At 39.4% G+C, this 104478-nt stretch overlaps 2 protein-coding genes across 16 annotated transcripts; one reads left to right on the top strand and one right to left on the bottom strand.

The window, feature by feature from the left end:
- The first annotated feature begins 31906 nt into the window (after positions 1 to 31906).
- Positions 31907 to 72622, top strand: LOC111255014 (uncharacterized). 15 transcript variants are annotated; one of them, XM_086975441.1, is made up of 7 exons: positions 31983 to 33145; positions 33769 to 33844; positions 41192 to 41552; positions 43172 to 43549; positions 44029 to 44279; positions 69350 to 70252; positions 70477 to 72622. In XM_086975441.1, the coding sequence occupies exons 5-7, from the start codon at positions 44131 to 44133 to the stop codon at positions 71546 to 71548; spliced, it is 2124 nt and encodes a 707-aa protein (XP_086831567.1). In that variant the 5' UTR covers positions 31983 to 33145; positions 33769 to 33844; positions 41192 to 41552; positions 43172 to 43549; positions 44029 to 44130; the 3' UTR covers positions 71549 to 72622. The 15 variants fall into 15 exon arrangements, 13 of the variants coding, with proteins under 13 accessions (XP_086831567.1, XP_022672362.1, XP_086831569.1 ...); XM_022816627.2 differs by lacking the exon at positions 41192 to 41552; XM_086975443.1 differs by lacking the exons at positions 33769 to 33844; positions 41192 to 41552 and adding an exon at positions 38738 to 38982.
- LOC111254285 (uncharacterized) lies at positions 72605 to 84827 on the bottom strand. Its single transcript, XM_086975053.1, has 13 exons — positions 84686 to 84827; positions 82852 to 82868; positions 81234 to 81319; positions 80808 to 80995; positions 80069 to 80177; positions 79622 to 79706; positions 79220 to 79339; positions 77059 to 77226; positions 75793 to 75809; positions 74475 to 74662; positions 73761 to 73869; positions 73210 to 73294; positions 72605 to 72989 (listed from the first exon to the last, which is right to left on the bottom strand). Exons 1-13 carry the CDS (start codon positions 84723 to 84725, stop codon positions 72951 to 72953), a joined length of 1251 nt encoding a protein of 416 aa, XP_086831179.1. The 5' UTR covers positions 84726 to 84827; the 3' UTR covers positions 72605 to 72950.
- Positions 84828 to 104478: the final 19651 nt, after the last annotated feature.

The following is a 104478-nucleotide window of genomic DNA, read 5'->3' on the forward strand; positions in this document are numbered from 1 at the left end:
ATAGGCGACGTTTAGCTAAGGACAAGGGCGGTTAAAGCTCCACGAGACATATACAATGGAACGAACTTGGCTTGTAAGACAGCTTGAGCTTTATGGGGCGGGGTGAACTCGAGCGACGTGGAAGTAGTCCACAGGCACTCAGGAGAAGGGGTTTCAGTTGGAATTGAACGACAGATAAGGCGTACTACATCAGCCTGCTCGAGAAAGGAAAACGACGTGCATCATTGAACGCGGATACCGCAGTTTTGGCCGCTATTGTTGAAAAGGGAACCTGACTTGCTACACACTCAATCCACGCGTGTATCTGGCTCGAAATTTACCAGACAGAAAAGCTAAGATTTCATGACAGATCTGTCAAGGCGTGGCAATTTTCCTGATTTTACATTAGGTACCATAGGAAATTGTCCTGTTGAATATTCGATAACTTGACGCCTTGTGCTTGGCCTTCGTTCAAGCGACACCACCGGACATAAAATTCGTAAAAAAAAAGACATTCTTTATTCAGTAACTGACTATTACGATCCTTAGATAAGATACCAAATCCTGAAGTATGCAATCCCGTAGCCAAATGGTAGATGTGATCCGTTTACAAACAATGTCGTCGTTGGGCGCCACATTCTTTTTGAGCGCATTCGTTATTTGTGTAGAATAGGGTTTTGTGCGCGCATGTAAATGTGAATTTATCCAAATTCACTCCATTTGAATGATCAACGATTCGACATGTCGGTTTTCGAATTAGTTATAACATTATTAGTATGAAATATCGACTATAAGCGTTTCTAGCTGTGTTGGTAGTTTTGGTCTTGCCATCACTTACGTAGCGCATGCAGCCTAGAAACATATGCTATTAACAGTGTCGCCGATCGACCCAAAACTGCAACGCCTTCCTTAGACCTATGGAGGATAGGCGGAATCGAACATGGCAGCTCTGTCAAGCTTCGGGATATCAAGGAGCTTTTGCCGTAGTTAAGGGACAGGTTGGGAGGGCAAGCCCCTTCTTTACACTTCGCATCATTACCGCAAACACTCATTGGCACAGAAGAACAGCATAAGTCACACAGAATAAGGTAAATATGTTTCTATTTTACCTTTATTTAACCTTATTGGCAAACCCTTTGGCTCAGCCACTGTGCCATATTCATCTTCCCAATGGCGGTAAACTTTTTTTTTTTCTCTGTGTAATTAACACATTCTCACACAGACACCTAACTGTTGTCGCTTATTACGCCACATGCAGTATTTGCCGGCAAAGTTGGAAAGGCGACGTTGACTATAGAAGTCTATGAGAGACTTCATGCTGCGATAAAACCTACTCGATTTGGTCGAGGTTCGATAGCAGATTATCTACTTTGACCGTCTATTTGAGATGAATACAAAACATCTGCGTACACAACCGAGACACCCTCCTGCCGCCATCATTCCACCGATTTAACAGTGATTTTTATTCGCAGGTATCAGCAGGATCAGCGGCAGAAGCAGTAGCTCGATTGTCGGTGGCTGTATCTTTGCTATGATCGTCACGGATGTGTGTAGTGGCTTAAGACAGTTTCATACTGTTCAAATAAACGTTTCTCAGCGGGGCCAATGGTGATACAGGCTAGTTTTGTGTACATTTTGGCCTAATAAGAATCTTCAGATCTTCACGAAGCGTTGAAAGTCACGGTCACGAAATGATCATAAGGGGGGAGAGAGGGAGAGAGAGAGAGAGACAGGACGCTGAGACAGGGGAAAAATCCTAGAGCTATTTTCGAGGAGAAGCCGCGAGCTTTTCATTGAACACCAAATGGAAACTTCGAGTCGTAATGTATATAAACTCTAGGAATATACAATGTAGTCGATCATAGCGCATTGCCTGATAGGTTCAACAATGAGGACCAGAGATGAATGCAATTATTTTGGTTATCATTAATGGAAAAGTAATGACGCTAATCATGATGAAGGAGCTGGAGAGCGAAAATAAATATCGATATTGTTTATTAGGCTTTTAGTATCGTATGCAAATAGTTTATAAAAAAAAAAAAAAAAAAAAAAAAAACTATTTGCATACGATACTTCAATCAGGAAAAAAAAGATTTCTTGTATCCTTTGCATCGTCGAAAATTTGCAATGAAATCCATGAGAAAGGAGCACGACGTGAGAACTTCACAATGATGGAGCTGGAAGCACTCCATTGATGTTTTAGGATGAGGAATATACTTTCAAATTTTCTGTTCGAAACTTAAACTTAGGCCAGTAGGATTTGCCTTAAAGCTAAGTGTGTTTATGGACTCAAACGTAAACACCATTTCAATAGGCCAGTACGTCATTTTTATTTTTCTACGAAACTATACCCACAAACTTAAAAATGGCGTTCGTAAACACACGAGGTGTACGCACGATAAATACTAATGGGGGATAGTTCTAATGCTGATGCTGAGGCGAAGCCAAACGGTTTTGGGTGTCGACTCGAAAAATTTAATTTACAATGGTTATTAACACGACTTGGTCTTTTCTATCCTTCTTTGTACTAATAACGATTATCTCTCTTAGTAGCTCTTTTTAAATCAGTTGCTATAAAGTAAGTTCGACAATCAGAAAGGGCATCTGAAAACTTCTGTTCATCCAGTTTGAGGGACCCCCGTTCGAATAGGTAAAGGAGAGTATCACTGCCAATGGTGTACTAGTGTTTGCGTTTGCTTATAGCTGTTCGACGGTGTATGATTGTAAAAATGAGAGCTAGCAGCTGCGCAGTAACTTACAGATCCGATTCGAAGCGGTATTACACCGAGCACAAAACTAGGGCTGAAAAACATGTGAATTCACTAAATAATAATATGATTAAAAAAACTTGCTTTAGATATTATCATGACCAGATCCTCAGTGACGGAGAAGACGCTTAGCCCAACAATCGCTCAGTAGTGAACCATTTTGAAAATCGTATGGCAAACATAGCTGCTTAGACACCTTATCCATTATAGGCAATCTGCAGTGCAGGTCAGACCAGCTGGACCCGGGTATTATTGGACGACTCTCTTCGTTATTTGAACACACCGTTGCTATTGCAAGTGCGTTGTGCCCAAAAGAAGGAAACAACTGGTGCTCTCTTTGCCTATGACGCTAAGGATCCTTTTGGACACACGCCAAAACATTATTGGTAGTTTTAACTTAGTTTCTTCTAGTCAGAAGAGTCGCCAGATGAAACAAAAACGTCTGTTCAAGGCCGCACGCAATAAGATCTCCAACAAGCTTGAAGAATGATAGCATGTTTGTATTAACAGTAGTATTGATCCAACATTGAGAAGATACGAGTTTGAGCTACGGTGTATAAACTGCGCGTCAAATCCTTCTTTTACACACATTAGAAGTGAACAGCTAACGTAGTCAATGACCAGAATGAGCAGTTTTCTCGTTTGTTCTTTTTGCTCATTCAGAGCTAGCAGGTTTTTTTTTTTTTTTAAATACAACTACTTTCTCAAGTTTTTATTATTTAATACTTTTTACGTATCGAACCTAAAAATTGTTCAGCGTTTTAACTCTGCGACCTGTCCGTGCCCACATTCAAATAAATCGCAACTAAGTGCTGCTGAGATATTTTAGGCAGCTTTTTCTTGTACTGGCAGTTCCTCACTAGACCTTACACAAAAAAGCATCGTACACCGTGATCGGGTTTAGATTCATCCTAGACAAAAACAAGATAAGCGAACACTGTTATTCGATAGAACAGTTGGGATGTTAATGAATATCATTAAGATAAGGAGGACCATGGATGATGGGTCGGCCATCGATTCGCAATGCCCAATGGCTGGTTTAACAGCACTCATACGCTACTGCACCGACGTAATGAAGTGCTTTAAGTAGAAACGCATTTAGAACGCGATTAGCAAGATCGCTTTTGTGTCCCAAACGCGCTGAACCGTATTGGATACGCATCCATAAATATATAATAAACGTAATGTATGATATCATTATGGATATATTTTTTCAAGCGTATTCCAGGGGCGTGAAAAGAATTCTATTGTGCTTATTTCTTGGCTGGTCACAAGGGCTGTTAAAATCTTACAGAAGAACTGTAGCACTATGAAGAACTGGGAAAAAGCAAATTGTATGCCATTTTTGCTGTTGATTTTCTGCTACATGTCCACTGTGCATCGTAATATGTTTTGTAAATAAATTATTCAATGAGCTCAAAGTATTTACTGTAAATAATATTGAGCCTGCTATCGTTTTAGTTACGATATTGTTCATGACTACTATCTAAACATGATACAGTTTTATAACAGTACGTATTAAGTAAATGTTTTTCAGTGTTTTTCTTTACGACAAAAGGATGGTCCACCTTCAAAAAATCCGCAGTAGATTAGTCGTCGTTATTTACCTTAATAATTTTAACATGACTGGTAGATTTGAAATGCTAATTTACAGTGTACCCTTAAAACTAGGAGTATTTGAGATAGACTGATCTGCAAACTAATGCATTATGAATACTGATGCGGTTCTCAAGGGTCTCTAAAGTAAACATGTCTGACGCAAATTTTCGGGGTAGTCACCGAAACTGTTATTATTTCTACCCGAAAACAAACACACGTAAGTAAACATAGGTTCATCGATAAAAATTCGTATTGTAAATAACGTAAGACTTTTTACTCACGATTGGTTACACGAAAACGATTGATGTTATCTTCTGGCATACAATATGAGACCAAGTCAAACATTTAGATGGACACCTTATGTTTGTTACTCTGTAAGAATCCGAAATATATGGAAACACAGCAACAAGTATGCGGTGCTGATTTAATATATACAAGACATTGATTAGATTCCGACACACAGGGATCGCGGTTTTTATTCCGGCATGTATGCATACAGATATCGTGTCAACAAATAAAGATCTCATAATGAGTGTGTCCAGTATTGTGTGCTCTAGCAAAAAGAAACTCACTAAAAGCCTTACTGCGCTCAATTTTTTTTTACTCTAACCAACATTTCGAAGAAGAACTAACATAACGACAGACGTTTGATTTGAAGGAAAGCAAGAAGATAGCTCGTTTAGCTGCGATAGTCTTCCTACCATCGTTTGCGATATTTTTAATCGGATCGTATCGAGAACGGTTTCGAAGCATCCATCAGGTAACGGCTCTTCGATCGTCAACGATTGTTTAATTTTTATTAGCCCGACGCATTACCATCAGATGTATTTTCCGTTATTGTGATGATCTTATCGAATATTTCCAGACTGTCAAAGTTATGCCTATAAATTTACGAGTTTGCTTTTATTAACTGTGTGCTGCCACACGTATGCATACCTATTTCGTTAATGATAAACGGCCTGCTTCCACAAAGTGCCGAACTCTGCGTACTTGGTTAACCAGCATGTCTTTACAACAGAAACTTTTACATTATAGCTATAGTAAGGTAAGAAACCTTTAACAGGTTTCAGCTCCATACAATTAACCCAAGAGAGCTTCGAATGGATTACTGAGAGAAACCGTTGTTTTTGCTAAGATACAGCCCTATATTCCTTAAAAAAAAAAACAAAATAATATTGGTTTAATAAAGGACAAAAATTTTAAGATACTGTATTTCATAATACTGTTCAGAGCCTTCCTAGGGCTTGGTTTTAGATCCCAAATATCGTAAAAATGTCATATTAATTACGGTGTGGGGTTGTTTTTAAAAGGGAAGATCATAATTAAAGTAAGATGATGCTTAGGTGATCTTTTGCTTGATTAGTGTCCCCAGATATCTTTGAGAATTACAAACGGTGTCAGTAAACAAAAAGCTACCATTATTATCTTTATCCTATCCGACAGAAGCGGCTGAAAAAATGACACGGCTGTTACTTACCTATGGAGCGCTTGAATAGAGCTATATCAAAAATGTTTTTTTTAGGTCTTTCGAATACATGGTGTTTTAATCATGCTGCTCACACAAAAAAGGTATTTGATTACGTCCAAAAATACATAACACTTCACCAAAGCAAAATGAAGTCGGATTTCAATGAGTTTTTTTGCTGAGTATCCATGAAAACAATCGATTATGCTTGGCTCATTCACTTTTGGCTGAAGTTGCAGTCATGTTGCAGGTGCATGTGGTGATTCTTTCCGTTTCAAAATATTACTACCGTACCTTACAAATTGCTCAGTGGATAGCTGTTTCTTTAGAATAATCAATTCAGAGTCGATATGAAACCGAAAAATTTCGACACGCCATTAACGAATTAAGGAGGATATTGCCAGTAGTATTCAACTACACCTTCTAAAGTACGCAAAGGTTCGTCTTATTTTTATTTGAACTGGGTATTATATTCAAATCTTTTTTGCAGCCTACACTATTTGACCTAGATTTTTCGGCGGATTCGGACACACTTCTGCTCTACACCCTGCATATTTCTAAGCGCAAGTTTGTGTTGCTCACACCGAAGTTTTGCTCATTTCGTGCTATGGCCACCTGAACGTCTAAAGTTGTCGTACTTCGTACGGCGCCCCTGGCATCGCCCATGGGTGCATCGAAGAACACGGTAATCAAACTGACTACGGCCGTTAAGATACTGAGTTGTTGGACCATGTAGCACGTAGTCGCGAAGTTAACAGTCGGCCCACAACGCGAGGCGGATGACCCACCCCTCAATGGACGTATAGATTAGCCTGGCGTTCCTCAGCCGGAGGAGCAGTTCTGCGTATATAGACTGCACGTTGTTGATCTCAGAAAAACTTCCCACTAACAGTCCATCTAACGACACCTTTAATGTCCGATTATGGTTTTCTTTAGCGTTATGATTTTTGCCTGCTCTTACAGGCTCCGCTGTTATACCTAGTGGCATACCGATCAGATGCGCAGTAATAGCAACGTTGGGCAATAAATATAGCCGTTTATAAGCAGAGACTTGGTGGGTAAGCTTGAGCAACGTTAGTAAAACAGTCGAGGTAATCCCTTGCAGACATGTCGATTTCACGCGTGAGAAACAATCATAATTAATATATATATATATATACACCATTATTTTTCGAAATAACCCGCGTCCACATTGATTATAGGTTTAACGAAAAGCCTAAAGTGACAAATGTGATTTTCAAACTGTTCATTCTCTGATCTGCAAATATCTTTCGATAATAATTGACGTCAAGCGATATTTGTTTATTTTTTGATTCAATAGCTACAGGGGCAATTGCTGAGGCCTAAAGCGGTCCCGATGTAGCCGACTCGTTAACAGCCATAATCCGAGTGCTTTCACAGTCCTGACACAGTTTTTACATTTTATATAATCTTGCCTAAATATGCTCATGCAAAAAATCAACCAGATTGAATTTTTGGGCAGATAGCAGATTAAAAATGAAAAAGTACGAGCGTTCAAAACGGCAAAAAATAAGGGCACAAAACTAACTATCTGCTTAGATCTTATCTGGACGATCTAATGAGCGAGAGATATTGTCAGTTTTAACGCAGCCGTTCCGTATCCGAAATCACCAAAAATAATACATTTTTTACCCCTATTAAGGGTTTTTGCTGTTTCATGGAAACCTGCTTAAAATGTTTGTAAATTGTATACAAATTGGCAGTAACGTAATGACACGGGACAAAATAGGGAAGTTCTTCATTTTCGCGTTGTTTACCCAGTGTAAGAACATTGAGCAATAATCGTTCAGTGTTTAATTAACACGTTCGCTCGTACCACCCTATATATATATATATATATATACGTGAACTATTATTTAAGTCAGTTGTATAGCACCCTGACTTCTTGAAATAGACGTACTGTAATATCTTGTACAAAAATATCGTTAGAGTTTTTATCTGTATGTACCTTGAAAGCCGTTAGAAAAGCTCTAACGCTTAATTAAAAAATGAAAATTGCGCGTGATTTCATCGATCCAAAGTGGAACAAACCTTGGAATCAATACTTCTCACATCGGCCGCCACTCCCATTTTTCACCTCATTTTAAGAAAACACGGCCATATAGGGAACACTGTTGTAGAAAAATAGACCTTCTTACAAACTTGATCATATATATATATATATATATATATATATATATATGTATATTATAAAAAAAACAGTAAGCTAGCAGTTGTCCAATGATACTGTAGAACATAGATCTTAATCTGAGTTTTAAAAGTGAAATTATGAATTTAATAGCACACCCAAGTCACTTTGACGTTTTATCGCTTTCAATTCATTTTCATTCAATTTCACTTTAAATTAATCCTACTGCGACTCTTCTGGTCGTTTGTGATGAAACATATACGAATTTAATGTATATGGGTATAAAAATAAATTGCACGAGTTCCGTGTTGCATCTAAATCGTAGGTGTAAGTGAGGATGGACCGTTCACACTTGGACGATGAAAAGTATCGAAATAATAGACCCAGCAGGTAGCAAGCACTGGTAGCGTCCTAGAAATGTCGGTGCTTATTGCTTCCATGGTATAACCCATTATCTAGGAACCTGGTTTGCCACTCAGCAAATCATGCCATGCGATCAGGGACGTTTTTAAATTTGATTATTCCATAAGTATGTTTGCATTTAAGGGTCTTTCAAATACCCAGAGCTTTCTGTAAAAATGTATGTGAACGTATGCAGCGTCTAACGATGAATTACTTGTTATTTATCTACACAGAATTAATTCAACAGTAAATTGAGAGAAGCGATTGCAATGGAAAACTAATCGGCCACTCCTAGAAATCGCGATCTAGACGAATGTTCGAAACCCTTGATCGAAAATCAAAATCGATTTTATGCTTGAACATGCGGTCCTGAGGTAATTGGTCGACACTGCCTTATAAAGCGTTCGATGAGGACAGCATACAAATGATCAGAGTCAAACGAGCTGCAGGTCCTGTTGAATATGCTTATCAGATGTCCATAGCATTTACAACAAGCTTTACGTCAATTTTAGATTAAATTGATGAATGGCCAACTACGAAAGCACAAATTCCAATCCACAAACTCAAAAGGGAAATCGCTAATGAACAAAACAGCTTCCAAAATGTTCCTACTCCTACCGGCCTAGACAAGGTGAACTTAACAAAGAAACATATGTTAACCCTGGAAAAGCCGAAGGCATGGCAAAATGATCAAATACTCCATTCGGGTTTGATTCTAACTGTAAGACAATCAAACCAGAACCTAAATCTGCCAAAAAAAGTACGCGTTCTCCAGCTTCTTTTGTGTTAAGTTCCTACGGGGCACAAAGATGGACAAGAAATGGTGACCTGTTTGCCTCTGCTATTCCGCCGATTCGACTCAACCTCAGTACCAAATTTGCCTCTTGGTTATTATTGACCGACTAATGAAAAAAAAGGACAATTTGGTCTTACAGTTTCCTGGGACAACCAAACGACGGCTGTGTGAATATGCTTTTGGGCCTTTTATCTCGAGGAAAAGAAGCCAACAAAGGCATCACTATTTCAATTTGTTAGTTGACTAAGCTCTCGAAGAGTCCCTAAAATTTCTCGCAATGGCGATTTCGACCTATTCTTTTGACGACTTGCTGAACTTATTGCCACACATGCGCAGATCTCCCATAATTTGTTTATGCAGCAGCAAAACAGACCGGATTTTCGAAGGAAGTTGGCAGCAAGTACTATTCGGGGGCCTCTTATTCAGCGTCGCGATACTCAAAATTACCCTATTAAAATTGAATGATATTATGAAAGCGGTGAACTTCCGGATTGTGGGAAGTCAGGAATAGTGAGAATAGCTAAATGTTTTCAGCTTTATGTCCTGTTCTGAGGACACTGAATACTGCCCCAGGCAGCTGAAACTAAACGTGTCTACGCCTGATTTTGGACCTATGTGTCGTTAAGTTTCATAGGTAAATACGCTACTATTGCATCTTCACAAAAATAAATCTAACTGACCTACGGACCAAGTTCTAAGTTCTAAGTTTAACGCTGGATGCAGCCAACGATAAAACATCAACGCTAACGACGTCCTTTGTCGAAAATGTATAATCAACTAAAAACAGTGCTAACTTTTTCATTGTGTGAATTGTATTAGAAATTTTTATTTAAACAAAACTATTAATGTCTAGAAACTTATGCACATGCGAGGGTGGTTTGTTTACGACTAGAACCTGAACAAAGATTTCGAACTCTGCCACTATAAGGCTGAATTCGAAAGGTCCTAATATATAATAGTTCTAAAGTAGCCACTGGAGTAGTTCCGAATCAAAGTGCTAATCTTCGCCTTACACCGCTGTGCAGGTGAGCAAGGCTCAGGACGCATATGTTGCGTAAAGAATCGAACGGAATCACTATGGTGAACAATAGCATGTGCTGGGTGTAGGCGACTCGCGCTAAGTACAGATCATCGTCATCATCATCATGTTATGATCAATCGGACGAAGGAAGGAAGGGTCTGCTACTGTGCATGTGATAGTCTAGTAAAGAACAAGGAATATTTGTTTTTTTAATAAGTTGAACCCCTCTGTTTGGACTTTTACGTTCGCTATCGCCATTCCCTCCCGAAGCCTGACTAGACCCGGGTTCGAACTTAGACCACAGCGTGCCTCTAAAATTAGCAGGCCATTGGGTTGTTACGAGGACTATTGAGTTGCTCCCGCCTAGTAAAAGATATGCCATTGGCGCGGTTGGTACAATAGATTTTAATCGTTTCCAGTCACGGGTTCAGCACCCGAGCTACCATTAGGCCGCTAAAATAGGGATGTCGACTAGGTACACAATCATATCAAAGCAACACAAAATTGAAGCTGCAATAGTTTAAGGTCCCAGTAGCAAAAGCAGAAATAGATGTTTGAAAACGGCGCCACATAACCAAATTATAGTTATTCAAAAATTAGCGCATTCATACTGCCACCGTTCAACTGTATCTTGGATAAACTGGTAAGAGCCAAGCGTGCATTATCGGCAGCCGTATCGAAGTCCGCTGCACAATCCAGCACACAAAATGTGCGTAACGTGTCTCATAGACCTTGAAGGCATCAAATACTGTATTCAAGATGCTTGCGAGATTTGAAGCACAGCAAACGTACCACTTACGAAAAAGAAAAAACCGGACTGATATCAAAAGCCTATGTCGATACAACCTGTAGGGTTGACGACACATAGGACCTGCTGAAGTGATAAATTCAATCGATGTTAGGTCAAATGGATTAGTAACAAGGCGCATACGGTAACTGTAACGCTACGATTTCCATTCAGTTGGCCAACTTTTCGTTCGGTCACCTTTCTAGGTCTAAATTTGAATTTAGGCTGATAACTCGTCGTGTCTGAATCTAACTTTGCGTCTTGTCATTAAGTCTGTGAGGTTTAGAGTGAACGGAATGTCGCACGTCTATGCGCGTTTATTGCTAAGTGAACAAAATACAGTAATGATTTTTTTTCGGACAAACAAATAATGTTAGCCGTCATTGTTTGACGTGGAAAATAATCTTCGAGATCTGATTATAGCTATATCCGACGTATAAAGGTTGCCCAATTCCGAAGCTTGATCGAATGATGAAATTCGTCAGCTTGCCATTTTTCGGGCGATATACGGTTGATTTGTTCCATGGTAGATATTCAAAAGAGTTCAGACATCAGGCGATACGAGTACTCGTAACGACGCATATTGTCCCAACCGCAAATCACTTTCAGACTCACTGATTCTCCTACGGCTACTGCCGTTGTTAGTAATACGATTTTGAATCTAATACCAGCAGGACAAGCCCAACAATTGGACCGACTCGAGAATAGCTTTTTATGCAGCTATTTGTATTGGCACTTTATATATATATATTATATATATATATCTATATATATACATACACCGAGAGACAAAATGCCTCCGGCCAAGTTGACAAAGTTGAATATGAATCAGAAAACCATACTTTCATCTCCTCTAAACCCTCAGAACACCCATGTACAATGTACTCACAATAATGATCGAATATTCGTTATAGTCATAAAACGAAGTCGGACAGACCGAGCAACGAACTTCTGCAATTGCCTGGTCATCGGCCGTCAGACTAAACTGTGTAAGAACCTGAGATACTGAACTCCGAACCTTAACGCCTTAAGGATTCCAATCGCAATCTACTCAAAGATTGGAGATGCCACTTAAGACTCATGAGCTTACGAAAACCCCGAAACAGATATGTTGTTCATCGAACGATAACGGCCAGCTGGTGACTAGTACGAAGCGAACTCCAAAGCGTCGCGGGATTCCCCGCCAAACACTCACGGCGGAATGGTCAGCTAGCTTCAATGTAGCCTTAGGCAGTGTCAGCAAGAAGCCATGCAAAGCGAAGAAAAAATGTGTTCCCGACACTAGCACCCTACGACAGCTGACTAATAGCGAATGTTGCGCACCGCCTGTAACAGGAAAGCCGAAAGCAGGTAACTAATATGCGGCACAAAAGTGAAGAACAGATAATGGCTGCGGCAAATTCTACTGACCGATAAAATGGAAGACATCATTGAGAAAGTTGCTTGGAAGCAAATGCCATGCGTATTTTTCAACATAATGTGAAGCCGAATCTAGATAACTGTATGCTATGGGGCAAAGTATTTGTAAACGAAAATGTGTCCAACATGTCCATGAAGGTTACTGTTGAATGATTCGAAGAGGAAAATTAGAGGTCTGCAAGGCTATACGGACCTTCAAGCTGTCTCTGCCGTTAACCCTGGTACGACGACGTCAAGACGACGCAAATACCAATGAGCAGTGTAAAAACGCCTGGCTACAATATGTTTTCACTGGTACCTAGTTTTGACAAAAAGGACATACTGATAGGGGTGCCACTAACGGCACTAAGATTTCAATGACTTCGTTGTACGACTGGGTAAAATACTCAACTAAACAACACCCTTAGAGAATTACCCGCTACTTTTCACGAAGCGCACCCTTTCGAGGAGACAAGCTACAAAAAACCGTACCGCAGACAAAACTCCGGTCGAAGACGGCATGTATATACGTGCCAGCCTGCCGAACATATTTTTGCAGAGATGCATCTTCGATCGCGTATTTATTCCCAGCGGCGTGGAATATCTTCTAACAACTGAACAGAGGCGGGTGTCGTAGCGGGATGAGGTTGAAAGCAGTTATTATGAAGCTTTCGGGATCGATGATATGGAAAATTTCAACGAAACAAGTGACAATGAAAATTAAATAATTAACCATATGATCATATTAGACGACCGGAAATTTTGTAACTCTTATCCTAATGAGAATTTTTCGCAAGCCTTACAATGCAAGTACTGCTTACCGCTGTAAAAATTCGTTCGACAAACAAATGTTTTAGACGCGAACATTTAGATATGGCCGATTTTGTTTGCTTTACATATGGGTAGCATAAACATTTAGCACTAGCAAAACTCTTGCTCTGATATTCATCTGTTCGAGAAAAGAACTAGTAACTTATCGATTCTGACCAACAGATATCCTACTACATCGCAAATCATTCGACCTGAGCCGGAGTTTTCATTCAATTACTAGATATTCCCATTTTTTTCAAGCGCGCAAGGACCCTTGAAATTTATCGCATCGCGTTTAGGGACAGATTGAAACAATTTGACCCTGTCGGTCTTTTTCTCGAGTTACTTGCGCTGTGGAAAAATCCCGTCCTCAGTAGCTGGCAGCTCATTGTGCCCGTCCAAATCATATTAAGTCGTTCGCATAATACTTATACCGATAATGAAAAAAAGTAGTAAATCGTTGAAGACATATATCAATCGCAGTTACATCAATCAAATGTCTGTGTTGACATATAAATTTCACAAATCAAATGAAGAGAGAAGAACATTTGTTCATATGACAAATTATTTAAATGCAAGATAGCTCAATGTCACTTTATTGGGGCTCCGAAGGATCTCTTTATATTAATACTTACTTTGGTCACGTTTGAAACAATCTATTCCAACATGTAAACAAATATCCATCCTTTTTGCTACCACTGGACTTTTTTTTTTTCGCAGAAAAAAAGGATCTTTTTAAGTCAGCGATCGAAGTGCGACTATGCCCTTAATATTAACCGTAGTATTATTATTATTATTATTACTAATCTTAACATAATGGCTCAAGGAACGAAAAAGGAGAACACTGATTGCTTAAACCTTTCAGAAGTAAAGGTCCTATACGGTTCAAAAGTGTTCAAAGCACGTCTTTGCCTCACTTGGACGCATCGAAAAGTGCGCGCTCGTAGAGCCCAAACACGTCCGATTTTTGCAGGTTTGTGTACACAAAGCGCACGGCAATAGCCCACCAATTCTACTGACCGCGTACATATGAACACCTGATGCTAAAGGCGATAGTAAATACTGATCAATAAATTTTTAACAAAAAAAAAAAGTAGTATCAAAACACAAAAAAGTTAAACCACACGAACATCATAGTCAACATTTACCTAGATCAATAACGGGCCAAAATAGTAACAAGCCATGTATTTAATCGTGCATAGTGTACGTAACTACTGCTATTATAGATTTAATGATATCATTTATTAAAACTCGCAGTCATTTTTCGAAGGTAGGGATGATTCCAGGAACTAGGCCAAAATCACTTCGACCAAAGGTACCAATATCAACGCAGGCTGCTACTGAACAAAGGAATCCGTAAACACTTGTCAGGAGATTTGTCCAGTGCTTAACGGAACGCTCCGTTCGTTCTGACGAAAACCAACGAGAGATACATGCATGCATTAGACATTATTTTTTCTTCATTGATTTTACCATGTCGCTTGCTCACAAACGCCCAGATGAATCCAACAAGAGCCACGCCGGCAAGGCTTCCCGCCGGGAGCAAGTCCTGATGCTGTACCGGAGAGGTCATTCTAAAAACTTATTCGCTAGACATAACTAAACGCGTTACAAAAAAAAGGACACTTTTTTGTTACAAATATAGACCCACCCAAGGATAGCACCATGTAAAATTTAAACGTAATTCTAGCGGCAACGACGTGCTTCGTACAACAGACATAGCGTCAGCTAGATAGCTCATGCAAATTATAAAAACAGAATAGATTCCTGAAAGCTTCGTATTTTATGCACAGGCGTATGCTACTACGCTGTTAACGATCAATTTGCAAAAATGAGGTGGCAGTCAGCGACGCCGGTACGTACGTCCGAAGGCTGCCATCGGTGACCTTCATTATTGTAGGAGGATGTTTCTCAAGTCGATATTTAAAAGGCTTGTTTTAACAGATTTAGTTAACATAGATATGAAGCTTAGGAATAGGGCACAAAGGCTTAATTAAACATTTAATAACAGAATGATTAAAACTGAATCAGCCGCTGCTTTCTGAAGCGCACGCCTTTTAAGGTCTTATAAAGCTCGCTGAGAGAAGGCTACCAAACGGTACGAAATTGAACGAGAAAGATTGATATATTTGTTCAGGATGATTCGTCCCTGCATCGAGCAGCATTGATCTTTACGTCTTGTTGACTTGGGGCAAGTGACAATTTCTTATTCGACCCTATGGGACTATAATACGTCTCTAAAAGCTGACCGACACTTAAGATATCTTCATGACAAAGGACAGCGTTCTTCTACATTTTAAGTTTCTTTGGTAATGGGCCTTCAAATCAGATTTCATTCCAGAAGGACACTGCCTGACGTATTCATATGCCAAAAATGGCTGATGGTTATTGAAATATACAACCAAATGTTTATAAATAATATAGCCAGAGGCAATGGGCAAATTTTTTTTTGAAAGCCAGTCACCAAATTAAAATGGTTGAAGGCGGCAAAGATCGATTACAATAGCGTATTTATTGTTTTACTTATAGTAACATTGTTGATTGAGAGAGCGACTCGGCCACTGCGGTCAAATTGTCACAAAGCTTTGTTGGGCTATTCGTCTTTTACGATTCCTTTCAATTAAAAACGTTTTCTAATTTTTTTTTTAGTTGACAAACACGCTCCTAACGAAAGTTTAGTGTGAAAAAAAAACACACCAAAATTGACATATATAATGCTTTACAACCATTTTTTTTTTTAAAGATTTATGTATTAATATATCTTGCGGAGAGTGTGCAAGAATTAATTGACGTTTCAAGCAAGATATACGTACAAATCGAAAGAAATTGAGCAAAGGTTTAGGCAAAGATTGGTCAAAGTCAACTACTGAAAAATCTCAGTTATGTACATGCATTCGTATGGTACATACAAAAATTGTATTAGTCGTGAGAAAACTTTTTATAGCGCATCTGGTAGCCAAAGCACATGAACTTCTCGATTGGACGTTTTGATTTCGGCCAGCGTCACGAACTCCTATGTTCAAGAAATTGTACCGAATATATTAGGATTATTCAATATGCCTGTGTTCACAGGCGGCTATGTTAGTATGTCAGTACCACTGACAACATATGGTTGACCAATCAAGTAGCTTTTTACTCGATTACCCCAAGCATTTGTGATGGCTACATTTTCAGGTAAACCAGCTAAACCATCCCCAAATTAGCTCATAAACCAAACAGTTTGCAATTGAACAAACCGATCTTCGACCTATTTTCATTGTCCTACTCACAGTCGTCTTTTTCTTATCTTCGCACAACAAGGTTATGTGCGAGACCGGCACGAGATTCGCTGAACCAGGCTTCAACGGAGAGAGTATCTGGACTTCATTCTGGGCTGGATCTGTTCCCAGCCACCTTTCCCAAGGAAGCCTCAGCTTCCAGACTCGTTAGATTGTTTTCCTGCATAGGCTTGTTTCTTGCTCGCATGTCGTTTACGTGGCTGTAAATTAGGTCCTGCGCTCCAGATGTGGATGGCACGAACAGGCTGGCGCCCTGGTCCCGGATGTCCTCACCCTCGCCAGCGGTAGCTGCCGCATGGTGGCCGTCAACCCTCTCCGAAGTTGGCTCACACAAACAAAGCTACTAAAAGAAACAAAATGCGTTGCAACTGTGTGTGCAACTCTACAATTAGTAGCATCATTGTAATAACTGCTACTATTTGTTGTGTTTTTCGTGAGGGTTCAGCAGGTTGACGAGTCCGTCCGTGTAGTAAGCGGAAGCTACTGCACCAGAGACGTATAGTGAGGATCAGGTCGTCAGGATCTCATCTTCAAATCCGCGTGACACCTTGTTTTAGAAGAAGTAAAAGAAACTTTAGTTGAGGCGCTCAGGTGAGAGCTCCAGACAAATACGAACTTGTCTTTAAAATTCGCAAGAATGTTGTGAATCGTGCGGAGAAACAAGTCTCGTATGCGAACAGAATTCGGCCGAGTTTCATCCTCGGCGAAGTCTGTGTTGGCGTCCGGGGAGGTATTGGGCGCATACATTGTTTTGCATTGTCTAGCCAATCGATGTGTCGTGCTACTTCAGGTAGATTATTGTGGCCTCCGTTTAAACTACGATCTCTTGACACCGAACGAAAGATTTCGTAGTGAAAAAAAGTAAACAAGTGCTCAGTTCGAAGTCAGTTGTACAAGTTACTGTGTGAAACTTCTTATTTTATGCGAAGTTTTTTAAACGTTTCCACATTAAAACAGTTCCAGTAAAGCAAGGTAAGCAAATAAACTAAAAATGACCAGAGACCAACATGCAGCTTCTTGAACGTGGCGTAACTGTCACAATTACTGGTGTTATCGTAAAGACTTAGGTTTCTCGTGATTTTCGTAAAAAATGATAATAAAAAAGTAAGTAAAAAATAGAGCCCTATGGCACCTTTAAATCGAGCCAGTTACGTTCGCTCGATTATTTGGCCAATAATGAATCATTTCACCATGAAATAGATTAAATGTGAGTTTCTCTAGAAAGGGTCTCGATTTGGGTGGAATATTGGAAAATTCTGTGCTATTTCGGTTCGTCCTGAAGTTGCCACATATGTATTTCTACGGCAATGATTATTCTGATGACTAAGGGTCGTATGCAGCATCAATCAGCATTTCACATAGCCTATTATCACTTTTTCAGTGTTTGTTAGATAGCATCGCCATAGTCATCAAGATACAGTCCATTATAAATCGTAGCTATTGTAGATACGGAAGCGTTCGTATGGATAAAACTATGTGCCAACGTCTCGTCGCTATCAATGGCAATAGTACATCACCACGATGTAACGGTAACTTTTAGTGCTTGGGTATCCTGTAATCAGTAGGCCAGTCTGCTTGACAGCTGACTTTTAACTTTTCAAGCCTATCATATGCAGTCATTTTGTCTTCATGAATATGGATTGATAATGCGTTGGCTTAGTAAATGTAGGAACACGTCGTTCGGCCAAATCTCGAGACCGGGCGAAGACACTTCGTTCCTTGTTATAAGGAGCCAGCCATCCGTTCGTATCAAACAGCGCTTAGCTAAGGCATAGAACTTGGAAACATTTTATGACCGTACATGCTATCTGTCAGTGACTTTTATTTCGTCCAACAACTACAGTTTGAATGTACATTACTAATTCATCTTGTTATGCCCTAGACAGGAGCCGCGGCCACGCCAAAATCATGGCCGACGTTGTAGCGGGGATTCAAATAACCTGAGTGACGGAAACTTCGCCTGGTTAGTTGTCTGGAGGCTCTAGATGACCTGCTGAACATCGAGCCTACAGAGACGCCTCGGGTTGTAAATAGTTATCCTGCTAGCCCTTCTCGTCCACCCAATTTTCGGTAGACGGTCGCCGATCGAACGATGATGACGCTTCTAAGGAAGTGGCGTAGTTCAAAGCTCAGGTTTCGATGGCTTGGGAATATTTGCTCAGGGAGTTCCAGATGCAACATTTATGCATTGAAATTTATGTTCATTCGTTTTACGAAATCACTGTCGGTGAAAAATTGTAAATAGGGTTTTTTTAGCCAGAATTTTGCAATTGCATTGGTCAAAGCGGCACGGACTTCACACCAACAATGTAATACAAGATGCTATTTCAACGACGACCTTAATAGTAAAGAATAATTAGCAGCAGGTGATATTCTGGGTGTTTGCGATCGCTGTCAACCTGCATGATCGGGGACTTAAGTACTTGTGGCACCATTTTGAAGAGATGCTGGCAGCATGAGTGTCAATCCGACGCCATTTCGATACGATCTCTCTCATATATTCACCTTTTGACTTATGTTTTTTAGCGACAAACGCTATTCAGACATTGAAAAGACAAGTTTAACGAGATACGTTTCAAGCAATGCTACAGATGAGGCAGCGAATCACTGATGCTTCAGTCGCTCTTAATACCCACTTATTTATCAAAAGCCGAAAAAGCTGTGTGCGGTTCTCGTTTGTAATTAATCTTTCTGCTTTGCGTTATCTATTTAATCAAAGACCGATCTGTCGATTTGGGTGTTTATGCAGTAATGGCACCTAGTATATACACTGTTGCATTCACGCGGACAGCGGCGGAGCTAACAATTGTGTGAGGTTTTTTTCGGCATTATCTCCAGATAGCGTCAACTGTAAGACACCATGGCATTTTGAGAGAATCATCTATTCAAAATCAATTTAGCCTGCAAGAAAAATTCTTCACCACCTGTTTTATGTCGTCTGTAAGGTACAACCAGGAAATTGTACGATTCTCTACGCAGGCGGGTTGGATCAGCTTTCGTTTTTTCCGTCTTTCCGTGAGTATATTGAAAATAACAGCTTGGGCTCCGCCACCTAACATTCTGGTAATTTTTCTGTCGGAGGTACGAAATCGTACGAACCAATCAAAGTCCTCAATATAACTAACTGCAGTAGATCGTGTTGCGAACTCTTTTGTTTTTTTTGATGTAGAAAACAAATATCCGATAACCCCTTCTATCTGGAAGGTAAATCGATTCCACCGAACGTGTACTTAAAACATTAACGAACTAAAGATGTGAATCGTTATCTCTCGACTCATTGAGATCAGCCCAGTCGACGATTGCAAAACATTTGTAGACAGTAACAACAGTAACATCTGACAACTAGAGTTCGACAATACTGGACGGCTAACTGGCAAAAACAACGCGGTCAGCTAGGCGGGGTCTACTTGAGTTTTTCTGTCAACTCACGGCGCGAGTTCTAACGCTTCGGCAATCGATGACTTCCAACGAAAAATAGAACAGAATGCCTTGAGTCAGTGAGCTATGTATATGTTTGAAGGCAGCTTCGAGTCTAGGGCTGTTAAATATAGATGAAAGGAATAGAAAAGACGGACCAAAAATTCAGCAAGATAACGGCACGTACGTTCGAGACTCAAGCGAGATTTGCCGTTAGCTGAGTGCTTGAGTAATTGCTCCAAATTCTCCGTTTTATCAGAAGAACTTTTCTTTTTACTCGAGCATTACTCTATGTATAGAGGCGACGATAAAGCTAGCTGAAGAAATAGCATGTAAAGGATATATATATCGATTCCTGATGGATTTCGCTAGATATTCAGGCAAAATAAGTCCCAAAAGAACCCCGGGCTCATCATTGTCACCAGGGAAACTGGCAAAAGTAAAACAGACTACAGCGATAAACCCGTACAACTATTCTCTTAAATAGGCTTCCGCAAAAATACTCGCCTATAACCTGTGTTATACCGTATTTATAGCATTATTAAAAATAAGTCTGCCGTTCAAAGTCGAGGAACACGCGTAGCCGGAAATCAATTTAAAACCTTTCAATCTTCGGCTATGATTTTCGGTTTTCTTCTCCCTATGCAACATTCGGTGCAACAACACTCCTATATGCCGCTTCGCTTCTTTCCGCTATTTCTCAACGTTTCCTTTCATAATCGATTGAATGTTTTCATTTAGTACTGGTGATACGAAGCCCCAGCGAAGAAGGACCACCGGAATTCACACTCGTTGGCAGGCCGTTTACTAGCTGCTTGTAGACCTAATAGATATTTTTGTCGTGCTTCATTCTCCGCTCTGTTTTGTTGACTTCGAACAACACGCCGTCTATCAAAGAGCGAACACTTCTGACCGTGGTGCTTTGCAGCTGACCACTTCAGCCCAGAGCCCACTCTATTTGCACTAACAATTGCACCTTTGATATATACCTTTGTATAATTGTACGTAAATCTACGTCGTGTCCGCCTCAGTAATCGGCGTTGTTATTAGTGCATCGACTGGTCCGAAGACGGCGATATCGGGACAGCAAAGAACAAAAAATCGCTCGACTTCGGACCGCTATCGGGTTCAGGCCACGTAAAACGTAATTGGCAACTCGTTCGAAAAAAGTTTTCACTGCGTTAAATGCTGGCAAAAGATTATGAAGCTGGCGTTTTGCCTCATGTTCAATTGTTAGTCAATGAAACAAACGATAGTACAATAACGTTGAAACAAGGAAGTGGAACTTGCGAAGGTTCAAACGCTTTCGACCATGGTCGTGAAGACGAGACTTTGTAGGCGCCCGTAATCCGATTGCAACATGTAACACAATTTGGTTCAGCGAAAATAAAGTACGACTTTGACATGTATAGCTTTTAGTTTACCATTTTGAGGTCATATATGAAAATAGGAAAAGTCTATGGATGGCTAAATCACTGGGTGAAGCTAAGTGATAATTATTCACTGAGCAACCATTCGATGCGATCAAAAATCCGTATGGGATTCGCTCTCATTCCTTGGCTATCGCTTAAATTGTTCAAAGAGATATATTCAACGATCGTAATTGGTCATCTTATTCTGGGCTAACAAAAATTGGGCACGTAATTAATATCTGAAGCGCTTTCAACTTATTAACTCGAAGCAAAAAATTATGCCTATGCAGTATTTGATCGACGGTGCTAACTGATTTTGGGTTTTTTTTTTAAGAGAAGGGGTTACTAATTATATAATACGTTATAGAAGAAAATGTGCATTGTCTAACTGGTCGTAACTTTATGATCAATGGGAAATAATGAGCGAACCTAGATTAATTCTCTTTTAAAATGCTTTGGAAGTACAAAGAAAATATCGTAGGGAGTTTCAGGCAGGTATACCTACGAAACTTAGACAAAAGATAAGTTTCCTGTTCATAAACGACGTTTCGGAGGACTAAAAACATCAACGAGTTCTATCGAAAGCATTTCTGTGAAACTTTGATAAACCTGCTGCCAGCAAACTAAGTACCTGTCGCATTTAAGACGCTAAAATTCGAAAATTTTCATTAATGGTGTATGAAAATGATCTCGACAACAAAAACAATTTTATGAATGTTACTTAAAATAATGTAAACAAAAAGCACAGATTTTGGGAGAAATTGTTTGAAACGACGAAGTCACTGCAGGACAACCGTAAATCCGCGTGTTACGAAGGAACACGCGGATTGTTAAATCTACGGCATAATGCTCCCTTTCAAGCAAATGATTAATTGGATTAGTTCTTTTTTAATAGTACAAGCTTTGGTGGCAATCGTTTGAATCTGTTCCAAAAGCTTGCTTAGGAATCATTCTAGTTAAGGTTTTAATTTTTTTTTTTTTTCACTTGAGTGTTATTGTGAACAGAGCGAAGCATCTGCATACGGCCACCGGAATGTAAGAGCGTCTTGTTGAATATTTTTCAAACTAATGAATCGATCGAAGAGGCCCCCTGTCTACCCTCAGATCTAATGTCACCGCATAGATGGCCTACGGCAACTCCGCCGTCAGCGAAACTGGATGAATGAAAAATCGCAATTAAGCAAGAACGCACTATAGCACTGAATTGTTTATTGGAGTTGGCAAGTAAAATGTTCCTATCGTCATTAACGCGTATTGACTAGAACGATAATACGTTGAAACGTTCAAGGAGGACAAGTTCTACGTTTCTTTTAGAATGCTTTTACAGTTTAAATATAAGTTTAATGTAAATGGAAACAGTTAATCGTTGAAACGTATTTATTAACGCTGCTGATAATTGTCTGTTAGATTATATAGTACATCTTGGCTTTTTCGACGTCCGACGTTTGAATCGACGTCCTATATAAATCCCAATATTTACTTTAGATGTTTTTAGGGTTGCAAGGAGATAAACGCGTTGGCCGCAGTCCGTCCTTGTCGCTTTGGGCGACACCGTTGTACGGACGGCATCTTTGGAGAACAGCTATGAGTATGGTCGTACTCGAGTCAGCATACTGCTGATATTGGTCTCGCTAATCAGTGTACGGTAATTACTATTGTCAAGCGGTGCCCCAGCTAACGCGCTTGAAACCCATCATATTGGTTATGGGCTACTGCAGGGGAGGTGGTGCACAAACCTAGGCGGATCGGCCTATTGTGGAAATTTCTCTGCACAATTTGTTGTCCTGACCATACAGTATCCTTCTCTTTCTACATGCAGGTCTTCGTGTACAGATCAAAAGCAACTATGCACAACATGATCGTTGAACTCTATTTTACTGCATTGTGGAGACTTGGGCAACGGTCCCGTGCAGACGTTCACAGGTATACAAATCAAGGAAAAATATTTGGCGAGCGAGACAGATCATGCAGACCTAGCTAAGCAGGCCAACTAAATTATGACTAGCGCTTGTATTACTATGAACAAATAAATATAATAAAAAAAAAATTACTTATTCGTTAATTTGACCTCCTTAAATCTGAGCACAGTTATTCGTAGACAGTGCTTCCATGGTCGGAAGTTAGCATTGATAGTAGTTCTGTCGGAAAGGACAAAAAGTGTTAGGCTGACAATGCTGTTGAGTTCGAACGTTTTTCTTATCAGCCGCCGTCGTCGTCGTCGTCATGTGAACCGGTTATTTTTTATGCCCATTTGAAACTACCCGTCATCCAAAGCCGTTAAGCATAGCGACCTGGGACTAGCTAGCTCGGTCCGAACAAATTATTGCTTGCAAGAAATGTTCATGTGGAGCTGCGTTTTCTCGACCTCTGTACAGAGCCGACTGAGAAATTCCCAAAAACCGCAAGCATACCCAGTTGAAAATAGGTTCCTGAAAGCGCAAATATATATATATATATGGATCTATTAAACGCATACATGTGATGGACAAAATGTAATGAACTAACATGGCAAATTTCGTTGTTCTCTTCCAACAACACTGTGGTCATGCTATGACATGTGATTACAGTAACACACGATCTGTGCATCTTCCGATGCTGCGAGCGTATTTAATCTGTAGGATCTATATAGTTTCGGCCAATTAAGAGGAGGACTCGCGGCGCATTGTAACGCTCGTCCGAGCAGAGTGGCATTCGTTGCTGTGCAATCGAGCAGACCCACCTAATCTGAGCTCGGCCAGCCCACTTTGCTGTCTTCGGTGCCAGACTGAAGGGTAAACGCTAACGCAGGGATAGCGAAATTAACTTCTCCACTGAATAAACCAAGTGAGTCATAGCGGAATGAAGAATTGATTCGTTCTTGATTACGTGTGTTTCATCTTCCATTCTTTTTCGCAATTCGCGCGCAATTTTCAAACGCGGAACCCATGCTTGAATGCTTCGTTTACGTTTCTAACTGCGGTAGATTTTGGTCATCCTGCTGCCGATGGTGTGCAGTGGAGTCTGTGTTTCGTGTTTTTATTGCTCTGAATATGTACAAAACTGGATAGATTTATTTTTTCTATGTGTATGAGTGCTACTTTAAAAAAGGCCGACAGTTTATGCTACGATCCGTGTCGCGCCGCTATCGTAGCTGAGGATTGACGACATCTAGGGTCAATATGTATCCAATATTAACTACATAGTCGATCGTTTGAGGTGTTTTCAACGGATTGTTACTCGAACAGTGAACAACACCGAGGCTCGGAACATAAACGGAAGTCATATAGACAACTATTGTGACGACGTCCCGTATGGTTGACTGTTGTATTTTGTGCCGGAAACACTCCCGTCATAAGTACGGATCGGCTAGAACAGGTTCTACGGTAAGGATAGCGGGAACTCGGCTAAGCAGAGCGGGTTCCCACACAGACGTCTTCCGACAAAGCGGTATAGACCTTCCATCTTTTGATGTAATTGTGAGCTGCAGTTCCACCAGGTCGGCATGTTTTGCTAACATTGCGCATGTAGAAACGACCGCACCAGCCCTCATTGATCTTCGTAAGCTCTAGGTGTCGCAACCCTGTAGTAACGTGTAGACTTACTGGACGCGTAAGAGATCTAAATTGGAAATTAATAGCATGGCCAGCTCTGTGCAGCGATGTTCGATTAAAACAGTAGCGCCGGACGTAAAATTGGAAACATTTACCTTTGCTATCATACCGTTCAATGGGAAGTTATCGATGGAAATCGGCTATTCGGGCATCCCTTGCGCAGCGAGGACGACATGACGTAAACGCGTAGTCAACTTGTTAAAAGGTCTACCACATCAGTTTTAGTACATTTTTCTGAAGATACCGAAGTGCACCCTCGAAAGTCGGCGGAGTTTGTCAGCGTGAACGATGTTGAATTAATCACGAGAAGATGAATTCGATCGGACGAAAAAACCGCATCGACTCGTCTCAGAGCGTTTAGAGGTCATCAAAACAACAGACGTCAGCATGCGATAAGTCAAATCGAATACTCAGACCGCGTAGAATATATTTAACTGCTGGGGCGGAACGATGAGAGACAGCCGTTAGAATGGTGAGATCTTTTGCAGGCGTACGCAATGGAATAATAATGTCACAATTAGACCCAAAGAAATGGTTTGAACACAGAGAAAAGCCATGATTCAGCAAGTTTACTACGAGCGTTTGTTTAACGTTGGGCGGTGCTTAACATCGGCTACGCAAATATGAGTCGGTTATATAATGAAGCTATTACGATCTCAGTGGGTGTTACCGCCGAACAAAAATAAAAACGAACGATTGTCTTTTTTTCTTCAAATGGAATCGAAGTTGTCTTCATCTTGCTATTCTAATATATATTGGTATCACCGGTGCATTTCACTGAATCTATATAGCCAGGTCGTGTGAAGGAAGCAGTATTTTACTCACAATGATTATAATAGCCGTTTATGGATCGGGCAAACGCCCCTGTCTTGAACGTAATCTCCGTTCTTGTGCACTACTGGAACAGATAGCGAACGTTAAAACGTATATTATATTAAACCGGAGAAGAATAAAGGTTCTATTGTTGTTTAACTTGATTCTGCTTCGCGGTGTCTCGTATTTCGTGGTGTACTTACGCTACATAGGGCTAGTCCTTCCCTCGAGTGAGGATAGGTTAGACGAGTGACGACAACCTCAGTCAGACGAAAAATGGTTTCAGGCAATGCTTCGCCAATAGTCGGAAATCTGTCATAATACCTGGCGTTATCTCTTTTCTTTTTTTCTTCGAAGACTGGTGCGGCCATACATCAACGCTGTCACATGCAACCTAATGACTATTAAGCATTTTCCTGGATCATATCAATGGGCTACATTCTGTAGTGCTGGTACCCTGTCGTATTAAGCAGACCTTGGATTTATTCGATCAACAAGGCGTAGAATAATGCAAACGTAAATTTCAGATTAGGCACAACATCCCAACAAAAGTCACGAAGCAAAGATGATAAAGTAGCTGTGTTTACTCACTAATAATGAGCTCTCTTGGTTTGAATTGAAGATGTGCTAATCATCTTCGTAGCTTCCGTCGTTGTTAAAACTTGTGAAGATGATGCATTCGTTAGAAGAATTCGAATTAACTTTCTCGTTGTCGAAGTATTGAACTTAGGTAAGTGTCATCTTGCCATTTCTTGGTACGTTTGTCAGTTAAACGTAGCCGACATAAAGATATATATGGAATCGATTAACGATGATTACAAGCTGACTATTACGAAGATTTAGAAAGGTACTGAGGACGACATTCATAAGTAAACGTGGAAATATATGCGATACTACTATGAAATTGAGAGATGCTGAAAATGGGAAGAAAAGCTACGACACACGCTAGGACACAGGACAGGCAATTGTAAGAGCAGTAAATATTAGTCTGAGATAGGCAGATATTTTGCTTCTAAGTAGATGTTGTACAGGAGATTGAGGCATGCTTGCATAAATGACGTTATAAGGACTTCTAATGATATTATTTTGATAGACTGCAGGAGAACTCTTCATAACGACATTTGAAAAACGGTCTTTGGGTGGTGTAAGGCTATTTATAGAATAACATTGTATTGGTATATCATGTTCTTAGTCTTTGAGATTATTGAGCTTACCGATTTCTTAATTACCGCACGTAAACAAAAATCACAGCTTATGTGAAGAACAGTCTCAAAAAAGACAAGATTCTGTTAAGGGTAATCTATTGTAGACGTTGCTTTGACGCCCTGACGAAAACTGTTCAGCGCCTCAGCCTGACTGATCCATTAGCGACGTCGCAACTGTGTCGTCTACGGGATCGTCACTCACTGGGTTACAACCTCGAAAGATAACTTATCACCAGGTGTCAGCCCTGAAAGTCATAGAAACAAAACCTCGTAAAACACAATAGAGTAACAGCCGTTAGGGTTCCTTTAGAAACCTAAATTAAAGCCATAGATGTCGGTTACGAACATCGTTAGTCGAACTGTGGGCACACAATTAGAAAAGCCAATTTACTTAAGCGTATTTATCATCTTAGACCTATACGAGAATTCTTGCTGGTTTTACTATCACCTTATCTAAATAGGACACGGATGTAACAGCACTTCAGTATTCGTGATCGAATCTAAGAAGTCCCTGATTAATTCGATGATTTCTCCGTGAAGCCGTGAGATTATAAGTGCATATCCACTGATACCGTATTATAACGAGCGGCTGTTTCTTTACGTATTTAGTCCTGCTGGACTTACTAATCAACGCAGGAAGTAAGGATCGTGTTGTTTAGTTTGCCCGCAAGAGCCTGAAAACTGCGCTCAGTGACATGTGCTATGATGTCATAACTATCTATAACTTGCTGTTGTTTGACGATGAGCCTGACAATGAGAGTGGATTTTAGGGCACAGTAGATAAGTAGGTAATTGAAGAGGAGATATTTGTCCTTGTTCTCTTTACTAGACACGTTAAGTGCTTGAATATAGGCATTTTCAGATTCTTGCATCTGCTCATCAAACAGGAGGCACCTGTAAGACATACCTCTGCTTTTGCTTTAGCATATTTTTCCAGAAACAATAGCAAAATATCCGCCAAACCGTTACACAACTGTTCTGTCTTGGCTGTTTCCCTTAAGTAAGCCTACAGATGTTGGTAAGTGAATATTGACAAATACCGCTTGAAACCATTTTTTGTACACAAGCTAATGAGTCAATTTGTGAACTTTGATGACCGGTGTGTACAAACAAAGCTGGTGCACAGAAACGCAGCCTGACCTGATTGTTGTCTTTTTGAGCCGGTTCTGGCAGCCCAGGAACAAATGTCCTCAAACTTTATCTGTCTGCGCTCAGTTATAACCGGTGTAAGCTGTATAAGGCAAAGTTGGAACGGGATTTGCCCATAACCTCTTTTGAATACATACTCAGAGATAATAAACAAATGGAAAGATATCTAAGAGAGAAATGACCACAGATCGAATCGACGTTTTGAGGCATTATATAATCGCCTGGTATAATTCCTACGCTCTCATATCATAATCTCAACTACTTTTTCCAGTTTCAACTTGTCCATAATCTGTCACCATACGTCACCACAAACTGCCATAAAATAAGCTACAAAAGTATCCAAGGGCTAGGAAGTGCGATGATTTTCTATGCCGCAGTGGTACACGTCTAGTCGACGCCTGACCGACAAAGAAAAATCACAGGGAAAATTAAATCGGTGTTTTTCGTGTCAGTTTATTTGCCGGCTGTTGTCTCTGCTGGGTCCCGTCAAATAGCTACCGCTGCTGCCGGAATTGTCTTGCTCACGCATCCTCAGCGACTTCACTTGCAGCTTCTTTGGGTAAAGGCAACCGAACCGACCGATCACCATTAACGTTCCATTGGCCATCGTTGTTGAGAATCATCGGTCCTACGCCTTCTATTGTCTACAGCCAATTTCGTCGGGTCTACAAATAAAACTCGAGATGACGAGGTCTCATTGTATGCTCTTTGCGGTTCTCGAGGCGTTGCCATAGAAAGTTGTCGACACCCATTGACGACGAAGGCGTACGTGGAAGGGTAGCCGAAACTCCTATTTTGCGGTGAGAGTGACAAGTACACGCGCGGTATCCTTCAACAACGATGACGACCAGCAAGAATGCGAAATAGCAAGGGTGGGATACTTCATGAGTGCTCGATGTCTTCGCAGTGGAATGCAACTCAGTGGGGTTGAAATACCGCCCTCAGAGGGTGCGAAATGGAGGACTAATATACGCTACATTGTGGAAGATGAGTTCAATCGAATTCGCAATAATTATACGCAATGGAATACAAATATGAAGATAAATGGACATGTTACGTACCGGCAAGCGAAGTAAAATGAAAAATACTTTAGCATAAAACAAAGATAGATTTACCCTGTCCAGCTGGTCATGAGAAATGAACAGTGAATAATGGGTCGTGGATGAACAATGGATTTTACTTTAACTTACCCATAACTTAGAAAATTTAAAGTATACAGGTGCTTGTATGATTAGATATAGTGCATATAAATACAGAGCTGTACGATGTGTGTTTAAAGGTGCAATTTCTAGACGCACTGAATTTGCTCGAAAAATTCTATGAAAATATTATTATTTTACAGCGAAGTCTGAGTTACAGATACATACGCAAAAAATGGGCTATGAAAGCAATCTTTGCTCTATGTTTCCATCTTTAGAGCATTTCTCGTAGATAGTATCTATGGAAAACAGTCATATATTCACACGGTCGAATTAAGCTGCTTATCTACAACTTGAAAAAAATTATCCGCAATATACACGACCTGTTGCCTGACGATTTCGATACCTGACGTTTTTCGATAAACTTTATTTCATTAGTTCCTAGGCATTGCACTTCGATTTTCTATAGTAATAGTAATAAAATAATTTCTATAATAACTTTTTCGGATTTTTTTTAACACGACAGCTCGTAGGACTTTTTCCACCAAAATTGAAAGGCCATCAAGATGACCCAATTTTATAGAGCCATCTTCATCACACTGTTGAGTTCTATCGTTTACCAGGTAATGCCGAGCAGAGAGAATGCACGGTGCACTATTGAACGCAGCGGCGAAAGCCACATACCCACATGCAATATAGGTCCGATCAGGCCACTGCAAATATTTACTGCAGCACTTCCTAATAATACTTGTGTGATGGTCGGTACGGTAGTTCATCTGGAAATTACTCATAAGCACTAATATCAAGGTAATAGAGTAACATATTCCCTGTATGTTGGAAGAATTCTTAAGGACGATACGAAACCAACGTTATTCCTAGTATCTATGACCTTCAACGTCCCCTATAGGAGAATACTGGATCACTCTTTGACAAAACTTTTGCATAGAAAGGTCTGTTAACCGCAGGACATAAACTCATGCCTCTTATATCCGTTCATTGACCTTCATAGTTGAAACGAATGCGCTCTAAAAAGGTTCGCACTTCAGACCATCGCGTGGTTATACAATACCTCTCATACCAGCAAATGCTCTATAGCAGCACTCATTGTTCCGCAAATTAACGACAATGCCCGTCCGTTTTCACTCGACTACCTGATCCGTTTCTCTGACGCCGCCTCCTTAGACATGATCGCATCATACGACCATATCCTGCCCAATGCCAACATCGTTATATCTTTTGTAATTCTGATCTGTCTGCTTCGCACCCATCCCAGCTGCTGTGGTAGTGATTCTGATCAGAATGACAACAATCTCCATTTGCGGATCATGCTACTTATACAAACAGACAACCCGGTCGACGTCCAACTAACATTATGCTATGGATAAGATTGGAGCATCTAAGAGCGCTGGAAATGTCAACCGAACAATATAAGTACCACTGAAATAGAATACATAAAGCGTTCAACGAACAATGTAGGACGGAGTGGACTATTGATCCGGAATGATTGAGTAAGGTTTCAACACGACATGGAGGATCATGTGAAAAAAATAAAGCTTAAGTAAGGTAGAATAATGAAAAGAATCAATCAGAAGTGATAATGGCCATGTACGTTCAAAATACAGAGAAAGAAGACATGCACTAATATTTATCTATTATATTTAATAGTTAATCACCAAGAACTTTCCATTTATCTTAAATAGGGAAGAGCTAAAGGAAAAAAATACTCTATTACATGGAACAGCTAGTCTATGATGATTTTTCACAAGCTAATTTTATCGAAAAGGTGAGATGCTTTCTAAAATATATGGAAATAAGAGAACAGATTTAAAGTAATAGATAGGCTAATGAATACAGGAAATCTTAACGCTTAGCGGGGAGAATATCTGTACTATAGTGGTAGTTGCATGTAGGAACTTCGAAAAAAATATGTGCCGGTTCGTCGAGACGTATATGGTAGTAAAGCTGTCATCGTTTTATTACATATGAAGCAATTAATGGAGTACCCAAAGCAGAGGAAAGCAAGTGTGGCTTCATACAGACTTAAAAAGCCAGACAACAACAACGCGAAACGGCATCATAAATATTTCACTTCGTAATAATAATCCGCATCTGTCGATTATTTTATAGGTAAAAGTAAGACCCTTGTTCCTTACATGGAGGCGAATAGGTATCAGTATTACTAGTAACATAGCCTGGCACAAAAATACGTAACTTTCTAAAGCCCTAGCCAACGATGCTGAAATACTGGCGATTCCAACGTTAGCGCCATACCGTCACACCGTGTCATTATTTAGATGTGTTGCGAATTACAAAGGATACATAAGTCCAAAGTAATACAGGAATAATAAATAATAAAGCAAGAATAAAAAAAAAGCGCTGACAGATCAAAAAGACGTCGACACTTCGCTGTCATTTTCTCATGGTCTCCTGCAATTTTCCTGTTGCTTTTGTCGTCGCATTCCCTACAGCGTCGCTGCGCCTAGGAGATATATTTTTTCCATGGTTCGTTTTCTTGTACCCCGCAACGCTACCGTAGTCTCTTTGTGGCTATAATCCTGCCAGCTTTTCATAAAGGTCGCTCGCCAGGCGCCGTATCTTCGTTAACGTCGACGGCCTATCTGGCAAGTCTCATGACGATTACGATGTCGTCGACAACGATGAAAGCACTTGACGCGACCGCTCAGAGTCGCGTTACTGTGAACGGCGTCTAGTGGCAGGTGAACTGCAACCAACCCCCATCGGTAGCATTTTTCATCGCCACAGTAGCCCTATTTCTGGTCGCGCGGGGTCCATAAACATACCGATGTTCGGTATGTTTACATATGCACGTATGCATTATTGTGACGTGTCTCGATCTGGCGGTCTATTCAAATCTTTTCTCGTTTGTCGGTCGTCAATACCGCACATCATTAGCAGCAGTTCCGCTACCGTAACAATGCAAAGTGACGGCAGCCGCGCGGACCGTTCGGAGTGGCCGGTCCCTTAATTTGAGGCCAGAAGCGTTCGCCAATCGGTGGTACTTTGGCGCGGTAGTGGCTGGTTGTGGCCGCAGCAACAGCGATAGTCAGTAGCCGTTGCTTTGGCGGTAAGGCCGCTGGTGACGGGGACGCGATGAGTTAAGCCGGCGCCCGGTCAGTTGTACGTAAGGAGGTGTCGCGCGGCTGTCGTCGTCGTCGTCGTCGTCGTCGTCCGCCGATCGACTGCTCCTGACAGTGAACAAGCCGACTTCCACAGATCAGTAGTCAGAAAGAGCGAGGGGAGACACGGACGGTCTCCCAGTGAGCAAGTGTTCGGACGGGGGAAAGAGCACGTGCACGTACTGGGTATAGGGTAAATGGGCTGGGAGCGGGGTTCGGTGTCGACGCAGTCGATCAGTGTTGTCAAGGGACATAAAAGAAGTGTCATTGAAGGAAATTGGTGTGTTGAAGGGCGACCATGGCTAGGGCTTGTGATTTCGATGTTTCATCATAGTAAAACGATGATACCAAATCACATACAGTAATAATAATAACAGCAACATTGTCTGAACAAGCTGTGTTTAGGCATACTCTAAAATCGTTTGTAATGTTGCTAACGTGTGTGTAAGCAGTGAGTCCACCACATCAAGTTTCGGGCCCATTGCGTTTTATCTTGAAGACTGATTTGGATGAAAATTTGTGGTACTGCGGAAGTTGGAAAGAGTAGATGGCAGAACGTCAGCATTTGTCTGTAAATCGAATTACGGAAGTTTTGCCTGCGAAGATTTGGTGTTAGAAACAGATTGAAATTTTTTGCTGCGACGACCTCATGGGTGCATAGATAGGCTTGGTGTATTCGTATGGTAACAACGAATTTCGAAATGATCAGCTCTGCTAACAGCGGAAGGATTCGAAAACCAACAGGAAGACTAAATAAGAAGATATTGCAAGCTATTTCATCTTGATAAAGATTAGGAATTAATTGGGCGATCAATAGCGATTATTTCAAAGGTAGGTGAAAAGCATTTCCCAACAGAACAAGCATACTTCCTACGTAGCTATAAGCCAACTGAAATTACCATGGTCAAAAGTTGACCTAAATAGAAACAGCAAAACACATTCTATAAAGCTGATGTTACCTTATTACTTACACATATGGTAACTTAAAAAAACAACAGAATGTTCAAACAATAGTCATTCACGTACAAACAAAAATCTCTGCTTGAAGATAGACAGATTGCTGCTCGTGGCAACCACGCTCCACCTAAAACATGCGCAAAAAAATGACCTAGCATACGTTGTCACTATAAAAAAGTCTCATATATACAAACGCTCGGATTGTCACATGGTGCATGTATAAATGCTTTTAACTGTTCGTAATCATCATAGGAGTTTAACGTTGAAGTTTTCTTTAAAGTTTATTTTTTCTTTTTTAAGTTAAATTCAACGTTATCTAAAAACGTTAAAGCGTCTCCTAGATAGGAACTTGTTTGTTCGAGGCGTGGTAAGCTGACGACGCCGACACACTATGGAATACCGTACCACTTTTTAGCGACAATACAGAATCTCGTGTGGTATATTATTTTCTTTCCGTATTGCTTTGCTCTATCTCTGCGTCTATTGCTTTCTCGCAGCACGGCGACGGGCCATTTAGCCTCCTGTCAGACGGAACGCATGACGATGAAGAGTAGAAGTCCACAATGGATCATAGTAAGTCGTTAGGAGGAAAAGGTTTGCTAACGCGGCCTCTATAGTCGATAAACAGCGAGTAATATTAGTCACATTATAATCTGCAATAATAGCATCACTAGAATTTACCAGCGATCAATGATAAGAGATTGGCTAGAGTTACAAAAAGAGTAGCAGACAACAACAAGATGACAAAACAATGACCTATCAAATAGCCCACAGTAAAGCTAAGCTGCCCCTTTATCGATTTCTAATGTAAATGTTTTCGAATTTTAAGTCCGAACTTGTTCTTTCTATACCTTAGTCAAGCATTTATTCAAACGGCTGGCGGGCCCCTTGTCAGCGTAAAGCGGAACGTATGTTTGTTGTCGATGTTAAATCCGTATAGCCTGCCGTGCTTCCAAATTTAGCAGACAAACTTAGTAGCGTAGTTACTAAACCATCAGGGGGACATAGAATCTCAATCTAATATCGCTGACAACTTCCGCTACAACACGTACTTAAACCGTTTTTAAGGTGTGGGAAGCCAGATGAAGGCGTAACAGTTAAATCCTGACCGTATGCACTACGATAAACAATCGAATTCTATTCGTAGATTTGAAACTCTCTAATTACTGCGCTCGAACTAAGGTTCAAACGTCATCTGGAACTATGAACACCTCAATAAAGCCAGTATCACCTAATCCGTTTTTCAAAAACAAGCTTGACATTACTTGAAATGATCGTAGAGAATCTTGAAAGGTCTCCCTCTCCCTCTCTCTCTCTCTCTCTCTCTCTCTCTCTCTCTCTCTCTCTCTCTCTCTCTCTCTCTCTCTCTCTTTCTCTCTGTCATTGCTATATTGGCTATCACCGACGGTGCTGAACGCTCTTTATGGCATGGTGGATCGGCAATGTTGGCACCTAAATTAATTCATGCGATTACCTCGTTACAAAACACGTACTGTGTGCATTATTACATGGTGTAATTCATCTGCTATCTAGAACCGGGTGAGGTTTTTCGTCGGCTTATGCGCGGGCGTGTTTGAAATACTGCAGCCTATTCTTCTACGTCCAAGTCGCGTCTGTAGCGAACATCTGCCTCTGAGGAATAGCATGTCAGAGCTATTTTACCATGAAGTTCTCGTAGAGAAAAACTCACTAAGCGGAAGCTTAAAGTTGATCGGCTACTTCCCTGGTGTGTTCTTTGTTACTTTAAAAATCCACGAGTGCTCTTTTCTGCCTCGTGTCTACGTAACCAAAGGCCTATGGCCCTGAACATCAGCTGCTTGTAACTCTGTGCATACGTAGTAATGTTTACGGGCTTGCGTACCGCCTATGTCACTATGAATCACTAACAACCGCTGAGGTCTACTATCTACTATAAGAATGAAAGAAGCTACGAAACGGGCTTACTGTCGCTTGTTACTAGACGAGCGAGTTTTTCAACGATTTCGGCTGCAACGCCGCATTCATCTTTCTTAAATCCCCATTTGCGGTCCTCGTTGTCGTCCCTAATGCGATCTTTTGCGGTCGTCAAGTAACGTGGTGGGGTACATCTCCAAATATTAGAATCGTCATGGCCATTGTTGTAAATTGCCGTGGTTATTGCTGTTACTATTTTCGCTACTACCGTCAGGTCTTTTTCGCGCGGTCTTTAATTGTTGGCTTTTTTTTCTCAGTTAGTTTTCCAAAACTCCGTTTTATCGGTAGTATGAAGACACGCTTAGAATCAGCCTCTACGGCTCTGGCGTCATAGATCAGTTTTAGCAGCAACCGTAATAGCAGCAGGCAAAGCATCGGCAATAGCGATGCACTATGTTAACTAAACACGGAAAGCTAAAAAGAAGCGAATGTAAGAGAAAGGCATTGCATGAGATAGCAGCAGAGTGTGCTAACTTTGCAGAATCTCTACATATATGCGACAGAACAATATTTGGCTTTATCAGAACGTCGGAGCTGACTTTCTTGCTGCAAACGCTCGTAGGCATAAGTTCTTAGTAGCCATTTCATCGACGGGTGTCGCTGCTGCCCTTTGTCTTCCGTAGAAATGGGTAAAAGGGCATCCTTCCACATTTGTGTTACTGAGACACAAGGGCTGGACAAGTGGTCACCTTTTGCTCTTGCCATAAGAAGGAAGATATCTGTGAAACTGTAATCTTTATTATACTATACGTACGAAACATTGTATGAAATATGGGACTATGCTTAAGTACTGATGAATGAACCCGTTTAGTGAGCCGATTGATAATGTAATGGATGACGCGCATGCACAACGGATAGCAGGTAGATAGCCGCAAAGACAGAATGAATCTGGGAGCATCCGCGGTGCAAGCGATAACTATACAATATAGACGATCGATCACAATGTTGCACAATGCGCTAGCGAAAAAATAAGCCCACTAGGATGTGGCGTCAGTTCGGCCTGATCACTGCATGTCTTCTCTCATTGAACGTATCTGTATATGACATTTGAATTTTTGTTAAATATACGTATGTGATGTCATCTTCTCTGGTTTTTTTTCTATTCGAAAATGTATTCCGCGCTGAGTAAGAAATAGAAAATAATAAAAAAAAAAAAAAAAATTGCGAAGCCAGCGAGCCACAGACCATCACCCACGAAGAAAAGTCTTATCCCATTGTGATAAATGACTTTTGGTCATCCAACCATTTTTAAATGAGCTGCCTCTTTTCCCGCCAAATATTCTGAGTATTACATTGATTAATGCATAAGTTTAATCGATACATGACAGCCTATTATTATTACTGTTTTTGTTATGATTATTGCCAAAACATGTTTACATACAATTTGCTGGTACAAACAATCAGGATTAGGTAAAGCAAAATGTCTTCTTTAGGTTTACGCACAGTCTTCCAATATAAATCACGCGAAACAGTCCCCGTCGTATGCCGCCGTAACGCGTATCTTTCGAACGTTATCACACACGAGATTTTTTTCTCTCTAACCCACAGCAGTATCCCTTCGAATCTGTCTCCATAACACCGCACGTTGGTACCACGTACTCTCTACTTAGTGAGACAGCTATTGTTCTTTTTGCCATTTGTTCTATTGCCGCAAATCAAAAATTGAAGCTATTCTCTCTCAAAATGACGTTATCGAGACGAATTGTTGAGCCACGTCTGTATATACACGTGTAATAGGAAAAAAAACGATCCGCTATTTACCTCGGCTCTAGCTGAACGCTCGATCTGTTCTTATCTATTCTAACATACACGCCAAACTATACATATCTTTATATAGATATATATATCTCTGATGTGTTATTTCACTTACAACAGTTTTGTCTTTTAGAGAGGCCTGCTTTATTTTTTTCCTCTTATCCATCGTCCGCTGTTTCGAGCTCTGTTCAAATGACAGCCGCGAAACTAAAGACATTTTGTTCCGACCTTAAGCGTGCCTATTTATAGGTCACATAAACACGATTTTAGACAGGAAGAATGTGCCAGTCAATTCCCGTCAACGACAGAACAATTTCAGTCGAGAGATCAGCATAAGTATCGCATACCATCAATGAAGACCTGTTTAGGAATTCCTATAGTAGAATTATTCTATCTGCTCGCTCTCCCTCTATATATATATATATATATATGTATGTCATTCAATACAACCGTTTCCATTCGAATCATAGGATAATGCCTGACAAAATCCCGCTCTGGTTGCAATGTTTTTACCAGTGCTGACTACAAGAATGTGTTTGCGTAACGACTAACCTAAACAGTAACTTTTACCCTATCCGCGGATGATTTTCGAAGACTTCAATATTTCCAGTTAGCTGGCCAGTCTGTTCACCCGGTACTCAACAGCAACGACAGTCGTTCGTGCTTCATTTAATGGGAGTCAATGGGCCATCGTAGCAGTGGTCAGTGACGAGATGTCCTAGAAGCCATCCACTAAGTCATACTGAATATCCATTAGGCGTCTAAACAGTTTTAGCTTAATCTTGCTTAGCCAGTAAAAATGCATATAACATTGTACTGCCAAGGGGATTATCTATTCAATATACAGTTTAGCAGTGTTGCGGTGATAGCGTTTGCGTTGCTGTTTTTCTTTTCAATGCGATTGGTACGATGTCGTTTGAATTACTTGCTATATGCAAGTAGGTAATAGACTGGCCCTGTCATCCAAGACATCTACCCTGTCATCGAGCTCGTCTCTTTCCGTATATAATAGCTTACAATATCATCGGGAGTAGCGGCCAACGATCGTCGATCTTTATCTCTACAGGCGATTTTTTGCTTTATAGCATTGTTATTGATCGCTCTAATGTTTAGCCACCTCACTCTATCACTCTTCATACAGTTCGCATGCTCTCCTAGCTCTTACGTAGATCGAGTGGCATCGAGGCGGCGAAAAAGAAGTCTATTGGCGTTTGTCAAGAACCGTGGACACACGACCGTTGCCGACATACAGCACGTTCCGCAAAACCAAGTAATCCCGCAGCACGAAGATAGCCAAACTGTCAGGCATGGGAGCAGCACTAAGCTAGAAATACGCACGCCATCATAACACGAATGGTTTATAACACGGAGAAGCATCATAACTGCCTCTACCTACCATGAAATATGAAAGCACTGGGCCGCCGCGACACTGATTCCGTTTACAGAGACATTCGTTTGATGGATAAGGTTCGCGAGGCAGTCTCGGCGCGCGCCGCACCCAACGCTGCCGTTTCTGTGATCTCTCTACGATTTATTTCTGTGAAGCGCAGCTTTATATTCATTTATGCCCGACTATATAATGGGACGTCCAAAAATTAAGGGAAAGTCAACAAGGCGTTCGTAATGCTGCCACTTCGTGGGTCCCTGTCAAAGAAAAACTGTCTCTGCGAGTAGGGAATATCGCGAGCGGCGCGGACAGCGGGCGGCAATGCGACGCAACTAAACGTATGAATAAAACGGGAAATGACGACACTTCAGGTTTCAGGAGCGAACATAAGAGCATAGCGCGGTGGAGGGTTGGAGGAACTGGACAGACGGTGCGAGAAAATGCGGCTCGGTGGAATCAAGCGGCCTTTTTTTCGGAAACATGCATAAGGTGTTGAAAGACGAAGGGATCATGCGTTTAACGAGGTAAGAAGAAACACGAGTGTTTAGAAAACGGCGTCCGGAAAACATTGGAAGGAACAAACAGAAAACTGGAAAGACATCGGCAGAAAAGAAAGGTGGGAACTGTATGCTAATGTGGCTATTTAAAATGGAAGTAGGGGTAATGGAGGGTATTCTGCAAGAATGAGAGCAACAATGGACCATTGTAGCTGGCCTAGATATCTCGTGACCCTTGCACAGTATGATAGTATTCCTTAGTCAGCTACTAACCAGTCCAGTCATCGATAAATATCGGTTCATCTCAAGATTCTCACAAGTAAACGGTTAGATATAGTACAAAGAACGACTAAGAAGTGTGACGCTCCAGTATCGTTAAGCTATTGAAATTTAACAAATGCTTTTGTTGTTTGCAACATTAAAAGGTGGAACTTCGACAGTTGGCCAGCCCAGTACAAAGACTTATTCAAATAAATTCTCTTGAATGGAAAGAAGTATTTACTTTAATAGTACTTAATATTAACAGCTTAACAAGCGTTTGCTTCTAGCTTTACCGACGTACGTGATGGCTGTGGACGAACCGAATTGTTCATTACGAACTTTATAATACAGAGACCTATGTTATAGGGACGTTTGTCACGATCATATGGTGCCCAGAGTCAGGGAATAACTTTTTTAGTCGAGGCCCTAATTATTAAACTGTGGTTAAGCTTTTTCTGCTGATTGAGGAGTGCGCTGTTGTCAGACTAGCTGCTCGGCGTCGTGCGAAGCATCATCACAATGTATTTCTCGAGTCCTTCTGTTTGATAAATAAATAGAAAACTGTATCGGATTGACAAACTTGCCACGTGGCCATCATGAGATCTATGGGCAGGAAAGTAACTTCGACATTTGGGACACTTTGTTAATTTTAAAAATTAAATATAAATAGAAAAACGCGTGAGCCTCATCTGCCATGATGACGCTTATTACCTTTATTCAAGTCATGTATACTATCGTTATTTTTGCTAACAAGTAGGGTTATTCAACTACGGGCAGCTCATGTTCATCAGAATTGGAAGGTGGTAAGCACGACAACATACTCGTGCATGACGGGTATGTTGTCGTTGTTATTATTGCCAGTCCGTCCTAGCATTGGTTGCAATTTAGGCACTAATAAGTATCTGACTGAACCTGGCCTGATTCGAGCTTGGCTAGAATCACTGTTTGAGCCTGCTGGTGTACTTCTGACAGTTCGACAGGTGAAAGCCCCCGGAGACGATTAAGTAGACATGACAGGCCCAACCTTGTCAAACGCAAATAACTGTGTAAGTAATGTCCGTGAGGGCAGAACTAGCTACGATAATCTGTTGTGGTTGATGATGACAGCTTCACGTATGATGCCAATGATAAAGATGGATAAGAATCGTAAACAACTCATCTGGGCTGGTAGCTCTTGATAGTCAGAAATTGACAGTGTGGTCATTTGCTAATGGTGGTAACCTGTAGCTACTTAGGCGATCATTAGCGGTAGCGTTTCTGTTCGACAGCGTCACGTCACCTTGCTGGTACCGCATTACTGCGTGAGCAAGGCACATGATGTATATATATATATATATATATATGAAGTGAATGAATTAGTTTATTTGGACCAATGGAACAAAGCAATGAATGCCAGTTCACTATGGAGCCGGCCAAGTGGAACTAGTTAGTCTAAAGAGGAAGAGAAGTAACGTGAACGTCCTTGCTGGAAGGTGATCATGGACCGACCACGACGGCAATATGAACGAAACAGCAACATGTAAAACTCACTTACAATAAGTATAATGTAAGAGTTACACGGTATAAACCTATTGAGTGATGTTTATTGTTGTTATTATTGATCGTAAAAATCACGCTGTCAAGAAATCCTGATGCAGTTAGGAAACAGCCCGTTTCAGTAGTTCAAGCATTATACCCTTCTGGCCTATAGCATATAAGCATTATACCTATATACTGGCTGTTGATGGTGTATAACGATGAGTTTGTCCTTATCTGTGCATACTTATTAGTTGTTTATCAGTTCTGCACTGCAGAATGGACGACACTATCTACTAGTCCGACACGTCGCCCTCTTTACCGAAGTGTCATTGTCCGATTTGTCTCGTTGCCATATCGCTCGTGCCCTGCGCCTTAGCTGTCTATTGTCGATGTGTACTTTTCCAAGCCTCAGTCTTACATTTATAGCGTTTGCTTTATGGTCTGCTTGAGTTGACATTACAAAACGAAAACTAAGCCATAGATACCCCCGAAAGCTACAACAGTAGCAGGCGACCTCTAAACCTGATACTAACTGGTGCTATACTACAGTGAATGGATGAATGAATCGACTCACACGATGACGAAATCAGTTATCAGAGATCAGCTACTCCGGTCAACCCTAAGACGACCGTCGGCAGCAGTAAAACGCTGGGATACTAAACAGAGTTTAAATCTCATCTAGCCGTCACTACCTGGATCGCCGGTTATATTTCACGCAGAGACGTAGATGAAAAGCACCTGTTTCTCCTACTGGGACTCTCGATCCGCCTGCAAGCGGATAGCATCTGCAATGGCAGGTGGTTTGACAAACCAGCCATAGAGATGAACTGTGTGACGGACGGGCAGACAGATAGGCAATGAGCAATTGGACATCAAAATCGTGCAGTACTGCGCAGCAAAGGGACAGCGGGTACGTTCGGCAGCACCATTATACAGGCCATCGGACGGCTGGTTCCCAGACATCGAAGGCAAATCTAAGAAAGGAAAGTAGTAGCCAGTGCTTATTGCCGAACTGGGCAGTAGTAGTAGTAGTAGTAGTAGTAACAAGTTCCTAGTACCAGCAGGCGGGCAGGACGGCCATGAAACAAAGCCGATTTAACCATACTCGTGCCCTTATGACCACCATTGTACTATTACACCTAGCGTTTCGACCCAGCTTTTGTATGACAAAATAGAAACGAAAGAGACGGTGTGTACAGTGTAATTATAGACATTCTATGGTACGACCATAATGAATAACTCGTTATCACCCCGACAAAGTATCGCTATAAATAAGAACGATACATCGAACGAAAATGGAAAGTGTTGCTTTACAGTCAGCTTTAATAGTGTAACATATAATAATGTTAAGTCTTCCGGATTCTGTAAAATCGAGTAATGGCCGATTGTCTCTAATCGATATTATTCCGTCAATAAGCTTTTATTCATACGTAGCCTTAAACAGCCCAACTGTAGCTAACTGTAGCAAAACAAAATTGCCCTTTTTTTTTTTTAAAATTTCAACATTGCTCACATTTTTGGTTGGCTAGCTTAAGGATATGTTTGATGGCAGGGCTGACTAGTCGCCTTTAATTAACGAGCTGAGTGGCTTTAGAACGCATCTCCGATGTACCGGCACAGTAACTCATTAGTATTTCTCAATACATTTGTTTGGCATATATATATATATATATATATATAGCAACAATAGTAGAAAACTGAACCTAGCTTAGGAAGAGTCAATTGGAGTCATTGAAGTTGCACGCGCATCAGAGTGATAGCGATAGTTGTGACAGGAGCGATCAACGGCGAAACAATTGGCTCGTCAATGCCAAAAATAATCGTCGTTTTTGCTGAATTGTCTCTACGCTGTCTCTATCGTAAGAGCTTCGGGAGGGCATCACGAACTAGGCGCTGCGGGTTACCACGTGCCACCTGTCACGTCACCAGTCGTACTATGAGATGTTTTCTATTCAGATCTTCTTAAACGATCTATATACATTTTAAAAAATCTTTTCTCTCTGCAATCAATTTATTATACTAAAAAGCATTTGGAAGATGGTATGGCTCGCTTGTAGTGAACTTCTCGAGTCTGCGCTTCTCGTTAAGCCGTGCCGCCATTAAGCTCGACTTCTAGAGCCAGGATGCGTTGGCTGAAACCTGTAGTAAAAGCGCTCTAACTAAGAATGTAGCAAATAATGTTACTCCATTTCAGCACATCGAGCTCGATACTAAAGGAGGACAGAGTTAAATGTTACTAAAGTGCAGCTCAATACGGATTCCAGGAATTGACAATCATTATGTTTTTCTAAGCTTTTGGAGGCAATCCCACTTCCGCTACGCGGATTATCATAGATATTCTAAATACGCATGTCTCGTAGGGAATTGCAAACAGGAATCTCGATGACTTTGACTGGCACATTAAACTGAAGTCTACTGACTTGAGCTGTACGGCCACGTGACATTTTGTTGACGTCTCTAATAACAATGATGATGTGTGTACGATACGTATTCTGTGAATAAACTGATAGTTTGTTCCTTGTTTTTCAGGCCTCTCACAACCAGCATTTGTGCGATCATCGACGTCACCTGGAAAAGGGCGGCAACTATCGCACGTCGAACTTCTCTCCTTGCCTGGTCTCCTATTCTCACTGTGATACTGTTAATAGTTCTATGTCACAACTGCATACTGCCATTTGCTATTATTTTTCCCACAATCACTCCGTCAACATTTTTACTCGGTTTCTTTGAATAACGACGGACAAAAGTATCCAAAAGTCAACAGTTGCTGGCTTGTCACGTTGTCAAGCTCGCCCAAACGATCCTCGTAATTAAGCAGAGTTCAGCTGTAATGTTCTTCAAAGGATAATTCTAATGAGGGAAGACGTCACAGGCCGCCGCAACTATATCGGGCTCCCTTGTTATGTGGTAAGTTCTTAGGTAAACGTAAAGTTGTGCAAACGTATTCAGACGTTAAAGAGTCAGAACAGAGTGTCGCCGTGTACATAGGATAACGTCAGACGGACAACATGTAACAATAATTAACTGTAACGTAATTGAAGCCGTTGTTATAGTAAGGTATTTTTTCGTTTTTGTCATCAGAGAGTAGTTCATTTCTCATGTCAGAGAACTTCCGATTTTGGGCGGGCTAATTATTGTTAACCTGTCTAAAGCATTGATGTTATTAGTTAGTTAGTTTATCTAGCTACGAATTCTGACGGGAACAGATTTTAGCTAATAATAACAACCACTCATTTGCGTTTTCCTCGGTAGGCTCAGTAGATCTGCCCGGTAGCCTTGTATATTTTCGTTTGCGTCAGATTTTTGACAAACATTTTATCATAATTTTGGATTGCTCGCTTTGTGAAATAACATACATTTATTTTTTGATGCAATCGTGTTGATAGATTCATTTGCGAGTTAAGATGTAAACTGATTCGGACCGAAGCCACTTCCAGTAAAAATTGAGTCTTACGTAGCTCGGACTCTGTCCAGCCACTCTCGCTGCAATGACTGACTTATATACCACGCGCTTATGCCATCTACCACGTCAGTTTTCGAGCTCATACCACAGAAGTCCGGCAACGGTAACTGCCCCAACTCCCTTTGAGAATAGGGTTTTATTGCGGGAGCTTCTACGCAAATCTGTCGACTGCAGGTAAACTGTCAATCTGTTTTTACGCGCGGTACAATGCGAGTCAACAGAGCTATGTTAATACATGCGCTTATGATTGCCTTCTGGATAAAATGAATGGAGCTGCTTGTCGGAAACAAGGTGTTTAGTTAGATAAAATCACATAAGACACTACAATATTTAATCTATTTAAAGTAACTAATTAGTAATTAGCACGAAATTATCATTGAGAGGTATGTTTATACATGATTACGTCGATGACCGGTATTTCCGCACGCCTAATTTTAACATTGTGTTAAAATGATCATGTTAAGAGACATCAGCGCTGCAATATTTAGTCACTGTTATTGCTTTCTTGAGGAATAATTAGCGCGTACACAGGTGCCTAGCTTTGTCCTGCGAAGATTTGTTGCTCGTACGCAGCTATAGCGACCACAATTTACAATACTAAGGTGTTATAAATTATCAGTATTCGGTTAGGTAGAATGCCAGAATGTGCAATAGCCTATCCCGGGTCCTTATCGCTGGCAGGGCTGAAGAAGACATTATCAGAGTGAGTTAGGCACATGTTTAATTCGTGTCATATTTTAGCGTAGGTTTTTATCGTTCGGCTGAATTTTTATCAGATCAGTTAGTACACTGGAAAAGGCGATCCTATTTTAGTTTCTATGTAGAGATGTAGGCAGAACACTGACGCGTCTTGGCCCTATTTACGTGAAGCCTGATGACGAAAACGCTAAAAATTCAACGAGCTTTTATCCCGAAACAATGACAGGAAGGGGACTTAGCTGCTTCTGGACACTGCTGCAAAAAACAATATACGTAACCGTCATACGCGAGTGTTCACCATCGCCATCAGTTCAATGAGGCAACAGATCATCCCTTGTTTTCGTGGCATGAAAACTGTTAAAAATATTGATCGTAGCTTGGTCCTTTTAGGAGCGTTCAATGCTTGATTCAATTAAATGGGTAATCAGAATCGCATTTACTGCAAGTTAATTCGGCACCCCTTTGAAAGCGGAGGGTAGCATTGAATGAAATACAACGAGGCATTTGTCACTAATAAATAACAGTATATTATAGAACATGGTGTTAGAACGTAGGCACGAGAGCTCATTCAAGAGGCGAACATCTGACCCCAACTACGAATGGGCTTCTACAATACCCAGTACAAACATAACCCTCACTATCAACGCTCATATATACTTCTATGTTCAGCGTTATAATTGCGATACCGCGTCAGTAATCACTGGGCTACCTTCCAAGAAACGTATATCAGTTGATATAGTATCGCATTAACGAACGAGAGCAAGCCAATTGTATGCTGGTCTATACTATCGAACACCTATATCAATCTATTTTACTTCATCTTGCTGCGTAACGAACACAAGCATTTACATGTCTATTATATTTAGCTATCAGTGTATGGATATTATGTGCACGCCATAGCTCTCGTGCTCAGCTACACTAGAAAGCTTTAGTCTGCTGTTACTCAGATGCCGAGTTTTTTTTTTCTTAGTTTTTTCGCAATATTTGGCATGTCGGCATCGATACAAATAGAAATCGATAGAAATTGTTTATCAGTTACTAAGAAAATATCTCTGCATTTGAATTACGCCGACAGTGTCGCTAGCTGATACCCTGCAAACAGAATCGTTTGTGACTTTTATCAATGAGCGGAACTCATTGCGGTGGTTTCAAACTGCGTAGGACCAAGTCATTTTTTTTTTTTTATTTCCTCTAAAGTGGAACCTATGAAATAATATGTTAAATATTTCGAGGCTTTCGTCTAGCTAAGCCCACCAAGCATTGCTTCAGCACTGGCTCTTTCAAACTTAAACCGCTTTACTCACTAAGTCGCTAAATTTAGCGGGCAAATTGTCAGCGCCGCATCATCACGGGGACCCTACTATAACCTAGAAACAATGAGTTATTGACGTACGCCCAACATGTGCACCGATTAGACTCTGGTAACAAAAACACTGCTAAATAACGTGGGATTATTTGTGCATGTTATAAAATCTTACGAGGCAGTAATGGCGCAACTCTAAAAGGAGTAGTTCATTCTTAGGGTCCAGGAGCAGTACTATTGAAGAAAATGGAATGGATCAACCTCGCTACTACGCGATTATTTTCGAAATACTTACCTTTAGGCGTACTTGACCTGAAATATATAAACAGCCATTCTATGAGGAGACCTTCAAAAGCTTGGTTCATCTAATGGAATTGCTTCCGTTAGTCAAACAAATATTACCGAATTTACTATGGTGTTGTATATGCCTCTGGGATCATAATAATCGCGAGAGACTACTAACTGCTTGCGAGTTTTGCGTCAATTATTGCTAGCGGCGTAACGAAAAACGCAAGGCACAAGTCGTTATACAAGAATAATATGGGTAATGTCAGCGTCGTATATCAACCCTAAGGTTTCTTTTATTAAGCGCCTTGTCAGCTGCATAATATTGTCGATGTCACCATGATTTTAAGATACGCCCTTTTGTAGTGGGCTAGCGCCTATATCGCCATAAAGAAAGCTATTTTATTCAGATGTACAGATGCTGAAGAACTAGTTGACAGTGGATGGGCCAACGCGCATCTAAAGTAGATTGTTCGATATTATTACTTTTAGTCTTACCTACTAAAGCAAACGTATCGACAAAATTGTGATCGAAATAAAAACGTCGACCTTACTCGTTCAGTACTACACACGTGAAAAAGCAATTATATCTCCAACCAACGGCGATTATGCCTAAATACAGGCATCGTGCTGAACATTTTGATCCGTATTTTTTTCGAGTTTATCGAATCTGTTAGCAGTTAAAACTGTAAAATTGCCTTAACTAGGCAACGTATAGAGCAAACCCTATTGAAATAGGGTAGACGCTACCTGAACGCACGTACAACCAAACGCAATGGCTACGGTAATGTAAAAACGATTGCTTTCAGTGGGAGACCCAATTCATTGGATTCGAACTGTTGATGAATTCGCGTCGTGTCAGACCAACCGACTCAGTCATTAATGCTTCTTTCCATTTGTCATAAAACGATTATGAAGATTCTTTTTACTAAGAGCTGACGAGCTCATCTTTCCTGAACCGCCATTGAAGTGCAGTTAACTGATATCATTTCAGTCGTGAACCAAAAGGAAGACATAATTCTATCTCGCAGAGCTAATGAGTCATTTCTTGGCTACGTATTCTATCGTGACATGGTTCACAAGTCTGCTATAATTTTCCAAATGCCTGTCGGGATGTCGTACACGGTCTGTATTCGAATTACTTAGTTTAGCTTTACTGGATACTTAGATAGATAGCGATGATAGCTTTAATCGTCTATGTTCACTTCAAGTAACGTTCATAAACCATCCGCCAGAAAGCTGCTCTGTTTTATTGAATCTGCGTTACTTTTGCTGAGTGTCATAAAATGGCCCGTGCACCGCATTGTACTAGTTTGTAAATCGAAACATTTTAGCTACATTATGTTGGAGTAACGATTCATTATTTCCTAATACGAACTACACTATTAAAAACCTTCGATTCGGCATCATATCCACCGATAGAAGAAGCTTGCTCTTATACCAGCGGCATCCGATGGCGTCATATAGAAAATTTAGCGCACACCGTTACCATACGTGCGGTGTGGACTCACAAACCATCTGATGCTCTCCACCGTGGACACGGATCAGTTCACAAACAATAAGTACGCAATAAGGATTACTTTCTATGTTCAGAGATTTGACTTCAGGCTCTTTACGGATTACTTTCACAGAGTTAAACTTACTAACGCAACAGTAAACTAGCGTAAATATTTAATATTTTCTACATTATTGCTCAAACTATTGCACCGTTAGTATCATATACTTATAGATAGATGTTTAAATCAACACCCGACTACAAAACGGTCAGAATAATCATTCAGGGGTCATTCCTCGACGGTTTTTGTTGTCCTCAGCAAACTGATGACACATACAGAGATGTTACTGAGGTCGTCATTTTTTCGAGTCCTTTGGGTTTTACGTGGGGTGTTGTGTTCGACCTTGCCAAGGCTACACTTCTAAGTTGGTCCGCACCATAGATCGAGCACTGCATGATAATGATCATCGATAATACCCCTGCGAACACTTCCGAAAAGCATACGAGGACTATTACTTTTTTCATACAGACTTCGATTTAACCACGGTGGTCGAATCGGCTAGTGTAAATGTATTATTATCTGTCTACTGTCATGTATGCTAATTAGCATCGGTGAAAATATTGGATCATACTATTGAGAAAACGTTCTGCGTAAAATGGGCAGTGAATGGTCAAACCCACAGAAAGGTGTTATGGGCGGTCTATATAGACCTATTTGTGCATCGCTAAATCGAGTACGTCAGCTTGAACCCCAACAGGCTCGATATACGCCACCACCGATAAGTAGTGTCTGTTTCGCTGAAGACGTTTTTGTGGGATATGACAACGCACGTAGCAGGTAGCATTACACAGAGTGGGGAAGCACGTGTTACCTGACAGTTTGCGAGTCCTCATCTTGCACTAGAAGGTAAACAAAATGTGGTAAAAATAAGAGTAAACAGAAGTATAGTGAAAATTATAAAATTGTGAGAAGACTTTCGCTCCACCTTGTGTGATTTACTTTATTATCATTATACATTGTATTATACCAGTATACGTACAAAGTCTAAAAACATCATATGTAACTTAATTAGAGCACCTTTACTAAACAGAATAATGATTGCTGCTAATTACTTATATTTACTATGAAAACCTGTTTTATGATGCCCTCGGAAGAATTTTGTATTATATACATGTATATGTATATAATTCCATATCGAAAGACACAAGAAAGGCCCAGCATTTGCGTCTATGCGATGCGTTTCACATAGAATGTCTCACGAAGTGACTAGCAAAATTACTTCCATATGTATACTCATCGACGAGGTGCAGGATAGATCTGAGATTTGAAGAATTCAGCTTCAAGGTCGCAAAGCTACAAAGCTGCACTAAGGACTCGTCACTAGCGAATAAGTAAAGCAATGAAATTCTTGACTAAAATCTAATGCGCGTATGGTTTTACATGAAATTTCGATATTCCCTTGTTGTGCAGTCTATTGGTGCGGTATCATCCTGTTGTTACTCATGTAAAGAGCGCCATCATGTTTCACGTAACATAAAATTAGCCGTCTGTCACTACGGATTTTTATAGTCCGAAACCAGTAACCGCGGTTTACACTGAGCAGGCGGTATTTTTGTGTACTTTACGTGTCAAGTAGTATTTTAAGGGCATGTTTGCTCACGGGTAACTTGTCCGAGATTTGTTATTATGTTCGTTAAGCGCTATTGTTTGGTCGTTTGTTATATACAGAATCATTTCTGTATGCCAGCGACAGAGAATAATCTTTCGTTATATAGCAGTCGTCCCAACTGTCGTATTGGCCACTCTTTACCTTGATAATGAAGAGTGAGTTATACCGTATGGCGATTGACATTAAATAATATAGGATTCTCGTTAGTTTATAGGTGTCGAACAATTACCGAAGCTATTGACCGACCGTCGCTCATATGCTGTAGTGCTCTATTAAATCAATGCGCACTGATTGATATATTGATGTATGGGTTCTGTACGATGAGATATCGTACCAAATTAAAATTTCTAATGGACAGTCATTTTTTCGCAAAAATCTAGCGCATTTGCAGTAAGATTAAAAGGCCCTACTAAGAAAAATCACATATGATTAAACTTATATATCTCTAAAATAAGAGCTGACAGTTAGAAATGATCTTATTCTGTGAGAAAAGCCGTTCAATTAAATCATAATTTGGACAATTTTTTGCCCATCGCTAAGACCACATGCAAGAACATTATGTCAAAGACTTGTTTAATATTCGGATATATATTAATATTAAGGCGGAAACATGCCCGCTCACAGTTCAGTCGTTGCGATACACAGTGTAGGGCTACGAGTAAACCCTATTTAGCTAGAATATAGTTTCTCTCGATTTGTACGTTAATATCAATAAAATTAGATATGGCGACAAAGAAGCGAAAAATTAATTTTGTCGCGAGTATTTGCTTGTTAACGATGTCGTCGGTGGCTGCCGTCCTTTCGATTCGCGATCTCATAAAATCGCTGTTAAAGCATATGTGTTTCGTTGACTAAGTGCTTTTAATGTACGCCAGCAACCTATAGCGCTGCGGCTAGCAACGTACGGTACTTCGGGATGATCCACCCACATCAGGCGGTGCTCAGACGCTATCCCTCACCACCCTGGTTTCTGTTGCAGATCGGCGATAAACTTCGCTCTATAGGAACAATATGGCTCAGTAGCTATAAGGAGAAAACGTTTTTTATACACTATATTTTCTTGTCCGTGTTGCTCTTACGAATGTTCTGAAAGACTACTGTTTGCTACTCGTAGCACTCTTGACAAACCCTATATTTCACGAATACAGCTGTTCTGGCTCTCAAATAACTGCAAGAGCCGGCTAATGGCCAGAACCAAATATATTGTACATCTTTATTGAAACGTAACCGTTAAATGGTGGTATCGTGATACGGGAGGAGATAAATGGGCTTCCTTTTGGTTCCTGGTTCAGCTCAGCTTCGGTTATGACTTCAGTTGTCGCATGCCGATCCAGATCGATGACTTTCGATAACATTCTCTTATATCATCGCCAACGTATACTTTAAGCGAATCTTAAGCTGACAAAGCAGCCGTCAAAGATATTCATACGGGTACTTTATATGACGAAAGGCATGTGTTGATCGCACTTTTATTGGATTTTCCGTGTACGCACCCCGCTTTCCCCGAGTCAGATTGATCCGTATTGTCGTTGTGTCATCTGCTGATTAAGCATTTCTCTACTACAACTGGTTAAGCTGGCATCAGAGGATATCAGACAAAGAAGAACTTTTGAAGACAGAATTCAAAGACAAACACGCATTACTATGGTAGCAACATTCAAACGGACTGTCGTTATGTAAGCTCGTAACCAGATATATAAGATGAAGTGAAAGAATCATCCAGCTTCCTTTGTTTTCTGTCATTATATTGTTTCTTACGGGTCTATAATGCTCGACCAGATGTAGTCAGATGTCGTTTCACGAAGACACACAATGCCTTGTAATTTTTCTCTTTCTTATGCATTAATACTAAATAATGGAGCATGCAAAAATAAGTTAGTGGAACTAAGGCGGCGAATGCATCGGAAGTTAACGCTAATAGCGCAACAAGATTATTGGCAGACTTACTGATTCGAGGATTCCAATTAATTGAAGTCAATTTGTTACTTATGGTATTGGATGCCCGAAGTGCCACCTAGCCCAGAATGTCCATGACAAGTTAAAATGGCTTAATTGGAGAGTTTCTCCTTTTGTAACAGCCATGTTGGATTTGATGAATGGATAGAACATGTTCAGCTATACGCTCTTAAGCACAGTTTGCTTGTAGCGCGGTTATTATAATTGACAGTACTTAAAGCTCGTAGTGAGTCAACAAATCATAGTAGAATATTTGTGTAGAATATTGGGTTTTGAAAGTTCAAATTCAACATCAATATTGTATCATTTATCTAGTTCTGAGTAAACAGCAAATTCGTATAATACCGAATGGTTTTACGGCGACAGGTATTGCGTATCTGGTGTAGCTGTCAGGGCTAGCCATAGCCTGAGAGTAGGGATATTCACGAGAAGTCAACATGTCATGCCGTAGAATCGCACCCTAAGACATTTGTCGTTCCTCAGTGGACTAATTCTATATGTTCTTATTTACAAAGGAAGAGCGACATTTTAATAAACTCATATCTTAAGTCAGGGTTGGCGTCCTCGCGTGTTTAAACATTCTCCTAGAAAAAGAATAATATTCTAGAAAATTGGTGTGAACAAATATCTCAAATCTGGCCGTCTAATTTTAGAGAGGCCAGGTTAGACAAAGCATTGTTAAAAATTTGTCATTTAATTCCTAGATCGGCCGACAATTTATTGCTCGACAAATTCACCACCCAAATCTCGTCTGTGATTATTGTTGTAGTGGTTTTACTGTTTCCGTATCCACATTTCGGATCACAACATAAATGTCAAGTTTCATTATTACAAAAAGAAAGTTTTGCCTAATTGTACTTTTTCTCTATTTTTCGAATGGAATGGAAAGAAAAAGCATAGTTGCCCTACCAGCACGAGGTCGCGGATCCTGATGTAGTATACTGACTAAACTGTTTTCGACTATATGTATTATAGTTACTAGTGAAACCACAAGTGTTTGCCCCCCAAGCGTATCATTGACAACTCGTTGACAGCTCGGCTATGTATATGCGGAACAAAATATACATCTACTCGTTATATTTGTAATGCCGTCGCACGTTGATGCTGATTACAAACACGAACTAAACAGAAATTTGAAGTAGTGTACTTTCGACAGTTGTTTTACAGCAGAACTTATGTGCTACCTTTTACAAGGATCCACTGTTTAGGATAATACAGGAGAAACCACTCAATGATGACCGTCCACTCATGAGACTTTTAAGTTCTTCGAACAGATTCCATTGTGAAATCGATTTAGCCATATAGTTCCATATGGGTTAAGCCATGATTCGCAAAGGGTCTTGTCAATTTTCGCTACGTTGACTACCTTTCACGAAGTAATTTTTAATCAAGTAATGGCAAATTTTACTTGAAATAGATAAGTTAAATTTAGTAGTAACAATAAAGTAAATTTAAGTTGACTTCGAGAAAAAGACTTGTCTTAGCTGAGACACAGCGTCGATTTGTGTTTGGAAAATTTTCACGGCTGAAGCTGACGCAAAACAATTAACACACTTTCTATAATAGATTTTCATCTATTCGTCTGCTCACATTAGGGATATTGATTTTCTTATTGGTCTTTAGTGATCCATAAAGCTGAAGCTGCACCATGGAAGTATTTCGTAATCGTACCAATTGGCTCGAAGTGTATGCGTTACTTTCAATTCCATTACGAACTAAACAAAATGCTTTCAAGTTCTATTTGAAACCACTTGCTGCTAGTAAACGATCGTCAATATGTACAGACGGTCACTGATGATGTAAAGAGGTATAATAAATGCAGGGGCAATGAGACCAGATGAATTGAAGTTTCGTCAGCCGTTAGCCATGCTAAGGTTAACCATGTTAATGTTAAGCAGGCGGAAATGCCTCCTACGAGCATTTTTAAGTGATTACGTCTCTCCAATCTCTAAATCATGACTCCTTGGCCATCAGCATGAAGGTAGGCCTCGTAAGTAATAGTTTATGCCTTGCAGTATAATGTTCTGTTTCAGCTAAATAATGAATCAGCAACAGGGGATGAGTCAATGTTTATATCTATACCTATTGCTTAATAAGTACGATATCTGCAAGCTACAGTAGGTTTTGCGCGTCTAAGGATCTGACTAATGGGTTCTTCAATTCTATCGAAAATTAAACGAAAATTAAAATTATGATTTTTTTGTCATCCTCGTAAACTACTTTTCATAATGCGCCCGTTAATCGAATTCTTTCAAGTTTCTTCAAGAGACCTCTTGTAGGTATATAAAATATACACGCACTAGAGCTACTTCAGGTTGACAGGGAGCAAAGAGGACGACTTTCGTGAGTCACGTTCGAAGTCATCTACTCAAAGCACCATCGATAAGCAATAGTACGCTACAAGTATGTCAAGTGTTAAAAACGCTAATACTCGATCAATACGTTTGCCCCAGAAGTACATCTGAACAGTCAGTCGGTGACTTGCACATAATATCACTAACATAAATTTTCCGATTTGCTCTGCATCTCTCTCACAGCTCCCAATCGTGGGAAGAATACAAAATGCCCCGCGACATTCTATTATATACCAATCTATTGAGGTGCTTATCTCACGATACTGTATAACCAGGACTAGTGTAACGGTGACGAAATCATCCAGGATTGAAATCTTACAGATTTCTATTGCTGCTGAGACGGCCACCTGCTGGAGCATAGGCTCGATGACGGACAGCAAACTTTGTTCGCCGTCACATGCAGTCAAAGGAACGGTGGCGGAGGGAGGAGGCTGATCGACGCCTGTTTACGTACGCCAAAAGCCTGAATGAGCAAACTGTGAAGTTGCTCACGTCTTTGGAATTTGTATTGGTGCTGTCCTCGTCGCCGTCATCGTCGTCGTTATTGTTATTCGGTTGCGATTACTGAGTACGTCACCAACGGCGGAAATCTCATTTTGTCGTTTCCTAAACCATCATTGCGCGCAGACTCTCCATTGCATTGAGTAGCAGCACGTAAACGAAGAAGGCCATTAAAATACCTGTTCCCTACGTACGTATCTCACACAGACGCATAAACACATAGGCCCATACTGACATGTTCACTCACACGATTTCTCTGAAGTCCTCTACTTCTCGATTGTCGTTTTTCGAAACTACGACAAAGCTTCAGTTATCGAAAGGCCTGCCCCTTGACCTGCTTAGCCTATGAGCACGTTATGCAAGACTTCGTCTACGATTTGCCACTCTCCTTCTTTCCTTGCCTCCTTTATCGAGGACACAAACACAAGTGTTGGAACAGTTGCTGGACATAGACAGGGTACGTAATGACTAGTGAGGCCGACTAATCTACGGAGAGGCATGATAAAACAGATTGCCACTGTGTGTCAGGACACTGGCTAGGACGACGGTCAAAAATGCATTGTTCACTATTAACGTCGGCTCCATTAGCTCTCTTCTTTCTGCCTGGCTGGTTGGTTATTTTATACATTTCGCGCGGACGCGTCCTAGGCACGTACAAACGTTACTACGTTTGCCGTTCGTTCATCGGCCCAGTCAAATCGAGATTGCTCAGCAATAAGCGGACAGCAAAGGCGATTCGCGCTTCCCAGCTTGCTGGCATCCCGGGCTGGTATTAAAGAGCGACAGCTTCTAGGAGCGAGCCAGGCCGGGGCCAGGTAGGATCGAGCGGCTCTTTGAAGCCGGATGCGACCGCCGCCAAGCAATTTCATATTGGCCACGTCTCGTTGGAGCAAGTAAGGAGACGGAAGGCCAGCTCCGCGCTTCAAAGACGACAACGGAAAGCGAAGACGTTGGTAGAAAAAGCGGACTCTTTCTAAAGCCATATGCTTAGGCTAACGAGAAGAGTAGCATAGAACGAAAAGCATTTATTTGCATGCATGGTCAAGATGGTTACGAACATTCAGTCGTTTGAAGAAATATGGCACATGTGATGTGAAGCAGACTATAATTGGTATGGTTTACGGTGGGTAAGAAACGTGAGGTTACCAATGAAACGGAGTCGTGACTTATGACTTTTGGCTACCGGATCGTTTTATGTAAAGCTAAGTTTCGTAAAAAGAGTGAAATCGAGGCAACCCCGAACGCCACATGGGTGATGCTCGCGTAATAGCAGTTTATTTCGGTTTGTTCGAGCGTGCGTGTGTTAGTTCAGCTAAAAATTGTTGGAGGCAAACATCTGTACGACAGCAAATTGTGAGTATCCGACATGCCACTAACAGATTATAGTTGAATTTAAGAATATTTTCTAGGCGCGCCGAGTGTGGTATAAACAACTGGCTGACGACATATATTCAAGCTGGAAATGGAGCAAGGAACCTGTTTCCCTTCAGCGCTTCCAGCGAGCGTATACATTTGCATTATCACGTATGATAACTTGGAACTAATATGTGTTGACATCAGTAATCCATAATCTGATTAACAGTACTGGCCCAAATTGTAAGCGGACCAGTAAAGCGTGAAAACGAAACGATGTGAAACCTTTTCGTATCAGAACTGATCGTGTCAATGGCGGAAAGATAAACTAATTAGAAACTACTAGTATGAATACCTCTCATGAATATTGCACACCACTCCAATTACATGATTGAATGAGCAGACAGTCTGCTGGAGCCGGCCGGTAAATTACAACCAGAGAAAATGTTCTCCTTACAAAGTCTGATCTAGCCGCATCTATCTTTTCGAAATCCTTATGAAAAGTTGATACAATGTAACAAGTATCTTTCAAATAACCGCTTGAACTATGAGACCAGGCAGTGGCGTGGTTGAAGAGGCACAGTCCTTGTCATAGTCAGTTGTCAGAACGTCGATAGAAAAAAAAATTGAAGATATGTCTAAATAAATAAACCTTTCGAGTTCTATGTCCGTTGCTATTGCTTTTGTTAAGTGTTGCTTCAGACGACTGGTGTCCAGCACGAAACGAAGTGTGTCTACGCCCGGTTCCAAATCTAAACAATTACATATTCCTAGATTTATTAAGCGTTACTATTGATTTATCATAGCCGGGCACTTCTAGCCTATGGAAGTGAGCAAAGCGACTATCTGAAAACCCAGATATAGCTGCGACAAGGCGAAGCATTTCCTCTCGTCTCTTTGACCCCTCTGTCAACATCGACAGTGTCGGTATATTCGGGTAAAAGTGTGTCTGCGCGAAATAAGCCTGGAGAAAAAAATAAGATGCTTCGAGATGACGATGTTTATTGGCTCAGCTGTCTGTTTAGGCATCGATATATTATGTTTCTAGTTCTAGGTGAACACTTTTCACCTGCAGCTATGAAATTGAATAGTATGCATCCGGATAATTACGTCCTATTTACGCTGCTTCTTCGACGACGGTTGGCCATTTTGCGGCCAGGTCAATACGAAAAGCTTTTGTGCATGACAAGCGACTAGAAACAGGGAGAAGCTTCTTTGAAAACCGCTGTTTTCATTTCGATCCTAAGGGCAATATAAAGGAGTCAGAAGCACCGAAAAGGGGTACATGGGCGATGGGCATGTCTTTGACCAACTTGTTGCGTGCGAATTACATGTCCTTAGTTGAATTTTGCTGGAACAGTATTCTACTTATTCACAGTCATCAAATAACTAGGACTCGGTGGGTAAACTTGGGTTTTGGTGACCTTAACGATGCATGGTTAAATTTCGTAATCTGGGCTTTGTTCAAGTGTATCTATTGTTTTGAAGCTATAGACGATCATTACAGCAAGAACTATGCTTGGTTTACTATGTGCAGAATAAATAAAAATATGGAATAAGCGTTTTATCAAAACAGATTGTTAAGATGTTACGAGATGTTCCGACAACATTTTCGTATTGAAACACCTGGTCATTTAAAACCATGCCGGTTTACCGTCGTTTACTTGCTGACTTTGAATGTACTTCCATCAAACAGGAGCCGATGTACATCGTAGAGAACTGTAAAAGCTTTCAGCCTTCTCCATTGGTTGCCAACTTTCGGTACTCTAGTAGTAAAATGCATATTTTGATTATAGCAGAACACCGTATCCTACTCGCATGCTTCTAAAGAAAAGAAAAAAGGAGTACGTTTCAGATATTTTTGCTTAAACAATGTGACAATGACATCTTTATCTGTAAAGGTAAAATGTTTAACACTACGTACTAGAAGAGAACGAAAATAATAGGGACCTCTGAAATGCCCTTCAGAATGTAGTGCTTGTTTTTTTAGCCAAGATATGACCTTTACCATGACAAACGCTGCGTAACAAGCGGTTGAATGACGATTCTCACACATAGACGACGAGATATAAAATTCTCGTGGACTGTAACAACGTGGAGTTTTCAGTAAGAAGATCCTGAGGATCTCGCTCTGCCGGCTAACAGATAAAATGGAGGCTTAACGTTAGTCTATACTGATGTACATACAAAAAGTGCAATAAGAGTGATAGCAAACATGAAGTCTGTTGAAAACCCTACGACAGGTTGATTCAAGAGCTCACAGAAGCCTCGCCTTTCAAACAACTTGTAGAATAATGTTTAAAGACGTTGTCGCCATCTATTTAAGCGCCAACATAAAAATCGTAATTTGCTTTAATTTTAACAAAAAGAATGGGAGAAAAATCCACTGGTTTTTAGCAAAATGACGGACAAGAATAAGACTGCAGAGCTATACGGCATGTCTGACAAAGCGTAAAGCACATATATGAGCTTTATTAGCGAAGCAAATAATTTAAAAGGTTCAAAAATCGACAGAAAATTTCTTGCGCATTTCAGAAGTGACGCCACTGACGTCTGTCGGTTTTAATGGTTGGCTATTTGCGTCTGGATATAATGCGGAGCGACCGCCATCTCGTTCAAATGTATCGAATACTCAATTATTACGGTGATAATATATTTAACAGAATGGGAACAAACTGTGCAGAAATGCTGAGTATGCCAACATTAGCCAGAAAAATATGCTAAATACTGTACAATTTTTTTACATTAATTTAGCAATATAGTTTATTTATGTAAAGTTATTAGAGCCCTCAACAATGCTACTTCGTATGTATTTTGATTGCTACAACGGTTTCATACGCAGATCCGTTATATATATATATATGATTTCGACATCATAGTGTAAACAATTACAGCTTCGGTTTTTTAATAAATAAAGTAGGACGCTGTATGGTTCTTATTAGGCTCAAGGCTTTAGAACACGACATGTTGTTTTCCGAAGAGGTCTTTCAGTGACAATCGAATTCCCTGGTATTACAAGCTTTGCGACAGTTTCTCCACCTCAATCACTATCGTGGACTATGAACAATATATAATAGAACCAGTATGAGCACTGACAATTTCAGTGGAGATCGAGGCTGAACATACGTTGATTTTACGATTTGTATTAATATATTATTTTTATATTCGAAATATTAGTGAAACGTTTTATTTACATCTGTCCGTTGTCCGATATCAATTTTTTCACTAGCGCAATGCGACACTTACTACAGCATCTGGCCAATTCGCTGTACTTAAGTTACACGAATTGCTGCCTGCTACTATATAGGAGCACTTTAAACGTAATGGTAACTTTCTGTAAGTTAAATCAATTAAGCAATAATTTATCCTTTCTTTTCTACTAAAATTAACCAATTTGGCTTGTCTAGTATAATCTGTTAAAATCTATCGCACATTCATATATCCTTATCTATTACATTGTTCTGCAAAATCAAATATTGCCTTATATCAATTTCAGTATAATTTAATGTTAATGTAAGAAGTTTTCCTTTATTTGTTTATTATATGTAAGTACCGTTTATATCTTCACTTGTACTAGTCGTATGCAATGAAAGCTTAATCAAAGCAGAAAATACTACAGCGTTCAAAGGTATTCGTCCTGTATAACGTAAACGTATTTCGGCGTTAAATGACTTCTAGACAAAAAAAAGTGCGCTTTTTTTTATCAGAGGGGTTAACTATTACTCTTCAATAGTAGATTTGGCCGTGCGGTAAGGTACTTTGTAAAAAAAATATTGGTAAATTCTAGGAGGCGCACTTATAAGTGCTTGCGACACACACTAACGCCATTGAATTCTTCTGTAGGTGCTACCTAACAGCAAGGAAATCGTAGCAGGAACAATATGTACGACCTTAATATAAGTTATGTGAATAGGTTTTTGGCTTATCTTTGTAAACTTATGCTCACCTTTCATGAGTGAGGAGGATTATTTTAGCCCGCCAGTACGAACTTGCTCTGTCATTGAAGGTGCTAGCATCATGCGGTATAGTCGACGATAGTACATAGGTGTCTAGACCTATTAAACACCGGCACTTGATGGCGGCCTATACCCTGGTTCCGCGTGCCACTTGCTGCTTCTCAGTTCCATACAGTTCTGGTCCTTACATGTGTTCCTGTCCGTTACAGTTGGGCCACCGTGGTTCCTTTATATCAGTGTTTTTCGTCATATCTGGGCAAAACATAATATCACTGACCACTGTGGCTTAATTCCTACTGTTGTTAATATTGATAAGCCTTATGACGATGTAGAGGACTCGTTTCACGTATGGACATTCGGATAGTTAAACATCAGTGAATTTAATTTGACAGCAACAATAAGATTATTGTCACCCCCAATAACGTTGCTTATACTTTTCAAATGCATATCTGAATGAAGTAAGATATCATGTCTCCAATGGAAACTTCTAACACATTACTTAATCTTTTTTTTTAGGGTTTAATTGTGTAAAACTAGTAGTTTTACAAATATAGTAACAACGCGTCCATATTACAACAATCGACTACGTCACATGCTTTACCGGAGTATCCTGCCAGAATCCTGAATCAGGTAACGAACGAATAAAGCTAGCTATATGAGTATCACTGGTACAATCATAATGCTGACATGTAAAACCCATTAAGTTCTCCCCGACTATTTAGTGTACAAGATAAGAGTGATATTATGTGACCAAAAACATTGCTTTTATTTGACAGGCATAGATGAGCAACTTATGTCAGTGATACCTTACTCATTTAGCGCATAATCTCAAATTTAGATGATATTTTGTCAACACCTAGTTTCGAAGCAGAACGGAGGAGACAATTTCTGTTGTCAGTGAAAAAATCGAGTGCTTCATACACTTCTAAAAACAGGGAGGTCGCAGTAGTTTATAACAATTGCGTCCTGAGGCCGATGCGTTAGTTGTAATTCAATGTCTGTCTGTCTGTTATATAAAAACTTCCATATACAGTGTGTAGCTAGATACGGCACTTCTGGTGAGAGCTTCCCTTAACAGATAAAATTCAGTTATCACAAGCCCGTTCCTGTCAGACAAAGCTGTCTTTACATGTTCCGCTATCAGCGGTCCACTGTCCAAAAGTTAGAGCAGTAGGGCAATAAACTATGCTGAAGTACTCTATGATTATCATATTTAAGGGTTTAGCTAAGGCCTTTATGGTTCAATTAACATTTGCGTGTAAATCTACAGTACAGAAAGAGTTGTTTAAATTCTAAGTACGAATACGCCAACGCGGTTCGTGTCCGTTCATGTAAAAAAAAACGCAATCTGCTGCTGAACATTGTCTTTTAAAAAATTCTGACACCAGTCATATTACAAAATGGGCGTTAGAATGATTAGTATCTTTCCAGACGACGATTTGTCGGGCATCTGGAATTAGAAAAAAACGAGGATTGGTATCGATTTCTAAGCATTTTATTCGTTCCTCTTGTCAACGGCTTTCTTGTCGTTTCTCGAATGCAGACTGTTTGTCGTGACCAACAATCGTGGCGGATACCCTGGTCTGCAGATGAAAGATTATGATGGCAATAACCCTGACGATGGCTTTATTCTGATGTCGCCGTAGGCAGAAAATCTCTAATCCTCCTTAGTTTCTACTGGGGACATTTTTCTTGTCGTTATGTCAATGTACCATCCGTCTTTTATCACAGTAGCCGTACACTTCTGGTGAAAATATCAGGAAATGTTGCTGGACGCAAAATTTACAGGGAGCGAATTATACCGGGATGCCTCGGTGGAGAAGGAAGACGCGGCAATGCGTACAAAAAAAGCTGTTTAAACAAGTTTGTTTCATACCTGATTCGTAGACATTTTTCGTTGATGCGTCAATGTCCGTACTGTGATTACCGACCAAATGGATGATTTCATTGAAACGTCAAAATTTGAATCCAAATGACCTAACACGACTTCCGTTCAGCGCTCAACGACACGACTATCTGTCACGATTGGATTTCATTCGAGACATACGTATTACGTATGGAATTCAACTATTCGTATTACATCTAAGGTTCAATTTATAGGGTCCGCTTTACCGTGGATAAGGCTTCATTTATAAGCTAGGTCATTGGCATTGCCCGGCCTACGAATAACGCCTTATTAGGGCCAAAATGCATGCATGCCGCGGCGCGCTATATTTCTTTAAACAATCAATTAATGAAGTTAACTCAATCAAAAATGTTGCGAATAGAGCCTTGCCAAGCAAAAGATTAGACCCTCTCTACTCACGATGTCAAGACAAATGATTTGCTTGACAAAGATTTTCTTATAGTGGAAACACCCTCCTTAACTAGCATAGTAATAACCAATTACTTATACTGTACATGATTAGTATGATAATAATTTATACGATGAGACCTATAGTCAAGTCAATCGTATATTAGAAAATATTGAAAAAAATACTCTCCAGTAAATTTAAGCAAAAAACAATGTATTGTTTTTCTTCCGAAAGGCACGTCACCTTTTCTCATGTGCTTTACAACGAGTCAGCGCGCATATGAAACGAGTATTAGCCTATCTACAGAGGACACAATGAAGTATGGCAAATGTAGAGTTGAAATTTTTGGTCGAGTACGAAGTCAAGTTTTGTGCCTAAACCGCTAACGTTGCTTGTAGAGTTTTGCTACGTAAAATGCAAATTACTGTTACTTCTCAATAATTTTATTTAAGTTACATTATATTGGTACTATAATAATGCTACAGGCACCATTTCGTTTGTTTGCTACTGACGCATCTGGATTACGAGTGGTGTGTCTCGTAACTTAGCTATATATCGTTTATGAATTAATATAAACTATTATACTGTACCTACATGTATTGACGTTACTATTTTCTAAAAGAGTTAAAATGTACAATGTATCTTTACTATTAACTAGAAAAGCATAATCCTTAGTATAGGAACATCTAGAGTATGCACACCGTAACCTGCCATGCATATCGTTAGCATATTGGCGTTTATTCTGCCGAACGGCCGCGTTTCACAAAACTGCTTTTTAAAAAGACAGATGTCGATCGTAAGCGACTACAATCGAGAATTTCCGCCAAAAATTCATATCGTAACATCTCAATGCTGCTCTTGGAAGAATATAATAACAAAGCACTCCACTGCAGAATGATGACCTTCATACTGGAAGAATAATTTTTCTATTATTTCCTTTACGTACGTACATGTGTTACGTCAGGATGACAAGCATTAAATGCTTGCGAATTTTCGTATATGATACTGCTGTCAAATATTTTTTCAGGCGTTCTTAGGTTTTCTCCTAAGTGATGTTTGGACATATAAAAAAGAATAGATGGATGTAGAAATGTAGAAGTAGTTTTTTGTTACATGTATGTGGACAACAATGGCGTTCTATTGACGTTACCTTTATAGAACCTACCATTTACAGGTGTATTAGCCTGAAGTTTCAAATTCAAGAAAAGCCTAGTCTGGATCCTGGGAGTATGACGAATCGTAGGATCCATAAGACGACGACTAGGGGGCAACATATCATACCGGGCGAAACTGGCAACAAGTTACGAATGCGCATAACAACGACTATGGCCTTAAGTCCATATACTTATCAATCTATATCTGTTCTATGACTTATATTGTTCTGATAGGTGAGGCAAGCAATTTCGACTCGGAAGCTTATTAAAAACAGTATAGCTGTGCTTCTGAATTCGTATGTATTACTCATGTGTATTTTTCGTTTCGCTTCTGAGCAGAACTGTGAAACTTACAAATAAAGACAGTCGTGTCGGTACTGGGCTTGCTGTTATCGGCCACGAAAGCCAATTCGCCAGAGAACTTTCATTGTTTTTGCTACGGTACTCTACAGGAAAAAAGTTTAGGCATGCCCGATTGCTGAGTTACCGATGAAACAGTCCGGGCATCATCGGTATGACCATTAGTATCCGATGCTCACGCGTATCATCACGCCGGTTTTTGGTTCACGAGCCTCAGGCATACATATTTCAGTCAGGCACCACTGAACGACCCAAAGACGGTGTCAAGTCTAAAGAAATAGCCATTTAATATTAAAAAAAAAAAAAAAAACAGAAACCAGCAAAGTAGCATAGCTAAATCGAATTGAGAGATGCACTATGGGATATGCGCGACCTGCATTGTCCGTTCCTTGACTATGCTTGTTCAAACAGTGTAAAACTAGCCGTAATTATTTTTTAACAAAGTCGATCCCGTAAGAGTATTTGCTCATATATGGTAGTTCTACGGTAATACGGTGAATTCATCCCACCCGACTAGAATAAAATCAAATTTACGTAGAAGAACCTCTGCTCGGTCCGTACATGTTTGTTACTATGAAGTCAATTCTTGAGATTCACTGTTCTTTCTTCAACGATTAGTCTATTAAGGGCTAAAAAAAGACGTTAACATGCGAATACTAGCGAAACAACCTAGGGAAATAACATGAGCAGACTGCTAAAACACAGTTAACCTGTTTACTGTATTGTGCGATGCGGAAGGCTTGAAGTACCGATTAGGCGTCAAAATTGCGCTTGATCTATACGTCATCGAAACTATAGCAGAAAACTCTGGGAAGAAAGTACTATTGTTGAATTGGCGATAAAACTCTCGTTGGAGATCTTCTACCATGAAAATATCGAAACCCAGAATATCCGTACAGGCACAATCGTAGTATTCGTCTATAGTATTGACCACTGGCATAGCATTGCCGGATCCATGGACTCAGATGGAGCTGTACATGTATTCACAGGGACGATTCAATGATACGATGATATGACATGATACAACAAGCAGGCCGAGTTAAATGTATTGAGTCTTTTGCGTGCAGTACTTGAACATTGCTTTAGAAAACTCGCTCCCACCAACATGAAGCATAATGTACGTTCGAATTCCAACCTAGACCACTAGTTGTTTCTAAGTTCAATAGATGACGCGGCCGGGTTCATAATTATCATTTTATTGAAAGTCTCATTTCACGCGTGATCAGCCAGCTTTCAAATCCTAGAACATACAGGTCGAAGAGGTCAAATCAGTAATAGTTAATCTCTTGATCATCGTATCTAACTAGAGGAACCCGGAAAAAAATAAATATTCGGCCGTGCAGGCGACGTATCAAACCTAACACGATTAATGTCTACTCATTCACGCGCCCAGTAAGTAATGATCCAAATAAGGCTGAGCAATGCTGCAACAGAACGCGGCACCTTCGCTTAGGTCGTTTTCCTTGTTATAACTGTTGACGGTGATGTATGTTATAAGAACGATAAGGCAAATAATGTTAGAACGCTTCCGGTCAGAACGCTACCTGTCCGACAGAATTCGTCTTGCAGACAGTTCGGTTCGTGAACCAGCGGCAATGGTTCACAAAGCGCTCCTTTGCTTAACTCGATGTCACAATTCAAGTTACTTAACCATTCCTCCAGTGGCCGAAGTCGAGTTCTGGTGAAAAACGTAAAAATAATATATACTATACAATGTACGAAATACAGAAAAGCAAGACACGCCTATAGAAGAAATGCCTCCAAAACATCTGTTTACTTCCTGTTTACCCTTCTCTTCACTGACTTCTAACAAGGAATACAATGATACTAAACTAGCATTAATCTGTTTCCAGTTTTTCGTTTGGTCTGCCGTGCACGAACAGAAAATGGATATTAATTCTATCGTGTGCACAACGCGAATACCAAGGCGTAATCGTCCTTGCCTATCTAACGTCTCTTATTGCGGAATACGTATCTGAACCTTTCATTCAACCAAGGCTAGGAACCTACTTTTTGGCTAGACTATACAGAGCTGAGCGCAAAGCGTAATGAATAAAATTTTTGCCTTATTGTACAAACCAAACTCAGCGCAAGCCATCTTTTATTGATCTGTCTGTCTGTCTGACGACAGTCCGAGATTTAAACGAGCGCCTTCATCGATCAGGATAACCATTTAAAAGGACCAGATACGGGAAGCCCCGCAGAAATTCTCCTTACGACTACTATCTGTCACTAAAAACTGCATAACAGTAATAATTTTTTCACACTGAAGCGATGAAGCTACTATTGTATATACATCTCGTGTAATAGTGTGTAATAGTGGGAGGCACTGTGGCAAGTGCTTGTTTTTTCGCGAGACAGTGGTTCCGTATGCCACGGCATACGCGCGCTTGTACTATTTTATTTTACGAATTATCGACACGAACAGAACATAATAATAATATTAATAATAATAAACAATAATTTGTAATAATAAGTATATTTCTTTGGGAATACCAAATGTGTTTTTAAATCTGCTACTATTTGAAAACAATAGCACACTTTCGAGAATTTAATGCTACGCACAGTTTACACGGTCCTTAACTTACCGTTCATTATCTAACACAACAGTGAAATTTATTCTGGCCTAAACTTTGCTAATGCCACTATAGCACACCAATCACCACAACTGCAAGAACTTCGGTTTCATTCTAACATATAAGATTTATATATAAATTTTTACTATTTTTCTAACCATTTTTCCACACATGATCTGGTTTTGTTGTTTTCGCTATGTGTAAAGTTAGCGACCTTCAAGCCTCGTTGAAACTGGCCGTATGCCGATCTATTCTTCTAGATTTACCATTATAGACATTAGAAGCAGACCTACTTTTGCTGCACCCGTTATCCTATAATAGGTTAGACCACACAGCCAAATCGTTGGCCAAGGTAACATCCCCAACTGGTCAGTACTTATCCACTGATTGTTTGTTAAACAACAGAAATACTCTACTCTTAACTTAATAAACATTGACCAGTACAACAGTCTTTTAAACTAAATCTCGTTTTCTGATACGCCTTTTGCACTAATAGTACAAAAACTATTTCCATGTTCTATCCCGCAGCGCTGATGTTGTGTTGGAGTTTTTTTTCGTTTAATTCCGGCAGTCGGTTTCCAGTACTCTAGAATGCTGGACATGAAAATGCACCCGAGTGCAGTACAACACATATACAGAACTGAAAAGACGGAATAATGTATTGACCGAGCTGTCCGTATCTATATACAGATATTTGTATATATAAATATAGCCCTTGTAGAGCTGATGGCTCCTACGTACAGCAGTCATTGCATAAAAACTGACTAAAAAACAACAACAACGACGTAAAAACCGTGGCCTAAGTATCTTCGAAATAAGAACAGGTTTGGAAGGTTATGTTTATAATATTAGCAGACAAGTAGGCACATAAGTCGTGGAGTAAGAGTGTGCTAAATAGCCCTGCTATTTTATAGGGTGTCGTATAGCGCCTGTTGCTATAACATTCTCACACGACACAGACGTCGCCTCCAAAATGAAGTAACGCTGTTTGGGGTTGGAGTGCAATAGCAGCGGTGTGAGAAATAATTCGTACTGGTCGCGTGTACAACCCAGGTAAGAACGATGACGCGCGACATATCTGAACAGAATACGAGATGCAATAGCAATACGATTTTTTAGTTATTAGTAGTACTGTTGATAACACTCAGATGTTAGTGATACCATTGTTCTACCTGTGTTTAATAACAATTAGGGTATTTACAGAAAGTTATGAAGGCTTTAGGTGTGAGCAGCTTGTTAGGCCATTTTCGGGTGCGAAATTCGAAGTACTTATTTTCTACGATAAGCGCCTCTGATAATGCTTTAAGTGACGAGGTTGTCCTTTAACTATAGGGTATCATGAAATAAAAATTTGACTTAGCGATCAAAGCCAACACTAAATCGATCAAAAACACGATGGTATGCGGCGTATATACCATATATATATATGGTAGCCTATTGTGTATGCTTTCGCCACTGGACCACCTACAATGACATTTTTTCAGGAACTGTTGCTACTTGTTCAATTGGAACCCAGACAATGACGCAGCATACCCTTCGAAGTAAACATGTTAGCTCGTTAACTGAAGATGCGATTTATTATAGAGTTTATTCGTAAATTTATTGAACTTAAAAAATCCCAAATCATAGTTGTTGCATATGCGATACCCACATCTCAATCGTTTAAAACAAACGAACCGGTGTTCCTCCTAAGATCCTTAGGAATCTCCCGATTCTTATGAATCCGTACTCATGCTTCAATAGCGGCGATTAGAATAATTTTGTTTTTTATCTATTGATTTTTATTTTTTTTATTCAAACAGATTAGGACAGCGGATGCAGAGACTTCGTCCGGGAAAGTGGATCAGCTACGTTTACTGCAGCTACATAATAGCTGAGGGACGGGGAGTTAACGCAAAGGTCGATTTCGAAAAATAATGCCGAACGACTTAATGCGGTCGAGTGGTAGCGAATCGAATGATAGAAGGAAAATTGATAGGAGAAACATTGTCCGTTGCTATGAATAGGTCGCCCTGTTTGCTGACCGCTTTCTTGGATTTGAACGAGTTCTTGTGGTTACTGCTAAAATAGCCATTGACTAAGCTGACTTCTTGACATTATTACCGTAGATAGAACATGGTATCTACGTTGAATTACCGCTCGGCATTGCGGTTTTTCACGGATCAATATCCCTTAACATACTGCTGTACCACAAAGTCGCATTATTTTTAATCGACCAGAGCCTCTCTTTTGAATCCATTTTTACATTTAATCCGTTGGTATACTCTGCGCACATATTACTGTGTCCGTCAGTAAAAACCTCGCTCATGCCTCAATATGATCACATACTCATACATACTCATTATTATGCCAAATTCTTATTCATTTGTGTATATACTGGCATAACCTTACAAGTATAATGAAACCTAGCGATATTTCTCTACGATATTCTGTACGATATTCTGTCCAGACACTGTATAGACAGGCGCATATGCATGCGTTTGTCTTAAGCCTTGGTTAGCCGGTCGTCTGCATGTCCTCATCGAATATCCGGACGGGCGCTTTAGCTGTCCGAGTTAAGCAGCTCTGTCTCTGACAATCTCAGTGAATAATTGTCTAGGCCGTCGTTATTCGTTTGTTGTTAGACTCGAGTATTACAGAGAGAAGCGGGCGCAACTAAAAAATCTCATTCACGATCAGTTTGATTGATCAAAAACTAACTGCAATGAAGGGTCCTATGACGTCGGTGCAATGTTCTTTGGGGTTGTTTTTGCCTGAAGAAACCATGATACACTGCTACAAGCTGACGTGCCAAATTCTATCTCCGAGTACATCTCGAACCTGCGCTTAATCACGGACGATTGGTTTCGCAAAGTCAATTAGAACGGCGAATGTGAACAGAAGTGCTCTCTCTACGAATTCTAGCGTTGTGAGAAAACCATACGCAACGAATAGGAAGCGAGCAGGCCTACACTACAAACGCGGCTGTAAAATGCGGCGTAATTGCCATACCTGCGTTACATATGATTTAATGGTGTGGACTACAAGGATGTGTGTTTGGGCGTTGTTTTATTCTACAGTATTGTAAATACAGTACGCATGAAATCAGAAACTCTCTTATATGATACAATCTAATATACCTATTGCTGTGGGGATCAGTAGTAAATTTTATCCAAGTAGAAAACCTTCCCGCTACTTCGTTTTCGAGTCCATTAAATCTGCTTAGGGACACTATCCTTATTATAAAGTCAGACCCCCAACGCCAAGTGTCTAGTTGTCTAATAAAAGTAGTTTTGTGCTTATTTTCAGAATACGTTTTAAAACAGGCAAGTCAACATTAAATGCTCAAACAATGGCATCAGTTGTTGAACTCAGATCACACGTGCGTACCAAAACAGGGATCAGGATGCGTAGCTGCCTCTTGATGGCGTTACTGGTGGCCGCTACCAAGGCAAATTTTTTGGATAGTGAGAGTAGGAACAAAAGTGCTCTTCAATTTCTTTGCCTAAACAAGAAACAAGATTTTTTCATGTGTTCCTCGAAGTCGCAATGCATTAACAAAAAGGCGGTCTGTGATGGTGGCAAGGACTGTTCGGATAACTCGGACGAGGAGGCGTGTCGTTGCGTTAACCGGAGCGATTGCCCCATGAGGCAAAAATGCCAGAAAAACTTAGACTTGGCCCGATCAGAGTGTATTGACGACGTGCAGTGCCCCACGGGGAAGCAATTCAACGGCGAGCAATGCGAAGATATTGATGAGTGCCAAGTAGAGAAAAACATTTGCCCAAACAATAGCTCGTGTGTGAATTTCGAGGGCGGATACACCTGCATACATTGTCCCAAAGGCTACAAACCATACATGCATGACTGGCGAGACTTCATCTCTGCGAACAATTCGTTCAGTGAGCCACACGACGTTCTACGTGGTCTGTACTTGTGTGGCGATGACAATGAATGCTCGAATGCAGATCAGTGTAGAGAGATTTCTGGGAACATATATGACCAAACGAGGAAAACGTATTGCGTAAACCAGGTGGGAAATTTCTCTTGTGAATGTCCGCCAAACCATGCGCGTGTATACACTGAATACAGTGATGGAAGCGCAGACGATGTATGCCGCGCGATAGGCGATGTCCCACAAATAGCAATCGCTGAAAACTATTCTATCAGCCTGTATGATCTTCGTAGCAGAAAGCAGCTGAAGAAAATCCCGTACGTATGCTACCGTATATGATATACATGTAGATCATGCATCTATACATAGGGTGTACGTGTTGTTCACTATAAACCCCTTTGTCACCCTGAGTAGTTTAAATGCTTTTGAGTTTTTTCCACAATATATAACATAGGAAGTATATACTTTTGTTATTAGTATATTATATATCTCTATTAATAAGATTATTTATGTACACGTATCTGCACTCACGTTGTTACAGAGTGAAAGAGCAGGTGGTGGATATTGTCGCCTTCAGAGAAACAATATTCTACGCCTATCCAGAACAAATTTGGGAGTATCATATGGCTAGCGAGTCACATGTACTCCTTCTTGACTTCAGCAAGAATGCAGAATTCAGCAGTGAAATTAAGCAGCTTGCCCTAGACTGGGAGAATCTCCGAATTTACTGTTTGACGGGTGATGCTGTGGTCATCGTAAATCTTTCCGGTGAAGGCGGAAAGCTCTTTGAGCATCGAGGAAACATCTCTTCATTAATAGTTGACCCCAATGCGCGATACCTGTTCTATTGCGAACACGGTTTCGTGAAACGGGCTCACCTCGACGGAAATGTGTCCAGCCCTTCTATTATTTTCCAGGCTATTCCTAGCGTTAATGATTTCCGATACAATAACGAAGAAACATTAGCTCTCGACCCAAACCTACAATATTTGTATTACATCTACAACCGTGTCCTCTATACCTTCGATTATAAAGGCGAGTACGCTGTGGTGCTCACTACGCAGGCTCCATACATTCGCCTGGAGCCGTTTGAGAATCGCCTGTATGCCATATACCAGTCAGGCGTAAAAGGACTTGTCAGCATGCCCCGCATCGGCTACTCAGTGGGAAATTTGGAAAATGGAGCCAGTGTGATAGTATTCTATGAGAGCGCCCCACATGCCATATTCGTTATGCATAGCTCTAAACAACCATCGGGATCTTCTAATAGGCCCTGTACAAAGGATGAGCATGTGTGTAGCGAAATGAGCTGGTGCTTTCCTCTACCATCGGAAATTACGCCCAGTTACCGTTGCTTGTGCGACCCTGCTCATGAGTCAGGAACAGGAGACCAGCATAACACAAAAAACAAGCGTAATTGTATCCCGCTAGAACTTCACCAACTGCGGCCTAAAATTACTTCGGATCCTGATGACCTCGTTTCGGCTTCTATCAGTCTAGCAGTATCCTCTCACTTCGTTAAAGTTCCTAGCTGGGGTCGACCGTTTCACGTTAACCTCATAAACATTTTTACATTCCTAGCAGTTTTCGTCATTGGCAGATTATTTGAATGATGCAACTCTGGGTTATTACTACAGAGATAGCAATGACGAAGATTATTGTTACTATATTTTTTTCTTTAGCGTTGCTAACGTAAAACAGACGGAAACACGATTCTGCTGACTGCTATCGTTGGATTCGTCACTACATTACTATTCGTCGATTTCCTTAGTGTCCGCACACAGAAGAAAATCGCGGAATGGACAACGTCTACCAACGAATATACGAATTTATATAATGCATAAAGACAAAAATAAAAAGATAGACAGAAATGAAATTATGTAACTGTTGTTGCGGGAGAAAGTAGCAGACGCCGGTAAACGCAAAGCAGACCCATTGTTTGTAGCGTGGCTTTGCCATCTCCTACCACGATAGACATAGTAGTGATCTAAGCATATTTATGTTGTACATACAAACGACGCAGTATCATGTAAATACTTCATACTACTACATTGGTATAATGGCGTATTATTGACATATTACCATTATTATTATAACTAGTAGTCACAATGGGGCTGAACTGAGTAAATCGGAGAAATGGGCACATCAAGTGTCGAGAAAAGTTAAAGAAAAGGACTGTACGAAGATTATTATCAGTGCGATGCTTCCTATTTAGATAATGGAGGTGCTTGCTATAACGGGGGGATTTATTTCTATGATATCGCCAACATTATCTTTGCTATTATAAAGTCAATATGACGGGCAATATGGGAAGTTGACTGTTTATGTTGCTCTGAATACGACTGTAGTAATGCAGTACTATATTAAACTTATGTTGGTTGTGCATGGTATAACGTGTAGAGATATGAAGTTTCGTTAAGTTACCGGAGATTCCTAAAAACAAATTCTATGATACATTACTTTTCTAGTAAATCTAAAAAGCTACTAGTAGAACATGATGATAGGTGCAGTAACGCAGAGGAACTGTTAAGGAATTTGTGTCACTAATGAGACGACGCCATGATTTTGCAGCTATTTTATTATGAATCCACGAAACCTCTTCGACTTTAATACGCGACAAATATCAATAAAATCAAACGTCTCCACTAGTACTACAATAAAGATACATGTTTTTCATATCAGCTCGATTTATTGCGCCTCATTTGCATCCGAAAACTTCCACCTTAACAGGTTTTTAAAAGAGTTCTTCATTATCTGAGCTCCAATAAATAATGCTGATACGTTACCAATTTCCGATGCCTAGGCATCTCACCAGAATGACCATTTTTTATTTCAACCTTTTTATGAAAAAAGTGCACCAATCGAAAATGTGGTGCCAAATATAACATAACTGCTGACGTCTAATACCGATTTGTGTGATAATGGTAATTTGACTACGAAAAAAGTCAAGCATGTCAGTACTCCCTTGAATTGGCTTACGAGGCTTAGGTGGTCAGCCGAGGACATCCAGGCCAATTACTGGGCAAATAGCTTTTCTAAGTCCTCTTCCATAGTCTTTCAGGTCCATGGCCGGTCAATGCGATGAATAGATGCAATAAGACGACATTGTATAATCAAATAAGTTAGGATGACGGATTTGGATTGTTATATGTGTATTTTAGTTACTGACCACACATTCCTTCGGGCAACTTCTATCAAACTAACTATCAAACACAAACAATAAACCTGCCAGATCTTTTCAATTGTCACATGATTCTAATAAAGTTATGCTTACGAGCGGATTTGTAGTTGTCCCGTATCGCTTGACTGGCTCGCCTTCCTTGTTAATAAGGAACTTCGTAAAGTTCCACTTGACTGCGCTGAAAATACGATGAAATTATTTTATTTTTATTTATTTTTATAATTATTATTTTATTTAATTTCATCGAATAAAAAATATAAAATAAAATAAAATATAAATTCGATAAGAAAATATCAATTGGACATTTTTCGATAAAGTGTGCGCTAAACTCACAAAGTATATCGATTCAAGTGATGGCTATTTGAACAACTGTGCAGTGCTTCTATGTATTTAGAATCTACATGTGGTCCGAGTACAGCCAGTTATGCTAGTACAAAAGAACAATTCTTGACAGCCGCTTAATCTTATTAATACCCCTATAAAGTTCTAATACCCATTCGTCGTTAGCTATGCCTGAGAATTTTAACAGTAGTTGTATCCCTATCAAACACAAGCCAGAATCTGCCAGAAGACGGGCAACACCTTTTCCGCGGGGATACTGAGTTGATGCAAGTCTACCCTACAGAATATAAATAACTACTTACTTGACCAAAAATCCGGGCTGCTTCATCTTAAGGTATTTCCACAAAGGGTGAGCGTCTTCGCCGTTAACGTTGATCTTAGCAAACATGTCAAACTTTCCCTCGCTTTTACCTTTAGTAGTCCAATTATTTTGTCATAATCGTTATTACATATACTCAGTTGTGCAAATTGCTCTTCGTTTTATCGCCGGCTAAAGTTTCTCTAGGAAGGCATTTCATCAGGTTTGTTAGTGTATAAAATACTATACTTATATTGCAGATATTCCTTTGCATACAACGACTCAATTCACAAACACTTATTGTATCGTATTCTTGATCGGCTATAAAAAAGCCTACCAGGTAAACAATTCAACCAGACATTCATCTATAACCAACAGCTTCAAAACAAATTTTCAAAGAAGATACAGTTAGTAGAACTTTAATGACAGGTTGGGTTTTTAAAAATGATAACATACATTCGTATTTATGATATACATTTGAAGTAACCCTGAATATATTTCAAAACAAAAGAGTTTGCATATGGCACAATTGGACATCCACAAGTTACGTTTACAACTTCTGATTAGAAATACTTTTCTTTTGCATAGCAAAGAACTGGAAAAAGAATTAACAAATATAAATAAAAAAACATAATACATTAACTAAAGAAGCATAATAAAATTAAATATAATACTATGGACTGTAGAACTAAGGTTATTACTCAATAAGATTGCTTACCCTGCACGAATCGCTTGATGTCCTCATTAGAGCCCGGTTCTTGATTTCCAAATTGGTTGCATGGAAACGCTAAAATGCGAAGTCCGTTCGAGTCCGCATGCTTCTGGCTGAGTGCAACTAATTCGCGATAGTTGCGGTTAGTTAAGCCTCATTTGGTGGCGACGTTGACAATGATGCAAACGAAGCCTCTAAAATATCATATCAGAAAAAGACAACACAAAAAGGGGTTGTCAAGTATTCTCGTACTGAAATTAACGGCCACTTTTGAAAGGCAGTGCCATTATGGGTGCAAATGTTAGCCGAAGGTATGGTATATTTAAGACTCAAATAAATTATATATACTGGGTTCTGCGATAGATTCAAGCAATATATCCTATATAACGGTTTCAGACCACTCATAAGTTAATTTTTGCTCATCAAAAGGGACTTCAAATGGCCTTAATAACAGCCAAGCCGTAAGCCAAAACAAACAACAAACTTTATTATAATAGACTTTAAATACCAGCATCTTCGAGGTACTGTAACTGTTTTAGAAACAAGACTACGATGCAAAGAAAAACTAACCGAAATATAGTTTCGCGCTTACTTGTATCTTGCGAGGCTTACGTCGTTGCCATCAATGTCGAGGGCATTGAATTCATATATCGAGTTTGCTTGCTTCCAATTCGATTCCTTCGGATCAAAACGGATCTTTTAGGAACCTTATAATACTAAATCAGTAGCAGTATAGGCCAACCGATCTGGTTGTAAATGTACTAACGCTATCATTATTCGAAGATGTATCGACCCTTATGATCTTTATATGAGATGTGACAAATATTTACAATGGAGATAAAGTCTGTTTCTAAAAGAAGTAAAACTTGCAATCGTGACAAATTGTATGCGCCTTCTTAAGTGATTACGGGGAACAAGTTACTAACTGCTATCGATGTGTTAAAACAGTCGCAAAAGTGTGACTAGGATTTATTATATCGCTTGACTTTAGTATCACCGCATATGTTAGCAGCGCCCTGCATTAAACAAGAAGGTTGTAGTTTTACTATGATAAAAAGAAATTAGGAGGTAGACTTGCCCACGGTACAGATTTTTGTCGCGTGTAAGGGCTACAACGGCACCATACAACAGCCCAGCTGTTAACAGCTAGTAGCGAGAATGCAATAAAGAGACTGATGAATGTATCTGTTAACCTGCTATAAACTTTCTATAAAAAACAATGCTCATAGATGTAGATTCAATGGAAAAATAACTGTATATTACAAAATTGACAGAAGTATTGAGTAATAACTATAATTAATATAATAAATAAAATTTCACTTACCGACATGTTTTTTGCAGCTAAAACAGAAAACAATACAGTCATTAGACGAGAATTTTAATTTGTATTTTCCTTAAATTTCGAATACGTCTAAAAAAAAAGTCAAGAAACTTTGTCGAGGCAGCAATTCGGAATTAACACAAACGATTATTATTCACAGCGACACGCGTAGCTTAAGCCAATATAATTCACGGTCTAATTGCTATTAAGTCGAAGAATTGAACTTGTGTGCCTTAATTATAAAAGTAGTAAATTTCTCAAATACAATTTAGAATGTAAAGAGTAAGTCTAGTCAATTTTAAAACAGTCAAAATTTATTTTGGATTTTCATTAGTCAATCAAAGAAAGCTTTGAAACTTATACTTATTCGTTTTAGGTTCCTTTGGGCATAATTTAGGTACATGATCTATCGTCAACTTGCTTATTTCTGAGCTGCCTAACGACGTTGTGACTATCAACCGAAGCAAAACACCTCACGAGAAGCAGCGTTGTTGTGTGGTCACTTGAGCTATTAAAGATCCGTCCCTCAAATACTGGGTAGCTAATGTCACCAGTTCAGTTGTAACATATTCTCATCGGAACGGCTTAAAAAAAAGCCTACTTTTGATTTTGATCGGTATTCATTGGTTGATCAGTAAGAGCAGGAACGAACAGCGAATTTTCTGAGGGATTCTCAAGGCCGTTATAAACAAATTAGGAACTGATCACTTATTAGATCCTATTTTCCGGAATTTATAGCCAAATGGAATAATTATACATACTCGATTATTGCATTCCTCATAAGCTAGCAAGTTATGATGATGTTTCACCCAGTTAATAATAACTCTAAGCCTATCTGCGTCGTTAGTCTCCAAGGCCAATGCGCAACGATGTTGTGCGAAAATGTCCTGTTTACGGCGACGTGCGGTGGAAAACTATAGATGGAGTGGGTCATAACAAATCAATTTGGCTTTTAGGACGCATGGTTGGATGCGATTCATTCGCAGCTAGTAAATACGCACATGAGGCCAACAGTAAGATAACTTCCTATTGTACTAACTGATTGGCTCAGGTGGGCAGAAGACCTTACATGGAACTGAAAGATATGCTTCGAGTTTTATGTCTAGTGCTGCCTTATTTCCGAAGCATAGCTTCTGACGACCGGTTCGTAGCCTGAAATTAAATCTACGCCTGGTTTTGAACCTAAACCACCGAGTGTCTGTATTTCAGTAGCGCATAAGTTACTGGGCACTATCATATTGAGTGTTAGTAAAATTCGCCTTGTCTCACCTCGATTGGTTGATTTTCAGCTCCTCTTCTACACCTCTTATGACTACGAATTGTTCCGTCTTTGTTTCTACTTTGTTTACTCACGGTAACAGACGAATCATTTCTCTTTTCATGGGCGATCTTTGTGCGCACTTCACTCGCCACACAGACTACCCTTCCCGTCGAGTTTCACAAATTCTATAATCTAGAAACGCTGCGTTAAATGCAAACTGGGTCGCTGATAACAACATATGTAGGTATAGGTTGCAGATAATTAGCGGGCAACTTTCTGTCAGATTTCTAACGTTCAATAATGACATGTACACTGCCTTCTGCCTGTTCTTTTGCGTAGTGGTAATCTGTTGTGGTAACATTGAGCTTGCATGTTATGAAGTATAAGTTTGTAGCGGCAATTTTCTTGGAAAAACTAAGATATCTGTCTTAGAACCTATTACGGTTAAGCGTTGGACCATTAGTTGCCAGCCGAGGATGCGTGGACAGTTTTTAGTAGAACAGATGAACTCGGCAGGATCTAGACAAACCAGATTAATTGCTAAGGATAATATATTTCAAGTAAACCGCCAAGAATCCTCACTAAATGTTGACGAAATAAAACTTCTACAGGTTCTACAGTGTAGAGTGTTATACAGGTAAAGCAAACGGATAACAAAGTTAGCTTAGCAGACAAAATAGAGCATTAGAGTTTAAAGCATTTCGTTGAATTTTAGACACCCTTCTCTCAAACTGCAAAATCTCAAAAGAAGTTGACGTAAGTATTAACTTCGGTTTATTGATCACAACCGAAGGATTCGCTTTTCATCTTCATTCGTATAGTTAAGTGAATCTCTTAGTTCAACCATCTCTGTATTGATTGTGCGTAGTGCCCTGCATGGAAAGCCAAATGTTGGTTAGGTTTACTAGAGATTCCTTAGAACACACATTTTATGATGTATGTAATTTTTTAACTTGCATATATTAACAATCTCTTTTTCATAAAATATGCTATACTTCATCACAATCTTACCGTTATCTAAACCCATTGTTATTATTACACTAAAATAGTATTCTCAACGCTACATTGCTTTCGGCAGAGCTTTAAATTTTACTTCTGGTCAGAAATTATCGTGATGCTAGGGGAACGGACGCCACGTTTTTCAGCTGCTTTATCAGTTGATCTCAATAAATCTAACAGTTCCCGGGTTAAGTATAATAGCCTAGGAAGAGCAGAATACCACCGTCGAGAACGTACGTGTTCTAATTCTACTTTGATACGGGCTAATTTTAATTTGGAACTTCTGCCCATCCACCATTAAATACTTTGTCAAATCTTTAAACTCTTGCTGTTGGAATTGCACGTATACTGGTGTGTTTTCCTGGTAAGAATTTTTGCTGAAAACGAGTAGCTGGGCCAGTAGATTAGATAGAAACCTAGCAGACGACTAAGCGTAATTTTTCATTAAACGAATCATATTGAAGCTCCTTAGCTACTGGTTCCAACCGTTAAAAAACCCTAGTAAAGAACACTTCATGTAAATAGACGTGAAGGTGGTTCCGTTTATATAATTTGATAGACTAAATGCTGTTCAGACTGGCTTTTCATGGACTTGCTTTAAATATTTTTCATCAAAAATGCTGAGCTATGCACACTCATCATATCGAACTTTCCCATAAGATAATTCCTAGTTTTTCCACCAAGGCAATAAAAAGCGGCCTTCTGCGAGTTATCTTCTACATATCTTTATAGGTTACGAGAATAAATTTTTTTGCCAATCTTTTCAAAGTGAAATTTTAATATCGTCAATCATTGAATAAATGAAATTCTCTCAGGATGCGCTTCAATCGATATAGATAGAATACTGTACTCCGGATACTAACTTTCACCGCACATTCTTCTTACTGCAATAAAGATACACAATGTTGTTTTGTGTCAGCCTAATTTATTAAATCTCATTTGCATCCGAAAACTTCCACCCCAACAGGTTTTTGAAGGATTCTTCATAATCTGAGTTTTAACAGATCACGCCGTCTCGTTGCCAATTTCTAGTATCCGGGCATCACCACTATTTTTTCTCTGAACTTGATGCTAAATTATATTATTAAACGTATGTAAAAATCTGCGCACGATTACCGATGACTTCTTGGCCATGATGTAGCGAAAGTCGATCAGAGTTAATTAGGAGACAGAGCAGACGTTAGAGCACTCCCCCGAGTTGACTTGTGAGGTTGCGGTGGTTGGTCGAGAGCCTCCGGGAGAATCTGGCGGTGTCTGAGCAAATAGTCTTTGTAGGTCCTCTTCCATGGCCTTTATAAAGATGATAAGCAATCAAATTGCAACGAAGATGAAAGGAGAAACATCGTACAATTAAATAGTTAATAAGAAGGTTAGGATAGACAACTTTAATGACGTCGGCATATTTCGTGTATTGACTACACACCTTTTCTGATTATAACAAATAAACTATTTGACTAAGTTATAGAAATACCTTTTCGACATTGTTAAACACTAATTTGTATGATGCACAATACTGCTATCAGTGTCCATTTAATCAAATATTGCTAAGATTTTTGATGAAGTCATGCTTACAAGCGGATTCGTTGTCGTCGCGTATCGTTTGACTGGCTGGCCATTCTTATCAATTAAGAACTTCGAGAAATTCCACTTAATTGCACTGAAAATACCATAAATTCAATTTAAATAAGCGCACTGCGGCGTACTTGGACGAATTTGTGCTACATACGCTTATTTACAGGCCAGAATTATAATTCATGTGGTCTGAGAATAAATGTTTGTGTCAGCAGTGAAAAACAAAATTCGACAATATATCATTTCAATTCACCATTGAGTTAGAATTCTATCTTGTATCCTATTGAGTTCATAATATAAACTTGTCATTCGTTTACGCATCAAGAACGTTAAATGTAATTATAGTCATATTAAAATCAAACAGAAACGCAGCAGAACACACGCGGTATCTTCGTTACATGACTACTGAATTGATATAGGTAAACTATATTATAATACACCACTTACTCGACTATGAATCCAGACTCTTTCATTTGGAGGTACTTCCACAAAGGGTGAGCGTTTTCACCATTAACGTTGATCTTAGCAAACATATCAAACTTCACACCATATTTACCTGAATTAGTGCAATCAGATAATGAATGTTATGCATAACGATCGGGACACGAATCGCCTTTAGCGGTGGCTAAAAGACTCCTAGGCACACATGTTTGACAATACACAACGTACTATGTTTACATCGCAAATATTGAATTGTTGTAAACAGCAATTCAATTAACACACATCATAATCTGGTGTATTCTCAACGTTGTTCATTTATGTCGACTGAAAAGAGCACCCCTGAGGCAATCAATATTCAATCAGATATTTGTCTGCAACCAACAGCAAGTTTTAAGAACATGCAAAATGACAAATTTCGATAACTTGGTGTTTCAAAGTTCAAAGGCCAAAGGTGCATTCTAACCTACCGTATTCATTTGAAGTAACCGCGGATCTATGTGTAAACTTAACTAGAAATTGACACGTGACGCAATTCAACTGGCACAGACTCTTTTTACTACTGTTAGTTGAAAACACAATTTTGCTCCATATTGCTTAATAAGTTGTAGTATAGCAGAAAAAAAAACTATAAATAAATAACTTAATACATAACAGATAAAGAACATAATAAGAGCAAAAAAAAAACTAAAGGCTGCGCACTTAACAACTACACTTAAAGACATTATTATTCAATGAGATTGCCTGCCTTGCACGAACTGCTTGATGTCTTCATTAGAGCCCGGTTCTTGATTTCCAAATTGATTGCATGGGAATGCTAAAATGCGAAGTCCATTCGAATCTGCATACTTCTCATACAGCATGACTAACTCGCGATAGTTGCGATCGGTTGCACCTCATTTGGTGGCAACGTTGACAATGATGCAAACGTGCCCCCTGAATTTTTGTATAAGGAGAAAACATAGAAATGGTTTGTCAAGTACTTTACCAAAAAAGACGCCCGCTCTTAAAAGACTATACCCGGACACATGCAAGTATTAGCTAGATAAGAAATGTGGTTTAAAATATATCATAAACATAAGATTTAAATAAATTTACGGTAGTACAGATGATTTTAGAAGCTAAAAAGGGAATCATTAGTAGTCGTCTCTTGTTTGTTAATCTTTACACGTACTTGTATTTTATGAGGCTTACGTCGTTTCCGTCGATATCCAGAGCATTGAACTCATATATCGAACTTGCCTTCTTCCAGTTCGACTCCTTTAAATAAAAACGTTGACAATGTTGAAGCATTATATTTGTAAGGTTAAGCGAACAGGCCAAACAGACTGGTTGTAATTGTACCACAAACTACATTTACTATTTTGAGTCGTATTTACTTTTGTAGTCCTTCGATCAGACGTCCCATGGAAATACAATAAAAATAAACTTGGCTTTTAAGAAGTTCGTCCCTGCAATCAAATACCCAGCGTCACCCACGAACTGCAACATTAAATAGAATTACTGTGGAGAAATGAATCATCAACTGGCATCCAGTTGTAAAAAAGTATCGAAAGTATAAATAAGAGTGAATATTGTACTAATTGTTTTAATTATGGCTCTATATGTTAGCAACACATTGTGTAGAGCTATACTATAACTATAATGGCGAGGAATAATTAAACAGTAAATTAATTCATTATACACACCTAAATTCTAGGTGAAAGAGTTCGCGGATAACAATTAATGAACAGCAAAGTTCACTCCAATGGAAGACGTAATCGATAATTCTACGTATCTACCAACTTACTTCAAAGGTTCAATATAAATTTAGCGGAATATATATATTTTTTGTGCAATATTAATTTTACGCTAGAATTGGTCTGGCTGGCCCACTCATTATAATGTTCTTATTTTGTACATCTGTGTACATTCACGCAAGATTTATATATATTTGTATATTATGGTGTCTGCGATAATGTTGTTGGCCGTCATCAAAATTGTATTAAATGATTGCTCTTGATTCGTACCAACAACGACCTCCTTTACGTAGACTACCATGTAAAAAAAAGAACAGCGTTTCGTCAGGACCCCGAATTGAGCAGCATATTCCTATGAAGAAATTACCCAACGTGCAGCCAACACCTTGAACTTGGGCTTCTACAACTTGGAGCCTGTTAATAGCCTTTATTACTGTTCATCAATCTATGTGCTGTACCACTGATGACCATAATCGAACTGGCAGACAACAAATGCTAATTGTAAACCATGGGTGTAGCACAACAATACTTACATACAACACAAATTAACTAGAAAAATTGCACGACTAAACCTCATAACATATTTTGGCTGCCTAACGATGCCAGGACGACCATTACCATTATAAGGCTGTCACTGCATGATGTCGCGGTTATACCTCTGTTTCTAAATGCCGTCGACGTTAATAAAAATAAAGGTCCTTTGCTATCTCTTTTGCTCCGTTTTTTAGCGCGCCGTAAAACAAATCTAATAGCAAACTTTCGATTTTTACCAAAATCGATGGCCCATTTAAAAAAAAAACGGCATTATTTAGACAAGTGAACAAATTGAGCGCAAAGAGTCCACCGACCAAAATATAGACCAGTATTTACAGCTTTTGCACACACACCCCCTAAGCAACAACGAAAGCAAACTGTGGCATTAAAAATGTACTTTGTAGGCGGATAGACAGAGAGACATCATCTATAATAAATAGAGTAGTTAGCTTAATAAGTTAATGTAAATATTAAGCAATAAATATAATGACCAATTATGAATAGGTAATGTTGACTTACCGACATATTTCTTGCAGCTGAAATGACGAAAGAGAAATATTATAATGATTAGATAATTATTGCACTTTGCGTTACTCTGACACTTCCTGACTGCAATTAAAAAAAAAGTAATACAATTTTATATAGCCAAAGTCCACGATGTCTACTTTTAATAACTTGCGTAGCACCAGCCGAAAGATAACTGTTATTAAGTGGAAATTAAATAATGGAATGTAATAGTGTAATGGCTGCAAATTTAATTTTTTTTTAAAATGTATTAAAAAATAATGTTATTTTCAGCGGAACTCTTTATTGAGCTGATTAAGCATTAAGATCAACATGTTAGAGGTAGCAAAGCCTGTTATTGGTACACCGAAGAAATGCAATATATTATTCCTCTTTTTTGAGGCTAGTTTCAATTCAAGTAGTATAACATAGTATACGCACCCGTGGACTTCGCCCCGCACCTGTGTTTCCATTAAATGTGTTAAAATTTAGGTGTGTCAAAGGTAAGAAGTATTGCAGGCAGGCGTGAAATACACCAGTGGTTGTGTAAATAAAACTTTTAGTACCAAACAGCCTGTACACTGAGGGTTACTGCATTTGTATACGTGTAGGCCTATAGTTAAAATCGTTACGGAAGCTTATTAGCAAGTATTTCATCGCAGAACACAACAAATGACTACATTTATGGTTCGTTGCTCTTTTCAAGGCAAAGTTCTATCTTTGGCAAGTTTTCTACGCAATTAGGAGGAAGTACACAGCTAACCACGATGAAAAACGGGTTCACCGAGAGACATAAGGACGTTGTTTTTTACTTTTGAAAGATATAAAGATGTCTTTAGACTTTGAAAATTGGCATAGCAAAGCATGATTGCGCTAGACGTTTAGCTCGCAGTAGTGCCAGTGTCTCATAGTCTTATGATATTTGGATATCCCGTTCTTAACCTTTGCTTCAATTAGGTGACTGTAAAGATCACAAACTATCACCCTTATGCCGTTTCACCGATTAGGTTATATTCCTTAAAATATCCATAAAATCGCTCAACAGAGCTATCGTTTCTATCTTTCATTAATCTAGCAATATAAACTTATACGCGTTTTGTTGCGTATTATAATCGGGCATAAGTCGCGTTTGTCTAACTCGGAAGTTCCACGAACCGATCTAGCGGCTTCCCAATGTATTTACTGGGTTCAAAGCATAGAATAGAACATCATATATAACTGAAATACATCTGCAGCTTGCATACAGTTAAGTATCATTAACAAAACTCCTACATTTTCGTGCCGACTGACAGTTTTGCAGCTTTTAATAATGCGTTTTGCTGTTGAAGGTCACATCAATATCAAACCAATAGCATCAGCCCATGTTCGCTATCGTAATCAACCGAAACGCATGAGGAGAATGACTTTAGATTTCAGTTCACTCATCGATCCATCGATGACGGCGCGAGACAGCGACAAAATTTCTGTGGGACTTGAAGGTCTACTAGCAGCTTATTCATAGCGCCATTAAGTTCAGTTGACATTATTACAGCCAAGGATTTAAGAAGAACAGTTACACGTGCACACATTGTCCTTCGTTGACCCACAGTCTAGCATGGCATGACTACGGTCTTATAACTTCATTGTGACCAGCACCCTCTGCGTCGCAAGTCTTCAAAACCATATATACCAATCCACAATCGCATTTTGTGAATGGAAATATTTTGTTAACTACGTATAGAAAAAAACTAGAACAGTAGCGGGTCGACTTTGTTTATAGCACGCAGGGATAGGTGTGATGCATTCACCACTAACAGATCTACATGAGCCACAATCATGCGATGGCGTGCTCTCTTACTTATCAACCCACCTTGACACAAGCCTTTGCCGATAATTGGTAGAATTCGCATCGTATTCCCACAATCACCTGATTCTCAACTATAGTCTCACTGACTGTTGAAACTCTATGCTAGATTCTTTCTGTTCTCTTTGTTTACTCACATCAGCAGACGAATGGATACTTTTTTCAAACCGTGTTCGCGAGTGTCATCGCGTAGACGACCCTTCCCGTCTATTTTTCTGGAATTTGGAAGATCGTGCTTTAAAAGCAAACAGAACGGTAGAACAAAGCATATATAGAGCTGAACGTCGCGCATTCTATTGCGGAAGTGGGCTTTGATTTTATTGAGTTAAAATTTCTAACTTACAACAATAACGCATTAATGCGTTTTTCTCTTAACATTCAATAGCTGTCTCCTGTGGATAACGTGAATATAATACTCCTATAGCATGAGCTTTAAACGATCATATTTTTAAACAAGAACTACTTAGTACGGTTGAACTTTTGATAATTGATAATTGGCTGATGGTGCGTGAATAAATTTTAACAGGATAGACAAACTCAGCAAGATTCGGATTCAGTATTAGTAATAATAGTTGATTAAACACAACAGACAGAATCACATGCAATGATTATTGCAGTTTTGCAGAGACATCGAACGAACTTCCACTAGAGACATTCAACAGATGAGTATAATTTGTAACATTCTGCTAAATTTTGAGACAAGTTTTATTGGAAAAGAATTGGCTCTCACATTTGAATTCTGAAGAATTCTAAATAAGTACTAATTCATATTTGTTAACCATAAGTGAAGGATTCGATGTGAACTCCTCCTTCGTCTACTAATAATAGTATTAGTAAGTAACAAGCAACAAAATTGTACTTTCTTTACAAAATCCATACTTTTTAGCAAAGTTGAAAATGTATTTGTACTATCACATCTCACATATATAGAATATTTGCCAAGGCATTTGTAGTTTGGCATTCACACACACAGAGATTAAAAATTGAATTTTTCAGGGCCGATGACCAGTTCCAAGAAATCACCTACTTCGAATTGTTGTATCATATTTGCACGTTTCTACTCATGTTTTATATTTCTGTATGTCATTTTTATTCGAGATCTCCCAGTGGCCGTATCAAAGTGGTAGAGAATGTAGACAATCGGATCGTTGTTTCGTATCCTGTGTACACTATTTCTACGCTAAGGTCGTTCTTCTTGTGTGACCCCTGTCAATATACTCGTTAATATAGGGTTGTCATCGATCAATGGCCGACTTGGACAAGCTGCAGTTGAGCTCAACCGTCGAAATTACCAGCGAAATATTATACAGCTTAAAAAAGTCTACTTGAATTTGAAATAAAGTAGAGGACCGTGACTAGAGAACGTTGGGAAAGGAAGTCTGTATTTCACTGTTTAGTTTTGTCTAAGCCACTGGGGCTAATGCGAATTTCTTGGGGGTACATTCACATTGGAACTCTAACCAATAATCTGCTACAAAAAAAACTGTTGGTGCTTATGATAATATTTGTGTCTTCATTCCTGAATACTTGTAATCTGCGATCGACTACAGGATGATGGCGCTGTCTTCTGTATCAGTTATACTAAGGCTACCAGAGGCTGTCTTCAAAATAAATATAATATATAATCTACCTGTTTTACAGCGAGAAATAGGATTATTGAAAAAGGAAATCCTTGATCCTCGATTCTTTCAACTGCATAGCCCAGAAGTATCTCCGTTGGTACGTTCTTGTATGTTTTCCGTCAATCTCACATTAAATGTAAAATGACTGTGTCATAATGTCATGGGCTTGTTGGTGTATTTTTTAGAGCGTGCTTCACGACCGCCATGCTAAATAACCTCTTTCCAGCGATCCCATGCATTGTCGTCAAACAAACAAATATTCTAAACAAGTTCTAGTAAAAACGTTTTTTTTTTAACATTTACTAGGTTTTTTTCACTTATTTTGAAAATGATAAAATTTTAATGACAACATGAGTTTATACATAGTAAACAATTTGTTGGTCACGTCAGGGCCGTTGCAGCTGTCACTGTTTTAATGGCCTTGGTATTTTCCATATCCTCTTTAGGCAGGCGATTCAGAACTTGTTACGTTCGATAGATACTTTAACACTAAATAGAGTGTGTCCTAGAGAATCTTTTTTCTGAAATTGATAGGTTTTTATGGAATCGAAGCGTCGACATTACTAGCTTAAGTTTCGTTATTACTGTCTACAAGCGTACTTATTATAGAACCTTTGGTATGACTATATTTGGTAAGTGTTCTCATAATACCCCGTAGTGTTGCATACAAAAAAGTTATCAAATTTAGCATATACGAAGTTATTATCGTTGTAAGAAATACAACTTTTTTTATGTCTAATTTTTCGCTCTATTTTTTTCTTTATGTTATTATGATTTCAGATAAAACTGCTAAAATTACAATTCGTTTCGAAATAATTGAACATATCAGGCATCTTTAAAATTTTCCATGATTCGATAAATGGCTCAGAAGTATACATTTTTTTACACTTTAATTCATGAAAAATAAAATTCACGATTCAATTAATAACGTGATTACTTGAGACTAAGGCTGAAAAGAGAAACAATGCGAAACTTGGAAAGGCAAACCTTTCAATGCGTTGCTATGAGTGTTTAAATGCACCGGCCGATAAATTAGGTGACAATAATAGCCAAATAAAAGGTAAAGACACCGAACAAAGTATATGCTCTTTTTGCTTGAGCTTAATTGAACCTAATAGAACGTGAATCGTTGTGCATTTCTATTTTCATGTGTAATTTAAGTTACACAAAGAGATTCCGAAAATGGTAACACATAGAGCGAATCAACAACACCAGGTGACATGCCGCGAGTTATATATTTGAATTTTTATAAAAACATCAAGGTACCTAAAGATAATAAGCGTTCAAAATAAGCTTTTATGTTCGCTACGTATAACACAAGGCTTTTTGCAAGTTTCCAAGTATTTGCTTTTTCGGGATAACGTTTCGAATTTGGATGCAAACGTCACTACTTACTTCACCGAATATATCTACACAATTAACTAAAATAATCGATAGATGATGAGCAGGCCATATGGTCTACGAAATATTATTACAAATAATCCGGCGATTGTTGTATTTTGTTGTAGCTATTGTGGTTCTGTAAACATAACGTGGATTCTGTGAACATGGATTATGTAGAGTGAAGTCAAAATATCGAATAATAACGCAATATCGAGAGAGAAATTTGTATGACTGGGTTACGTATTTGTTCAGCCAGGCAAAGTAGATTCAATGGGGTCATCATGTGCTAAAGATACGTTTGCGTTTAAAGCATAATTTACAATTATTTCAAAACGATCAACCTTTGCGCTCGTAATATACGTCTTGCTAAGTACAAAAACTAAATGTTTTAAGTATGTACGTTTGTCATTTGTTAATGTCTATCGTGATAGGCAATCGAGTCTTTGAATAGTTTATGGCTGGCAGTCTGGCATGTATCCCCCACGTTTCTAGTAACAAAATGACCAACTAGGAACCGTCCTGTGCTTAAACCGGCTTCGGATATGAGTTTCTTTTACGAATGATGCTAGCGTAATTGCCAACAATGTCAAAAATTACTTTTACGCTTAATCACTTGTCATGGTTTATGAAGTTTGGGTACTGCAAGGTAAATAATTATCAATTTTAATTGAGAAGCTTATAAGAAATGTGGAAATTTATTTGAACTAATGATTGTAATTTTATTCAGTGTTTTTCTACCGGATCTGGCGCTAATAGATAGAACTGTACAAATATACGAGATTTCGGAAAATAAAGAAAATATTTTATCGCAACGCAGTTCAATTATTAGTACTGGTTCCAAAAATGTTTCGACAACCGCTTTTAGCAGTATGAACTGCCATCAAGACTTAGGGAGAACAGACTTTCTGGATATTTAAGTTAATATCGCTCACGGGCATACAAGTTTAGTAACGAACTTTATAAGGGAATGAATTTTAAACCAATTTGTGGCGAATCGACAAGCTGGACGATTTTATGTAGTTTGTCCAGAGCAAAACTGCACTCTGGAAAACTATTATTTCTCAATTCGACAACTATATTCATGGGTGTGCATATTGGAGGGAATATCCAAAAATGACATCTGGAAATAATGTGAGTCAAATGAAAATACATTTTGTTTCTATTCGTTTTCTGTCCATACGATAACGATCAAGGTCTACGTATGTTAAATTCTTATATGTATCGCTACGTAGTGTATGTAGTATATAAAAAAGATTGCCTTAAGATAGGCGATTTATCATTTGATAAGTAGTCAGTACGCGCGTACACAGTGAGAATTAGGATTTTCCACACAAGTATATCCAGCCTACGGAAATATGTTTAGTTCAAATAAAATACAATTTTAAAACATTATAAATATAGCAGACTCATATTCATCATTCGAAAGTAATTTGTTTCAGGACAGTATGTTTTATAAACATATCGTCTCGCGGCTTGAGACATCTATAAAACTCTTTTATACTTACTTTAATATCGCTAATCCAACGTTAGATCTCACTGCTTGGGTGTCCTCATACGCTATAATGGGACGAACTGCAACTAGCTGAGAATGATGTTTTGTCGCTGCGTCATCATTGTGTTCCGGGTTGACCGATCGTTTCGATCTGATTGTGAGGGTCGGCATGCTACGGTAGAGTCGCGTAGGTAAACGCCTCAAGGACGTATACGAAACGCTGCAAGCTCTCCGTTCCTTGATTGCAAAGGGCGACGCGACGGTGAACCACGGTTACAGCCAATCGAAAGTTCGAAACTCGGCTGTCATTTGGGGGTGAAGTCAGGCCAAATTCGAATCGGCAGGAATCTAACACTCTTCATCGTATCAGGAATCGCTACTTCTCTACCTGCAAAGTGAACACGGTGGGCAACTTACGGTTCTGGGTTTACCAGGTATAGCCATGGGAGAAGCAGGTCTACGACGACCGTTTAGGACAAAAAATCGACAGGTCATCAGTGAACCTGTATTTACACAAATGTGATTAACGGTGTATGTCTGCATATATGAATGTTAAAAGGATGAAGAAATTAAAAAAAGTATTTTGGAGCTAATTTATTACTAAACGTTGGAATAAAATTTTAGCAACAGGTTATATAGTTGAGTGATAGATACTACAGCAATATCATGAAAGTCTCAAGAGCCGGAAGCTGCAAAGACTCCTGGCTAAGGGTCGGCCAAGCGCAGCTATACCGTCGTAGGGACCCTTTGTCTTATATTCGTTTTTTTATATAGAACATAATTATTACGCTGTCTTTATTAAACTAGTACTTCAAAACGAATGCATACATTACTAGTTTTAGAGGCGGCCAGTTTTTCAATAGGCCAATTGTAGCACACGTCTTTTTAACAGCCAGGAATCAATGGACTATATGTAGGTACACAAAAATTACTCTCAACCCGTAATCGGATGGTTGCGTGATACAAAGCTTAAAATCTTCATTCATTGAACTTTATTGTCGCCAATTCTGCAACTGGACAATGCGTTGTGTATAATTAGAGCACCTGGAGGAATCACTTTCGCAAGAATATTTATTTAAGCACTATGCAGAAATGGAGGCCTTAATCTGCTTGGTCGGCGCTCTTTACATAGGAATTACTTGTTCGTCAACTAAAAACGTCTAGTCGGTGATAGTTAGGTGTAAAATATTTATACAGGTTTACGAACGGCAAATGGAGTCAGTCGCGTAGTACCACACGAGGTTGAACTGATTATTTTTGAGAAATGCATTTTCCTCCGAACGACGATTTATAAAAAATGGCAGTGAAGTTTAATCGAAAACTGCTGCCCGGTCAAGCGCGACTTGTTACCAAGCTTCGCTTGTCTATGTAACATACAAATTGTACAGGTGACAGGGCAATGGATTTTCCATGAATTAGTCGCGGCAGCGCTGAACGCAGCTTACTGAAACGGTTTAAACATATGCTGTGTAGTTTGTTGTTACTGGCGATGCGTAGCGGATTTCCTACACCAATCCGAAGTGAAAAATGTCTTTCATTGATTCCGAACAAGTAAGATGTTTGGCTTTCCGTATGTTTAAAGGCATATAGAAAGAGCATTACAATTACCTACTGTTTTTGCGTGAAGCATATATAGATAATGCCGTTATTGACCCAAAATATACAGCATTTATGTATCTAATACGTTTTTCATTACCTCAAAGTGTTAAACCCACCTATACAGTGCTTTCAGTTAACTGAAAAATAATCCTACCGAGAGAGTATTCGATAATATGCAGTAATTTTAAATTGTTAATTTCCATTCCTGGTGCTGTTACTGATCTTGCATGACAATGTGATATTTTTCTCTACCAAGGTTGATATCTGGATTATCCTGTGGTGTTGTTTAGTGATCGTTAACAAGATGTGTTTGTATATATGACAATACACTATCTACAGTGCGCTGGTGTCAATAGAGTGATACTCCTTATTATTGGGCTTCAAGTAGTAGTAAACGGTAGTGCAGTGTTTTTGTTTGTAGCTTTTTAAATCGATCTTAAGTTGTGTTTGTTATTATATGCGATAATCGCCTTTACGCAAATTACTACGACGATTGCCGAACAGACGAGGCAACTGAGGCCTTGGATCTCTTTTGCAAGTAATTGTGAGAATCTAGGTGTTCATATACTTACGGCTATGCTGTCTTCTCCCAGGAAAGAATATAAATATAAATTAATTACTACGCGTTATTTATTATTAGGTTAGAACACTATGGAACACTAGTAAGAACTGGTAGCATGATTAAATCAAATTAGTTGAATAGCTACGTGTTTAAACCTAAACAGACTCCGTCATGAACAGTGTTAATAAATAACAATAAAACGCTAGCCAAAAACAGTTACCGTTCCGTCATACGCTACAACAAAACATTCGTGTGTCTTATTATCGGTGTTCAACTGTTTTTTCCAGCTGTTTCCAACTGTGGCTGTTTTGGTTACACTTCTGACTTCTTCTCTGAAAAGAAATAACCACCATGATTACGATCGCGGTTGCTGCAAGTTTTTGTTCATGTTGTTAGTATTGTTTGAAACTCGTTGACGTCGGTCACGTTCCATTGAATAACAACGGCCATATCGAAGACGGAACAAACAGATCAACGAGAAAATGAGAAGGGTGAATTATAACAGACTTTATAACATCCTGAAGTATAGGAACATTCGTTACAATACAGCCTAACAGTTTACATGAGTCCTGTACAAAACTTCGTGGCACAACATCAGTCCGTTTCATTGACATACATATGGTGTATAAAATAAAACGTCCAGCTCACTTGCAGAGCAAAGACCCTAGCAACAGCTTGATTCAAGATGGCAGCGACTTGCCATTGCCGTGGTCGCCGTTTCTCACGGCACCCTAGTCCCTCCCTCACTTTGTCGAGAACTTTTGCCACTCAACTTTGACGTGTATAAAGACGCCGGCCAGCCGATCGGAAGGCTTGCCCGTTTCTTTTTTTTTGTTTTTACACGCACAACTTGCACGAAATTGCCTCAATTTTATTTACAGAAATTGGTAGAAAAAGTGCATCCAAAGGGCCTTTGTTTGCAGAGAATGCGGCCAAACAGACAATTCATCGAAATGCTACGAAAAACACTGCTGCTTATTGCTTAGCTTCACCATCGTTATTACTGAAAATTAATATTAGGTGTTTACTGCTGTTAACTAAATCGTGAGTTCTCCTTTAAATCCAGTAGAAGGTACAAACTTGTTAAGAGCGCATAGGAAAGAAATGTCAATTGCAGACTGCAAATTGAAACTAAAACCAGTTCCTGTCAAACCTGCAAAAGCAGTTGCCGCTGTACCTGAGCTTTGTAATTGGTGGTTGAAATTTGCTCCGACCGTATGAGATACTCGAAATAGTACGTCAAGACTAAGTTTTCCTGTCAGACCACTACTGTGAAAAATGACGGCGTTAGCATAAAGTCTGACCCGTAGACAATTCGTCCTCAGAACACTGGCAAAATGCTGAAGATTTGTTCGGTAATTGTCAGGGAAGATAAGAAAGCCTGTTCTAACGGATAATCGTCAACGATAAAAAGGCTGTGGTACAAAAATAGAAAAAAAACTGGTTGTTTACTTATTAGAGCAAGCGTATAAGTGAAAGTTACAGTAGATCGTTGCAGGATAAGCTATTGAGTTGCACACACGCCTTGGGATCAGTCTTGAGACAGGCTACTCCCTATTATGCAGTAGCAATGGCAAAAAGTCTGATAAGTAAAGTTAAATAAAGGACCAACACGTACGGTGTGTCACTAGCTTCTATTGTATTAATTACTATGTTTCGTCTCTATCATTTTGTTCTAGACAACAGTGACTCAATAGTAGCGGTTGTGATACTCGCGAATCGTGTGAAGCGCCAATGGAAAATGAAGGACGGCATGCTCCAATTTAATTAGTGAGGCAGTATTATGTAAAAGTTAACTGTCGGCTTTACAAGCGGTGTCCAAGCCACAAAGTGGTCGTACCAATGAAGAATATCCGTTCGATTATTAACGCAACGATTTTATCGTCGATGACTGAGACATCCTTAATATAAGCCTCGTAAAGACCATAGAGCGTGCCAAAGTTCTCGAGTGGGACATGCAGACCTAATTTACTTGTAACTACATGATTATATAAATGTCGTAAATTTCTTCAAACTGGCACAATACGCAATACATTACGATGCGGTCGAATTCAATTCTTTAATGTTACTTTAAAGTCTCAGTACTTTCAGTTTTGATAAAATTCGTTATTTAAATGGATGTAAGTGACAGCCAACTGCAAAACAAAAAGAAGTTGTACCGGTCAGTTGTTTAATTGTTTGCTTATTTGGGAATATTACAGATTAAAATGTGTGCCTCGTAAAGCTACTTACGACATAGATTTCGTTGCCGTTAACCAGAAAACTCAAGCTGACAATGTCTACATCGGCTTGACAAAATAAGAAACGGCGAAATTTCGGCACGATCTGCGCGATATGAAGAAAAGCTGAGCGCTTTATGTCGTCACCTGTGTTCTCGTCGTAAATCCTTAGGTCAATGGATCCTCGCCATTCGTTCTTTTGGGCCAGGTTCGATCGAACTGGCCCAAAAGAACATGGTCCTACTTGCTAGCGATGATGTCAAATCTGGTCAGACGGACCTGAAGTCTATTGTCGCTGATTTCCTTGCTAGTACCGGTGCTAAGCTAATTTTCGTGTCAGCTACAGCCAACTCGGCAGCAATGACGGCTTCAGCCTTTCAGCTCTGGCCAAATTTCGCTCGAAGGAAATCTCAAAATCGTACGTCGTCGATGACAAGGTTGAAACTAACAATCTGCTTTACAAGCCCGGCGAGAAGCGTGATTACTGCGTGATCATCAAATATTTCTCATGCGGTAGCGACTTATAAGGTGTCATAGACGAATACGCGTCTGAGTTGGGCAAGGGAGACCGCAACGCGATCGCTGTGCATAACAGTTATGAAGATGCACTAAGCTAATAACCGTACAACCTTTATGGTAAAAAGTATTTTAAATAGTTTTATATATTAACGTTAAAGATTGTGATATTGTATTATTAACCTGAACACATATGAAGTAACAATAACGTGAATAAATTCAATTTGATTGATTGAACTACCATATCTTATCGTCCTCGTTGAGCTCTGCCAACGGATTCAGATGCACCTGAAATATCAGACTGAGTTTTCGGGCTTCGATCCTGTACTCAGTATTCTCAGTTGTCAGTGCAAAACACTGCTTATACTCCAGTTGTTCACGCTCTGTTCAAGCACCGTTGCTGTATCGAAAACGTGCTTGCGTCAAACAATGACATGCTACTTGAGCACAAACTTCGACCGAAGATGCAAGATGAGTTCCATCGGACACCTGCGGTCACCCCTCCAGAACATCACGAAATTTAAGGTGCGAGACGTTGCGGCTGTACGGATAGCTTAAGATGCTTCATACGCGCGCAGATGAGGGCAATTGCAAAAACGGGAGTGTTTGTTTAATGCCTAATAATGTCATACTTCTGCAAATTTAGTATATGTACATAAAATATAGGTAGGCTTACGCTGACCAGATTATTCTGAGTTCAGTTTTTTATGTAATCACAGTTTAGTCCGGTTTTACCTTTTTTTTTTTTTGAAAAGTATTATTATTCTAACGTGCTGAAAAATGTACCGTAGGGGAAATTTTCTTAACTCGATATCTTGCGCAGAGATAAATGCATGACAAACCGCTCAGTTATGCGCCACGTTGACTGTGATTGTATATCTATTGAAATTCGAATATATCCAATAATGTTCACTAACAGACCTTTGATTTTCTAAACTTAATGATTCGTTCGATATGAATTGTTGACAAGTAAACAGTTTCAATATGATAAACATTGATTTCTGGCAAAAAAAATATATCTACATTTTACGCAAGCTCCGAGATCAGTAAAAATTTGTAGCGCTGTGATTACGGTTTTGGCGTTCTCAATATATTACGATAAGGAGCAATTGTAGTGAAAAAAGTTTCTGAACTTATTTGTGTGGCTGAAATGGAGAAGTGCACCTTGAGTAAACATTAATTGGCTTTATTTTTTTAAAGGGTTACTGTGAATTCGAGTTACAAAAAATTAACTATAAAAAATCTTGAAAAAAATCCGATTTTCGAGATCTGGGAAGAACAAAAAGACGATCCGACTGCGAAAGAAAAATGAAAAAAAATGGTTAAGACATAACTGCGAAATATAGAATTATGTTTACATTACAATCTATAAATAATCAGTAACGCGGTCATGTATGCTAGCGGTCTGTTTTAGTGAATACTTGTTTGGACTGATTTCGTCTCTGTGTGAGCAATTGAAAGTTCTAGTTTCATCCGAACTTACCTAGAATACAATTAACATAGTTCCTCAATAAATTCCATTATGCGTATGAAACGTAGTTGAAAGTAGTACGTGGTGTACCATATTCAATGACGCGAAAAATATTTCAGTATTCAATGTATAGAAACAGTGTGAAGTACTGACTTCTAAAAAGTGGGTCAGCCTATCCCATATGCCTGATGAGATAAAATATTTTTTGTTGGATTTTATCTTTTTTCATAATTACCTGTGTGTATAGATTCAATTTGGGGCACAAAAGACCTTGCTAATAAAATGTTTATCTAAACATTACCCCCATCGTAGAGATCGCCGATTCTAAACTTGGTCTTGAAATCTGTGGAATATATAGGAAAAAAAGTTACAGTATAACAAAAAAGTACATAATTTTTTTTCGGAGTAATCGGATCTTGCGGAAAACACTTGTGACTAGGTATTAGATTGTGAATACAAGTGAAGGCGGTTTTTTCATGCCTTCCTTTTTGCCCTTCCACTGTACACTATATGCTGCCTGAAACCGTCCTCTTTTTTTCTCTATGAGCCCGTTGTATTTTTATTGTGCCATGAACGCACCTTATCACAAATATGGATGTTCCTGGTACAAAAGTATATTGACATGCACTCCGTTTCGCTTTTTGCCTCGCCGAGGTTAAGAGCTGCTAGAGCGGCCCAAATGTATATGCAGAAAGGACCCTTTGACTAAAAGGACTGTACAAGGAACGAGTTGTTAGCCCCAAAGATAAGTTACTGACACCAAATCGTAATCAGGCATCGTGTATGTGTGGAATTTTATCAGGGATTACCATTGTGGGTGTGTCATGGATTGACAAAGGCAAACGAGAAAGTGCGGCCATAAACATCGTGCTTGGCACCTGACGAAGTGCAGCGCTTCTCAACGGAATCATCACAGGTACCGACAAATGATAATATTTCGTCGGTATGAGCAAATAGAGTGAGTGGCTTTAGGAGATATGCCTACACCCAGAGTTCAGCCAAACCTCCACCTCAAAAACTTCACAATGCAGATTTGGTGGGCTTTATGAGGTAGGTCTTATATACTAGGAAATGTTTGAAAAAACAAGGCCGTCAAAAGAATCTGTATGTGGCCTACTTGTATCGAGTGAGTGAAGCTTCACACATCAAAGGTCCGATAGATATGAAAAAACGTTCCATCTCTATGACAACTTCAAGCGCACATAGCAAAGCTCGTTAAGTAAAAGGTTCCTTCGCACCTACCAGATTTTCCAGATGTCGGGTTACCGTCTTTTCCAATCACTAGCAGTTTACACGAATAGCCGTACATTTAACAATAGGTATTTTTTCAAACGCTTACTGGACGGGTTCATTAACAGCAGACTTGAAAGTTTCTAGCCAGAAAAAATATATAGATTGGTTGAGAGATGAGATAAGGTCGTAGGACGGCGAATACATAGTAAATTGATTTGTTACTAGAATCTGAATGAAACGCGAAGTTCCTTGTTAGATAGAAAAGGCGCCAGTATTTATATACCAATTGAATATAAATAAAGATGGTACTCATGATGATTAACCTAGTATGAAGTATTGGGTTCGGATCAAGACATTAATTAACGCGCTGTAAGTAAAACAAAACCAATTTACATCTTAAATTTGTCAAATCGTTTACACAGTTTTCCCTAAGGGTCACTAAGTAAATCAATAAACAAATGGTAAACCGTACATATGTGTTATGTCTGCTAGTATACCTAAATAAAATTACGTTAAGACTTGGTAATATCATGACTGAATACCGGCACTAACAAGGAAATCAACAAGGACCGATTTCAGTTTTATCTGGCCTGATTTGAAGTCATCACCAGCAACCAGGATCTTGTTTTCTCGGTCAGTTCGGTCAGACCTGGCATAAATGTGTTCTGTGGGGATCCATTGATGTAAGTGACCCCTTCGAGAATACAGGCGACGGCGTACAGAGTCGACGCAGAAATCTCGCTTTCGTTGCGGTCGATCAAGGCAAGCAAATTGGCGGCCGTGTCGTTGAAACCGGTCTCTACAGCGCAAAAGCGCTCAGTATTAGTGGCCCAATGGACAATGACCTTGGGACAGCGCAGCTTTCTATATCGCGCAGATCTTCCCGGATTTTTGCCGTTTCTCCTTTTTTTTTGTCAAGTCAATGTAGACATTTTCGCTAGCGTTTCCTCATTGGTGTCAGTGAAACCAGGATCATAGATCGCAATGCGAAGCATAAAGTTTTTCATACGAAATATTTACAAATAAGCAAATAATTTAAGGTCTGGTCGTCATAGCTTTTTCTGTTTTGCCGTTGACCAACACCTGCATCAACGTGAATAGCGGATTTCATTGAAGCAAAAGTTACAAAAACGTTAAAGTAGCACCAAAGCATTAAGTCCAGCTGAGTTCACGACATTTTTTTGATTATATAGTTGTCTTTGTATGTTTATGTCGAGAACTTTGGCGTGCTTCATGCTTACTGCAGAGTTCACCGTAGAGAATCCTAGTCATTGGGTATGAGGTCGTTGAAGTCGAGCCTTGGAACGATATCCTTCACTGGTACGAACATTCGTGGCCTAGGGCATCAGTTTCGAGGCCGACAGTTGGCGTTTCAGTGATACTGCTTCAGGAATTAGCTTGACATATGCCGTCCTTCGTATTCCATTGCGCCTTCGTACAATTCGCGAGTATCACAGCCGTTACCGTTCAGCCATCGTTGCTTAGAATATGTTAATGGATAGCGAAACGTATAGGTACAACAAAATTTAATGATTCGACCTGTTATAGAAAGGACTGAATAGTATACAGAATCGAATTAGAGTAACATTCCGATCAAACACCCTTCTACCTCCTGAAAAAACTAGATAAATTGTATTTTGGAAATGTTCTACTGCTAGGACGTGTTACACATACATATCTCAAGATGCTTATCACCTATTATTAGGCTCTATGTATAGAAGACTGCATTAAATGAAAATGAAAATGTTTTTTCATATGAAAGTATAAACTTCTATATATATATAATATATATATATATAATATATATATATATATATATATATATATATATAAACTCTATAGAGTATTGCAGTAGTATCAACTTTAAAATCAATAAGACGAAAGCACGAAACGGTTGCAATTAATTGCATAACAAGCAAAAATCTATGTGAATTGCTAATATGAACAAACAACGTACACAACTCACCTAGAATTTTTTCTCTTCAAATCACACACTTCGCCTTTGTCATCGTTATTGATGGAGCATAGCGTGTGTTACTCCTTTTTTGACTTTTACTGGGGTACTCGTATGGTAGGCTATCATTTAGGTCTCCCTAACCGACAAACGCCAAATAGGCCGTTGGCACTTTTCGCGCTGTCCTAAAAACGAGCATCTTCGTTCGCCGGTAGCACTTAGCACTGGCCTTTTCCTATTACGAGGATTCGACCTCGATGTACCCCTCCAAAGACTTCACACGACTGGAGCAAACGTCAACTTCCATCCTTGTTGCTCCACTGTAACAGCAATTGCTGTTGCAATTTTGTTTCAGTTTTAATTTGGAGTTTGCATCAAACTTCTGTTTTCTCTGACCCTCAAGACGGCCGGGTCCCCTGCTATAAATTCAATAGAATGCTTTCGACTCAGCTCAGTAAACTGCTGGTGTAATAGTCCTCGTAATAGTTAGATAGGCACTTACTGTTCTTTACCTCTCGTTTCCGACTGGTTAACCGCACAGTCGTGGTGATAGTAAGTAGTAGCGTATTTTCCAACGCTTTTCTTGATTGTCCACCATGATGAGACGCTGCGAAGGCGGTTTATCCAACGATAGCAGCAAACTCAGCCTGTAAAGGTTGTGAGTATTGCTGTTTGATCAGCCGGTTGACATCCTCATACACGGTGGGCGATGGAAGTTCTTGCCATACAACAAACAGAAGGAAATATATGCTATAGTATGTAGTGCACCAATGATGAAAAAGGTTATGCGGCAAACTGACACGACTGAACCTGTCACAATAACAGTCATCATAACTGACATCGTCATGCTGGTTATTACTGTTAATGGAAGTATTAGTGTAGGGTAACAAGGATAATAGCAGTCAGAACAGGTATAAGGCCTCACAAAAGTATCTGCCGCGAATTGGACGCTCGTAGGAGAGTAGGAGAAAGGGAGTGGCGGGTTCACGAAAGTAAAATTGACTTTTTCTACCGTGGCGATACCGGCCGGCCTTAAACCTGAACCTGGCCAGTTTGACATAGTAAAACTCACCAAAAGCGTTGTGAACAGAATGCACGAATGTCCCACCATCGTATATGACGTAATAGTAGCTTTTGAAGTAAAATGTATTTGTCATTGAAATGTTATGTATGTTTGTTTTGCTTTAAAAAAGGCTAAGCTAGGTTACTGTTTTCATTAAATATGTTAGAAGTATAAAGCTCGTGTAAATGAAAATGCATAATAATTGGAAAAACCTTTTTCTAAGGGTCCTCATTCATGGTCCCATTCAGTGGACGATCATTGGTTTACGATGTTAGCACTAAATATATTAACGCACAGGTTCTTCTAACTATTCAGAAGAGATTTCCCAGAGAAAAATATGTTCCGTCCAGCGAGAGTACTGATGGAGATACCTACAAGAATTGGATATTAAGAGTGTCAGCGAAGCTGGTGTGGACAAGGGCATTTTTCATCGCCGCAACCGTGCCCCAATCGATGGCTAACTTATACTGAATATCGGGGATCGCTCAGCTAAAAAGAGCACGTTTTACATAGATATATCGGTATCACCTATAGACACGCCTGATTAGTAATCACAGTACCATAAGACAGTCCAACTACTAGCTAGACTATAAACGAATAGAGCATCTTCGAAGCTAGTAAGGATAGCAGCAATTCTAGGTGATCTTTCCTACGCGACTGCGTTTTCTCTGCGTAAACGTTCCCCCCGGGAGGCTAGTTGGAACCGCCAAACGACCCGCGGACCGCAAGCACAAAGCAATCACGTCGTTAGGGTTTATGTGTAATTTAAATACTTTGTGACCGTGAAGTGAAAAGCGTTAATGGATGCAGTAATATGGATATTAAATCAAATCAATCTAATTTAGACTGCGTTTTGTGACATGTTTCAGCACGCGGTCGCTTGGAACGCATCAGATATCTGCTTGACAAAATTTGCCGCTTTAAGACCCGCCGCTAATACATAGCACCATACACATCCTGGATGAATGAAGATCGTTGTTTATCATGCATACAATTATTAGAATGATAAACGATTCATCATGTCGGTTTATTGATTACCTTATTTCTACTTTAGGGAATGGGCATGTGCTGTTGTGTATAAGTCAAGTGTATAGTAATCATCTATACTGTATAAATCGCATATAGTGTACGATAATTCAAAAGTGTTGTTGCGCAGGGACTCGGACTCATAGTCGTTAGGTTATAGGTTTAATAATTGGCTGAAATGCAGTGATATCCTTCGATTGTCTTAGTCTTCAATATCAGCTCAGCATACAGTTGTGTTCTATCAATATGGCTAGCGGTACGTACATGTTATTTAGAATAATAGTTATGGCACCACCGCTACAGACCCGTGCCTGGCACAGAGAGTTTTAATATTGTGCCAGTTGTGTACATTCCCTCAAAGGTGTTGGTAATTACTTACTAGTTTCGCTCTTCTTGCTGAATAATTAAATGATCCGAGTCCATACTGGATCTGAAACCCAAGACATCTATTTTACTCAGTATCGCTCGGGTTAATGCAATTCTTCTCTCTTTTTTTTTACATACGGTGCCTATTTTTAGAACTAGCTGAATGTCTAATCCATGCGGTATGAATTTTTAAACTTAGGCCAAATTTTCCAACTAACCGCTGTAAACCCTATGTAACCTAGTCTAAAATGAACGTGTTTATTTTTTTTTTGAGAGGAATATCTATTGGCATCAAAACTGGCAAATTTATTTATTACAAAAATAGTTGTAATTTTAGTGTTATATTTTCACTAGTTATATGCACTAATACGCTTTCTTAATATTAATTTTTGTTTTAAGATCCTTTACTTTTATTGAAAAAATTTAATAAAAGCTTTGGTCATTTTTTTAAACAAAAGAGCCAATATAAGGCCTTAAGAGACCGCGGAGAGTAACGTACTGTAACCCATATGAGTGAACGAGTTGGTTTTGAGAAAGGCAATCTTCTCTGAATGGTGGCGTCTAATTTGGATCTGAAGGGAGGTTATAAATAAAGAGCTTTAGACCATGCTGGACAAAGATTACAGTCAAATTCGACATTAACTTGCTCGTCAGTTAGAAACTACTCGGGAAGAGGATCTTCGCCATTTTCGTGATCTAAAAACCGCAAGATAATGCATTCGCTTTAAATTAACTAAATGTTTTTACCTTCAGTATTCCCGTTAGGTATTTCTAGCTTTTTTTAACTAATTAAAAAGTCGTTTATTTCCCCAGTTTATAAATGGTACCGGTTTGTTGAATATGCACAATCTAAAGATAACATTGACAATACTTATTGCTACGTTTGGATGTCATGTTATTCGAGAAACCGCTTCGGGCTTTTTTAAAAGTTTGGAACGAAGCAGTGAATTTTTAAAAACTTTTTACGCAATTCAGGCATAATTGGCAAAGTTTTTTTTATCGTACACGAATTTACTAGTTCATTGTTTTGCAAAAAACCTAGTCATACAGACTTTACCTTCCAAAAAAACGATCGAAAGATATAAGACACATAAATAAGGCCGCCATAGTGTAGGCTTATTGAGGTAAATTTCGTGCTTATTAAACTTCTCCTTCAATTTTTTAACAGTTTTGAATGCGCTATAGTAGGCGCCACCATTTTGGTCGATGGACACTTTTTAAAAGAAAACTTCTATAATACACTTCAAGTACGACCGGATACCGTCAGAGCAAAGCCTGTCCAGTACGGGGTAAGTGCGGGTGAGCTTGTTTCTTTCAGGTACGCACTAACTCGCAATTCTTACCTATAGTCACTCCGAATCAGCCTGGATCTTCTAATGGCAGGTGAAGGGGCACATATTATTCAAATCGAATTCATCAGTAATGTACACGGCAGCTTTGTGGATCAAGATGCTCGGAATGTTATATATGAGCGTAAGAATAAGAAATCTATAATAGTGGTAATTATGATAACCACTACTCGTTTGCCTAATAGTGTTACAGGAATTAAATTCTCATGTAAACCAGGGCAAATTTAGCAATAAACGAAAAAATGATATCGAACAGTGTTTGTCGAACAGTTAATGACAAGCCTAACATGCGCCTAGTAAAATATTTTAATATTTATATGCATATTTATAAAGATAACAATAATAATATACGAGATACTCCCGACGAAGGTTTTACGTCGATCTTTACAGATAGTGCGTGGAAAAGACAGAGGCTTTGCACTCAGAACAGCAGCTATCAAATTAAGCCCCATCTGCTACATCGCACGTTTTCTTCAATTCGGTCGTCTCTACGAATCTTTAGTTTATATAAAAATCTGTTCAGCTACTAAAAGAACAAAACATAAAACTCCGAACGGGTGAAGGTTACCTATATACAGTTCTTCTAAGGGTGTATGCTGCACAGCGGGAGAAGGTAGACCTAAGACATCTGCTGTTGATTGCAGCGTGCAGGGAGGATGCCGTATCTATTATTAGGCGTATTGGATAATAATAACAATAATAGAGCGAGGTCTCAGATTTATAAATATGGATAGCCGGAAACTGTTTCTGACTTTGTTACGAGTTCAGCTAGGCAGCAAAACGTCTTCTACTAAAGAATCTCCTGTGACTTTTGAAGCTGCCCTACTAGATCATGTGTTCTGTCACAAAACGGGTTGGTCGAGCAGATGTGTATATCCTGTAGTGTGTGTATACTGTAGTTTTTCACTCTATGAGTATTTCACCGGACACGACTACAACCTAAAACCTTTCCTCGCACAAATACAAAGTCAAATTGCTTCTAATAAATAAGAGATTTAACTATAAATTTCAGCTGGTGACGTATAAGGTCGCTTTCTTCTAAATGGCCCAGGTAATGTTTGCGTCTGTAATAACTTCCACCGTGAGTTCTTCAGCCGATAATGCCTTGACGCTGGCGTGCGTTAAGTTGAACGTTGTCAAAATGAACTACAAATGAGCATGGGAACCAATACGAAATAGGTTTTTATAAAAAGTGATTACTCTTCAAGCCGAATGTACATAAGGGTAACCATAATGAAAAAATTTAGTAAAACAGACTGATAAAAAAACCAATTGGTTTTGCCAGGGGTACAAAATATGTCACCTACCTTTTCTAGAAGATCTGCTCTTTATTCTGTGACAATATGCTGGATATTAAACAGTATCCTCACTATATATATCTCACTATATAGTACTGTCCTTCATTTATATTTCTTTCATAAGCATGGTAAGATTTTTAAACAAAGAACGTAGGACATGTTTTCTATTATTGCGCAGATATCAATGATTGAATTATAATCTTTAGTAACCCGATCGGAGACCTAGATAAACTGAATATTGGTCCAAATAGGCTTCTAGTGTAGATATAGACTGTCATACAAGCATAGCTACCTGTGTCGTAGGCTCTATAAATTCTAATATAAGACTATCCTATATGCTAATGTATACACTGAACACGTCACAATGTTTGATTACAACATTGCAAATTTTTATTGATTTCGTTTGTCTGCCCACCATTGAATGAACCAGGTTACCTGTCTTATTGTGGATGTGTGCGCCATTTTTACAGGAAATTGTTTATTAACATATTATTATCATAATACATAGTTCATGAGTCAATCATGAGAATCGAACGGGTCGTTAAACCTGGTAAACCAAAGCCAACCATTCCATTGGTCAACATTTTCAATTATATTCATACTTGAATGTATATATATACATTTAAGTATGACTAATACATATATA

The sequence above is a fragment of the Varroa destructor genome, unplaced genomic scaffold (genome assembly GCF_002443255.2).
Source record: "Varroa destructor unplaced genomic scaffold, Vdes_3.0 BEIS01000007.1, whole genome shotgun sequence".
Taxonomy (NCBI): domain Eukaryota; kingdom Metazoa; phylum Arthropoda; class Arachnida; order Mesostigmata; family Varroidae; genus Varroa; species Varroa destructor.

Bases quoted from the DNA above. Each gene is read 5' to 3' on its own strand.
- LOC111255014 (XM_086975441.1), top strand. From the start codon at position 44,131: ATGACTGACTTATATACCACGCGCTTATGCCATCTACCACGTCAGTTT. The intron at 44,280-69,349 runs GTAAACTGTCAA...GCTTATTTTCAG, and splicing joins CGCAAATCTGTCGACTGCAG to AATACGTTTTAAAACAGGCA. The intron at 70,253-70,476 runs GTACGTATGCTA...ACGTTGTTACAG, and splicing joins AAGCAGCTGAAGAAAATCCC to AGTGAAAGAGCAGGTGGTGG.